The sequence below is a fragment of the Pongo pygmaeus genome, chromosome 17, assembly GCF_028885625.2.
Source record: "Pongo pygmaeus isolate AG05252 chromosome 17, NHGRI_mPonPyg2-v2.0_pri, whole genome shotgun sequence".
Classification (NCBI taxonomy): Eukaryota; Metazoa; Chordata; class Mammalia; order Primates; family Hominidae; genus Pongo; species Pongo pygmaeus.
In genome coordinates this window covers 45,383,101-45,517,371 of record NC_072390.2, presented here as the reverse complement: position 1 = coordinate 45,517,371, position 134,271 = coordinate 45,383,101, and the positions used below count along the sequence as shown (strand labels likewise).

The window sequence follows — 134,271 nt, the reverse complement described above, 5'->3', positions numbered from 1 at the left end:
ATGGATTCATAGTCTCACAAGGCTGTAAACAATAAGGTCTAGGACATTGAAATAATTTGGATGCTTTCCTGGAGACCAGAGCAGGATTTAACTTGCAGATACAACTTCATTTTCTACAATTATAATTAGATATGCTATTTCTTCTAAGAATAACGTTAATAATTTTAACCCTGCAATACATTTTAGGTTTAAGCAGAAAAGAAAAAAAAAAAGGCAACACTTTCAGTTTTAATCTTTTTTTAATTAAAACATTAACATTTCTAAACATTTTCTTTAAGAGAAAGGGATTGAGGATTAGGCATTTGTGCCCTCTGCATGAAAATATGTGTCATCTTGGAACAGCACATTTAAATAATGTTCTAAAGCTTTTGAAAAAGCAGACTGGAAAACTAGATTCATTATGTTGCACCTAATTGTCCTCTTAGCATTCTAATACAATGCTAAGATAAAGCTTAACACTATAGATGGACTTTCATATTTTCTTTTATTGAGCAATGAAAACGATGTTGCTCTAAAACTATGTACTTTTGTTGAATAGCCAAGAAATAATAAGTAAAATTCAAGACTCAATGTTGGCAATTAATGTATCTCAGTTGCCTTACTGATACCTTATTATTTTTATCTACTTTACATTTTTAAATTTCCTAAACCTTCTTTTTCAAAAGGAGGCAGCGGATAAACATTGATTAAAAACACAAAATGCTTGTCTACTCTCTTTTACTATGTTAATGTCAACAAGCAAAGACCAGGATCAGGGAGCACATACCTCCCATCACCACTTCACAGCTGCCTAAGGGACCAACCCCAAGAAAAGGGCTGACATTAGAACACATTACTCTCAAACTTTCTAAGAGCTCTTCAGGATTACTCCTGTCATGACTTGTACCACCAAAAATCTAAACTTCTCAGGTTATCCATTGTCTCTGAAATTCTTATTCTCTTGGGTATGGTGATTATACAATTTAACTTCCAAGGTAGAACACTTTTTAGAATGAAACAAGGTGCTATTAAGAAACAGATACCTTGGAATGACATTAATAAGCCATGACTGTACAGGACAAACTGAGATTTATGATCTAATCTTTCATCCATTTCTGTGCCCTCATATGCTTCCTTCTGCCTTCTGAAATTCATAGTCTGAATCCAAAAAAGTCACCCTAGACCCTTAATCTCTTTTCTGACCATTTTCTTCACCCTGTTACTCTTATTCTTGAGTGAAAAAAACCCTCAGGCCACCCTCTGAGTATTACTTTCCCCAGAGACCTATCAAGTGGTGGCCAATTTTTCCTTCCCACATTCCTGGGACAGGTAGATGTCTTCCTCCCTCATCACTGTCACTGGCAATGAGGACCATTCCTCCTCCCTCCTCTCCAAAAAAGAAGTCTCACATTTTTTGGTGTGAGTCCACTAGACCACAACACCCATCATACCTTCTTGCAGACACCTATTGGTGTCTAGAAATTAATAGACATTTAGATACTCCTCCTCATTCATTAAATATTTCAGCACCTAGTGCACTATTTTTTATGTAATTCACCAATCTGCTCTGTTTTCTTCAAAATGTAACCATCCAAATCCTCTGATAGCTCAACTCCAAAGACCTTTTTGCACCATCTCCCTTCATTTATCTATTCTCATGCCTGTATTTTTGATTTTCCAATAACCTCTAACTGTACCACATCTAAAATTGAAATTTCAAGCATCATAATCTCTAAAAACTTCCTGTTAGCTTTCTAGTTCTCTTACTCTAGCACTCCTATTCCAAATATTTAGCAAAACTGGAAAGCTCTATCACTTCATAGGCTCATTGATCTCATTTTCTTCCTTTCTCAGCTTAAATTTACTTATTCATTGTTTTCATCCATTGTCCCATAACTCTCAATTCCCTCCGCTTTCTCCCCTCCTTTGTAATCACTTGGCAAGACCCCATTACTTGATAAACACCATTTTCTAATTACTTTGTGATTTTTACTTGAGCCCTGGAACATGGGGCCCTGGGACTCTCATTCTTGACCCACAGTTGTGCCCTGTTACCCAAGTTCAGGGATTTTGCAAACAGTGAGACACAACCCAGTGGAGGGACATAAGATTAATTTCAGAGGTGACAACATGCATTATCAATGAATTAGAAGACGAGAACAGAAATTGTCAGAGTATATTAGACATAGGAATGGTAAGTATTGTTCACAAAACATTTGCTCCAGATTGTATATATGAATTGCAGAAGAGTTCACAATATTAGAAATATTTCTTATAGTGGATTAGAGTCAACAATTCAAAACACTGACCTAGTCAATTTTCTATTTTACACTTACCCTTTTCTCAAATCTCTAACCTGCCTTTCTCACTTTACTCCTGATTTCACATACAAAATAGAAGAAAACTCCCTTAACTTTCCACCACCAACAATACTAGACTATCAACATCTGTACCATATACACTGACTTATATCCTTATTGGATAAACTTTCTTCCTATTTAAGGCAGCCACTCTATTACTACATTGGTTCCTATGAACTTTTGCTTCCTCGAGACCTTTGTTCATGAAATGAAACCTCTGTCTCCCACATCTTTAATTATTCACTTTTGCTTAGATCATTCTTATTAATAAACAGAAATGTCTAATAAAAATAATAGGTATATGTACACAGTAGTTATTATGTGCCATATCCTGTTGTAAAATTTTACATATGTTACTTATTTTTATTCTTACTCAAATTAGGAATTCTTTTTCTTACTATTTTATGGACTGAGGCACAGAGGGTTAGATAACTAGCTCAGAATGACAATACTCTGATGTGACAGAATCAATATTTGAACTAGGCAGTCTGGCTTCTGAGTCTGAATTCTTAATCACTATGCAATTTGCTTCTTTCATGTGAATAAAACTTCTTTACTAAGTTTCACTTCAGCTATTTTTTTATTTTCTCCAGTTCCCTTTATGACACTGTAGCAAATCTCTTTTGTGCGGCACACCACAACCCCTCTTCACTGGGTTGTGGCATAGCTGAGGCTGATGGCTCCTTTTATGCTGCCAGTGCCCACCTGCAGCACCTGTGAAGTGTCTCTTGGTCTGTGTGTGGGTATGGCTCCAGAGGTCAGAAGAGTTATTGTTCCTCAGGGCCCACTCTCAAAGGGGAACAGGAGTCAATGAATATGTGTCCTAGTTTCCAGTTTGTTCAGCAGACCCCCCCAGTGGTTTCCTGCTTTCTAGTATGCATGCTTTTGTAATTTTCTTTCTCTGGAACATGGGTAGGACTTATGAGTTGCTTTTCATCAGTGGAACATGGCAAAGGTAACAGAATATCATTCCTGTGACTACGTTATATAAGACTCTATTTTAGAAGACTGGAGAAGAAGTTTTCCTTGCTAGCTTGGAAGTAACAGCCATGTTAAGGAAGTCCATGTGGTAAAATCCTCTAGAAACTCCAGGTAGTCTGTAGGGCTAAACAGTGGCCTCCAGCCAATAGCCAGCAGAAAGCAGGCCTTTGGTTATACAGCAAGACGAAATATGCCAAGAACATGACTGGGCTTGAAAATGAGTCCTTCCCCAGTTGAGCCTCCTGATGAAAACACAGCCCAGCCAATGCCTGGTGAGATTCTCAAGCAGAAGACCCAGCTCTGTCATGCCTAGACTTCTGATATACAAAAACTGTGGACAATAAATATGTGCTGTTTTAAACATATAAGATTTGGGCAGCTTAGGGTTACTTAGTAATAAATTTTCGTTTCAGAATACAACTCTGAGATGCATTCTACATCATATCTTAGGGGGTATTACGCACAGGATTATACCCATGGCATAAATCAGCTCAATAACACACCTCTTATTGATTTTTATATTTTCCCATTCTCTGCCTCTGCCTCTGGGTTTATATCCCAATAGACTAGCATCACTCACATCTGTGTTTTAGATTCTGCTTTCAGGAGAACCAAGATGTGACAGGCGTGGGGGAACAAGGATCTGAGAAACATCTTCCTCTGTCTTGTTTTCTTCATTCTTCTACCTAGTCTATCTTTGGCTCTCCACAATCATATTTTTCTCATTGCCACTCCAGTAAAACTTAATTTCTTGTTATCACCAATGACTTTATACATATCAAATTGAATGGTCAGTGTTTAGCTCTAATCTCACTTGACTCCTCAAAAGACTGTGCCAGAGTTAATTACTTCCTCTTGTTGACCAACTGTCCTCTGGCTTATGGGACACCATGTTCATAGGATGCTCCTCCTCAATCACTGGCTGCTCTTCTTAGTCTGGGGAAGCTGGTTCCTCTTGCCCTCCTGACTCTAGGAAGTGGAGTACCCAGGACCTCTGTCTGTATTCACTCCCTAGCTTTTCTCTTCCACTCCCAAAGTTTTAAATAATACATCCCAACTGGGATCTATAATAGGCATCTCAAATTTCACATGTTCAAATAAAACCCCTTGATTCTTAGCCCAAATTATTTTCACTCACAATATTCCCCATTTTTTCATTCTATTCACACAATTAGTCCAAGACCCTTGAAAGGCACCCTTTAGTTTTAGTCTTCTTTTTCTCACAACCCATCTCCAATCTATAACCCTGTCCTGTGAGGCCTAACTTCACGTTATATTACAAATCCAAGTTTTACTTCATCTGCCATTTGTTGCCTTCTACAACCTGTGTTCTTGCAACAACCATAAATGATTTTAAAAATGTATAAATCAGGTCATGCCACCCTCTAAATCCTTCAGTGGCTTTTAAGAACAGATGAGATTAAAACAAAACCTAACCTCTTTAGGCCATTGAGTTGTTTTTTATCTTTTTTTTTTCTACTTCTTGTTCTAGTACCCCTCATTACCTCAATTCTGCTCCAGCACCTGTGGGCTTCTCTATGTTCTCTGAACATACCCAGCTATTTGCACAGGGCTTTTATACTTGCAGTTCTTTCAGGCTAGAATGCTTTTACTCCAGGTCATCAATCTCTTCTATCATTCAAGTCTCCAACCAAAGTTGGTATCTCAGTAAATCTTTCCCAGGAATCCTCTCTAAAATACCCATTTCTCAGGTTACTTAAACTAGCTCAATTGTCAGGGCTGTTTGATCTTCCTAAAAGAGGTGTGTCAGAAAATTGTTGTTTCAGGCATTATGCGGTCATCATTGTTAATTACATGTGGCCCGATAACGTTATTAATGTTCCAGTTGAGAGTGTGAGCTAGAAAGACAAAAAAATCAAAGTGTGAGCTAAAGAAAGAGATTAGGACAAATCAAAACAAAAACAAAACCCATAACCTCTAAGTAGAGATGAATAGAGCGATTTCAAAGAGAAGTAGGGTTTGATTTCAAGACTGGCATAAACCCTTGACTAATAAGGTATTGTATTGCCGCATTTAGTATGAAGACAGTCGAAACACCTTCTTTGTTCCATGTTTACTAAAGCGTTAGATAATTATTTTGGCTATCCAAGTAAGAAAAGAATACCAAAATAATGTGAGGACTTTTTTTTCTGCTAATGACTGTGGACATCAAAGTAAATTGTGAGAGTTTTGTCTATTGCAAACAGAGGAAAATCTTAATGGCAAGTATAGTCTACGTGGAAGCCATATAAAACATCAAGATCCAGGGCTTAGAATAAGTACTCTTTTCCTTCACATGGGAAAAAGGACCATTGGATGCTTTCTAGCCATAAATATTTCACTAAAGATGGGAAAGATCTGGACATGAATGCATATGTGGGATAAATACTTTCTTGATGTAGGTTTCTACTGAAACTTGTTTGAATCAAAGGAGAGACATTGCAAGTAAGAATAATGGAGTACAGATAACAACAGTCCAGGCAATACAAGGGGTAGAACTACAGTACCTTTTGTTATGCCTACCATGAAAGGACCTCATTAAGTATGCAAAAGTAGATCTAAGCCTTTCTTGTTAAAACACAGATTAGACAGACTATATAAGTGCTGCAAAGAAGGCTAAGAAATGGTGAATGGAGATGTGCTTCTAAATCAAAATAAAACAATTTTTTAAAAAGGGTTAAGAAACTTCTTCTTACAAAAACCCAGAGACAAGAATTCTTCCAAAATTGGTCTCATCATTTCATGGGTTTTATATCTCTGTCATCACATTTCAGAGTCAGTAAAGAACATTCAGGTTCCCAGTGGTGCACATGCTAATGGTTATGGAAACACATTTTGAGAATAATTTATCTAGAACGAGAATTGCCTCTCTGACCTGCACATTAGAGTATCCAGGGAAGCTTTTAAATAACATAAAACATGCAATATAGAGCTCCCATCCCCAAAGATTCTGATGTAATTGGTTTGAGGTGGATTCTGAGGTGGGGCCTGGTGGCTGGTGTTTGTTAAAAGCTCCCCAAGAGACGCCAACATGCAGCCAGAGTTCAGAACTATTCCTCTTGATGATAATGCTCCTAAATGTGTAACTTCACTTGTGGACGTAACAGGCCTTAGTCAGTTCTGGCCCAGGTGCAGCTGAAACTTCCCACACCTTTGAGTCATTTGCAGAGCTGGGCCTTTGTCTTTCACGACAATAAATTTTATCTTGGCAACCACAACAAAACTTTAAAGGGTCCTTTGGTTTAAAAATTTAGATAGTAATGCTCTAGAGAAGATAATTTTGCCTTCTTCTTTCTACTTATAAATTTAGCCTGTGAAACAAGGACTTTCACAGTTCTTATGAAAAGGAGGAATAGAAAGAAAAATTCAAGTTGTGTTTTTAACAAATAAAAGATAATTCCATTCAAAGTGCACAAAATTTAATTTTTTTTGTTTGTTTGTTTGAGACGGAGTTTCACTGTTGTTGCCCAGGCTGGAGTGCAATGGCGCATTCTCAGCTCACTGCAACCTCTGCCCCCCCAGGTTCAAGTGATTCTCCTGCCTCAGCCTCCCGAGTAGCTGGGATTACAGGTGCCTGCCACCATGCCCGGCTAATTTTTTGTACTTTTAGTAGAGACGGGGTTTCACCATGTTGGCCAGGCTGAAATTTCTTTTAATAAACATTTAAATAATGTACATATTATACATAATAAATAACTTTTCATTAACATTTAGTAAATATTATTGTTACAAAACAATAAAGAACAAACAACCCAATTGTACTTACAAATGGAAAATAAGCATAGGAAAAATTACTCAACATCAATAGCCATCAGAGAAAATTCCAAACACAATGAAACATAATGTCACCAGGGAAATGCAAATGTAAACCACAATGAGATACCCACAATGGCTAAAACTATAAGACTGACAAAAATGTGTTGGCAAGTATGTAGAACAACTGAAATTCACATATATTACTAAGGAAGAAGTAAGAAATTGGTCTGGTAGTTTTTATTAAAGTTGAGTATAGCATCTATCCTATGACCAGGTAGTTCTACAAGTAGATATAAATACAAAAGAAATGAAAACTGATATCTTACTAATATATTCAAACACATTGTATTAATTTAAAATATGTTGAATGAAAGAAACCAGACACGAAAGCATTGATACCATGTGGCATTCAGCCTTGAAGATGGTGTCCAGTGATCTCTGCCTCCTGGATGTCACTTCCCTGTGTAATGCTCTTTCCTTAACTGTAGACTGTTCCTGGTGATTTACTTCTACCAGTAGAATTCAGCAGAGGTGAAAGGGTGTCACTTCTGATACTGAGTTACAAAAAGACTGTGACTTCCATTTTTGGAACTCTATTTTTCTCGCATGTTCTGAGGGAAGCCAGGTATCCGTGTTGTTTGATCCCCTAGAGAGGCCCTTGTGACAAGCAACTGATGTCTCTGGTCAACAATCATCAAGAACTGGACGTCTGCCAGCTGCTAGATGAGTGAGCTTAGAAACAGATCCTCCCTCATCCAGCCTTGAGATGAGTGCAGCCCCAGCTAACCACCTTGATTGCAGCCTGTATGACAGCCTTTGAGCCAGATATGGTTTGCCAAGCCATGCCTGGATTCCACAGAAACTGTGAGATAAGTCCTTCCTCTAAGCCACTACATTTTGGAGTAATGCACAAGTGATGTCTAGTAGATAAAAACTGAGTCAGCAATAGATAACTAATGCAACGTGTGATTCCATTTATGTGAAATTCTAGAGAAGTCAAAACTATTCTTTTGTGACAGAAAGCAGAACACTGGTTGCCCCAGGGTAGGGATGAGTATGAACTGGAGTGAAGGAAATATTTTAACCTGAATGATGGTAACATAGGCATATATGTTTGTCAAAACTCATTGAACTGTACATTTATGGCCTATGAATTTTACTATATATAAATTATTAAGAAAGAAAGAAAGGTCAAGAATATTATTCTTTGGCCAACTGGCTGGGAATAGGTGTATGGATCACAATAATTGGATCAAATGGGAAAGGAAAAATAATTTTCGAAATTATCCAGTTTTACAAGATTAAGAGGCCAGAGATTTGAAAAACACATGGACCTATCCCAAGGCGACTACATCAAACAAGTCGACAAATAATTCAAAACTTCAGTTAGTCTCTAAGCAGAAGGGGTTAGAGTCCCTAGGTTGGGCCGCCTTGGAACCTTGTGATTCTTGGAACAAATCTTGCCATTTTTATAGTATTATGTTGCTGCTGAAACAATTTCATTTTTTTTGCCTTGATAATAGCCCAATACAAATATTTATTGTGAATTAAAGATCATTTCCCTCATTTGTTCAAAATTTAAACAAAGAGTACAAGGGAGGAATAGGATACAGGCCCTTAGAGAATCTTGGGAGAAAAAATCTGGCCTACTTCTGGCCAATGGCCGTAATACAATACTTAATTCTGTGAATTGATGAGTTTGGAAAACTGCCACTGGGAGAGCCTGGCAGAGCAAGGCTCAGACCACCTTATTGTAAGAATAATTTATATGTTGTAATAAAGAATGTGGTAGAAAATAAGATATTCTTTATCTTATGTTTTAAGAACATGTGTGTGCTAATCACTTTCCAATCCCTCTGAAGAGTAAAAGCCCAACTCTCAGTGTAGCAAGTGAGAAAGGAGACGTTAAGACTGGCCAAAATTGATGTCAATTATCTTGGGACTATCACAGAAAGGCAGTTCATCATAACAGCGAAAAGATGCCATGATCATATTCATGGTGCTTGTCTGTTTGCAACTTCTTTTTTTCCACCCATCCTAGGATATGAGGAGTGGGGGGCAGGTCAAGGTCTCTAATTTCTTCTTAGATCTTTGGGACAGTACAGCAATTTAGCACATAATTCATTATTAGAGGGTCCAGATAATAATCTGATCACTACTTAATATTGTCTTGAGCAGGAAATAAAGAAGTTCTTCTGGCAGATGTCTTTTCTCCAATATATGTATTCTGAAACTTAAAAAAATGATTACTTCAGGGGCCTAGCAGGACAATTTTTGTCAGGGAGTCTCATTTGAAAAGTGAAGGATTATAGTAAGTTCATGGCTTTCCTTGGCCATTGTCTAAACAGAACTTGAAAACAGGGAGAAATAACCAATTTTATTGAACTTATCAAGAATGCTGCAATCTTACTAGGAGGGGGAACAAAACAGTCTTTTTGATACATGCCTACGAACCTACTAGGACTATTACTAGCTCCTCAGTTTTTAAATGTTCAGGCAGGACCTCTGTATTAGAGTTGTTTAGAGAAACAGAGATCTGGTATAACCCGTCATAGATGTGTCTAAGTCAAGACTAGTGCTTAACAGTTAGGGAGGGGTGTAGCTTATAACATTTGAAAGACAGATGCAGATATGAGCCTTGAAGCAATGCAAGAAAAGAACGGGTTATTGTTGTGGGATTGCGCCTACTCAATGAACACTAAATAGCTAATTGGTAGAAAGCTACCCCTCATCTAGAGACAAAAGGCTTGGGAAACTGGGCAGGCTGAAAAGAAAAGACAAATCAAGATGAACAAATCTTGAGGTAAATAGCATTAATTAATATGTAATTTTGAACTAATAATAAATGACTGTTGAGTTAAATAATTTGCTAGCCTATGGGGAGCTGGTGGCAAAAGTTGCCTCTCTGCTCCAGAGCTAGTTAATAGGCATCTAAGCTGGGGGATACACAACTTCTCCAGGCTGATGTTAAGGAATGGTCATCCTGAACTTCTGAGAAAAAAGAAGACTGATGGGGCAGTGAATCAGGGAATGATGCTGGGATCAACGACACATGAGGCCTGGCAGTCAGCCCACTCACACCTGTAACCCTCACTCTTGAGCAATGCCTTTTGAACAGACAGATGCATACAGTGAGTTCCTGGAGACATGTGAACATGCAGGAGAAACTGCAGTCTCATCCAGTGGAAAGATATTTTTCACTCTAGAGGAAATCAAAGTGAAGAATTATGTGATGATCCTGAGATGAGGTGGATAAAAAATTCACCCTGTATCAGGGCTTTGTTATATGGCTTTAGTTTAGTTGCTATAAGAAGTTATCACTCACACAATAGGGTTTTGTCTTTTGTGTGGAAAGTACCATTCCTTCCAGCCAGTGGGAAGTTACTAGAAGATTGCTCCTCCCTCCTTAAAAGGACTGGTTGGAGAAGAGGATATTTGTAAAGGAGTCTGAAGATTTTAGTGGAGGAAGAGTAACCCCATTGTAAGAGATCTTGACTCATTAATTAACAAGGAGAGACTGGAAGGGAACCTTTCTGAGCTTGGCACGCCCTATTTGGATTAAACTATTGTAATAGTATTACTTAGACTGGATAATGCTGAATTTGAGAAACGTACAAATGTCCGACTCTTGAATGATTGTTGCCAAGGTTATAGTGAAAGTCACATTTCTGTGGATGGGTGTGAGCTTTCTCCTGAGAGGAAGGGATAGTCCTACTGTCAGTCATTCTGGGGAGATATGAATCCTAGGATGAGAAGTGAGGACATCAGGAGACCCACAGCAGAATAGGGGGAAGGGGAAATGTCCTTGGAGGCCAAGGGTCATTTGGATCTAGAGTTGAGGTCCTCATTGCTGGGTGGAGTAGCATTCCCATTGGATTGAAATTAGCACTAAGTGCTAATTAGGTGCTTGCCATGGGTAAATAGGTGAGAAGGAGGCACACAGCGATTCTAGGATGGCTCTGGTAGTCGGCAGCAATGCGATATTTATAATTGACTTTTGACTTAAACCTTCTGTTATCCTCAAGGCCCCAGCAGTCTTTTGAAATGACCAAAATGTGATGGCTGTTCTCAATAGTGCTCTGGGAAATCTGCAGAGCCTCTAGTCACACTGCAGCTATTTATCCTAAATAATATTCCAAACATGCTTCTGAGTTCATGTCCCACGGTGGAACTCATTTTTGTGCCACAGGTGTAAACAAATCTTTTACTTGTTTTTAATTCAAGCTTTTTTTGGCATAAATTCCTCTGCTCTTTCTCTTAAGTTTGTCTCAAACATCGTACAGTTGTCTTGGCAGTATTTTGTAGGAGTGTTTGAGGAAACCTACAGTTGCCATGTCTCCTTCCAGGTAAGCCACCGAGATGAGTAGGTGTGTTAGACTAGCACCTGTTGGTGCTGAGTTGTGCAAGGCAGCCTGGTTCATGGGCCAGAGGTCAGGTCCCACCTCCTAAGATTAGTTAGCTCTTCCATAGCCAGAGATTTCTCATAGGTCCAGAGTAAGAGTACTCTTCTTCATTATCTTGTTTGCTTTCTGCTGAAAATGTTGCAATTCATCTGAATTCCTGAAGTTTTGTTCTTTAGTCTAAAGTCAATTCCCATTTTTGATCCTTTGTTATTGCTGCTCCTACCCTTCAAACTAAGAACATAACAAGGGAAAATAATAAATTATTTTCCCATTTTGGCTCATTACCCTTTCAGCAGTGACTTCCAACTGACTTTGCAGTTTGAGGGATAGGGTATTAAGATAAAGACAGTTCAGAAAACTCTTTATGCTTTATGATACCTCATGATGATTTAAAGTTAATTTTATAATAGAAAGCATCCAGTTCTAACTATATCTAAACTGAAGCTCATATTTAAAAAAAATCAACAAACTATTTTAAATCATAATTTATATGGGAAAAATATAAGCAAAAAATATAAGCAATTTAATTTATCCTCAAGTCATATTTATGTTGTAGTCTGTAAAGATCCTTCTTTATATGATAAAAATGCATTGCTTTTTATTAGGACTTAGATTAATATACTCATGGTGGGCAAACAGGAAATTCCAAAATCATTACTAATACTACATTCAGTTATTAACGTTCATATTGCACCTAGAATTTTGCAATACAAGTTAAAAATATCCATAATATGTTTTCTTCCAGTTTTTCTAAAGCAGATTCCTACAACTTTTATTTTGCGGAAGCTAAAAATGGAAGCTCACAGCAATTGTCATACTAGTCAGTAGGCTTAACAATAAATATCCTCTATTACACAGCACAGTCAAAACCACCAGAGGATAGCAATTTTAGAGTTTTAGTCTTTCAAAGGACAGTCCTAACCAGGCCAGACTCTCATAAATCTGAAGATAAAGTTGAAATCATAGAAAAACTAAGAATAGTTAGAATAAAGAAAAACACTTCAAAGTCTTTCGTTCCCTAGGTATTAAAGAAAGCCATATTACAGCACAAATGGGTTCATATGTGCAAACTCACCAAAAGTGACAATTTTGTAACAGTAGTTACTAACTCTTTTCACACATTGAATGGATGGTTCTCCATTTCTGTCAGGATGAAATTAAATTCCTCAGCATGGTTTGTCATGAACCATCTTTCTAACCGAATTCCCAGACATTCCATGTAACCATTCTGAACCAACCCCTTTCTGCTTTCTTAGCCTGGGGCACTCTCACAAGGCTCTCCAGAGCTTCTCATGTCCTGTTGATGTTGTGTTATCTTGGAGCATTCTCCTACCCTTTCCCTTTTCTTTGCTGGGCTTATCGCAACATTTTGCTTCTTCAAAGCTTTCTTCAGCTAAGTTAGATCCTCTCCTCTAAAATGCCTTAACACCTCAACCCTTCACTCTAACAGTGAATTCAAAGTGGTGAGCGAGGGAGATTGGTGCTAGCCATCTCCTTTACTCATCTAAGTTCAAGAAAACCATTCTACTTGAGTTTCTGAGGGCTGGGGGGCTGGAAGAGACTTTGAGAAGCTTTCTCTGAGGTCATGCTGGAGGCACGTGGAAGATGGGAGGTGAAAACGCTGGAGTGGAGAGAAGTTTGGAGAACTTTCTCTGAGACTGGAAGAGCTCTTCCATACAGAGACCTCCACTGACGGGTGCCTGGGAGATTCACACTGGGAAGCTCAACTTAGCGTGTCTGAGCCCTTAAAGCTGAGCCTCATGAATTTCAGGGAAGCCCCAGACTTCAGGGAATACATGGCTTAGACGACGAGGAGTCTATTAGACTTGAGCCAGAGTGAGATGAATGAAGGTCTTTAACACCCTTTCATGATTAATTGGCTGTCTGAAATTCCTGACCTTGGAACTTTTGAATGGACTTCGAGGAGTAGTATCTCATGTCTGAGAGGGATTTCCTCCTGAATCCAGTAGATGGGAGCTCGGGGAACATAAAATTCAGTTTAGGGAGAAATAAGAGAATGTCGTCCTGGTGTTACAAACGACATCTCTACTAAAAAGTGTAGCCTACTGGGCTAGGAATGATTGTCTTTCGTCCCTTTCTGACTTTGAATTGCTTCCCACAGGAACTGGATTTTATGCATTTCCTTTCTTCCATGCCCTCACACAAAGCTTGGCCGACTTTGGGCCCTGATAAATAGTCGTTGCATGATGTAGAGTCTGTAAGCCTCGTTTTAGAAGATTTTGGGTGGTAGATATTCCTTTGACCACCTGAAAAATTTCATTTTGGTACCAGTAAGTAGTAAACCAGTAATTTACATCTAAGAACAAAGTCGTTTTTAGAAGGTTCATATGAGTCCCCCAAACTGACGGTTAATAGAGCGCTGAGTGTAGTCACTCATATTTTGGGTGCGTAAAAATTGTTAGATTAGAATTTCTTAAATTTGGTTTTAATTTCTGACATGCCAAAACCTGTTTATCATGACATTTGGGATAAATTCCTTCTGTCGTGTATTTTGTCATGTTAGTCAAATCTGGAGAGAATACAGTACATGTATCTTGCTTTAATCTGAAAACATTGGCAGAGTTTGTTCAGACGTCGAAGGGGAGATCCGCTGATCCAACGACAAGGGTGTTCCTGGCATCCAGCAGAGCCCGTGTCGAGGCAGGGATCCCTGCGGGCGGATTGGGGTTCTGCATTGAGATGCACCGCGCAGCGCCGGCGATGGGGCCGCCCTGGGACGATCTGGGCTGCCAGGGCCTCTCTGCGGGCCGGGCGGGGCGGCAGCGCCGCGGGGCAGACGAGGGGCGTGGGAGAGCTGGCAGAGGGTGTGCCAGAGACCGCTTTCCCGAGCGCGAACGCCCGGGTGGGTGCTGGGGAGCAGAGGGGCAGGCTCGGGCAACTCCTCAGCGGCGCCGGCGATGATAAAACTTGAGAAATAACAAGGAGTGGCCTCTCCGCGTCCTCTGGGTCCAATCCGGTTTCAGAAGTGAAGTTGCTCCCGGCCAGGCAAGCCTGAGAGAGGCCAAAGACACTTAAAAACAAGCAGCGGCGAGAAAAGCACCTCCCGCGCCCTGAACCTCGGCAGGTCTCGCTCTCGGCACCCTCCCGGCGCCCGCGTTCTCCTGGCCCTGGCGCCCGGCATCCCGATGGCCGCCGCTGGGCTCCGGCGCTCCGTGCGCGGAGCCGTCCGTCTGCATCTGCTGCTGACCCTCGTGGTAAGCCAGATCTCGCCGGATAGGGCTGGGGTGGGGACGGGGGTGGATCCGCCCTGGACGCTGCACGGAACTGGGGACAAAGCGGGCCGAAACGTGACAACCGCGGCTCAGATCAATGCTGCAGGTCTGGTAGCAGCCCCAAGTTCGGGCCTGCAGGAGTGAGGAGAGAAGACGCGTGCTTGCGGGTCGACTCTGGACTGAGCTTTTTGTTTTGAGATACCGTGTTGGATTGCTGGAATTCTGAGTCGCGCTCAGGCTTCGCTGCGCTCTGGCGGGCGCCGTCGCGGGTTGGGCAGGGGGTTGGGATTCACGCTTCTCCCCAGGTGGTGGAGCTGGTGGTTGGAGGGCGCCTTTGGGTGGAGAGGATCCCTGAGATCTCAAAGCACAGACTTGAAATGGGATTTAGGGGCTGCCCCCTCCCCCGCTCCGGGTCCCAGTTGACCTGGATGGGTTCGTTAGTGAGTGGAGCCGGGGCTGTGTCCCTGGGTCCCTTGGTGGGGCTGCCCCTGAGAAGTGGGTTTCTCCGTATCTCCCCTAAAGGGTATTCAGAAGCTCACCCAAGCGGTCCACCCTCGCCAGCCACCCAGCCGGGGGCGGGATGTGCCGGGGGCGCGAAGGTGTGGGAAGACCGGGCCAGAATGCGGGTTGGGGTCGTGTTGTGTTTTGGGGATGCTACCGAGGTGTGGAGGCTGGTAGAGGGTGACAGTGGTGGGGGATGACGGATGCGGTGGGGTTGCGTCGTACTTACTGCGGCTCCGGGGAGGACTGCGCGGCCGAAGCACAGCCTGGGGTCTCGAGTCTACGGAAACCTGCCGCCCAGGACGAAATCCTCTAGGAGAGGAAGTTAGAGACGATGCTCTGAGAACACGGGCGACTTGAAGTGTTCGGAACTGTGGCGGCGCAGTTACACGCGAAGCTTCAGGCTGCAACAGAGTTTCATTCCGCACGCCCAGAAAGGAGCCGCGGACCCGCGGACCCGCGACTTACCCGCATCCATGGATGCGCATGGGGTCCGATGGGAGCGAGGTCTATACCCGCGTCGGTAGTGAGCCGAATCTGGTCTCGCGGATTCTTACTGCTTCCTGGCCGTCCACCCTGGCAAGTGGGAGTGGGTCCAAGGGTTGTCCTCCCTTTAGGTCAGCGAGATATGAATATGGGATTGGTAGTTATGATCTACGATATGTTTATGGAGAAGGAATTGGACAAATAAGCGCATCCATTTGCCCAGGAACTGTTCCAACAAAGTATCTGAGCTTATTAAATGACTACAAATGGAAACGGCTTACAGAATGTGTTCTTTTGTAATATATTTAAAAGCGTTTTCAGCTTTTCACTTTACAAGCATGCATTTGGGGTTTTGTGTTTCCTTTACGAAGGGATTGAGGATGGGGGAACGAAACTACGGGTGCTGCTCTCAGAATTTCTCGCATTCGCTCGAGGCTCCCAGAGGCCATGGAAGACAAGGAGCTTTCCCGGCAAGGCGTGGGTGGGGGTGTCGGGCTGTGGCAAGGAAGAAGGTGCGCGTAAATCTAAATGGAGGAAGCTTCAGCTTTGATCTATGACATACTCGTTTAAGATTTTTTTTTTTTAAATAATTCCACTGAGTCTAGGTTGAATTCTGTATCTGGAGACTTAAATACCGGAAAGTGCACAGAAAATGACAATTTATTTCATCTGCAATTGTCAGTTTACAAAGACTTGCAATTTCGGACCAGATGGGTAAATTAACACTTCTCTTGACCATCTCATGTATGTATTTCCTTCCTTTTGACTCATACGACTCTCAACTTTTCAATATAATATTAATGACATGGCATTTTAGAAACACTTTTCATTTTATAGAGACTTTAATGGATATCTTTAAACCATTACTTATCTTTAAAACATTGCTTGTTCTAAGGAGACAGCTTTTCAAAGCAAGTCTTTAACAAGAATCTGAGACTTGTTAAATTTTAGTCTTCCCAGTAAGCAGCCCAACAGGTTGAGGAATTTTCCCATTCTGCATTTTTCCTGTATCTCCTTCCCACCCTGTACCCCACCACACTCTGAGGTGTAAATACAGTTTCTAATAATCACACGCACAAAGAAAAAAAAATGACAGGGAGATACTAAAAAAAAGAAGTATATCAGAGCATCTCACTCACTATTGTAAGTTTTTGATTGCCTCAGAAAGTGTTTTTTCCTCTTAATGTAACCAGAATTGTTAGGGATGGTGGAAACTAATTTACATGAGATCAGTTGTCTTCTGCCTGTTACAAATAATAAGATTCTTTTAAAAATATGTGTTAATACTGTTATCAAATCCACTTTAAGAATTATGTTATCTAGTATACATTATAAATGGCACATACTTGGACACAGCTAATCCATCATTTTGTTAAAAGGGCTCCTCTTCTAAAGGAACTAAAATAGTTGAAACGTTTGCAATAACTCCCCTCAAATCTGTACTTTTCCTCTTTGGAGTATATGAACTCTGCCTGCAATCTATGTTGATAAATAGGCATCCAAATTTTTATATTTGATAGGGTTAATGTGAATAATATGAGTCCTTACCAGAAAAACTTGTGATGTTTTTGCTCTTGGTAATATTTGATATATTCATCATTTTAAAATAAAAGGGAGGATAGTAATTTCTAAAGACTTTTACATTTGTGACAAGAAGATTAAGGCAAATAAAGGAAGTAGATGAAAACTAGTTTTAAAACTGCAAGCTTAAAAAAGTCAAAATTATAGTATACGTATATTTAGATTGATGCATTGTCAGCTACCTTATTAAAAGGAGATTGTTGATGTTCCTATTGAGATACAGCTAGATACGGAAGCACGTTCTGAATAAATAAATGTAAGCTCATGCACATTTTTTGATCCTGTTGTAATTCCCATGGCAGTCCTGTTCCATATATGGTATCTGTGGTGACCTGTAGTTAATCATACTTTCCTTTGAAAGTATGATAGCTGCAATTCCCATCTTGTAATGAGTTTGGGTAGAAATAAATTTATTAGACTCATCTAAGTACTGAGAATGTAGAGCAGTAAATCTTGCAATTTACCTTTGAAGTGGTAAGAATTTGAAAGGTAAAATTTCCATTCTGCAGAAGACTTATGGCCACAGGAGAAATGAAGAGTTTAAAATTCTGTAATTATTGTGTTTAACCCAGAAGATCCACTTCACATTTAAGACATTCCATAAATTTCCATTCTTTTTCTTCTCTACTGAAGTAGGGTGTCATTTTAGAAAGCCTACTTTGTGTATTTACTATAAAATTAAACAATGGGGTAAAAGTGAAACAACTGCAGATAACACCTTTAATTTTTGTTCTCTCTTTGGCATTAAATTTTTCAGTCAGGATTTAATGATTCATCTGATAAGATTTCTATCATGCAATTAATACAATTTGCTTAGTACTATAAAATGCAACAAAACTATTTTGCTTAGGCTGCAGTAGGTAATACTTTATATTATCATTTTTAAACTTTGTTATATTTTAATTTAAAATATGGGCATTCTTGTATACAGAAGTTATTTTTATTATAAAATATCTTTAAAGGTCATTAGTTCATCATCATTAATATACTAGTGTCTTTACATTTTTTAGTTTATTTTATTTTCAATAAGGCATCCAAACCTCACAAAAACATAGTATCAAATGACTTCATAGTTTCAAGAAACATCCTATAACTGAAGTCTATTGAATATTATCCCTTTCAAAAGTTGTGTTAATGCATTAACTGTACATTCTTTCTAATAATATCTTATGCAGCAATGAAAATGAATGAACTACTGCTATATAGTTAGGAATTTTAAAAATATTAGTAGTGTTCCATTTCTTACCTTGAATGTGAGTAACCTAATGTTCATTTTATTACTTATTAAAACACACACATGCTATATGTAATCTTTGGTATTTATAATATATTTTACGAAGAACATTTTTTAAAAAGGAAAGAAATGAGCAATAGAGGGTATCAACTAAACTAAACCTCTTGAGTATAGACAAACCCTACTCTAATTGAGCAAGTAAAAAATAGAAAAGGCATGGATAAAACAATATTAGGAATGAAAAGGAAGTATAGTTTTGGAAAGAACAGATGTTAAAAAGTAAAGTAATATGAATAGATAATTCCAATTAATTTGAAAATACAGACAAAACAGACAACTTCTTACAAAATACACATTACCAACATTGACTTGAGGAGGTATACAAAATTTAAATAGACCTATAACCATTAAATAAATTGAATTAGAAGTCAGAAAGCTCCACACACACTTCTTTAGATCCACCAGGCCCAGGTTTATGATAAGTTAATTCTTTCAAAATTATATGGAACAGTGTACTTTATGTAAATTGTTTCAAAGAACAGAAAAATACAGAACTCTTCTTAACTCATTTTATGAGGATCGTATGAAGTTGAAAAATAGTAGCCTGATCTCACTTACAGACAAATATGTGAAATGGGATAAATTGAAAACAAACCAATATATTCGTAAGACATAAATATATTATGTTCTTGTAAGGCTTATCTCAGGAAAGGAAACATGGGTTCACATTAGAACGTCTATTATTGTATTTTAACATAGTATCAACAGAGAAAATGTATCAACAGAGAAAAACTGATTATTTCAAGAAAGTGGAAACATTTCATTTCAAAAGAATTCATAGAACTCATAGCACACTAAGAATGTAGAGAATGAACTTTTTTTTTTTCGAGATGGAGTTTTGCTCTGTTGCCCAGGCTGGAGTGCAGGCTGGAGGTTGGCTCACTGCAACCTCCGCCTCCCAGATTCAAGTGATTCTCCTGCCTCAGCTTCCTGAGTAGCTCGGATAACAGGCTCGTGCCACCACGCCCGGCTAATTTTTGTATTTTTAGTAGAGACGAGGTTTCACCATGTTGGTCCAGCTGGTCTCGAACTCCTGACCTCATGATCCGCCTGCCTTGGCCTCCCAGAATGCTGGGCTTACAGGCATGAGCCACCGCGCCTGGCCAAGAATGAACTTTCTTAATGTAATGAAACATATCTAACAACAATGAATGAATGAATGAATGAATGAATGAATGTTACAAGGAAAAAAGAAAAAGACTCATAATTAATGGCAAAATTGTAAAAATATTCTCTTTAAGTTAGAAACAAATCCATAATGGTCAGTACAGGTGTTTCTATTCAGCATTCCAGAAGAGGTCCTAACAAGCATATCAGATAAAAATGAGCAATAATGAAAGACTTGTAGGATTAAAAGAAAAGAAACCTCGTTGTCATTTTGCCAGCGACAGGATTAACTACATAGAAAATGCAACACTATCTATTAACAGATACTAGAACTAATAAAAGTAAGCAAGTTTCATGGATATAAGCTTAATATTTTAAAATGATTTCTATATATTATCAAGGGACAACTCAAAAATATGTTAAGAAGAATCCCATTCATGACAGCAACAAATAAATGTATGTAAGATAAATGTAACAAAAAATGTGAAAGACCTTTAGAGCAAAAATTGCAAAGCTTTATTGAAAAGCAAACATAATTCGACTGAGTGCGGTGGCTCATGCCTGTAATCCCAGCACTTTGGGAGGCTGAGGCAGACAGATCACGAGGTCAGGAGTTCAAGACCAGCCTGGCCAACATGGTGAAACCCCATCTCTACTAAAAATACAAAAATTAGCTGGGCGTGGTGGCAGGCGCCTGTAATCCCAGCTACTAAGGAGGCTGAGGCAGGAGAATTGCTTGAACCTAGGAGGCAGATGTTTCAGTGAGCCGAGATCACACCACTGCACTCCAGCCTGAGCCACAGAGCAAGATTCCATCTCAAAAAAAAAAAAAAAAAAAAAAAGAAAGAAAGCAAAAAGTAAATATAATTCATAAGTAAGTGAGAATGAAACATGTTCATGGATGAAAGGCTCAAGAGCCCTAAATGTCAAAATGTCAAATCCTCTTTAAATTAATATTTAAAGGAAATGGAATCTCATCCACATCCTAAAATAAATTTTTACAGAACTTGGGGAACTGATCATAAAATTGTTTTGAGAGTCAAAGTCTAAAAAGAGCAAAAATACTACTTTAAAAAAAAAGATTGAGCAATGGGGAACTTTGAAGTTTTTGAGTATTTGGTATACATAAAATTTTTATAAAGATGTGTCAAATGAAAAAAACAAAATTGAAGCACTCTGTTTATCAGAAGATTTCATAATTAAAGTTAAAAAGCAAACTAAGTAAACCTACAAGAAAAAAAATAAATTTAACAAGTGCAAACAATAGATAAGTGATTAAAGGAGAAGAATAGGCAATTTACAGAAGATAAATGGCAAATAAACACAAGAAAATACAGTCGATCTCACTAAAAATTAATAAAATGCAAATTAAAACAGCCATTAGGTTGACAACATGGGAAAAGTCATAAAATTATTTGTAAGGGAGGATATGGGAAATAGAGAGATTTAATATGCTGAGGGCATTATTAGAAATTGATATTAGTACTTTGGAGAGCAACTTGGCAATAGCTAATAAAATTGAAGATGTTCATGTATGGCACAGTAATTTCCGCTTTAGGCAGAGCTGTTCACATAGTGTCATTTGTAATAGAAGAAATGAAAAGCAATCTAAATAACCATCAATAGGAGAATGACTAAAAATAAACTGTGGTACATTTATGGAAAAATCTCAAACATACTATTGGGTGAAAAAAGCAAATTGCAAAAGGATGCATATAAACACATACTACCCAAAACTAGCTTGTATTTTATGGGCACAAGCATATACTATATAATAAAAGTATAAAATCCTACTGAGGAAGTATAAATTCTAACTTCTGAAAACACTATTCCCTGGAGAAGAGTTGGAAATATAATAGGGCATAAGACTTTAGCTACATCTGTAAATTTTAATTAAAAAATAGAACAAAAATTGCAAAATGTTCATTTTTTTTAAAGATCTAGATGGGCACTGAGCATTTATTATGTTTTAATTGATTTAAATATTTCACAGTTAACTGAGATATTTTGAAAAGAGATGTGAGTAAATATATATTGGGCATAGCTTTCTTTTTGGGATTCAAAAATACTAACTACAGAGTTATGATATATTTCAACCAATGGGTGGTTTGTTGAAGGAAACCATTTTTCATCCCAAGGTGACAACTATATATTTAAGGAAAATATTTAATTAAGCATATGTATGATACGGTTTTTTTAAAAGGGTAAATGACTTATTACTTCATTGTCCCAGTTTGCAATCTGGTTATTATTTTCTGAAAATGATTTCTTGGCTTATTATATCTAAATTAAACAGCATTGTTACATGTTGGCCCTATTTGTCCATATTTTTGTGATATTTTTGTTTATTCTGACTAATTCAAGTGAGGGTAAGGTGAATCTTTGAGAAGTACAATATTTTTAGATCACATATGAGAATAATTGTGATAATGTATATATTTGTATATACATATATTTACAGTTATGTTACCATGAGTTAAAATATTTTAATTTTGTGCAGAAATCTGTTTCATATTTGATTATATCAGAAATAAAATACTTCTTTGAGGTTATTATACCACTTTATTGTGCTGAAATTACTTCTGTGAATTTATAAATTTGAAAGGCCTTTCACTGCCAATTTGTAGAAGTGATTGTGGGAAGTCATTTTTTTGATCAATGACAGTGTCCTTTTTTGTTTTAAACTGCATTATTGAGATATAATTTACATTCCATAAAATTCACCTTTGTTAAGTGCACAATTCAGTGAATTGTAGTAAATTTGAAGAATGTGCAATAATTACTACAATCTAATTTTAGAAGTTTTTCATCACCTTAAAAATAAGCCTCATACCCATTTGCAACCACTTCCCATGGAAATTTACTTTGTTCCTGTATATTTACCTATTGTGGACATGTTATGTAAACGAAATCGTACAGTATGTGTTGTTTTCTATCTAGTTTCTTTCACTGAGTATGTTTTGTAGGTTTATCCTTGTTGTAGCATGCATAGAACTTAATAAAGTACTTTTTAGAGCTGAATAACATTTTGTTGTATGGATTGTTTTCACTTTTTGCCTATTGTGAATAATGATATGTACTGTGAATATTCATGACAAGTTTTTGTGTGGACTTAGATTTTTATTTCTTTAAGGAAGAGTGGACTTGCTGGATCATATAGGTTTACGTTTAACTTTTTGAGAAACTGCCAAACTATTTTCCAAAGTGTCTGCACCACTTTACATTTCCTCCAGCAAAGTGTAGGGGTTTCAGTTTCTCGACATCCTCACCAATACTTGTTATTTTCTGTCTTATTTATTTTAGTTATTCTAGCAAATAGGTATTGCATTGTGGTTTAGATTACCATTTCCCTAAAACCTAATGAAGTTGGGCATCTACTTTTCATCTACTTTTTGGCCATTTTAATATCTTTTTTTTGGATAATACCTATTCTGATCCTCTGCCCGTTTTTCTGTGTTATTTATCTTTTTATTATTGAGTTGCAGGAATTCTTTAAATATTTTCGATACAAGTCCTTTATTCGTTTGAATTTTCTTCAGGCCGGGCGCGGTGGTTCACGCCTGTAATCCCAGCACTTTGAGAGGCCGAGGTGGGTGGATCACGAGGTCAGGAGATCGAGACAATCCTGGCAAACACGATGAAACCCCGTCTCCACTACAAAATACAAAAAAATTAGCCGGTTGTGGTAGCGGGCACCTGTAGTCCCAGCTACTCCAGAGGCTGAGGCGGGAGAATGGTGTGAACCTGGGAGGCGGAGCTTGCAGTGAGCCTAGATCGTGCCACTGCACTCCAGCCTGGGGACAGAGCGAGACTCCGTCTCAAAAAAAAAAAAATAAATAAAAACTATTGTATGAGTTTTTGTATTTTTCACTTTTGTAAAGAAAGTGGCATTTTTCTGGAGAGCAGAAGTTTTTACTTTGAATAAGTATTATTTAAGAACTTTTCTTTATCACTGTGTTTTTGGTGTTGTATATAATAAATCATTTCCTAACCCAACATCATAAAGATTTGCTCTCAAGTTTACCTCTAAATCATTTATTTCTTACATTTATGTCTGTGGTTCATTTTGAGTTAATTTTTGTGTATGGTTTGAGGTAGGGGTTCAAATTCACTTTTTTTTCAGGAAGATATCAAATTACCCCAACACCATTTGTTGAAAAGACTATTTATTTCTCTTGAAATGTCTGGAAGCTAACCACAGATGTAAGGCCTTATTTCTGGGATTTAAGTTCTATTCCATTCATCTATATATTTATTCTATTTCCAGCACCACTCTGTTTTGATTATTGTAGCTTTGTAGTAAGTTTTGAAATTGGTAAATATGTCTTTCAATTTTTTTTCTTTTTCAATTTTATTTGGGTAACTTGTATTTCTAGAAAGATTAATTTTCAATTTCTTCAAAAAAAGTTATCTGGGATTTTTATAGAGATTGTATTGAATCTGTAAATTAATTTGGGGAATAGCCATGAAGACGGGCTATCTCTCTATTTATCTAGGTCTTTAAAAATTTCCTTCAGCAATGTTTTATGGTTTTCAGTGTATAATATTATACTTATTTGATGACATTTATTCCTAAGTATTTTATTCTTCTTTATATGCTACAAATCAATTTTTTTGCTTAGTTTTCAAATTTTTCAATGCTAGTGTACAGAAATGCAGTCACATGTTCATCTTGTATCCTGTAGCCTTACTGAACTCATTTATTTAGACAGTTTTTTAGTGGATTCCTAGGATTTTCTGTCTACAAATTTATGTCATCTGTGAATAGAAACAATTTTACCTTTTCCTTTCCAATTTGGATGCTTTTGATTTTATTTTCTCGTGTAATTTTCCTGGCTAGAAGCTCCAGTATAATGTTAAATAGAAGCATGGTGAAACCCTATGCCTACTAAAAATATAAAAATTAGCTGATCATGGTGGCGGGAGCCTGTAATCCCAGCTACTTGGGAGGCTGAGGCAGGAGAATTGCTTGAAGCCGGGAGGTGGAGGGTGCAGTGAGCCAAGATCATGCCATTGCACTCCAGCCTGGGCCATAGAGTGAGACTCAGTCACACACACACACACACACACACACACACACACACACAGAAGCAGTTAGAGCAGAGCAGACACAGAAGCAGTTAGAGCAGAGCAGACATCATTGTCTTGTTCCTGATGTTAGAAGAAATAATTCTGTTTTTCTCCTTTAAATATGAAGTTAGTTGTTGTTTTTCATAAATGAACTTTATCATATTGAGCAAGTTCCTTTCTATTCCTAGTTTGCTGGGGGTTTATTATAAATGGGTGTTGGACTTTGTCAGTTGCTTGTTTTACATCTATTGATATGATTTTTTTTTAATCTTTATTTTCTACTGTATTAATGTGACCTTTTAAATTCTAGATCTTCAGTCTTCCTGGTGAAGCCTGCAAAAAGGTGATACTTAATGTACCTTCTAAACTAGAGGCAGACAAAATAATTGGCAGAGGTGAGAAATTTTAAAAATCTTTTGAAAGCAGAAATTTAGTTTACATAGGCTGGAAAGAGCATGATATAATACCTTTGCCTTTTGGAGTTAGCCTGAATCTACTAATAAGAGATGTTCCTCCAGGGAGTAAACCAGAAGTTATCATTCTGTTGAAAATGTGAAGAGAGAAATATGTCATCAGCCCTGAAGATGTTTATTTATTTATTTATTTTTGCTAAATATTCCACCTGGGACAGATTTGAATTAAAGTGAAAACACGACTCATGGACAGCAAATGAATCCTTTGAGAGGTTGTTTCTTAACTGAGTAGTAATTTATCCATTTGCTTTATGTTAAGACAAGTAGTTGAAGACTGGGATGGATGACAGGTACATTTTGATATTTATATGCATTTTATTAGCTGTTACTAGAGGCCAGAAATCCCAGGGAAGAAAGACTCCCTGTAGAGTTTCAGTGTGGGGCCTTGGAAAGCTTGGAACACACAGAGTATTGTGGGCCTCCAGGGGAAATTGTGTACAGAAAAGTGCCAGTGGGAAGAAAATTTCGGAGATCGGATATTTCTAACATGACTATTTACAAAACTCATACACTCCATTGCTCTTTGGCTCATGACTTCTCACTGAATATAGGTATATCTTAAACACTCAGATTGTATTGTTAGGGAAACTCTTCTATATGTTTATTCAGGTGTGTTGGGGGCATGTTGCTCAGTTTTGTCATGGTTATAACATGCCCACATCTTTAATTGGAAGGTCATTTTCATAAGTCTATTAGAAGCATATAAAGGTTTAAAACACCTTATTTAATAGAAATATACCCTCAATAATTATTTTTTAACTGAAAGAAAATGATCATTTTTTAAGTAATGTAAAAAACAGGTTAAGATATCTGGTAAATGCAAAGTGATTGACTTATTTCATCCCACTTCATGGTTTTTAAGAAGATTATATAAATTATTTTAACACACTTTTTCGTCTCATGTGTTTTTACCTTACAACTTGGAAATTTTTACTTGCAGTTAATTTGAAAGAGTGCTTCAGATCTGCAGACCTCATCCAGTCAAGTGATCCTGATTTCAGAGTTCTAAATAATGGGTCAGTGTACACAGCCAGGGCTGTTGTGCTGTCTGATAAGAAAAGATCATTTACCATATGGCTTTCTGACAAAACGAAACAGACACAGAAAGAGGTTACTGTGCTGCTAGAACATCAGAAGAAGGTATTTAAAGTATATTAAATAATTTTAGTCATTTTTTTCATTAAAATACTCTCATTAAAAGTTGCAAAGAGAAACAAGGATAAATAGGGTATTTTCCCCTTTTGTTTTCATTTTGTTTCCTTTCCTTTCACTTCATTTCCATTTTCTTACCGTTTTCCTTCCCCTCCATTTTCTTACCCTGTCCTTTTCATTCCTTCCCTTTTCCTTCTCCTTTCCTTCCCCTTCCTTTTCCCCTTCCTTTTCTTCCCTCCCTGTCACCTTCCCTCTCTCCCTTTTTCTATCCTTCTCTCTACCTCTCACTCTATTTTTGTCTCTCCCTCTCTCTCTTTCTTAACACTTGTTGAACTCTGGTTTTGGTTTTACTTTATTAAATCTGAATTATTTCTCCTCTGTGAGGGCTTCTTCCACCTCTAAATTCTAACTATTGTCTTTTGTGCACTGGTGTCAGTTTGGTTATCCCTCTATTATGGAACTCAGAATTTTTTTACTGCAAAACGTTTACAGTGAGGAATGTCATTATGAAAGTAGTCACAAAATGATGAAAGGTTTAGACTGGATTACACCTAATCTGTGTTAACTGTATCAATAATAAAGCTAATTTAAGTTACAGCTTAGCGCTTTGGTAAATGTTTAATGCAATTATTAATTAATTCTTATGAAATAAAATGTCTCCCTTGCTGCATCATGAAATGAGATGGACATCACTAAAAAGTCTAATAGAACTTTCTCCCGTGATAGAGACGGCACTGTCTGCACTGTTTGATATGATAGCTCAATATTAATGGCTACTCTGCACTTGGCATGTGGCTAGTGCAACCAAAGGATAGAGCTTCTTATGTTATTTAGTGTCAGTTAATTTAAATTTAAATAATCACATGACTTAGGTGGCCAAGGGCTACCGTATCAGACTGTGTAAATAGAGCACTATGGCAGTGAACGACATACATTTTCTTTCTCTGACCTAAGGGCATGAGCTTTTAACTAAAAGAACAAGTAAGTGCTATCTGGAGATTGTTGTAGACAGAATATGTTCTATGTCTCTATTTGGGACAAAGCAAGAAGAACTAAGAATATAGTGGTGATTTTCCTAACATGAAAGTATAGTCAGTGTTAGAATGGTATACAAAAAGGAATTCTCTGTTTCTTGAAACCTTTAAAATCTGGATATATTCTTTCTTACCCTTCTAATGCAGAAAGACTTTATTAACTGGTTTAGCTCCAGCATGGAAATGCCTGACACTGACACTCCAAAGAAGGATTAGGTTTATGAGCTGTCCACTATTTTACACATAGTAGACTTGTGATGCTTTTGTTTATTTATGTATTTGTTTTTCTCTAAATTCAGGTACTGAAGAAAAGACACACTAGAGAAACTGTTCTCAGGCGTGCCAAGAGGAGATGGGCACCTATTCCTTGCTCTATGCAAGAGAATTCCTTGGGCCCTTTCCCATTGTTTCTTCAACAAGTAGGTTTACACCTTTTCTGGTCAGGGTTGCTTTAATTCTAAGAGTCTGTTTCATTGAGATTTAATACCTCTTTAAACATATAAAAATAAACAGATCTGATTAAAGATGTTCATGAGGTGTAACAAAAGTAAAATGAGAAAGAAAATTACTGAAAACCTAATAATATGAGAAAGGCTCTAAAGCCATTGAATGATCTTTATTTGTTTATTTATTCATTTAGCATGGAGTTACTGAGCAGTTAACTATATCCTGTGGGAGGTACCACTCTAGGTCCTAAAGATACAAGTAAATTTAGTCATGGCCCTTGCTCTCATGTGGGTTATTGGCCTCATGAAGGAGACAGAAGTAGGATAATAATTACAATTTTTAGTGATGAGTGCTATGATTCTAGTATAGAGATGTTGGGTGATTTGGTAACAAATGAGATGAACATTAAACCCTGAGGTAAGGTGGTAAAAAGCAAGAGAAGGCTTAGAGAAGGAGACAACTGAGTTGAGTCCTGAAGAATGGAAAATTTTTCTGCAGGTAAATAATTGTGGAAGAAGAGGGAAGTACAGAAGTGAGAGCTCCTTAGAGGAGCTCTGGATGGCTTAGTCTTCCAAGGTGTGATGGAATGGAGCAGGGAGATGAGGCTGAAGAGGGAGGTAGGGGTCAAACCACTGTGGACTATGTGCATTCTGCTAGTAAGTTTAACTTTATCTTAATAATAAGGAGAAATTCTTAAGCAGATTACTGACATGATCAGGTTTACTTTTCTCATTAAGATAATGGAACACGCACAATTGAAACCATTACTGAAGTAGGGCTATGGCCTTCTGCTTGCCTTTTTCTCCTTAAATTTCTAATAGTGTGCTTGATATTTAATACTAATGGTGTAACCTGTGTACTAATTGTTTCAGTTTTTAACTATCCTTCCACAGTCATTCACACTTATTTTTTATTCCACCCTAGTGCCAGACATTTGTTTATTCTCCGTGAATATTATAACTTTATTTGTTTATTCTCCATGAATATTATAACTTGAACACTGATGAAGCATATTAAGAAATGATTTCTAATTGCCAAAGCCGTACCAATCATAGCTAGTTTTAGCCTCTGCTTTGCAAAACCAGTCACCATCTTAGTCCTCATTTCCTTGACATATTTACATTTGACATAGCTCACCTTTCCCTCCTTTTTGAAGTATTTCTTCATTTGGCTCCTAGGACACCATTCATCTAGTTTTCCACTTACTTCGTTGATCACTCCTTAGTATGTTTGGCTAGATCTTCCTCATCCATCCTCCTAGCCTGCTGTCCCAGTCTCTAAACTTCGGAGAGCTCCAGGGCTCAGTCAAAGAATCTTACCTCTTGTTTCTTGATATTTACTCTCTCAGTGATCTCATAACTTTAAATACTATTTATACACTGAATACTTAAAACTTCGTATTTCCACCCCAAACTATATAATTGATATTAACACTTGGAAGTTTAATAGGGTTTCAAACTAAACTTATGGAAATAAAATGGTTGTTATTTCTCCTAAAAACAGCCTCCCATCTCAATTAGCAGGGATTAGAGTTCAATCCTTCTAACTCTCTGGGCATTGGAGTGTGTTTCATAAGGTTTAAGCTGCAGAAAACACAGTTCTCTCTAAGTTCTTAACAGATAAGGATTTATTACCATTTATTAAAGAGTTTTCAGAATTGTCCATAGGGCTGAAGAAACAAACTTTAGGTTGAACTTTCAGAAACAAATCCTCAAGCTAGCTACACCACAGAATCTACAACCAAGGGACATATTGCTTTCTCCATGATAGAGAAGACATTATTCTGAAAACCAAAGTGCCACTGGTACAGTCAGGAAAACACCATAGCCATGTTCCTCCTCATGAAACTTCAGATTGATCTGTATCTTATTTTGTAACAAAAAGTTGGCGAATATCTAGTAGTACATATGCTATTGCAGAAAAGGAAGGAAAGAAGGAAGGAAGGAAGGAAGGAAGGAAACCAATCCATCTGAACTTAGCTGTCAGAAAAAATAGCAGAAGTAGTAAAAATGAGACACCTGCCTACCTCAAAGAAAGAAAGAAAGAAAGAAACATAAACTGTGTTGCCAGCAAAAATAACAGAAGCAGCAAAAATGAGACACCTGCCTACCTCACTTTTGGCATTCCAATCTTGTTCAAGCACGTCTGACCATCCATGTTTAAATCCAGAGCTCTGGTTTCCAGAGATTCTGCAAAATTTGGGGGTTTTGGTTTATTTTTGTTTGAATATTTCTAGCATCTACATTATGAGAGGACACTGTAGAAGGAAAATGAAACAGATATTGAGCTTCAATTTAGCCTATATGTCTATTCTTCTCATAGTTAAACTTTTGATTTCTGTATTATTATACATTATTGGCATAAGTGCATTTTATTGAGATCCCAATTAATAGTGGCTTAAGCAAGACAGAGGTTTATTCCTTTCTTGTAAAAGTGTGATCTGGTAAAAAGGTTCTAATTTGAGAAAACACCAAGGACCCAGGTTTCTTTATTTTTTAGCGTGGCTGTCCCTGCAGGTTCCAGATGGCTCACCTCTGTGTCCAACAGGGATAAGACACTCTCTCACTTTCTAGAGCACAACTGGATTTTGCACATATCATTTTTGTTCACATTCCCTTGACCTGACCTTTGCGTGTGGCTCTAACTAATTGCGAGGGTGACTGAGAAATCCTTTCTTCTGGACAACCTTGTGATCACTACAAATTCTAATACTAAGGAAGTTGGGCAGAATAGATATTAAGAGATACTAGCACCCTCTGACATAGTGTCCTTGACTTCCATCTTTACACCACACATCCAACCCATCAGCAAATTCTGATGGCTGTACCTTTAAATTATATCCAGAATCTAACCACTTCTCACCACCCCTATGGCTATCATGTTAGCCTAACTAACTACAGTCTCTTCTCTGGGTTTTTGCAGTAACTTCCTCAGTGGTCTACCTGCTTTTTCCCTTACCCATCCAACCACATCTAGTCATGCTTGACAAAACAGCAAGTATTACCTTTAAGGATACAAATCAGATGATGTTACTCTTGTCTAAATTCTCCAGTGGTTTTCCATTTGACTCCAAGGAAAAGCCAGCATCCTCGAATTCTCCAATGTGATGTGGCCCCTGTTACCTCATTACCTCTTTATCTCCTACTTCTTTTTTCCATGCTCTTTCTACTCCAATCACAGTGGCTTTCTTGCTACTCCTTGAACATGCTAGGTAAAACCCCAGCCTGTTCCCTTGCACTTCCTATTTTCTCTGCCAGAAAGATCCTTCCCTGTCTATCTTCATAGCTTATTCTTTTAATTTTTGTCAGTTTTCTTCCTAAGGTACATTCCAATTGGGATTCCCTTCTTCCTATGAGAATCCCTGTTTGCCTTACCCTTGCCAACAATGGTTATTATTGTTCTTTTCTACCTTTTCTATTGAAATTATCTCTTTAAAATAAAAAGATACATCAGCTGCATTTTAAAAATATTGTAACTGAATTTAGTTTTAATTTTTTTGCATACTTTTTTTCTACTTTTAGGTTGAATCTGATGCAGCACAGAACTATACTATCTTCTACTCAATAAGTGGACGTGGAGTTGATCAAGAACCTTTAAATTTGTTTTATATAGAAAGAGACACTGGAAATCTATTTTGCACTCAGCCTGTGGATCGTGAAGAATATGATGTTTTTGATGTAGGACTTTTATTGATATGCCTGACTTTAAATTATTAAACTATGTTTCTTCTGATGCTTACTCCAGCTACTCTTTCCTGTCTGCTTGCACTCTCTTCTTAGAGGGTATCTTAGAGTCAATGGGAGATAGAATGTGCAACATTTTGGAATACTTGGTCAGCTCTTTGTCTCAACTGCTGTTAGGTAAGCCTGAAATGAAGCAAAGAGGTTCAATATTTGAACATAAATTTCAATGTATTTCGATGTAAATGTCAGTAAATTTCCAAACAGTTGGTGTTGCTTATGAGATAATCTCTCTCTCTTTCTCACTGGTTGCTGGCACCTTTTCCTCACTTCAAGACATGTCTACAGCTGATTGGAAGAATCCTCTTTCTATACTGCTCTTACTTCCATTTTTGTCTTTCTTCCACACAGATGATTATTTGATCACATCTGAGAACTACATGAGAAAGTGAAAGTGGGAGACCAAACTCAAATAAGGGCTAATAAACCAGTATTCTGATATAGATGAGCTTATAGTCAACGGCAAATAACTCAGATAATTTTCAGTATAATATGGTAAATGCTGTGAGGTCATGTGTCATTCCCATGATTCCGATGGAATGATTATCAGAAAGAGAGATTCTGTTCCTACGAAAAAGAAGGAAGAGAAGCTGTGTAAACAAACATGACTGATGTCCCCCATGTGACACGCTTTGCATTTGCTTAGAAAATTTTCAATTCAGTATTGTAATCACATGTTGAACAGAAATATACTCTATTTGACATTACATTGCCTTTAATCAGCAATGGGGAAATTAGTATATGTATTTTGTCAGAAAAATTCTTACAAATAATTAGGTCTATTAGGTAAAATAATAACAGGGCTTGGTAGTGACAAATTGGGAATTGCTGCTTTATTTAGATAATGTAGTAGGAATTTTTCCTGTTGCAGTGAGTTTAATTGTTCTCTCCAGCATAATTTTCTGATTATAGAGAGAATTTATATTCACGTTTAATTCCTCAGTCTAGTGGACAGAGTCAACCCTGACTTCACTGTACTCTGACCTAGGTTTTATTTGCGATAGCCATTTCCACCACATACTGAATGCTCTTTGCAGTAAAGTGTTTCTCCATTTGGTGCTTTGATAATTAAAAACACAGTGAATTAAAAAACTTCAAAGTAGTTTATTATTGAAAAGATTTGCAAGGCAGGTAGTAGATAAAGCATCTGATTCTGTCTTGCCGGAATCTGATATTAATGGAACTTTCTTTTTGCTGTTTTGCAGTTGATTGCTTATGCGTCAACTGCAGATGGATATTCAGCAGATCTGCCCCTCCCACTACCCATCAGAGTAGAGGATGAAAATGACAACCACCCTGTTTTCACAGAAGCAATTTATAATTTTGAAGTTTTGGAAAGTAGTAGACCTGGTAAGTCTGCTTTTAAGAATAAAAAGAATCATTTTAAATATGTCTGTGTACATTTTAAAAGACATAGAGCTTTTTATACTCAAGGCCAGATCAGCCTGACATAACGTTGAACTAGTATCTACTTACCAGAAAACACTTAATCCCATCACTTTAAATCAATATGTGCCTTACCCAGATAGTACAGAAGTTTCTGTCGTTGTCAATATGATACTAATTAACTGTAAAGGCAGCTAACAGTTATTCAAGCTTTGTGTAATATTCAGTTTATATATTTTATTTCATTTCCTCATGTGGGTTTTTCATTATTCTCAACTCCAAGAGAGGGCATGCAGGGTGGAAAGAACAATAAAACTAAAATCGGTATAGTTTCTTTTTGAGCTTTTATTTAGGAAGGTGTTAAATGGCTTCCACTGAGGGTACAATTTTTTTTATGCTCCTATTTATATCATCTTCTTTTAAAACTACTACCTCACTACTTCCAATTTAGAATGAATACCGGAATAACTTCAGAGAAACTTACATCAGATGTTCTCTATTCTAAACACTTGCTCTTACGTGTGGAAAACTGAAGTATTTTAGTTTACCTGGCCCTTAAAATGTGGCACTTATGATGGCTTCTGAGACTTGTAATATGGAAAATAACCACTCACAATAAAGTTAAAAGAAGGAGGATTCAGTCATAAAGGATGACTTTGCTAATTTGCTTTTTAAAGTTTCCAGTAGTTGCTTAGATCTTCACTGCAATATTATATCTGCTTTTTCCCTTTACGTTTTCCTTTGTACACTTGATGTCATAGATGTTAACCTCTTTATTACTCACATGGTACAATTTAAAAATTTTTTAAAAATTATTGGTATGGAGTTTAGGAAACCTAGTTTTGTTTCTTTTTAAATAAATTTTATTGTGTATAGTGAAGGTTTACAACATGATGTTATGGAATACACGCAGAAAATAAAATGGCCACTATAGCATAGAAAACATAGTTTTTGATGTAGGATGTGTTACTAACTCACTGTGGAAACTCATGGAAGTCCCTCTGAGTTTTCTTACTTGTAAAAGGAGTTCATTACATTAGATGACCTACAATGTTTTTAGCCTCACAATTCTATGACATTACATTGACATTATATTGCCTTTAATTAATTAGTAATGGGGTATGCTTTCCCTTTTTCAAAAAGGGGTAGTTTCAGGCTTTCCTGAGGAGTCTGTTCTCTTTTATAGTAACAGAGAAAAATAAAGGACAAACACTTCGATGCCCAGCTTAACCCAAGGTACTTTAAGCACATTTTATCAGTAGGTTAGACCAGTTAAGGCTGTGATACTAAACCGGTTTATTAAAACAAATCAAATCAGGAAGTAGCAAAAAGATTATAGAAAGGAGAGGCTGGACTACTAAAGGTCAACTTGATCATCTATATTATTACTGCATACCCCTAATCGGTCTTGATTTAGCTATTAATCAAAAATCCAATTTAAAAAAAATCTGATTATTAAGGAGACATGGTTTATTCCTCCAGCTAGGTTTGTTATTGAAATATGTGCACATATATATTCCAATTATTTTTTATTGCCATTTAACTAATTTATTTAGTAATTTATGATCAAATGTTTTAAACTGTGAGCAAAAGTATACCTTAATTTTCAGCATCAAAGTGTTTTGTGTGATAAATTTGAAGTTATCCTCATCAGTCCTATCTAAAGACGAAATAATACTCTGGTAATAAATACATTTTAAATTAGGTTTCCACCATCATTGTTAACATTTTAAGAATGTAGATACTTTTGAAAGTATATTTAACAATTCTGGAAATTAAAGGCTCTTTTATTTTTTAATGTGTAGGTACTACAGTGGGGGTGGTTTGTGCCACAGACAGAGATGAACCGGACACAATGCATACGCGCCTGAAATACAGCATTTTGCAACAGACACCAAGATCGCCTGGGCTCTTTTCTGTGCATCCCAGCACAGGCGTAATCACCACAGTCTCTCATTATTTGGACAGAGAGGTAGCTCACACACTCCATAGAATTTCATTTCGCTGAGGATTAAGCTTCCCTCCCCCATTTATTATAACTTGCTGTCCTGTGGATTAATAGTTTAATTTTATTTCAGGCATAAGACAATAAGAATTCCTAACAATTTTTTCTGTTTTTTATATTATTCCTATTTTCTTATGTTAGAGTAGTCATAAGGACTAGAAATGCAGATCAATTGGCATTTAGAAGGGATGAGAAAAGAAAAAATTTCATTATAAATTTTTTTTTCTTATGTGTGGCTAGTTGGTTCCAGTTCAGCAAAGGTTTCAATTTTCATGTAGGACAATTAGTTTTGCTTGTTCTTTGAGTGTAGATCATACCCTGATTTCTATTTTAATTATTATAGATATATATACTTTTAGTGGGGAAAGGATTAGTTGAAATAAAATTGATGGATTATTAAAAATATGAAACACTTTTTTGGATGATAGTAATAGCATATTGTCATGTATCTGGCACTTTATATTGAACTTCTTAATGTATAATTTTATTTGCCCTTTAGAATATTTTTGTTTGACTAGATAGGTGTTATATCCGATCTATAAAGGAGAAATGTGACAGAAACATTGATTGACTTGCTCAAGTCAAATTACTGCACTGAATCTTATCTTTAGTTTTTATTGTTCTATTTTGTCAGCAACCATGCATTATTGACTATCAATTTTATATGCATAAAATAGCTTTATTGGAATAGTTCAATGTTTCCCACTACAACTAGAATACCTTATATAGAAGAGTCAATATGACCGGAAAATATAAGGAAGAAATCAATGGGATTTGATGCCAAAGAAACAGGGAGGGATGGTGAGAATCTATAAAAAGGACTGAGAAGTAGTATAAATGTTTTAATTGTCGTTATTTTTATTTTTTATGGGGCCGGAGCATTTTATGTTATAGATAAAATATATAAGGATAATAGTAACTGGGAAAGTTTTAAGGGGAAAATCTGAATGTGCTTTTGTATCTGTGGAGTATATGGGGATGATGTAGTAATCAAGTGAGTAATTGAAACTTTGCAAGTTAACAGGTTTTAGTCATCAATTTTTTTAAAATGAGGTTTAGAAAAATTAAATTTAGGGGTCCACAACTTGTAAGATACAGTTTTAGGATCAAACCCAAGTCTGCTACTTTCCTGATGAAGAAAAAAATCTACCAGGATTTTGTGGGCAACAACCAGGGAGCGTTGAGGGGAACAACGTGAGAAGTAAAAATCATGGGAGACAAAAAAAAAAAAAACAATGAATTTAGAGGAAGATGAAAAGAATATCAGAGATTCTTAAAGCATACGGGAAGAGCGTTTTAAGGTGGGAATATTTGTTTACTTTCTCTGTTTGTATTTTTTTTCTGTTTTTGAGAGACAGTCTCGCTCTGTTGCCCAGGCTGAAGTGCGATGGCAGAGACATGGTGCACTGCAACCTCTACCTCCTGGGCTCAAACAATCCTCCCACCTCAGCCTCCCGTGTAGCTGGGATTACAGGACACACCACCATGCTTGGCTGATTTTTTTATTGTTTGTGGAGACAGGGTTTTGCCATGCTGCCTAGGCTGGTCTCGACTCCTGTGCTCAAGCAATAAGCCTGCCTCAGCCTCCCAAAGTGTTGGAATTTACAGGCATGAGCCATGGCGCCTGACCAGAATATTGACTTTCAGTATGGAAGGAAGATCGAGTAAAATAAAGACTGAGGGAAGAGATAGAGGGAAACAAAAAATGAAGAAAAATAAAAGAATGAAAGCGTGACTAAAGAACAGTAAGATAAAAGAGGAAGGCCACAAAGATGATTGTACCACAAATTAATGACTTCAATTCACCATCACCACACCATCTGCAAAATTTCATTTTTTGCAAATCTAACAGCAACCTTAAGTCCCTGTCTATTGCTGACACTTGTTAAAACTCTCTCTTCCCTTAGATTTCTGGTCTTCCTCCTGCTTCTCTGATCTTTCCTTTTTAGTGGCCTTTGCATAGTCTTCTTATTCCCTCCATGCTAGAAATACTGTAGGTCCTTATATCTGAGGCTCTTCTCATCCTGCAGCCTCTCCTGAATTGAATAATCTGATTCCTGCCATAATTTCAACCACCATCTAGATACTGATGACTTCCAGATAGACATTTCTGGTCATGATCTCTTCTGTACATATGAGGCCATATATCCAGGTGCCTTTTGGACTTTACTCCTTAGATTTCCTTTAGGCACATAAGATTCAACATATGCAAAACAAAACTCAGTATTTCTACCGCTTTGCCAACCTCAGTAGTGTTTACTTCCTCCGAGAATTGTTCTCCTGCATTTCCTGTATTGTTTGATGGTGCCCCTGTCTTCCTATCTCTCCAAGTGGGACACCTGAAAATCATTCTCTCTTAACTTGTATATAGAATTTACTGTTAAGTCCTACTCCATTCTAACTCCCAAGTAACTTTCCTGCCATCCTTTCTCTTTGTCCTCATTGCTACTGCCTCAGATTTGGGACGCTTGCCCTATTTATTTATTTGTTTGTTGTTTACAGAACAGATCTTGCTCTGTCACTCAGGCTGCAGTGCTGTGGCGTGATCATAACTCACTGTTACTTCAAACTCCCACTCAAGGGTCCATCCGCCTCAGCCTCTCAAGTAGCTTGGGAGTACAGACACACATCACCGTGCCCAGCTGAATTTTTATTTTTTTGTAGAGATGAGGTCTTGCTATATTGCCCAGGCCTGTCTCAAACTCCTGGCCTTGAGTGATCCTTCTATGTTGGCCTCCCAAAGTGCTGGGATTACAGGTGTGAGCCACTGCGCTGGCCTAAGCCACCTGTTTTAGATGATTGCTGCAGGAGAGTTTCAACTAACTGCTTTGGTTTTTTGGCTTACTCCCAATTATGCCAAAACTTCCTTAAGAATATATCTTTTTAAAACTCAAATGTTCTGGCTGGGTGTGGTGTCTCACGCCTGTAATCCTAGCACTTTGGGAGGCCGAGGCGGGTGAATCACGAGGTCGGGAGTTTGAGACCAGCCTGGCCAACCTGGTGAAACCCCGTCCCTACAAAAATACAAAAAATTAGCCGGGTGTGGTGGTGGGCACCTGTAATCCCAGCTACTAGGGAGGCTAAGGCAGGAGAATCATTTGAACTCAGGAGGCGGAGGTTGCAGTGAGCCAAGATCGTGCCACTGCACACCGGCCTGGGTGACGGTGTGAGACTCCGTCTCAAAACAAAACAAAACAAAACTCAAATGTTCTTATTTTGTGCTGCCCCTATGACTTCCAAAAACCTTTTCGCTATTACCTGTTACTTAAAGCATAATTTCTGAGTACGGGTCTTTGTAATTTAATCTCTGCCTGCCTCTTCAGCTTTATCCTTGTCTACCAAATTCCTAGAGTCTGTGCAAATATGGAAATCAGGTAAAAGCGCGGACACACACAGATGTGTGTGTATGTGAGTGAGTGACTGTGCAATTGAGGTTTCATTTATAAATCTAACAAAAATTTTTCAAGACTAGTTAAATATCTGCTTTGTTTTCAGGTTGTAGACAAGTACTCATTGATAATGAAAGTACAAGACATGGATGGCCAGTTTTTTGGATTGATAGGCACATCAACTTGTATCATAACAGTAACAGATGCAAATGATAATGCACCCACTTTCAGACAAAATGCTGTAAGTATATAATATCAAAATCTGCCTCTGTCTTATCTGCTGTCATTTTTTATTTAAACTGAATTAATAAAATTAATACTTCATGAAGTATACTTTGACGTATATGTATTTTATGAATAAAATTAAAGTTTAAACAAATGATATGTAAATTTATTTTATTTATTCATATTAGTGTTTCTGTTATCTCCCTTCTGTCAAAGGTCAGTAACATCAGTCTTCATTTGTAATGAAACTTTTATTTAAAAGATAACCCTTAATGAACCAATAGTGTTTACGATTCATAGTTTTAAAATAATCTATATAAAATTATAATGGTAAGTATTTTTGGAATGGAAGAAACTTTTTTTTAAAGTTGTCTATAAAATAAAATTTCAATTTTCAATGACTTCTTTCTGTTTCAGTATGAGGCATTTGTAGAGGAAAATGCATTCAATGTGGAAATCTTACGAATACCTATAGAAGATAAGGATTTAATTAACACTGCCAATTGGAGAGTCAATTTTACCATTTTAAAGGGAAATGAAAATGGACATTTCAAAATCAGCACAGACAAAGAAACTAATGAAGGTGTTCTTTGTGTTGTAAAGGTACAGTAATGTATAATTGACAACTTAGCAAATTAACAGGTTTTAGTTAACTAATAATTTAATCAACTAAATAGTTTCAGACCATAGACTCTACAAGTTGGAAGAGAATTTAAAATCTATTTAAACCACTATTCCAATCTCATGCCTGTGTGTCTTCTGTAATTTTATTGCTGATTGCTAGTCATCTAGCTTCTGCTTGGACATTCTCATTTATAAGGATCTCCATAGCTCCATTGGCCACTTATTCCACATTTGAAATGCTTTGGTTCTCAGAAGTTCTTACTTCTACTGTGCCCAGGTTATTTTTCTTATAACTCATATGTTTGGTTCCGATTCATCCTCTAATGCTATTCAGAACAGCTATAATTCTTTTGAAAACGCTGCTGTGTTCATTTGAGACTTACTTTCTGTAAGATAAATATTCTCAATTTCTTAATTCTTACATGATGTGACATACAAACCCATATTCTTCTCACTTTCTCTATAATATATGCTTGGTTGTATCTGATCCTTTTAAAGGTGATATTGACAATGAAATTTAGTATTATCTCAGACAGCGATGAATGAACTTATTTTTTGTGCAATATGTTGTATATTTGGTTGTGCTGGTGCATTCTAGGATCCAGGTTATGAGGGTAGGAAGGGATCTGTTTGAAAAGGATCATTGGTTTTATACTTCTAGCCCAGAACAAAACAAAAATTAATATTGTCCTGTGGACAAGAATAGAGGTCATTCATTGAGTGAAAGAGGCTTATCTGCCAAAAATAGTAAAGAGGCATCTTTGGTACACAAACACCTCTATTTGCAGTTATTTCCTCCATAAAAATTTCCAAGGCTCATATACTAAGACTTGGCAAGTTCTGTCCAGATGTGAAGAGTCAAATATAGACTCTTCACATCAAGCCTCCCTATTTTATTTTTCTATAATATGATCTGCTCAAATTGAATACTAAAAAACAAGTACTTAAAAAAAAACCACTATGCTTTATAGTTGAGAGTAATAGGAAAGGAAATAAGAAAATACCACTGATTGCTTTTGTTTTTTATTAGTCCAAATCAATCTAGTCTTTATTTGGACTCTCCAGAAAGCAGAATGCAAGACAAAGACCTGAACTTGGGAACATATTTAGGAAGTGGGTCCCAGGAAGCCAATGTTAAAATGGGGAAATAAGACAGGGAAGGAGGAAAAGCCAATCCAGTCTGCATTATTGAGCTAGTCATCTTTGGTGTTCATCCATACAAGAAACCATGTAGAACTTGCCTCATAATTATCCCCTCAAAAATGGATACTTGGGGTGTTTACCCCTCACATCCCTTCTCAGCACCCAGGCCCTACTGGTTGAAGGTTTCACCCAGGGATCCTTAAATTCACTGCACTTCTGGATTGGGCTGTGCCTGCTGTCTGCTGAGGGAGCCCTCTGGTTTTAGAGGGAACCCTGAATCTGAAGAGCCAAATCTTTGAGTCTTGAGATGTGAATCTATCAGCACACATGGGAACTGTGTGCTGTGGGGCTGTGGTGTATAATTGTTCTGAAAAGGGCTACTGTATATCTCATACAGTTTCCAAGGCTGAACACTTAGGCAGTATAGGCATGTTTCGAATTGATGTGATTGCAACAGATGTTTTGTTAAATGTTCTCCTGGACACCCTTCTCCCCTCTTCCTCCTGATGCAGGCGAATCCCAAAATTGGGGCTCAGCCCAGAGGGTTCCTGGCTTCACCTGGAAAAGAATTCAAGAGCAAGACAATAGAGTAAAGTGAAAGCAAAGCAAGCTTATTAGAGCAACAGACAAAGGAAAATGGTGGCTCCACAGACAGAGCAGGGCTACTCCCTAGGCAGAGTAGCAATTGTGGATTTCTGGCTAGCTGTATTTATAACTACTCCTTAATTATATGCTAAATAAGAGGTGGGTTATCCATGAATTTTCTGGAAAACTGGCAGGAGTTCCTGGAACTGAGGGTTTCTCCCCTTTTAGATCATATCAGATAACTTCTGGGCATTACCGTGGCATTTGTAAACCATCACGGCACTGGTGGGAATGTCTTTTAGCATGCTAATGCATCATAATTAGCATATAATGAGCATTGAGGTCAACTAGAGGTCTCTGTCCTCATCTTCTTGGTTTAACTGATTGTGGCTGGTTTCTTGACTGCATATTGTTTCGATGAGATTCTGTTTTGATCAGCAGGGTCATGACTGGTGCTCAGAAAACAAGTCCTGCTGATCTCCTACCTCACCCCACCAAGCCTTGGTTTCTCCTGTAAATAAGTCAAAGGAATAGTTTAAGATTTGGGAAGGGTGGACGATATAACTACAGTAGCTTCTGTCAGAGACCCAAGCTCAGAACTTTTGGTGTGCTGTCTATCTGCTCCTTGGTCAGAAGGCATCTCCTCCAGTCTCTCTCAAGGCCGTTATTCAAGATCCATATGGAAAAACTCTATCATTATTGTTATTATTTAATATCAGTGGTTTTGTCTTGCTTAGAGGAGATAAAATTTAAATACCACTAGGAATTACATTTCTAAGTTTTTTTGGCCAATACAAAATGATCTCTAGCAAACTTTTTCAAAAGAATATACTCTAATTTTTAGAAAGGCCTAATCAATGAGTATATGTACTCAATGTTCTTTTGTATGTTTTTTTGTCCAAGGAGTTCTGACCATAGAGGTATTAAGAAAAACATTTCCAAAGGTGATTGGAAGTTATAACCTATATCATAGAGTATTTCTCATTCCATGTGACTGATACGCATTTGTTTCATTTCTGAGTAGCACTCCAGGATTCTCCAGAATGGGGAGCAGTTAGATAATAATACTTTACTACTTTGTTTTTGGTTCAGATTAACCTAATTTCACATCTGGAGAGTATCAAAAATTTCCCCAATACATTTATATACATTTATTTCCATTATTTTAAAACATAAGATAGTTGCCCTTATATTTGATATTACATCCTAGTTTCTACATGAAGGAAATACTTTTAATATTTTTAGAATTTTAAAAGTAGTTACCATGAGTCAAGTTCCTTTTATGTCACAGAAAATGCTAGGCACTTTACATAAGTTGTACATAGTTTTCATATCCTCTATATGACAAGGTGTTATTATCCCTATTTTACATTGATTTTTTTAAAAAGTCAAACCCCGAAAACACAACAACCACCTAAGGCTGATGAAGGTAAATAACTTCCTCAAAGTCAAGCATATATTAACGATCCACCCCGGAATACAAACCTGGTCTATTTTGTTCCCAAATTAATTATCTTTCCATTACTGCATGCCATGCCTCATTAAGCCCACAAGGCAGTTTGTATTCAGTATGTCATAGAATATATTATATCTGCAGCCCCTTGTCATGCAGTCTAATTATATTCTCAAATTCATACTTCATATTAAATGCAAATTAACAATAATGGCTAACATTTATTACTTACTAAATGCCAGACACTATGCCAAGTGCTTAGCCTGTAGTATCTCATTTAATTGTTTTAAATCTCAATAGATTCTTTATTACATTTATTTAATAATAAAGCCAGTAATTTTAAAATTTTTAGTAAGCAGTTCATTAGTTCAAAGTTCAAAAGAAACAAAAATTCAAAGTTCAAAAGAAACAAAAAGCATGATGTAAAACGTCTCACTTTTACTTGGTCTGTCAGCCACTCTGCTCTACTTGGAAGAATTAATACATGCCACCTGTTTCCTGTGTATTATTCAAAAGGTATTTTATATATACACAAACATGTTTAAGTAATCTTATCATGTTGCTTTTTTTTTTTTCTTTTTTTTTTTTTTTTTTTTTCTTTTATTATTATTATTATTATTATCATCATTATCATACTTTAGGTTTTATGGTACATGTGCGCAATGTGCAGGTAAGTTACATATGTATACATGTGCCATGCTGGTGCGCTGCACCCACCAACTTGTCATCTAGCATTAGGTATATCTCCCAATGCTATCCCTCCCCCCTCCCCCCACCCCACAACAGTCCCCGAAGTGTGATGTTCCCCTGCCTGTGTCCATGTGTTCTCATTGTTCAATTCCCACCTATGAGTGAGAATATGCGGTGTTTGGTTTTTTGTTCTTGCGATAGTTTACTGAGAATGATGATTTCCAATTTCATCCATGTCCCTACAAAGGACGTGAACTCATCATTTTTTATGGCTGCATAGTATTCCATGGTGTATATGTGCCACATTTTCTTAATCCAGTCTATCATTGTTGGACATTTGGGTTGGTTCCAAGTCTTTGCTATTGTGAATAATGCGGCAATAAACATACGTGTGCATGTGTCTTTATAGCAGCATGATTTATAGTCCTTTGGGTATATACCCAGTAATGGGATGGCTGGGTCGAATGGAATTTCTAGTTCTAGATCCCTGAGGAATCGCCACACTGACTTCCACAAGGGTTGAACTAGTTTACAGTCCCACCAACAGTGTCAAAGTGTTCCTATTTCTCCACATCCTCTCCAGCACCTGTTGTTTCCTGACTTTTTAATGATTGCCATTCTAACTGGTGTGAGATGGTATCTCATTGTGGTTTTGATTTGCATTTCTCTGATGGCCAGTGATGGTGAGCATTTTTTCATGTGTTTTTTGGCTGCATAAATGTCTTCTTTTGAGAAGTGTCTGTTCATGTCCTTCGCCCACTTTTTGATGGGGTTGTTTGTTTTTTTCTTGTAAATTTGTTGGAGTTCATTGTAGATTCTGGATATTAGCCCTTTGTCAGATGAGTAGGTTGCGAAAATGTTCTCCCATTTTGTAGGTTGCCTGTTCACTCTGATGGTAGTTTCCTTTGCTGTGCAGAAGCTCTTTAGTTTAATTAGATCCCATTTGTCAATTTTGGCTTTTGTTGCCATTGCTTTTGGTGTTTTAGACATGAAGTCCTTGCCCATGCCTATGTCCTGAATGGTAATGCCTAGGTTTTCTTCTAGGGTTTTTATGGTTTTAGGTCTAACATTTAAGTCTTTAATCCATCTTGAATTGATTTTTGTATAAGGTGTAAGGAAGGGATCCAGTTTCAGCTTTCTACATATGGCTAGCCAGTTTTCCCAGCACCATTTATTAAATAGGGAATCCTTTCCCCATTTCTTGTTTTTGTCAGGTTTGTCAAAGATCAGATAGTTGTAGATATGTGGCATTATTTCTGACGGCTCTGTTCTGTTCCATTGATCTATATCTCTGTTTTGGTACCAGTACCATGCTGTTTTGGTTACTGTAGCCTTGTAGTATAGTTTGAAGTCAGGTAGTGTGATGCCTCCAGCTTTGTTCTTTTGGCTTAGGATTGACTTGGCGATGCGGGCTCTTTTTTGGTTCCATATGAACTTTAAAGTAGTTTTTTCCAATTCTGTGAAGAAAGTCATTGGTAGCTTGATGGGGATGGCATTGAATCTGTAAATTACCTTGGGAAGGATGGCCATTTTCATGATATTGATTCTTCCTACCCATGAGCATGGAATGTTCTTCCATTTGTTTGTATCCTCTTTTATTTCCTTGAGCAGTGGTTTGTAGTTCTCCTTGAAGAGGTCTTTCACATCCCTTGTAAGTTGGATTCCTAGGTATTTTATTCTCTTTGAAGCAATTGTGAATGGGAGTTCACTCATGATTTGGCTCTCTGTTTGTCTGTTATTGATGTATAAGAATGCTTGTGATTTTTGCACATTGATTTTGTATCCTGAGACTTTGCTGAAGTTGCTTATCAGCTTAAGGAGATTTTGGGCTGAGACAATGGGGTTTTCTAGATATACTATCATGTCATCTGCAAACAAGGACAATTTGACTTCCTCTTTTCCTAATTGAATACCCTTGATTTCCTTCTCCTGCCTAATTGCCCTGGCCAGAACTTCCAACACTATGTTGAATAGAAGTGGCGAGAGAGGGCATCCCTGTCTTGTGCCAGTTTTCAAAGGGAATGCTTCCAGTTTTTGCCCATTCAGTACGATATTGGCTGTGGGTTTGTCATAGATAGCTCTTATTATTTTGAGATACGTCCCATCAATTCCTAATTTATTGAGAGTTTTTAGCATGAAGGGTTGTTGAATTTTGTCAAAGGCCTTTTCTGCATCTATTGAGATAATCATGTGGTTTTTGTCTTTGGTTCTGTTTATATGCTGGATTACATTTATTGATTTGCGTATATTGAACCAGCCTTGCATCCCAGGGATGAAGCCCACTTGATCATGGTGGATAAGCTTTTTGATGTGCTGCTGGATTCTGTTTGCCAGTATCTTATTGAGGATTTTTGCATCAATGTTCATCAAGGATATTGGTCTAAAATTCTCTTTTTTTGTTGTGTCTCTGCCAGGCTTTGGTATCAGGATGATGCTGGCCTCATAAAATGAGTTAGGGAGGGTTCCCTCTTTTTCTATTGATTGGAATAGTTTCAGAAGGAATGGTACCAGCTCCTCCTTGTACCTCTGGTAGAATTCGGCTGTGAACCCATCTGGTCCTGGACTTTTTTTGGTTGGTAAGCTATTGATTATTGCCACAATTTCAGCTCCTGTTATTGGTCTATTCAGAGATTCAACTTCTTCCTGGTTTAGTCTTGGGAGGGTGTATGTGTTGAGGAATTTATCCATTTCCTCTAGATTTTCTAGTTTATTTGCATAGAGGTGTTTGTAATATTCTCTGATGGTAGTTTGTATTTCTGTGGGATCGGTGGTGATATCCCCTTTATCATTTTTTATTGCATCTATTTGATTCTTCTCTCTTTTTTTCTTTATTAATCTTGCTAGCGGTCTATCAATTTTGTTGATCCTTTCAAAAAACCAGCTCCTGGATTCATTGATTTTTTGAAGGGTTTTTTGTGTCTCTATTTCCTTCAGTTCTGCTCTGATTTTAGTTATTTCTTGCCTTCTACTAGCTTTTGAATGTGTTTGCTCTTCCTTTTCTAGTTCTTTTAATTGTGATGTTAGGGTGTCAATTTTGGATCTTTCCTGCTTTCTCTTGTGGGCATTTAGTGCTATAAATTTCCCTCTACACACTGCTTTGAATGCGTCCCAGAGATTCTGGTATGTTGTGTCTTGGTTCTCGTTGGTTTCAAAGAACATCTTTATTTCTGCCTTCATTTCGTGATGTACCCAGTAGTCATTCAGGAGCAGGTTGTTCAGTTTCCACGTAGTAGAGTGGTTTTGAGTGAGATTCTTAATCCTCAGTTCTAGCTTGATTGCACTGTGATCTGAGAGACAGTTTGTTACAATTTCTGTTCTTTTACATTTATTGAGGAGAGCTTTACTTCCAAGTATATGGTCAATTTTGGAATAGGTGTGGTGTGGTGCTGAAAAAAATGTATATTCTGTTGATTTGGGGTGGAGAGTTCTGTAGATGTCTATTAGGTCCGCTTGGTGCAGAGCTGAGTTCAATTCCTGGGTATCCTTGTTGACTTTCTGTCTCGTTGATCTGTCTAATGTTGACAGTGGTGTGTTAAAGTCTCCCATTATTAATGTGTGGGAGTCTAAGTCTCTTTGTAGGTCACTCAGGACTTGCTTTATGAATCTGGGTGCTCCTGTATTGGGTGCATATATATTTAGGATAGTTAGCTCTTCTTGTTGAATTAATCCCTTTACCATTATGTAATGGCCTTCTTTGTCTCTTTTGATCTTTGTTGGTTTAAAGTCTGTTTTATCAGAGACTAGGATTGCAACCCCTGCCTTTTTTTGTTTTCCATTTGCTTGGTAGATCTTCCTCCATCCTTTTATTTTGAGCCTATGTGTGTCTCTGCACGTGAGATGGGTTTCCTGAATACAGCACACTGATGGGTCTTGAGTCTTTATCCAATTTGCCAGTCTGTGTCTTTTAATTGGAGCATTTAGTCCATTTACATTTAAAGTTAATATTGTTATGTGTGAATCTGATCCTGCCATTATGATGTTAGCTGGATATTTTTCTCGTTAGTTGATGCAGTCTCTTCCTAGTCTCGATGGTCTTTACATTTCGGTATGATTTTGCAGTGGCTGGTACCGGTTGTGCCTTTCCATGTTTAGCGCTTCCTTCAGGAGCTCTTTTAGGGCAGGCCTGGTGGTGACAAAATCTCTCAGCATTTGCTTGTCTGTAAAGTATTTTATTTCTCCTTCACTTATGAAGCTTAGTTTGGCAGGATATGAAATTCTGGGTTGAAAATTCTTTTCTTTAAGAATGTTGAATATTGGCCCCCACTCTCTTCTGGCTTGTAGGGTTTCTGCCGAGAGATCTGCTGTTAGTCTGATGGGCTTCCCTTTGATGGTAACCCGACCTTTCTCTCTGGCTGCCCTTAACATTTTTTCCTTCATTTCAACTTTGGTGAATCTGACAATGATGTGTCTTGGAGTTGCTCTTCTCGAGGAGTATCTTTGTGGCGTTCTCTGTATTTCCTGAATCTGAATGTTGGCCTGCCTTGCTAGATTGGGGAAGTTCTCCTGGATAATATCCTGCAGAGTGTTTTCCAACTTGTTTCCATTCTCCCCGTCACTTTCAGGTACACCAATCAGACGTAGATTTGGTCTTTTCACATAGTCCCACATTTCTTGGAGGCTTTGCTCGTTTCTTTTTATTCTTTTTTCTCTAAACTTCCCTTCTCGCTTCATTTCATTCATTTCATCTTCCAGGGCTGATACCCTTTCTTCCATTTGATCGCATCGGCTCCTGAGGCTTCTGCATTCTTCACGTAGTTCTCGAGCCTTGGTTTTCAGCTCCATCAGCTCCTTTAAGCACTTCTCTGTATTGGTTATTCTAGTTATACATTCTTCTAAATTTTTTTCAAAGTTTTCAACTTCTTTGCCTTTGGTTTGAATATCCTCCCGTAGCTCGGAGTAATTTGATCGTCTGAAGCCTTCTTCTCTCAGCTCGTCAAAGTCATTCTCCGTCCAGCTTTGTTCCGTTGCTGGTGAGGAACTGCGTTCCTTTGGAGGAGGAGAGGTACTCTGGTTTTTAGAGTTTCCAGTTTTTCTGCTCTGTTTTTTCCCCATCTTTGTGGTTTTATCTACTTTTGGTCTTTGATGATGGTGATGTACAGATGGGTTTTTGGTGTGGATGTCCTTTCTGTTAGTTTTCCTTCTAACAGACAGAACCCTCAGCTGCAGGTCTGTTGGAGTACCTGGCCGGCCCTGTGAGGTGTCAGTCTGCCCCTGCTGGGGGGTGCCTCCCAGTTAGGCTGCTCGGGGGTCAGGGGTCAGGGACCCACTTGAGGAGGCAGTCAGCCGGTTCTCAGATCTCCAGCTGCGTGCTGGGAGAACCACTGCTCTCCTCACAGCTGTCAGACAGGGACATTTAAGTCTGTAGAGGTTACTGCTGTCTTTTTGTTTGTCTGTGCCCTGCCCCCAGAGGTGGAGCCTACAGAGGCAGGCAGGCCTCCTTGAGCTGTGGTGGGCTCCACCCAGTTCAAGCTTCCAGGCTGCTTTGTTTACCTAAGCGAGCCTGGGCAATGGCGGGCGCCCCTCCCCCAGCCTCGCTGCCGACTTGCTGTTTGATCTCAGACTGCTGTGCTAGCAATCAGCGAGACTCCGTGGGCGTAGGACCCTCTGAGCCAGGTGCGGGCTATACTCTCCTGGGGCACCGTTTCCTAAGCCCGTCGGAAAAGCACCGTATTCGGGTGGGAGTGGCCCGATTTTCCAGGTGCCGTCTGTCACCCCTGGAAGGGGAACTCCCTGACCCCTTGCGCTTCCCGAGTGAGGCAATGCCTCGCCCCTGCTTCGGCTGGCGCACGGTGCGCTCACCCACTGACCTGCGCCCACTGTCTGGCACTCCCTAGTGAGATGAACACGGTACCTTAGATGGAAATGCAGAAATCACCCGTCTTCTGCGTCGCTCGCGCTGGGAGCTGTAGACCAGAGCTGTTCCTATTCGGCCATCTTGGCTCTCTTTCGTCCATGTTGCTTTTTTAAAAACAAATACATTTTACTTCAATTAACATGTCTCTTGAGTTCATTACATATACATTGGTAATATTTCATGGTATGGTATGGACATACTGTATTTTTATAACCAGTTCCATATCTATGGAAGTTTAGACCACACCTATGGATATTCTGTATTGCTTATTCTGTGCTTTTCTTCATTCAACAACTTTTCCCTGAAGTCATTACATATCAGTATGTAAATAGTTTTGCCATTTTTTACAGCTATCTATTTTAGACATTGCAGTAAAATATCCATCATATGAATGTAAATTATTTTTTAACTAGTTGATTACAAATGGAAATTTAGGCCATATCAATGGAAATTCTAATTCTTTTTATTATTTCAAAACATACTACAATGAATATACTACAATTTAAATGTAGGATAAATTTCTAGAAATGGAATTGCTTAGTCAAGGACATGGCTATTTTTTTCTGTGGTTGTTTTACTGCCTGATTGTCCTCTGGATAGGTGGTGCATGTTGACATGCTCATCAGAAATGTACACACATGCCTGTTGTAAAATAATTGCCAATTATATTATCAAGTTTCGATATTTATCAGTTGAATAGCAAAAAAATGGTGTTTCAGTGTATCTGAGCATTCCTTTTATATGAAGACACCATTGAATGTATTTTACATCTTCAAGCTCACTAGTCCTGTCTTTTAGCCACTTTCTATGTTTTGCTCTTCTTATCTATTAACTATTTATTTATAAGAGTTTTATGGAAGGAAATATTTTTGTAAATATTTTTACCGATTTTTATTGTTTTATAAGTTTGCGTGTGTTGGTTTTTGACCTCCGGGATTTGTTTTGTTGGCAGGGCTTGCTTGTTCAAGGCCACAGTTTATCAGAGGCTTCTATGGTTGTGAGATTTGTGTTATTATCATGGTATTGACATTATGAAAGTATTTTATCTGAAATTCTTCTACTTTATTATTGTTTAATTATCTATCCAGTTAAATTTTTGATCTGTATGAAATTTATCCTAGAACAATTGTGATATGAATCGAATTTTAGTTTTTCTATCTGTTCCAATACAATTCATGTTTTGACATATTTTCTTTGTCATAAAATAAGATACATGTATATTTGAGTTTGTTCTTGATATTCTCTTTTGTACCGTTAATTTATTGTTTATTAATTAGCATCTTTATGCTGCTGTATTATTGCTAGCTATTTAAGAATATCAAATGTATAATATGCATTTTAGTATTTGCAGTGTTTCAAGCCACTCTTATCTAGTGATCTTCCATTGTGGATTTTTTTCTTATGAATATCTTGCTCGTTTGTTCTTCCATGTGAACTTTCAAATCAGCTCCCAACTTTAAAAATATCTCTTTTGATGTTTTTACAATTACATTAATTTCATAGAAAGAGTAGGAGAGAATTAGCATTTTTCTCATAAGTCATAGCCAAGATCGTAATTTCATTTTTTTCAGCTGTTTTGTCTAATTTCTGTGTAGGATTTACATCCATAACCACAAAAAGGATTTACCATAGTTTTTCCTTTTGTATAATTGCTATTAAGTTTTTACTATCAATTTTATGCTTGCTTCATAAAAATAGTTTATTTTCTTCTTTTTTTTCCATGCTGTGAAACAGTGTCCCACAAAACTCCCCAAAAACATTGAATTAAAAGATTTATTTATCTTTCCAAAACAAGCCCATGTTGTTGCTATTCTAATTCTTCTCGTTTCCAGATTAGTAGACTGAATCAAAGAGAAATAACATGTTGCAGTCCATACAGCTAGGATAGCTGATTTGTACCCCACAGTCGGGTGTTAAATGTCCAAACTATCTAGGAGAGATAACTCTGTTCATACAGCCAAGAAAAAAACCCAGATCTCTTGTGTGGGGAGCTCTTATTCATAATCCCTGAGCTGTTCTCCTTCTGGCTTGGTATCCTTGCTTCCCTTATGTCGCCTCTTTTCCATACTTGAGTTACTTAGCTTGATAAAGCCATTACTTCATTTGCACAAGAGGATCTTCTCTTTTTGGAACCTTAATTCATTTCTACTTTTGGGAGTTTACTTTTTAAATTATATTCTTCTTCTGACATTACTAGCTCCTTTGCTAATTGTACCTTCTCTTTTCCTTTGAGTCATTCATACTGTTTGCTAACATTTTGATTAATAAAATTTGCTTTTGCCATGTTGTGTTATCCTTTTCATATTTTATCCAAACCCTTAGAAAAGCTGAATTATCACAGGGCTCCTTTGATAGCCATGCTAGTCTTTGAAAGTATCTTATTCTTTTCCTTGGGAAAGAGTTGTGATTGTGTAGTTAAATCATGCCTTTAAGTACTTTTTTTTTTTTTCGGAGATGGAGTCTTACTGTGTCGCAATTCTCCTGCCTCAGCCTCCCAAGCAGCTGGGACTACAGGTGCATGCCTCCATGCCCGGCTAATTTTTTGTATTTTAGTAGAGATGGGGTTTCACCGTGTTGCCCAGGCTGGTCTCGAACTCCTGAGATCAGGCAATCTGCCCGCCTTGGCCTCCCAAAGTGCTAGGATTACAGGCGTGAGCCACCGTGCCTGGCATCTTTAAGTACTTTTTAATCTCAGTGAGTCATCTTTTATTTGAAAATCAAACACTGCATAATCAGGGTGCTCAAAATCCATGTTTCTGTCATGTAGGCTATGTACCTAATGATGACTAACCTTTTGCGTACTGATTAAAGAATGACATCACTATGTTGTTGACTCTAAAGGAATCCTCCTCTTCCAATGCCCTGGTTCTTCCTTGCTAGTCAGAATTATATCCAGGGAAAGAGTGCACATTATTCATTCCTTTATACCTCAAAGAGTTAAGTAATCAGTAGGCCAAACTAAGAATTGCTCTGGTATACTTCTTTTAGCTGAATAAAGCTTGCAAACATTGTCTTATTAGTTAGCGTCTCCTTTTATTGCATTATATTGGCTGTTAACAAAAGCATACATCATTTATTCCCTTCATTTGCCTCTGTGACAGCTTCAGAGATTACTCAGAATTTAGTGTAAAGCACTTATTTTATGCTGTAGTGTTAAATGTCATTCTTACAATTTCACAGAAGAGAAAAGTTAAAGAGACTAAATAACTTTCCCAATGCCACACAGCTAGGATGTAGTGTAGACAGAATTTGAACCTAGCTCTTTGACTCTAACTATACACTGTCAAGCACTATGTTAAATTGTTTTCCACAGCTGTGTGATCTTGGAAAGTTGGCCTCTGTGTTACCTGTAAAATGGGAACAATACTTCTCTCTGCCTCCCTAATAGCTCTTCAAATATAATATTGAACGTAACAGCACTTGGTAAACTGTGGGATATTATTATTTTATTTTAAAAAGTTATACTATGTCCTTGAGACTAGTGTTATAATGTTCCAAAATAGATAACTTTTCTGTAACCACAAAGCATGAGTGATACAGCCTTTTGCTGAGTTCTGGGTAAACTCATTCCATCTCAGTGGCTTCTGTCCATTTGAGCAGCAGCAGTGATGCATATGGGCTTGAGTGAGGATGGTATTATTCTTGGTCATTCTCATCATGGAGAGTCCTCAGCTCCATTTCCACAACTATACATTTTCTAGGGAGTTGTTAACATCTCAGTGCAGATGTGGGATATTTTTAAGCACTTTTTTTAAGTGGCGAAACAAAAACATACCCAGAGGTGGAAGAGAATTTACATGCTTTCCTATTAATTAATGAGATTATCTAATCCCCTTAATCTTTAGGATTTCATTTCACCAGATTTTTAATTTTGGAGAGTTTTAAGCTACTAAGACAATATCCATCTTAAGCCTCGAAAAATGGGACAAAGAAACTCCAAGGTTTCAGCGAGTGTTTCTGGATTGAATAGTTGCACCTCCTCCAGTGCAGCAGCTGTTCTCTAAATTTCCATCCATTTCTCATTGCCAGCAGTTGCTCTTACTCTCTGTGTGATCACACCAGCACATGAAATGTGTGAAGCAGTGTTCATCAGCATCAAGTGAACACATATTAATATTTTTTTCCTTGACTCTCCAGTTTCTGGGATATTCATACAAAATAAAAAAGGTTTTACATACATTTTATAGATTCTAAGATTCAGAAACCTTCTTGACTTTTTAGTAGACTCGTGATATTAGTGTCTTACTCTGTTAATACCTAGGTGTGGAGAAAGATTTAAAATAATTTTATTCACCAGTTTTGATTTTGTTCAATGTTTAGCCAGTGATTGTTTTGATAAGCAGAAAGAGAAATTGAAGAAAAAGTGCTTCAACTTTATAGTACAGTGTAACATAATGTTTTATGGGTTTTACTTGATTTGTTATCTAAAACTGAATTTTAGTCAAAGATTGATTTGGAAATTTTTTAGGGATCAGTGAGCCAATTAACAGCACACGATAGCAGACGGATTATAGCGTAGGCTAAGGAAATGGACTCAGGTCAGACTACCTGGCTTCAAATTCAAGCTCAAATGATTATCTTTCGGCCTTAAAAAAAATCAGTGTATCTCCTTTTCCCATTTTCTGCTCTGTAAAATGAGGATGAGGCCAATAATACTTACTTCATAATGTCATGAAGATTTAGTGAGTTTATTTTTGCTGTTAGAGTAGTACCTTAGATTCAATGATAATTAAAATCAATCACATAGTATTTCCTTTACTCCTCTGTGTATCCACTGTGAAAGTTTCATTGGATAAATTATAGATAATGCCAAAGTATAATTCTCAAGTTTCCAAAAATGTAATTTTCATAAAAATAGGTAGTGGGCATGGATGGATAAATGTTTTAACTCGTTCATGAAGGAACCAGCAAAAAGACAAGTTGATTCCTAAGAAGAAATGAGACTCTGGATGGATTTTGATAAAAGAAAAGCAGAAATTAGATGGCTCAGTTAGATGCCTTAGAGGGCAATTAAAACACACATTTGGGGCCGGGCATGGTGGTTCACGCCTGTAATCTCAGCATTTTGGGATGCCAAGGGAGGTGGATCACCTGAGTTCAGGAGTTTGAGACCAGCCTGACTAAGATGGCAGAACCCCATCTTTACTAAAGAAAAAAATACAAAAATTAGCTGAGTATGGTGGCACGTGCCTGTAGTCCCAGCTACATGGGAGGCTGAGGCAGGAGAATCGCTTGAACCAAAGAGGCAGAAGTTGCAGTGAGCCAAGATTGCGCCACTGCTCTCCAGCCTGGGTGACAGAACGAGGCAAGACTCTGTCTCAAACAAAATAAAATAAAATAAAATATAAAATAAAATAAAAAAATAAATAAAATAAAATAAATAAAATAAAATATTGGGGATATCTTTTCTATGAGACAGAAAATGAAATCATTGCACATTTTGCTTTTGTGAAAGTCGACATCAAACTTTACAAGAGTTATAAAATGCCTGGGCCATAGTCAGTGGTAACTGATAAGCCAAATAAAGGCACCTTCCCATACTCAGATGACCCTTAGCCCAACCTGTTAGACAGTGCTCCAAGCAGGGCCATAAGAATACTGTCATCTGTTTGCATTACTTTTTGAATCAGAGCAATTTTCCTTAGTAAGGGTGAAATATAAAAATATTTCAGGAATTTCTTTTGTCCAACTCTGTAAAACTACCTGCAGAAGTTTTTGGACCATTCTTGATAAAGCCTTAGCACAGGATCCACTCTCTTTTTAGCAAGGGATGAAAGTCAGTATTAACAAACTGTGAACATAGAATTTACGCAGCACTGGTCAGAATGACAAATGTTCACTTGCCATTTGAAATGCCAAATGTATTTTACACTGACACTGATATACATGGACTTTATTTTAAAGCCACTGAATTACGAAGAAAACCGTCAAGTGAACCTGGAAATTGGAGTAAACAATGAAGTGCCATTTGCTAGAGATATTCCCAGAGTGACAGCCTTGAACAGAGCCTTGGTTACAGTTCATGTGAGGGATCTGGATGAGGGGCCTGAATGCACCCCTGCAGCCCAATATGTGCGGATTAAAGAAAACTTAGCAGTGGGGTCAAAGATCAACGGCTATAAGGCATATGACCCCGAAAATAGAAATGGCAATGGTTTAAGGTAAAAATAAATCTATAACCACATATAATAATGTATTTGTAATCATTGAGATAGCAACTTATTTTAAAACATTTTCTAATGCTAAAGACTATTTTTTTTATTAACAGGTATAAAAAATTGCATGATCCTAAAGGTTGGATCACCATTGATGAAATTTCAGGGTCAATCATAACTTCCAAAATCCTGGATAGGGAGGTCGAAACTCCCAAAAATGAGTTGTATAATATTACAGTCCTGGCGATAGACAAAGGTAAAAAAAAAAGTTTTAATCTGGTATTTTATAAAGGAATTAGAGAATAAAATGTAATTATTCTTATGCAGATTTTTTTTGGTGGTAAGTATATGGAATTCTTTGAAATTACTTTAAAGACTCTTTCTGTCTCTCTTAATTATCTAACAAGGAGAAACTGTTTGGTGACAAGAAGCCATGTTTTATTTATCTTTATATCCCCAATAGGACAGGACCTTAAATTCTTATATATTTCTATGCTAGAGGACAAAAATAAAACTGAAATCTGAAACTAGATAAAATGGTCTCATCAGACTCTTCCACATCCGTTTGTGTCACTTTAAATTGAGCTTTTATATAGTTCAGCTGAATATTAGGTCAAAATGATCCTTTTCTTGAATTCTGTTCCTTAAAGTAACCCAGTTTTTCGACCTTGTCTTCATATTAAAATAAAAATATTAATCTGTAGATACTTTGTTAGACTAACTGAATCAGAATCTCTGGCTGTGGAGCCTAGGAATCTTATATTTAAAAAAAGTCTTCCTAGTGGTTTGAATATATACTGGGATTAGAAATCTTATCTGTAACCACTTTACTGCTTATTAACACGTGGCACCTGGAACCCCCAAAAATAGAGATTGAAATTCAGACTTTTATTTTTATTTGGTAGTAATTCTGGTAAAAGATTTATTGGCAGTTGTATCTGATATTATCAGTAGCAATAGTCATTTCAGATTAGCTGCAGATCCTATTTATCCATCTATGTTCTTATTTATTTATGATTTCCTTTAATAATCAGTTTATTTAAAAACAGATCATATATAGAATAGAATTGACTTTTTATTCTTTAAGAAACTATAAAAGAATTTTAAAATAACACTAAACCTTATTCCTCTCTCCTTAGATGATAGATCATGTACTGGAACACTTGCTGTGAACATTGAAGATGTAAATGATAATCCACCAGAAATACTTCAAGAATATGTAGTCATTTGCAAACCAAAAATGGCGTATACTGACATTTTAGCTGTTGATCCCGATGAACCTGTCCATGGAGCTCCATTTTATTTCAGTTTGCCCAATACTTCTCCAGAAATCAGTAGACTGTGGAGCCTCACCAAAGTTAATGGTATTTAATAAAAAATAATGATTTATAAACTCTGAAATAACTGAGAATAACTGGAGGATAGATTGACTTGCTTATTTACACAAAACATGAAGTAAAACTGAGTCTCATTAATATATTTTAGAAGGATAAACTAACCTTTTACAAATATTGTATGGGGGCTCTGTTATATATAAAATGAAGGAAGATGTAATTTTTATGAAGGCAACATTTACATTTACAACAAAGAAAAGCTTGTTAAAATGTTGGGCAGCTTATCATTAAGACAAACTTTGTGTGTGTGTGTGTGTATGCTTTTAAAAATAATGCCAGTGGCTGGGCACGGTGACTCATGCCTGTAATCCCAGCACTTTGGGAGGCCTAGGTGGGTGGATCACTTGAGGTCAGGAGTTCAAGACCAGCCTGGCCAACATGGTGAATCCCCATCTCTGTTAAAAATACATAAATTAGCTGGGCGTGGTGGCAGCCACCTGTAATCCAAGCTACTGGGGAGGCTGAGGCAGGAGAATTGCTTAAACCAGTAGGCAGAAGTTGCAGTGAGCTGAGAGATGGTGCCGCTGCACTCCAGCCTGGGGGACAAAGGGAGACTCCATCTCAAAATAATAATAATAATAATAATAATACCAGTGAGGTGAGGAGAGAGCAGAAGATGTGTAGTTTAAATTGTATCGTAAGCTGACTCTGGAAGTGAGGAACTCAGGTGTATAGACCAAGTACTCTAGGGTATCCTGGAGGTGAACTTGGCGGGATATAGGAAGGGATATGGGAAGGAGTGTTGAGGGGCTGCTGCCTATTGTAGCAGTTTCTGGGGGCTGTCATGTTCTGTACTTCATCCATACTTCATTCTGTTGTTACTGCCATGTTCTTTCATGCAACTGGGCTTTTGTGTGTATAGCCCTATCTACATAGAATACCTCCTTTTCCGTTTCTGAGCTTGATATATTTATGAGTATGATATTTTTTCATGATATTTATGAACACCTACTATCTATTAAGCACTAGTCCAGATCCTGAGGATTTATATAGAGATGAACAAGACAGACACAATCCCAGCTGAGATGCTCCACCTCTGAAGTGTGTCTTGAATTGGAAGGAGTGGCACCATGACCCTTCACTACCTGCATTGCAGTGCCTTTCCTGTTGTATTAACATCTGATTACTTCTCCCTTCCAATACATGAGTTTCCTAGAATGTTTGCAATTCATGTTTGTACTTCCAGCACCTAGCCTAATGCTTAGTAGATACTAATTGCTTCATAAATGTTTGCTTGTTCAATAATTGATTAATAATGTGCATAAAAGAAGAAACATACCAGGAGAATAAGTACATCCATGTCATTGGAGTTTAGAAGGTTTTAGTAAGAATGCCAAGAGGTTGGGTGGAAGGAAGGGTAGAGTCTGGTGGTGAAGGGCCTCATGTGCCAGGCTGAGGGGACTAACCTTGGTACAGTAGGCGACAGCAATTATGCATTGGGAATGTGCAAGTAAGGCAATACCATTCCCAGATTTACATCTTTTAAAGGTGACACTGATGACAGGAGGACAATATGAAGGGGGCAGAGTTGAGTGAAGGAAAATCAGAGGACAATGCACTACTGTGAATAACTGAGACATGACTACGGCTCCACTTGTTGTCTTGAAGGGGCCGGAGCGGAGGGATTTCAAGGATCTTACCTTAGACACAGTGTGGTCTTGAAGGGTCCTAAGTAAACCCAAGTGGTAATTCATATTCCTCTAGGGAGCCTTCAGGTATGAGGTGCAGCCAAAATCTTTGAAATTCTTACAGCTACAGCAGAGCATTTAATCAAGGCTTAGGAAATCCAGATGACTTCCAGGGTGTGTATTATGCTACTTTTTCATTTTACTTAGTCTATTATAAAAGCTCAGGGAGGTTGTAACTGCCATTGAAATTCTGTGGAGCTTTTGGTTAGTTGATAATACGGTCATTAAAATAATAGACCAAGACTATTTGGGAAAATTGGCTATCAGAGTTGATAAAAGTGAATTGTTATATAGATATTTCTGTTTTGTGTAAGCCTTATAAGTAGCCTGAGTGACATTAATTAGCTTCTGGTACTAAGATTACTTCTAGATGCAAAGGCATTAATCGTAAACAATCTATTGTGCTTTGAAAAATTACCTTATCCATACGAATAATGTGCAAATACTAGAAGGTCAATGGATAAGAAAATGTAAACTTCAGAAACTATTTGTGTGTACCTGTAGATATATTGGTACTAAAGAAAAATGCTTGAAGTGTATGTTAACAGCCAACCTAACATTATTGGTTTGTATAGATAAACATTACTGGAATACTACTGGGCCACTCCAATGCCAAATTATTTCTTTAGGGCTCCCTTCTAAGGAATTACAAGGGACAACACATATAAGATAATATTAGAGTTTGAAAGGGTTGAAGATAGTCCTCCATTTTTATTTATTTTCATGTGGCAGGCAGTTCCTCGAGAATGATGCCTTCAAAAACAAGCGTGATGAAACAAATGCTAAGGGAAGAATAAATGATCATTAAAAAATAAACTTCTTTTATTTTCTTTCAGACACAGCTGCCCGTCTTTCATACCAGAAAAATGCTGGATTTCAAAAATATACCATTCCTATTACTGTAAAAGACAGGGCCGGCCAAGCTGCAACAAAATTATTGACAGTTAATCTATGTGAATGTACTCATCCAACTCAGTGTCGTGCGACTTCAAGGAGTGCAGGAGTAATACTTGGAAAATGGGCAATCCTTGCAATATTACTGGGTATAGCACTGCTCTTTTGTAAGTATTTTCACTTTCTTGAAATTAAATATATAATAAAAAATCTAGGTGCGGGAAAAGATGTTTAAAAAATAATCTTGTCCAAGCATCCGTTAGATGTGAGTCTCTTTCCAAGTTCCTTTTGTGTTATTACCTGAGTTGTGTTTAAATATTTTCTGTGAAGGGAACATGATCCTTCTTGAGATAAAAGACTTTATGCTTAGACATAATTGTTGACAATTCCTTAGATTTCACAGAATCTGACAAACAAATAGTCTTTATTTCTTGGTTGCAGTGCTATTCCTTTTAGGGCTAAATAGAACAATCTAAAATTTCTGCCTTAGGAAACTCCACTAAAAGCCACTTTCATTCCATATCTTCTTACCATCCAGCCACAGAGTTACGGGAGATGTTCTTTTCTCAGCAATGTCTCTTCTTGGGTATATCTTGCCAATTTTAAATTCTGTTAACCTCCTCCAGCCTAGATTAGCTTTGTTTTGTGATAAGAGTACAAGTTAAGAGCAAAGAACTCAGGAATCAGACTGCCTGGGTTTGTACCCCAACTTCATCGCTCGTAAGCCATGTGACCTGGGGCAAATTACTTAACTGTGCTTCAGTTTCCTCATCTGTAAAAGGAATAATTGTAGTAGCCTACCATATGGTGTAGCACTGAGGATTAAATGAGGTAATGCGTGTGAAGTGCTTAGAGCAGTACACAGTAAATTTCTAATGTGTTCATTATTTTTCATCAAGTCAAAAAATAAACATGTATCAAATACCTACTGTGGGCAGGAAACTGTTCTAGGTGCTTAGGAAAAATAGGGAAAGACAAACAAGCAAACAAGCAAAAACAATCATTCTGCCTTGTGACAGTTAATGAATAAATTAAATGCTATGGGGGAAAAAAAAGAGAGGCAAATAATTATGATCTGTAGTGCCATGGAGTGTGTTGGTGAGGAGGGTATTGGTGCCAGTGATTGCAATTTTCAATAGAGAGTTAGGTCTGAGAAGATTATTTTTAATGATTTTTGGAAGAGGTGAAAGAGCCAGATGGAATGCCTGGGAGAAGAACTTTCAATCAGACAGGGAAGTCAATGGAAAGGCCCTAATTTGTGATTATGTCTGGAGAAACCAAGGAGTGGCAGGAAAACCAGTGTAGTGAGAGTGGACAAGGGGAAGAGGATTAGGAAATGGAGCCAGAAAGGTAGTGTGGGGCCATGTAGTGTAGACAAGAGTTGGCACACTTTTTCTGTAAAGGATTAGATAGTATATATGTCAAGCTTTGCAGGCCATGTGTTTTCCATTGTATCCAATCAAATCTGTCCTTCAAACAGTAACACTGCTATAAAAATATGCAAATTATGGGCATTACTGTGTTCCAATAGAACATTATATATGGACTGTAAAATTTGAATTTCATGTAATTTTCTTTTTTTCTTTCTTTCTTTCTTTTTTTTTTTGAGGCGGAGTTTTGCTCTTGTTGCCCAGGCTGGAGGGCGATGGCAAGATCTTGGCTCACTGCAACCTCTGCCTCCCAGGTTCAAGTGATTCTCCTGCCTCAGCCTCCCGAGTAGCTGGGATTACAGGCATGTGCCACTGTGCCCGGCTAATTTTGTATTTTTAGTAGAGACAGGGTTTCTCCATGTTGGTCAGTCTGGTCTCGAACTCCTGACCTCAGGTGATCCACCCTCCTCAGCCTCCCAAAGTGCTGGGATTACAGGCGTGAGCCACTGCACCCGGCCGTAATTTTCACATTATAAACTCTTATTCTTCTGAATTTTTTCAACCATTTTAAAATACAAAGTCTTAGCTCACAGGCCATACAAAAATATGTAGTGCTCTGGGCTTGTGGATTTTGCCAATGCACTATAGGGTCTTTTAGACTGGAAGAATTGTTGTTATTATTCTTAGTTTAATTATCATGTATTTTCAATCTCCCACAATTATGATTTAGAATAAGAATTCTTAATAGGCAAGATACAAAGTAGTTTCAATTAAGATAAATCTTTTCTAGGAAAGCAGTCTGTTTTTCTCATGTTTTTATGTACACAATTCTTTTTTTACATTTTCATGTAGGAAAATTATTTTTAGGGGAGTCAGTAAATTTTTTCAAAGTCTTTGTCTTAAATATCAGTGATTTTTTTTCTTTATGTATTGCTTAACTCATAATTCTAAGTACTTTATTTTGATGGGCAGAATTCAATTAGCGAGATATAATGAAAAAATACAGATGATTGCTTCTGATTCTAAAATCTAAGCTATCTGGTGACATGTTAACTTAGAACAGCCAAGATAATTCATGGGAAACCATGCTTAGTGGATTTATTTTCCACTTTGATCCTTAGGTGGTAAGAAATAAATGATGATTATTTTATTCTATGTATGCTAAAGTAAGTTATTTTATTTTTATTTTTAAATTCAGCTGTATTGCTAACTTTAGTATGTGGAGTTTTTGGTGCAACTAAAGGGAAACGTTTTCCTGAAGATTTAGCACAGCAAAACTTAATTATATCAAACACAGAAGCACCTGGAGACGATAGAGTGGTAAGTAATTTTTAAATAAATATGTATTTGTGTCTCCGATAATTTATTTAATTCATCCTCATAAACTCATTTCAAAATTTAGGAGTTAATTTATATTTTTAATTGAATCAGAATTAGTAGGCATAAATATTTTCTGTCAATATTCATATGTTTATGTAGTGGTAATTTATTAAACTTCTTAATCCAGATGTATTGTTTTAGTCATCTTTTTTCCACTCTAGTGTCATAGTTTAAACTTATTCTTTGATGTTGAGTATTTATTATAACAATACTTTGTTTTGCCTGCACTCTACAATGTATATTTCCAGATATAATTTGTTTATGTAACTTGTTGACCATTTATAATGGGGAAAAAAGCTTGCTAAAAGTTCTCAAGATAACTAGGAAAATATCAATGAGATATATCTAAAAGAAAGGGAGAGGGGTTTGGAAGATTACTGCCACTCTCTTTCCTTATATATTTCTTAGGACTTCTGAGGTGCTTTTATGCTTCTTGTTTTGTGTAAGGTATATATACATATATATATATACACACACACACATATACACAAAGTATATGTGTATATATACACATATACACAAAGTATATATATATACACACACACAAAGTATATATGTATACACAAAGTATAGTATACACAAAGTATATATATATATATATATATATACACACACACAAAAGTACTTACAAGGCATGTTCTCACCTCAAAAAGATGCCAACTTATTTATGAGAAATAAGTCCTACTTTTATGGAAAAGCAAAATAGGAACATGACAATAAACCAATATGATAAAGCACTGTCGGAGTTCAAAAATACCTATGATACCTAAATGTACTCATGTAGTGTGGATCAACCAGAAAGGCTGGCGACAAGAGATACAGCTTACTTGGTAACTTAAAGAATAAGAACTGTTTGAAAGTGAAGAGATGGTGAGAATAGCTAAAGAAGAGGAAAACAGCATAGCCTACAAGACAGGAGATGACAAAGTTTAGGGGCTATTTAGCAAATAATAAATAAATTGATTTAGAATAGAAGAAATCATGTGTTGGAATAGAGGCTTGAAACAAGTTCGGTGTTAGAGAAGAGAATATTAAGAGACAAGTGGGAGATAGGACTTTTAAATCCTGCACTAAGAATTTCGGATTTATTCTCACGGTAAGGGAGAGCCAGCCAAGGCTTTTCTACAGCAGAGAGGTATAATCAAGCAGCGTGAAGCTGAGTCAGTAGGGGGATCAGTGAGAATAGGAAGACATCAGGGTTGGGGAAGATGAAAGCTTAGTTTAAGCATGAGTTAATTCTACCAGGATGATGGTAATTGTTATAGTAATATAGGGATGAATAAGAAATATTTCAAAGGTATAAATGATAAGGTTGTTGACTAGCTGAACTTAAGGAACAAAGTAAAAAGCAGAGTCAAAGTGGCAGAGGCTATAGCCAGGGACAATGACTGCATATCCAGCCTTTTGTATGTCTCGGGCTGAAGATGCCTTTCTTATTCACTATTTCTCTCTTCAACTCCTCCACACCACCATGCAAAATCATAGCCCATCTATGCTTCACATGCCTACATGTAGAAACCTGTGATTATCTCTCCAGCGAGAAAGCAGGTTTAATCCCTTGACAGTCCTTGACTCATAGTAAGTTCTTATTTTATTTTTAAGACCGGCATGGATGACTTTTACTTACTATTTGTTCTTTGCCATTTAATGCTAGAGCTGATGATATTGAGTGGTCATTTCACAATATGTACCTGTTCTGTGTTAGGAACACTTCTAAAAGGGGCTTGGAATTATTAATTTATACAAAAACATAAAATCTCATCTTGAATCTATAAACTTGCTTTAATACAATGAGTAAAAGTGATCATTTTAGCTTTGGATCTGAATTTCACTTGAAGGCATGCACGTGGGATTAGGAGTTGGGTGAATAATCAGGACTGGAAAAGTAAACCTAGAAATTATTGACATGGATAAGGAGTTGTTGATACCCTGTGAGAATGAACTTTGGGAAATGCGGATGGAGGAGGACAGAAAGGAGCAGAGAATAGAAAGTATGAAAGCTAGCCCTGTAGGCTCAGCATTGCTTTCAGTTTATTTTAAATTCCTCTTTTATTCACTTAGAAATATGATCTTTGAACTTGTGTTTATTACAATGAAATTATACCATCAAGAAGATTTAATAATTAGGAGAGTTTTTCTTTTTTCCTTTTTTTGTAATTGAACTTTATTGTAACAGCAACTTAAAAAAAAAATGTAGGGTAGCACTGCCACCAAATGGCTACTTTTCAATTCTTTTTTTCTGGTATTTTTTTCTAAGGCAATGAGATAGTTAAGTATGACTCTTGTAGATATATTTCAGGTTCAATAAGTCATCTGTATTTGAAAAATTTTTCAGTTTAGTTAAAGACTGCATTTTAAGTAGAAAAAAATTTAAATTGATAGGAAGGTGGCACAAAGGAACCTGAATGTAATGGAGGTTCTTGTCCTGAAAGTAATGTAACTGTTTGTAATGAAAACTGACATGTCGAGGTTACCACTGTAACTAAACGTCTGTCCTATGGCTCAGAGGGTTGGAGTGAAGTTCCAGTATTAAGTTAATGTTTAATGAAGACTTTTTTCATTTTAAAGCATTTCCTTGACTCTTTGTCATCCTCTAGTTCCCTCCACATCTCTCTTTTTCTTTCAAACTGAACTTTAGGAAAGAAAAAATTGTATTTGATTTCTCTATAGTACTCCTTCCTGCTTACCCAGCACTCCCTGGAAATTCTTTTGGCAAAGCTCATCAATGGCTATTCTTTCACTTAAATCCAATGGGCACTTATACTTTAATTGAACCCATTCTTGCCTTGCTGTGACTTTTTTGTTGTTGTTAACATCATTGGCTGCTCCCACTCCTTACCATATTCTCTCTTCATGTCTTCAGAGTCCTGCCTCTTTGGTTTTCTCTGTTATCTCAGGGGCTACTCAGATCTGGCCTGTCACAGCTGTGTTTCTCTTACCCTCCCCTTAAAATGTGATTTTTCTTGTGATTCTCTCCTTAGCCCTTTTTTATTTTGGTTGACAATTTTCTCTGGATAGGTCCTCTATTCCCATGGCCTCAACTATCACCTATTTGGGAGTGTCTCCCAGAATTATATCTCCAGCTCAAATCGCTCATCTGAGTTCCAAATCTGCATATTCATATATTCATCTTGGACATCCCACATGTTTCCAAGGTTTACCATATTCAAACTTTAGTTGCTCACTCTCCTCTTGCCCGTAAGCACATCTTTCTTCCCTGTTACAGTAAGTTGTACCATCTACCTATTTGCCTTCGTGGAACACAAAAGAATAATTTCTGACTCTGTCCTTGATTGCCTCATCCATCTAGATACTTGTAGACTCTCTGTGGAGTCCATCTACTTCTTTCAATCATCACTGCTTCTTCCTTGGCTTAGGTCCTTATCATTTTCACCTGGAATATCAGATCAGATCAGATACAATGACCCACATCTGATCTCCGTGACCCCAAATTTGTCTTCTTATTTGTCTTCCACATTATTGCTTAGAATGATATTTTTGAAATGTGTTTCTCTCTGTACTGAGTTAAAATTCTTCACAGTCCCTGTAATCTTCATAATAAAGTCTATTTTTTTAGCATAGCATATAGATCTTTATATCTTATGGCCTTTTATAACCTTTCTAGCCTCCCCCCAACCCTAATCTTATGTGGTAGCTGTTCTCAACTGACTGAAGTTGGGGACCCCTGAAGGACATTGTTTGCCTTTTGCCTCCAGACCCTTCTACAGTGGTTGCCTTGTTTGTCCCACTCCTACTAGTCCCTAGTCTCTTAGCTCAGAGTTTTTCCAGTTACCTGATCTATTCCACTTACCCTGTTTGGATTTGAATTTTAATGCTCTACTTCTGTGCTCTTGTAACATTTTGTGCTCACCTACATAGTAGAGTAATCACATTCTTAAAGTATTTGTTTTTCTCTCTCCCTGGAATAAGAGCTTCTTGGAACCATCGAGAGACTATGTCTATCTTTATATCCCTAGGCTTTTGCATTTGCTATGGTGAAATTTGTCCCTAAAAGCTGATATATTGGAAACTTAATCCCCAATGCAACAGTGTTGAGAGGTGAGACCTTTAGTAGGTGATTAGGTCATGAGGGCTCCGCTCTCATGAATGGATTACTGTCTTTATCATGGGAATGGGTTTATTATCATGAAAGCTTATTGTAAAAGCAAGTTCAGTCCCCTGTTGCTCCTCTCTCCCTCTCTCCCTCTCCCTCTCACTCTTGCTCTTTTGCCCTTCCACCTTCTGCCATGGGATGGGCCCTCGCCAAATGTGAACTCCTTGATCTTGGACTTCCCAGACTTCATAACTGTAAGAAATAAATCTCTGTTCTTTAAAAATTACCCAGTCTCAGGTATTCTGTTATAGCAGTACAACATGAATGAAGATGGCATCTGGGCGCATAATTAGAAACTGATAAATGTCTGTTGAATGAATGAATGAATGAATGAATGAATAAAAGGTTCAACAAATATTCTCTCTCCTTTGCCTTTTCATGACAATTTAGAATCCTTTTCCTCTCAACATGAATTATTTAATTTTATTATTTCAGTGCTCTGCCAATGGATTTATGACCCAAACTGCCAACAACTCTAGCCAAGGTTTTTGTGGTACTATGGGATCAGGAATGAAAAATGGAGGGCAGGAAACCATTGAAATGATGAAAGGAGGAAACCAGACCTTGGAATCCTGCCGGGGGGCTGGGCATCATCATACCCTGGACTCCTGCAGGGGAGGACACACGGAGGTGGACAACTGCAGATACACTTACTCGGAGTGGCACAGTTTTACTCAGCCCCGTCTCGGTGAAGTGAGTTTCCTTAGGTGTTTTGACTCTAAAATTTAAACCTCCGAATGGAGAAAAATAGACAATTCAAATTAACATGTATTTTCTATATTTTTCTGTGGGCTCTCTCTTGCTTCTTCTGTTCATTTTCCCATGCTCTTTGATTTTGTTACATTATTTAATTTAAAAGATTTTATTTCATTTATCATATTTCATTTAATTTATAAAATCCCATAAATATAGGAGGTTTTTAATATTCTTCACTAATGTCTCATTTTTAGTTGTGTATTTACCTCATGAACCCTTTTGATATAGAAGATTGTGAAAGCAATTCTAGTTCCTCACAATTACAGACTTTTCAAATGAAATCTGTATTTCTCTGTGAAAACACCAACATTTGTAGGCAGTTTTAGGATAAAGATTAATTAGCATGATTTATATATATTTTTTATCTTATTGCAAATTGACAAAATTTAATTTATATGCTTATGGGGCACAAAGTGATATTATGATTTATGTCTGCAATGTAGAATGATTAAATCACACTTAACATATGCATCACCTCAAATACTTATTTTTTGTGGTGAGAACATTTGAAATGTACTTTCTTTGCAATTTTGAAATATAACATATACTATTATTAACTATAGTCACCATTGCAGGACATATTTTAAATATACAAAGCACCATGCAAATGTAAAGTGCTTTTATTTTAAGGAAAGCAAGAATATGAAAGAAAGAAGGAATTAAAATAAGGAATTCTCTGTTCATACCAAAATCCCCTATGAAGCAGAAGCTTTTTTCTTTCTTTTCTTTTCTTTTTTTTTTTTTTTTTAAAGACAGGGTCTTGCTCTGTCGCTGAGGCTGGAGTTCAGTGGTGCAATCTCCACTCACTGCAGCCTTGACCTCCTGGGCTCAGGTGATCCTTCTATGTCAGCCCCTTGAGTAGCTTGGACTACAGGTATACATCACCACACCTGGATAAATTTTGTATTTTTTGTGGAGAAGGTGTTTTGCCATGTTGCCCAGGTTGGTCTCCAATTCCCAGGCTCAAGTGATCCACCCACTTTGGCCTCCCAAAGTGCCAGGATTATACGCATGAGGCACTGGGCTTGGCAAAATCCTCTATGAAGCTTTTAAAACATAACTAATGTCTGTGTTCTACTCTAAAAGATTCTAATTTAATGAATTTGGGGTTTTTTGTTTGTTTTGTTTTTGTTTTACATTTCTGAGATGATTCAAATATGCGGCTAGGTAGAAAGCCACTGGATTAGACACTCTTCTGGACTAAATTTTTACCTCTTTTGTCAGAGGATACCAGCGCCATTGCAGGACATACAGTGGACCTTTAATCCTTGAATGGAATGCAAATGGGTGATACTCTGGTATAGGACTGTAGGTTATGTATTCATAGCATTTTGGAGGGTCAAATTCAAGTGTTAATTCTTTTTCTACTTCTAGACAGTCAGTATTATGTAATATCAGGTTGAGATGGAGTGAAGCTTAAGACATAATCTTAGGAGGGTTCCTCAGTTGCACACCAGGTAATAGGAGGTAAGGCTAACAATGTCATCAAGAAAGAACGTAAGCCACGCCAGTGAACTCCACATAGGCAAGGAGAGGGCACACAGGTGAGGAAAGGGAGGAGACACGGCAGTTGACGAGTTGGCAGACAGGCTAGTGGCAGAGAGGGTAGGTGTGGCTGAATGCATGGCGTCTTCATTACAAAAGCCCAGTTTTTGCAATATGGGTTATGTTCATTCTTTTTAATTTCATTGAACTTTTCGGTGCATGTATCTATTTTGCCATGTTTGGGTATCTTGGAAACTTGATTCTGAAGTTAATGTGGTAAATCCTACCTACTTTATAACTGCATGTAATAGTGATTCAAGTTAACATGTATTGTACATTTAATATGTGCTGGGCATAATATGTGTATTGTGCATTATTATTTTGTCATTAATTTCTAAAATAATCTTGTTAGGTGGTCACTGAGACTAAAAGATATTTGGTCAGTTGCCCAAAGTCATATAGCTAGTTGGTAAAGCCAGAGCTTTGACTCACAACCAAGGCTGTTTGACATCCTATCTCAAACTCCTAACCAGTATGACTATTGTCTCTATTTTTTAGACTAGGCTGACCTCTGTGTATAAAATTTAGGGATAAGCATTTAATGATAACTTGAATGTACTTAAATATAAAACTTGTATACATAATTTTTTATTTATGTGGATTACTAGAAATGTAAACTATACTGACTTTATGGTATGGTTGTGATATAGACCAATCATGTGCATTTTTTGTGTGTAGGAATCCATTAGAGGACACACTGGTTAAAAATTAAACATAAAAGGTAAATAAAAATAAATTTTAAGTTCATATATTTAAGTTGTTTAAAACTATAATGCAATTCATTTTTTAAAAAATTTTACAGAAATTGCATCAATGCAATCAGAATGAAGACCGCATGCCATCCCAAGATTATGTCCTCACTTATAACTATGAGGGAAGAGGATCTCCAGCTGGTTCTGTGGGCTGCTGCAGTGAAAAACAGGAAGAAGATGGCCTTGACTTTTTAAATAATTTGGAACCCAAATTTATTACATTAGCAGAAGCATGCACAAAGAAATAATGTCACTGTGCTACAATTAGGTCTTTGTCAGACATTCTGGAGGTTTCCAAAAATAATATTGTAAAATTCAATTTCAACATGTATGTATATGATGATTTTTTTCTCAATTTTGAATTATGCTACTCACCAATTTATATTTTTAAAGTAAGTTGTTGCTTATCTTTTCCAAAAAGTGAAAAATGTTAAAACAGACAACTGGTAAATCTTAAACTCCAGCACTGGAATTAAGGTCTCTAAAGCATCTGCTCTTTTTTTTTTTTTTACGGATATTTTAGTAATAAATATGTTGGATAAATATTAGTCCAACAATAGCTAAGTTATGCTAATACCACATTATTATATATTCACTTTGAGTAACAGTTTAAAAAATAAACAAGAAATATTGAGTATCACTATGTGAAGAAAGTTTTGGAAAAGAAACAATGAAGACTGAATTAAATTAAAAATGTTGCAGCTCATAAAGAATTGGGACTCATCCCTACTGCACTATCAAATTCATTTGACTTTGGAGGCAAAATTTGTTGAAGTACCCTATGAAGTAGCAATTTTCTATAGGAATATAGTTGGAAATAAATGCGTGTGTGTATATTATTATTAATCAATGCAATATTTAAAATGAAATGAGAACAAAGAGGAAAATGGTAAAAACTTGAAATGAGACTGGGGTACAGTTTGTCCTACAATAGAAAAAAGAGAGAGCTTTCTAGGCCTGGCTCTTAAATGCTGCATTGTAACTGAGTCTATGAGGAAATAGTTCCTGTCCAATTTGTGTAAATTGTTTAAAATTGTAAATAAATTAAACTTTTCTGGTTTCTGTGGAAAGGAAATAGGGAACTCAGTGGAACAGTAGGTTTGCTTTGCAGTCTGTTTCAAGATTTCTGTATCCACAAGTTAGTAGCAAACTGGGGAATACTCGCTGCAGCTAGGGTTCCCTGCTTTTTGGTAGCAAGGGTCCAGAGATGAGGTGTTTTTTTTGGGGAGCTAATAACAAAAACATTTTAAAACTTACCTTTACTGAAGTTAAATCCTCTATTGCTGTTTCTGTTCTCTCTTATATTGACCAACATCTTTTTAATTTAGATCCAAATAACCATGTCCTCCTAGAGTTTAGAGGCTAGAGGGAGCTGAGGGAAGGATCTTACTGAAAGCACCCTGGGGAGATTGATTGTCCTTAGACCTAAGCCCCACAAACTTGACACCTGATCAGGGCCTGGGAGCTACAAAATTTCATTTTTCTCCTCACTGCCATTCTTCTGAGTGGCATTGGCGTGAATCAAGGAAAGCCAGGCCTCGTGGGCCCCCTTCTTTCGGCTTTCTGCTAAAGCAACACCTCCAGCAGAGATTCCCTTAAGTGACTCCAAGTTTTCCACCATCCTTCAGCATGAATTAATTTTTAATCAGTTTGCTTTCTCCAGAGAAATTTTAAAATAATAGAAGAAATAGAAATTTTGAATGTATGAAAGAAAAAGATCAAGTTGTCATTTTAGAACAGAGGGAACTTTGGGAGAAAGCAGCCCAAGTAGGTTATTTGGACAGTCAGAGGGCAACAGGAAGACCTTCAAGGTCAAGGAGAGACCACAAGGAATATGGGTGGGAGTAAAGACAACATCGTCTGCTTCACACTTTTTCCTAGGCTTGGCACTGCCTTTTCCTTTCTCAGGCCAATGGCAACTGCCATTTGAGTCCGGTGAGGGATCAGCCAACCTCTTCTCTATGGCTCACCTTATTTGGAGTGAGAAATCAAGGAGACAGAGCTGACTGCATGATGAGTCTGAAGGCATTTGCAGGATGAGCCTGAACTTGTTGTGCAGAACAAACAAGGCATTCATGGGAATTGCTGTATTCCTCCTGTAGCCCTCCCTCTGGGCACTAAGAAGGTCTATGAATTAAATGTGTATCTAAAATTCTGATTTATTCCTACATTTTCTGTTTTCTAATTTGACCCTAAAATCTATGTGTTTTAGACTTAGACTTTTTATTTCCACCCCCCCCCCCCCCCCTTTTTTTTGAGACGGAGTCTCGCTCTGACGCACAGGCTGGAGTGCAGTGGCTCCGATCTCCCCCTCCCGGGTTCACGCCATTCTCCTGCCTCAGCCTTCCGAGCTGCTGGGACTACAGGCGCCCGCCACCACGCCCGGCTAATTTTTCGTATTTTTAGTAGAGACGGGGTTTCACTGTGTTAGCCAGGGTGGTCTCGATCTCCTGATCTCGCGATCTGCCCACCTTGGCCTCCCAAAGTGCTGGGATTACAGGAGTGAGCCACCGCTCCAGGCCTTGTTTTCCGTTTAAAGTCTTCTTCTTTTAATGTAATCATTTTGAACATGTGTGAAAGTTGATCATACGAATTGGATCAATCTTGAAATACTCAACCAAAAGACAGTCGAGAAGCCAGGGGGAGAAAGAACTCAGGGCACAAAATCTTGCTCTGAGAATGGAATTCTCTGCAAGCTTAGTTGCTGAAATTTCCTGCTGTAACCGGAAGCCAGTTTTATCTAATGGCTACTGAAACACCCACTGTGTTTTGCGCACTCCCTCACTCACCAATCAAAACCGGCCACGTCCCCGAGACCTTACTAGTGCCGATAAACTTTCTCGAAGAGTAGCCAGTATCACTTCCCTGTTTATAAAACCTCTAACCATCTCTTTGTTCTTTGAACATGCTGAAAACCACCTGGTCTGCATGTATGCCCTAATTTGTAATTCTTTTCTCTCAAATGAAAATTTAATTTTAGGGATTCATTTCTATATTTTCACATATGTAGTATTATTATTTCCTTATATGTGTAAGGTGAAATTTATGGTATTTGAGTGTGCAAGAAAATATATTTTTAAAGCTTTCATTTTCTCCCCCAGTGAATGATTTAGAAATTTTTATATAAATGTACAGAATGTTTTTTCTTACTTTTATAAGGAAGCAGCTGTCTAAAATGCAGTGGGATTTGTTTTGCAATGTTTTAAACAGAGCTTTAATATTGCTATTAAAATAAGTTACTTTGCTTTTAAAGAAACTTGGCTGCTTAAAATAAGCAAAAATTGGATGCGTAAAGTAATATTTACAGATATGGGGGGATGTAATAAAACAATATTAACTTGGTTTCTTGTTTTTGCTGTATTTAGAGATTAAATAATTCTAAGATGATCACATTGCAAAATTATGCTTACGGCTGGCATGGAAATGGAAATACTCAATTATGTCTTTGTTGTATTAATGGGGAATATTTTGGACAGTGTTTCATTATCAAATTGTCAACATCATTAATATATATTGTAATGTTGGGAAGAGATCACTATTTTGAAGCACAACTTTACAGATGAGTATCTATGTATACATATGTATAATAAATTTTGATTGGGTATTAAAAGTATTAGAAGGTGGTTATAATTGCAGAGTATTCCATGAATAGTACACTGACACAGGGGTTTTACTTTGAGGAGCAGTGTAGTCAAGGGAAAACATGAGTTAAAAAGAAAAGCAGGCAATATTGCAGTCTTGATTCTGCCACGTACAGGATAGATAATGCCTGAACTTTAATCACAAGATGATCCAAACATAATGGTGCTCTGTGCTTCACAGTGAATCTTTTCCCCATGCAGAAGTGTGCTCCGCCACAAACGTAAGACTGATCATTTCAAAAATCTATGAGTTATCTCAAAAGACTTACATTTTAATATAGGTTGAACCAAAATTTCAATTCCAGCAACTTCTATTGTAACCATTATTTTTATGTATGGCTTCAAGAATGTTCATTGGGTTTTTGTTTGTAATAGCAAAATACTGGATACATTTCATGTGTCCCTCAGTATTGACTTGGTTGAATATTGGGTCATAATGGTTGAGAAGCATGGACGCTAGAGCCAGAATGCTTGGATATGAATCCTGGATCTGTCACTTACTTCTGTGTGACCTTTGAAAGGCTACTTATTTCCTCTCTTAGCTTTCTCATTAAAATCAATGGACAAAGCCAACCTCATGGGGTTGTTGAATGATTAAATTAGTTAATATACTTAAAGTACATAGAACACTGCCGGCACATAGTAAAAGAGTTATAAGTGTGAGGTAGTTGGTAAAATTATGTAGTTGGATATACTACCGAACAATATCTAATCTCTTTTTAGGGAAATAAAGTTTGTGCATATATATATAATCCCGAAACATGATTTCCAGACAATGGAATTGATAATTTATTCTTTCTGTATTGATTTTTTCACAGTGAACATTGATAACACTTATTTGATTTTATTTTAAGTCCCAGGGTACATTTGCAGGATGTGCAGGTTTGTTACATAGGTAAATGTATCCCATGGTGGTTTGCTGCACCTATCAACCTGATAACATTTTTAATTTAAGAAAAAGGTTAACACCAGCTTAGACAGTTCATTTTGGCTCTTATATTATTTAGAATTAGGCTTAGTTTCATGGGCAGAAAAATTAAATAGTGTTCAGAATATGTTTACGGGCTTCTCTATTCGACAGTTTATTTTGATTGCAAAGGTTTGAATCTCAGAACCTTCTTTTCCCTTTACTTAAAAAATGGTAAAATTCATAAAACATGGTTATGAGTGGTTAAAATTCATCATGTTCACCATTTTAAAGTGTATAATTCAGTGACTTTAGTACATTTAAAATGTTGTGCAACTGTTACCACTATCTAGTTCTGGAACATTTTCATCACCCCAAGAGGAAACCTTTTAAGCAGTCATTCTCCTCTTCCCCTCCCTGCATTATCCCCTGGCAACCACTAATATCTTTTCTGTCTCTATGGATTTGCCTACTCTGGACATTCATATAAATGAAATCATACATATGTGGCCTTGTGTGTCTGGCTTCTTTCACTGAAATGAGGACTTTTCATGCATCCCTTTACTTGGGAATGAAATCCTAGAATATCTGAAAGGACTTGTTCAGGCTTTTCTCAGAAACAAATATGATTATCAGTATTCTATCAAATTCAAAATGAGTATTTTTAAAAGGAACATCAAATGAGATAAAGCAAAAATAGATCTGATAATAGGTATAACAGTATGTACAAATACTTGTTATTTGTGGAAGCATCCTACCTTCTTGGCAAAAATTTACAGTTATAAAAATTGGCTAGCATAAATGGTCACAAAGAAAACTGACAATGCAAATACTATAAATGGTTTAATTTTATATAAGGGGCCAAGTAATCAAATGATTCAATTTTTATTGTAAAATATAAGCAGAAAGTAATTCCTATTAAAATAATTTTAATGAAATAATTTTAAAAATTAGTTTAACTTTGCTTTGGAAAAATTAAAATCGTTTAATTTTATTTAAGCTGGAAAATACCTTCTGGATAAAAATTTATAAATCCAGGCATAATTCTACTATACTCAAAAGGGTAAAACCTTCTAAAAAGTTGAAACTTGAGTTGAAAATCTGCTGTTGTTCAGATCTGAACTATCTAAACGGATCCATGTTTCTGTCAACCTGCTCTATGCATTAGTCAGCACGCTGTCTAAAATAGAATCCATTCTGGAGGGTACTGTCTGCTGAAAATAACATGCTACATTCCTGTGCCAGAATGCGTTCTGTGTAACACCACTGAACATCTTTAGGGAGTCCTTGCCTAGACTTTTTACATTCATGATTGAGAGTGGCTTGCATTAAAATACTAGCCTCTGCTCTAAAATAAATTCACCAAAAAAGTAGCAGCATCAAATGTACTTAAAAATGATCACATTTGCCTCTATATAAGATGCTCTTTCTCCCAGACTGTGCTTTGTTGAGTTTCAAGAGACCCTCCCCAGGAGCTTCTGTCCCTGTTTGTTGGCTGCCCAACATTTTACCTTCCAGAGAACAGACAGACCACAGGATTTAGTATGGGCACCTGCAAAGATGGGGAAGAAATTAGTTTTTCTCCCCAAAAGCATGAGATTGTAATACACACAAAAATTCTGTAACACTTTTTTTTCTTTTCTGGTGTTTGATTTGTTCTTATTGCCCAGCTCCCATCCCATTTAAGCAACTTTGCCTCTCAGTGCTTCTTAGCTACTACGTAAGTAAACCATAAAATTAACATGGAAATTCCTGGTCTGAAGCTCCCAGGTGACCACGACCGGAGTAAGAGCTGCCTCAGTGACCACCTGTGTAAGTTTATGACCAAACACCAGATGCCGTCCTTACCCAGAACTCGTATTACCCCACAGGAGTAGGCAAAATTTACACTCAGCCTCAGAAACATCGAGGTGAAAAAATCCCAAAAGACAGATTTATTTCTACAACTTTGGTTCAGTTAGGACTCTAAATAGAAATTGACCAACAGAAAAATGAAAGAAGCTAAATTTCTGGAACATAGGAGAAGTGAACTGAGATTCTTACCCACTAGTCAAACAAAAGAAAAACTGGAAATTAATGAAAGAGAGGCAAGAAACGTTTCCTTTGGAGATAAACTGGTTTGCACTTCTCGTTTTTTTTTGGAGGGGGGGTGGGTTACGTAAGTTCCACGTGAGTCCTCCAGGTGTTCTGCCTTTGCCTCTGGGCACCAGTGTGCATGGCTCCTTTTCAAGTATCTACAAGAAAGTGGGGGACACACTCTTCAGTGACTCAGACCTCTCCTACGCCCATGAACAAACAGGAATAGACACGTGGGGCTGGACAGACACATTGACAGTGCCAGGATTGTTGTTACTAAAGACAACTTCAAAGAGAAAAGGATCTTCAGAAACCAATTTGAAGAAAGCTACAGCTGCAACTTACCCGTTCAAGAATATTTCTCTGCCTCCCGTGTACAATGCAACCGTAGTGGGAGCAATATATGCACTATGAACACTATAAACCAGTGTTTTATATTGGCTCAAACTAATAGATGCAATATGATTCCACAAGAGGTCTGAGTATTTTCCTACTGAATTCTCACATAATTTATATTGATTTTATTGTTTTATTTTCCAAATACCTTAAGGTAAATGTGCATTGTGCAATACAAATGTATAATTTATTTTATTAAAAGATAGATTTTAGTTTTAACCTTAATAGATTCACTCCCTGTACATATGTAATCTAATTCTGCATACATTGCACTACCAGTTATAGAATTGTGCTGTGACGTTAAAATTATGGCTCATAGACTTTTCAAGTTTCTATGACATAATGTGATGGGTTCCAAGCTAAAGAAGAATTTCACAGAAATTTCTAATACATTGAGATCTCTGTTTTTTTTTCTTAATGTGAATCATCACAGACACGTTAAAGCAGATATATATTATATAAGTTTATTTGGGGAAATATAGAAAAAGGTCTTAAGCATATAAGAAACAGAAAGAGAAAACAAAAGTAGGAAAGAAAGAAGTGACATGAGTTTTCTCAGAATCATATTGGTTTAGTCACATTTTTGTTCTGTGGTTCTACCTTAGTGAAGCGGGATATCTCTGATCCACAAAGCAATGTCTCAGAGTAGTGTAACATGAATACCTTTTTCAGTCTAAACCTTGAAATGCTGTACTCTTCAAAAGAAAGCCACTCACCTCAGCCTCTCGATCCAGAAAGATCACATATCATTTAGAAGGAATTCAATTTTATTTACGTGTTAACTTAGACTACAAATCATATCATCAATCACAAATTCAGATGTAGAAAATATGCCTTTATTTTTTCATAACTTTTGTCTTTATCTTGACATCCTCCCCATTTAGGCAGGTGGCAAGAGTGAAACAAAAACACAATTTAATTAGGTTAAAATTAGGGTTCTCCTCATTCTTCTATCCATAGATTGTGTCTGAATTTCAAGGATTATATGCCCCTTCAATTAATTGGAAATCAAAGTGAAGGATTTCTGCTCTTAAGATCGTCAGAAGAGGACTTCTCAAAAATTTTTTAAAAATACTATTTTATACTAGTACTTCAAAAAGTTGTAATTTTTTAATCTAACCAATCTTTCTCACCAGATTTTCTTGGTAATCCAATTAAACAAATTATGTCAGCTATCATAATTTCCTATCTCCAATCTATACATCAACATGCATACCAAACTAACAACAGAATCAGATTATTGTCTTGAGAGACGAGGACAAGGTAACAAAAGAACAATGATCCAAAGAGAAGGACAACACATAAACACACATGCACACACATGCACACACACGCACACATACACACACACACAGACATGCATGCATGCACACACACGCACACACAGACATACACACACACACAGACATACACACACACAGACACACACACAGATGCACACACACACGCACACATGCACACACATACACATGCACACACAGACACACACGCACACACACATGCGCACGCACACAGACATGCACATGCACACATGCACAGACACAGGCACACACACAGGCAGACACATACACACATGCACATACACACGCAGGCACACACACACATGCAGACACATGCACACACACATGCACACGCACAGACAAAATATAAGCTTCAAGTTTGAATGCAAGTTATGTTCTAAACAGGTATAATAATTGGCTTACCATGAGAAAAATGTTTAACTTTCCAAGTGACCTGGGCAAGCTACTTAGTTTCTCTGTGTTTCAGTTCATTCTCTAAAACAGGGCTCTTCATTCAATTGTTCAGTTATTCAGTCATCCAAACTTTGACAAATATTTCTTGGTGAACTACCACATGTCAGGCACACACAGTTCTAGAGGCTAAAGATGTAGCAGTGAATAAAATAGTCAAAATCTGTGTTCTTGTCAATTGCATCCCAGAAACAGAGGGGAGACAGGTAATAAACAAATGTACAAATACATGTATAATACATCATGCAGCAATAAATAATATGAAGAAAAATAAAGCAGAGTGAGGGGCATGGAGAACGATGGCAGGTTTTTATTTTATTAAGAGTGGTCGAAGGACGCCCTTACGAAAATGCAGTATTTGAGTAGAGACCTGAAGGAAGTGAAAGGAAGTGAGGGGGCAAGCCAGTGGGCATGGGGCAAAAACGGGCAGAGAACTTCCGGGGAAAGGAAACAGCTAACTCAAGGGCCCTGAGGTGCTATTTTGCTTGATATGTTCAATAAAGTGGATGCAGCTGAACTTGACTGAGAGCAAGGAAGAGTAACAGGAGATGAAGAGAAGGCAACAGTGGGAAGCCAGGGTCTGTAGGGTCATTGACTGTGATAGCAGACGGGAGGCCAGGCATGGTGGCTCACGTCTATAATCCTAGTGCTTTGGAAGGCTGAGACGAGAGGATTGCTTGAGATCTGGAGCTTAAGACCAGTCTGGGCAATATAGTGAGACCTCATCTCTACAAAAAATTAAATAAATTAGCTAGTGTGGTGGCACATGCCTGTAGGCCCAGTTACTTGGGAGGCTGAGGCAGAAGGATCACTTGAGCCCAGTAGTTGGAGGCTGAGTGAGCTATGATTGTGTCACTGCACACCAGCTGGGGTGACAGAGTGAGACCTTGTCTCAAAACAAGCAAACAAACAAGCAAAATTTAAAAAGTAATAATGATATGGGATCTCACTTTGAATAAGATCTATTGGATGGTTTTGAGCAGAGCAGAGACATGAGCTATAATAGTGTCTGCACCATAGGTTAAATGTTTGTACACATGTTTTCTTCTTTTTTTCCTTCTCTTCCTTTTCATCTTCTTTCTTTGCCTTCTCTTCTTTTTAAAACATTCTTTTTTTTTTTTTTTTTTGAGATGGAGTCTCATTCTGTCGCCCAAACTGGAGTGAAGCGGTATGATCTCGGCTCACTGCAACCTCCCTCTCCCAGATTCACACAATTCTCCTGCCTCAGCATCCCAAGCAGGTGGGATTACAGGCGCACACCACCACCCCTGGCTAATTTTTGTGTTTGTATTTTTAGTAGAGACGGGATTTCATCGTGTTGGCCAGGCTGGTCTCAAACTCCTAACCTCAAGTGATCCACCTGCCTCAGCCTCCCAAAGTGCTGGGATCACAGGCGTGAGCCACCATGCCTGTCCCATTCTTCAATTTATATGAAATGTTTCACAAAGTTTGCGAAACAAACCCCTATGCAGGGGTCATGCTAATCTCTGTGTCATTGATGTACAATTTTAGTATATGTGTTGCAGAAGCCAACACTCTTTTTATTTTCTTCCCCGTGTCATCCGCCTCCCCCACCTCCTCCTTCCTCCTTCTTTTGTGTTATTTTTTCTGCTTCTTTGTTCTAACCCACAGTTAGAACTGAGTTTTCGTCCTGGCTTTGCCACTTGCCAGATGCCTTATTTGCATGTCATAGTGGAGGCCCTATGTGAGTGACTGACTCTGGAATATCACAGGGAATATATAAAAAGACATGAACCAGCAAGTGTTTCTGAGAACCTAAGCTGCCAGGATGAACACTTGGCATCTTGTTCTTCTTCTAACAATGGGACTCTAACTTGCCTCTAACATATCTTCACAGCAATGAGCCTGATCTGATTTCAGATCTGATGTTTTCCCTCCAGCCAGCTTACATCACCTTTTAATGTTTTGTCTCCACCTCAAGTCAATGCACTCTTGTTAACAATGCTTGGAAAACATTCCCTTCACACAGAGCCCACATATCCTTCCAAACCTTATGCCATATTTTGGTCCCTCAGTCTAGGTTTTCTTTTGGTATTTGCACCAACAGTTCTACAATTTACATGGTGATAAGAAAGGCAAAAGATATAAATATTTAGATTCCGAGGAGCCTGTCAAACAAATATATGGAACAATCTTCCTTATGATTAAGCAGATTAAAACAAAGTTTTCTAGGTGATTAAATCTGGAAATTTCTGTAACTTTTATAATAAAAATCGTATCAATTGTGTTTACTGACATTCTCTATAAATAGAGGTAAGGTCACTTGCCAAATTGTTTCACTACAGGGTTAATTCATACCCCTGAGTTTATGTATGTGTCCAAGTAACATATTTTAGATAATTTTTGGAAGGTGTCAAACAACACTAATGTATGATATGGTAATTATTGATCCATTTAATCTATTGTTAATTACTTCAGCTGTACCTTAATTCATAGTTAAAACATTGTTTTATTTTCTTTGCTTTTCCCTTCTTTATTTAAAACCAGATGCTTTATTTTAACACACCATAAAAGCTCAGTGCAATTCAGGTGTGGTGGGTAGATATTTGTAAGTGTTTCTTCCTGCTGCTTTTACACGAATCAAATAAATGGACTTGGCTGGGTGTGGTGGCTCACGTCTGTTACCCCAGCACTTTGGGAGGCAGAGGTGGGTGGATCACTTGAGGTCAGGAGTTTGAGACCAGCCTGTCCGGCATGGCGAAACCCCATCTCTACTAAAAATACAAAAAAATTAGCCTGGTATGGTGGCGCATGCCTGTAGTCCCAGCTACCTGGGAGGCTGAGGCAGGAAAATGGCTTGAACCTGGGAGGTGTAGGTTGCAGTGAGCCAAGATCGCGCCATTATACTCCAGCCTGGGCCACAGCAAGAATCCGTCTCAAAAAAAGAAAGAGAAAGAAAGAAAGAAAGAAAGAAGAAAGAAAGAAAGAAGAAAGAAAGAAAGAAAGAAAAGAAAGAAAGAGAAAGAAAGAAAGAAAGAGAAAGAAAGAAAGAAAAGAAATGTACTTGAGATTCAACATTACGTGAAAAATCCCAGTTTGGGATTATGGCCTATTTTTTTAAAATTCTGTTAAAAATTCTGTAAAATTGATTAGGTTAAGATTTCAGGATAGAGACTGATCTAAGTAGCTTTTTGAAAAATACATAATATTGTTAAAATGGCAATAAATCCTCGATTGATTTCAGATTCAACACAATTCCTGTCAGAATCCTAACTGGTTTCTTTGCGGAATTTGACAAACTGATACTAAAATTGATAAGGAAACTCAAGGAACCTACAATAGCCAAACCAAATGAAAAAGAAAACAAAGTTGGAAGATCGCACTTTCTGATCGCAAAACTTACTATAATGCTTTTTTCACTTGTGGATATTAAAGTAACGTTAGGTGATGGTAAAATTAGACTATTACCTCTTCTCTTTCTCTCTCTTTTTTTTTTTTACATCTCCTCACTACACAATTTTAGTCAATAGTATTGTCTTTCATAGTGTTTACCTCTGTACTTTCAAATACGCTGAGACTTCTGTTACTTGAATTGCCCTCTTTATATGATATATTAAATATTTTGAGTCTCAGCTACTATAGATAAGGGAATTGGAATGTATGTTTTATTTTCCTCCTATTTCCCTTTTTCACTTCAATTTTTTAAAACAGATTTGTAGTTTTCCTTTAGCTCTTTAGGCACATTTAAGACAGTTGTTTTAAATTTTTTTGTCTGGTAAGTGTGATGTCTAGGCTTCCTCCCAGCCAGTTTATGTCAATTTATTTTGTTCCTTTGAATGAGTCATGTTTTCCTGTTCCTTATATACCTTGTGATTATTTTGTTGTTGTTGCAAATTGGGCATTTCGTTATTATAATGCAGTAACTCTGAAAATCAGATTTTCCCCATTCTTCAAGACTTTCTATTTTTTAATTGTTAAAAGCTTCAGTAATCCATCTGTTTTGAGACATTTTTAAACTACGCAGCAATTATTCTTGTTATATGTACACATTGAAGCCTCTGTTCCTTTAGCTCAGGTTCAGCAAATGCTTTGAAAGAGATTTCCTTGAATGCCGGGAGCTGAAACAGATAAATAAACAAAAACATCCCTTTGCCACACACACACACACACACACACACACACACACGACTGAAAAGAAAGAACAACTACCTCTCCCAGTCTACACAAACGTACTTCATGCAGGGGTAGCCATTCACTGGTTAGCTAGGCTTGCTTTGATCCTAGGTCTCACCTTGAGGTGAAAGCTTAAGGTCTTCTCAGGACATTTCTGAGCATGAGTCTTGGCTGGACATGCACTTGTGACTCTCTAAAGTCCCGTGTATATGTAAGCAGTTACTATTCAATGTACTAATTTCCCAGAGTCTTACCCCAGCTTCTCCTCTGGGCCTTAGATGGTCTATTGTGTGTGATCTCTTATCCCAAGCACGTGTGGGTTTGTAGTTCCTTATAGCTTTTATGAGGACCTCTTTCTTTGCCTGTATTCCAAATTATGCCAGACAGAGACTAGCGCATCAGTTCTTCAAATAACCTCCAACCAGGGTTAGAACAGATATGCCCAATAATTTGCAAATAAGGTATGTTCTGCTACCTTCAATTTGAGGATGAGGGGAACTAGAAACTGAGTTGCTTTTTCCAATACCAAGATTGCCACTGGGCCAGGGACAGAGTGGAGAAAGTAAAAACACCACAAAATGTCTCCTACCGTTTTGGAGATGTCTTCTTCTTGATTTGGTGTTTGCTTGGTTGCTAGAAACCTTTGTTTTCAGAGCTCATTCAAAGTTGGTTTAGATCATTTCAGGGTGTTTTGTTGTTGTTGTTTTTTAACATTTCTTTGGAGGAAAAGCATTTGGAGCTTTTTAGTCTGCCCTTCTGCTGACGTTGAATTCTACAGAATTCTTAACTTTCCAAATAATTCCATTTGTTTTCATGTTTATATGCATCTTCTGGTATTTTATGTGTAAAAAGACGTGATGGGAATAAAATAATTAAAGAATGCATTGTTTATTGTCTAGCAGTTTAGCTTTATTCCCCACTGAGCCATGAGTAGAATGCTAAATCCTAATGACTCAGGCTCAATGATAACATTTGTCTGTAGAAATTATTTATAAAATATTTCCTGATTTGGGTAATATTTATGTACCACATCTTGCATTGCTGTGCTTGATTTCCCTGTAGAGTTGGTAAATATACTTCAAATACTTTATATATAATATCACATATTCATTTCAAGTCATAAAATTATTTGCTTTCATCTACAAATATATATATCTGTTGACTTTTTAAAAAATATATTTTAAAATACCTAGTAGCGTTGACTTCATGTTTAAAAATCCTTTTTTATGTTTTTAAGGAATTCTTGTATTTTTTTCTTTTAGAAGAAATGGCACTCTTTTTCTGAGAAACTATAATGTGTGGACATAGGAACTGTCTTTGTGAAGGTAATTTTCAAAATCATGTTGACTTAATCAACCCAATTAATGTTGTAATTATGAAATATCCTCACAAGTAGGGTTTAAAGTTGGTTTTGCTTCCAATTACATTTTCAATTAACTAAGAAGTGCTTTATGGATAGAAATTTGTCCAAATAAGACATTTGAGAATATAGGGGTCATTTTGGAGAACGTCAACCAAGCACTTTCAAAGGATTATTTTAATAATGACACAAGGGTAAATAGAGAGAGGTGAGCTGCTCTATGGTGTTGACTGCCCATAGGAGTGTGCTAGAATGTCAATGCCCAACCGAGTCAATAACCACTTAATATCATGATAAATCTTTCTGCATGTATCTTTTACAAAAAACAGGAACATAAAAAGGTGTAACGAGATAATCATAATGTTCCTGTTTTTTAAAAGGTATAATGAGATAATCATTATGTTTCTGTTTTATAAAAAAGTTATTATCATAATAAAAATGATATATACTTATTATTAAAAATATAAACATTGAAAACAAGTATAAATAACAAAACACATATCATCCCCAAGTTCCACCAAACTGGACTATCCCCGTTGGGGATCCTTTCAATTCTTATGGTAGCAAAGTTTCATCCTCCACTCAGCCTAGTGCACTGAAAGATGAAAAGCTGTGTGTGATCTTCCCACCTAAGCTGAGGTCTCAAGGTGAACCTTGAAAACTTCTGCTCCCAGCAGTTTCCTAGTCTCAGTGGTTTTATCTTTGTAATTTTCCTCACAGCAGCTGTCAGCTTATCTCAGAATTGAAGGCTATTGGTAGGAATATTCAGGATTTAAAAAATAATTTCTATTCTTTTCTCAGTACTCTCTCTTTGAGGTGGGATGGACGTCAGAAGCTATACTACATATAAAATCACAAGACTTTTGTTTATTTATTTTGGTGTTTGTTTCTTTTCGAAGTTGGGGGGGTGCATATGACTAAACTTCATTTCTTGTTTGATTGCAACTGGTAAATTTATCTTAACTGGTTTTATTCTACATTATGATGAATTCAGCTTGAGATAAAACCATTTTAGATTTATCTAGATGCATACATATTAGGCTGTTACACTCTAGCTTTGTGTATCAACATCAAAAATCTTGGTGGTAAAAGCAAAAGCTAATCTCTTACCTCTTACCTTAACCACATACATTTTATTGATATCATGTCAAGAATCCATATGTTTTCAATACTAGACATTAAGAATTATCTGTCTTCAGTTCATGAAAACAATGGTAGTGTTACAAAAATATTACCCCAGTCAATTTTTAAAATATATCAAGGATGAGTTATACACTTATTTAGCACCTACTTAGTCTTTTTATTTCTTTTTCTTCTTACTGTCTCTTTATTTTATATACAGATGTTCTGGCTGGAGAAAATAATGACAAAAATCTTTTTTTATTGTCTTTTTGTTATTATTATACTGTAAGTTCTAGGGTATATGTGCATAAATGTGCAGGTTTGTTACGTATGTATACATGCACCATGGTGATGTGCTGCACCCATTAACTGGTCATTTACATTAGGTATATCTCCTAATGCTATCCCTCCCCCCTCCCCCTACCCCACGACAGGCCCTGGTGTGTGATGTTCCCCTTCTTGTGTCCAAGTGTTCTCATTGTTCAATTCCCACCTATGAGTGAGAACATGCGGTGTTTGGTTTTTTGTCCTTGCGATAGTTTGCTGAGAATGATGGTTTCTAACTTCATCCATGTCCCTACAAAGGACATGAACTCATCCTTTTTTATGGCTGCATAGTATTCCATGGTGTATATGTGCCACATTTTCTTAATTCAGTCTATCATTGATGGACATTTGGGTTGGTTCCAAGAATAATGACAAAAATGTTAATGTTACAACAACATTTCTATATAATAAATATTTTCTTCCAAAATTAATTGCAAATTTAGACAGGATTTGTTTCCATTAGAGAATACCAAAGAAAATGTTTTAAAAACATTAATATAAATAATTGTAAATATTTTAAAACTGTACTTAAGATTTTTTGTGTAATGCAGGAGTTTTCTTTTCCATGAAAGGATGGATTTTTAATTTCTGTGTGAGAATAGTGAAGAGGAAAAGGATGTCTAGACATTCTTTCCATATTAATGAGTAGTGAATCATAATATGATTTGGACATTTTTTTGATGCGAGGATTTGGCCAAGATCTTCAGAAAAAAAAAAAGCACCATACCTGAAGGCAAGGGAAATGGTAGACAAAGATCCTAAAAAATGACTCTGTAAACCAAAACTGTAGTCAAAAATTTATTAAATAACCTAATACAGCTAGAAATCAAAATAAACTAGGCAAAATTCCTACCTAGAAAGAAAAATGTCTATGTCTGAATTTGGAGAAAGTAAAGAAAAACCAGAGCTCTAGAAGCAAAAGCATCAAGGGAACAGCATTCAAACTAAGGATTTAGATTATTTTATATCATGGTGGAATTTACGGGAGAAAAGGAAGGTTTTACTGAGACACCATGGAAAAAATTTTTATCAAGAGAAGGAAAAAGACAAAAATACGAGAAAATGAAAGGTAAACACCAACTATAATTTAAAATAGGATGATTACCTGGAAACTTGAAACAATAACTGTTGTGCTCATGTGTTGATGTGGTTGTCTACCTGAACCAGCAAACAAGGTGAGGAGGAACAGGTGCAGCTATCATAAAATCAAAGTATGGGAAAAGTATGGAATCCAGTTGCAAGACCTTATTCAGTGTGAATAAGAAAAGGAAGCAAATTAATCTAGTCGACAAATCAGATGAGGACGCTGCGTCGTATCTGTGATACTGATTGCAAATACTTCTTCAATTTGTGTCTCAGCTGCTGAAGGACAAGATATGTATTTCTATATTGGACCAGTTACCTCTTCTCCAGGTCATATTGATTTTCTCTTCTTGTAAGTTTGCTGAAGGCAAAAGTAATAACTGCAACCACCTGTAATTTAAACAAAATGTGGCATTTAAAAAAACTCTTAACCTAAAGTTAGCAGGAATGGATCTCTGTGTGTCGTCACAGTCCCATTTTATACTCCTCCGTCTTGCTATTTGCTATATGGAAATTAATGATCCAGCATCTTCTCTAGGAAAGCAACTAGAAAAAGGAGGTGAGAAACTGGTACAGTGACGGTGAAGGGAGACGTGGCCACGCAGTTCTTCTTCCGGTCATGCCAAGAGTTACTTTGAGTCAAATTCAAAGGCCTGAAAAACTATCACTCAAATTGACCCAGTACTGAAAACATCAATTCCCTGTTCCTTCTCATGTACCTTCCTGCAGTTTATAAGCCAAAAACGTAATAGCTAAATTTCTCAGCCTCATTCGCATTTAGGATTTTGGCCACAATTTTGGTTCCATCCATCAGGTGCCTTTGTACATACCCCAGAAGGCAGAAGTGAGGCAGAGGCCTGGTTTGTGTTTCTCATATGCTTTTATTCTGGAAAGAACTATTTTGGAGGTGCCTTATTTTTCTGCAATTGCTTCCTGCTAATTGATGCTTCTTGGTTGTGGCTTTGTCCTGATGGGGGTAGTTTTGTAAGTGCAGTAGTGGTGGTTTACTCCTGGAGCCAGTTGATGTAGAACTAGCTCCCATGGTGACATTGTTCTGCGGTGTGGCTCAATGTTACTTCCTACATATTCGACTTAGAATGTGTTTCCTCAGGCTTCTCAACAAGTCTGTGAACAATTAATACTCTTAATTAATATTTTTGCTAAAACTACTTGAGGTATAGTCTGTTCTCCTTGAACCCTGACCCATACTGTCCCCTATTCATTGGTGAGTCCAAATATCTAACACTGGTCCAAACAGTGCAGTTAAATATTGATGGTATTAAATATTGGCTAAAATATTCATGGCACTGAAAAGCTGGCTGCTGAAATGTGTGCATTAGCAGGTATTACTAGTATGCGTGGCTGGCAGCGAGATAATAAGCGTCCACTGCTAAACCATTTCCCAGCTATTGCTTTGGACTGAGACATAGGACAATTTCTCAGGTTTCAAAGACATGGTTGAATTGTCATTCCAGTTCAAATGGTAGGTTGCAAGCTCTCTTGTGTGTATGAATGTATGCAGCAGGCAGTTAAAATAGGCATTTAGGATGATTACAAGTCTCATCAAGAAACCTATTCCTTTTGCGACAGGAAGACCTCTAAGATGGTCCTCAGTGATCCCAATATCCTAGTATTCATACTCCTACGTAATCTCTCTTTGAATGCAGGCTGGAGATTGGGACTCTATTCTAACAACAGAGCATGACAAAGTTAAGGAGGTGTGACTTCTGTAATTTGGTTACAAAATATTGCAATTTCCATGTTGTTTGTTGACTCTACTGCTTTTTCAGCTTCTACTATTTGATGAAGCAAGTTTTCATGTTGAGGATGCCCATACAGCAAAAATCTGAGGGCCTCCTCCAGCCAACAAGTTAGAGAGGAACTGAGGCCCTACCCCAAGAACCCATGAAGAACTGAGTCCTACCCACAACCATGCTAGCTTGGGAGCAGATCCTTACCTGGTTGAGCCTTGCAATGATTACAGGCCACTGGCACCATTATTATAGCCTGTGAGAGACCCTGAAATAGAACAGATTTCTAATTGAAAGGAACTGAGAGATAATAAATATGTCTTCTTTTAAGCCACTAAGTTTTGCCATAATTTGTTACTCAGTAATAGATACTTGTTGCTTAGTTTTATTTAGCTGTACTAAATTGGTAGTTTGTTCATTGAAAAAGCACCTGATGTCTCTGCTGGCAACCAGGGAGTGTAATAGCTTCCAACTCTCTTAGTTTAGAATTGCAAAGATTAAAAATATTTGAAACAAGATGGAGAGACTTCTGTCATTTTAGCGAAGCATTTGAAAATTGGAAGCTCTATTGGTTAAGGATTGGTTAAGAATATGCACTTTGAAAAAGACCGTTCTCTTTCTCTCTCATTTCCACTGGTCTCTCAGGCCAACTATCTCAAAATTGTGATTGGTATGTTAGCATTATTTTTATCATTTTCTGAAACATCTTTTCTGCTTTCACATGATAACTATGCTTACATTTCCCCAGCTGCTTTTTGAACTTCCTTCCAAGTGAACAAGCTATGAAAACTCTACTTTTCTATCCTGTCCTCCACTTTCTGTCTCCCCCTCTCTCTGGCTCTTGCACTCTGTCCCTATTTCTCCCATTTCTGGCTGCAAGGAAAGATGATATCTTAGTCTTTGAAGGGAGAGTCACTCTAAGCCAGGATAAAAGCATCCATAGTAGGCCAGCATCATTTTGAGTGGGACCATTGTCAGACTCAAGAGCTGACCTCATGCGTTTGGGGTTTATGAGGAGAGACTTCCAGGTACCAGCTGTGCATAGTGTCAGCATAGGGAGGTCATGTAATTATACCCAGAGTCCCCAACTGTCTGCTGTCTAGTTCCCATTTAAGAGGAAATGTCACACTGCTTGTCCCAAAAGTACCTGCACTCCAGTTACAACATGTGAGTGGGAGCTACAAATGTCTTAAGTTTTCATGACAGTTTTTGGTTATCTTATGAAGATTTCTGCTCCATAATGGTCGCAACATCTGAATCTCTTAGAAGATTCCTGGACTCCTGGTGAAGTGGGTATGTGATTGAAAATGGACTCTCATCTGTACTTTTGTGGTTGAACTGGGTAGTTTAACATCCTTAACCTAGGGAAAAGGGAAAGTAGATACCACTGGAAGTTAACCAAGCCTGAATTCCATGATGAGATATAACATAGTTAACACAATTCACTGGAAAGAAATACATATCCCAAGTGTTCTCGTTGAAATAGTCCCAATGGACTGCTAAGGAATGATGATATCATCGTTCCACTAACCTAGCCTTATGAGGTCAAACTCCTTTCTGCACCGAGGCCTTTGCGTACGGTTTTTCTCCTACTTGGAATTCTTCCCATTCTCTTTAACAGTCTTTTATTCAAGCTAATTTTTATTAATTATTGAAGAATCATCTTAACTTTATTGTCTTCCAAACCTTTAATACTGGGTTTTATTTTCCTGTGAGCAGTTACTCAAACTGTGTAACTGGAGAAAATTCATCACCGTTTCCTTCAATACCATCACCATCACTACCCATCACTCATTTCCAGGTGTGTTGCTTGGTTAGAAGAATAAGTGGAAGAATAAAAGACTTACTCTGACTCCCTTTTATGTAAGAAAAAAAATAAAAAATTCCTTGCTCATAAACCTGACCTCATATCCAAAGGGAAGAACTCCCAGTAATTTTAATTTCAGAATGTCTGCTGTGTCTTTATGTAGCTAAGAGAGTCATCAAGGGGTATATGGCTCTATAATGTACCCAATTTATTATTTGCTTTTTATATATCAGGAAGCCTTGGAACACAGGCTTATAAGTAAGAAAAGTGGCTGGGCATGGTGGCTCAACCTGTAATCCCAACACTTTGGGAGGCTGAGGCGGGAGGATCCCTTGAGGCCAGGGGTTTGAGAGTGGCCTGGCAACATAGCAGGACCCTGTTTCTACAAAACAACAACAATAATAATAATAAATAAAAATTTATTTGGGCGTGGTGATGAGCACCTCACCACCAGTTGGGCGTGGTGGTGAGCACCTCAGCTACTCGGGAGGCTGAGGTGGGAGGATCGCTTGACCCCAGAAGGTAGAAGCTGCAGTGAGCTATGGTCATGCTACTGCATGCCAGCCTGGGCAACAGAGCAAGACCCTGTCTAAAAAAATAAAAAGAGGCCAGGCGCGGTGGCTCATGCCTGCAATCCCAGCACTTTGGGAGGCTGAGGTGGGCAGATCACGAGGTCAGGAATTCGAGACCACCCTGACCAACATGGTGAAACCCCGTCTCTACTAAAAATACAAAAAATTAGCTGGGTGTGGTGGTGGGCACCTGTAATCCCAGCTACTCAGGAGGCTGAGGCAGGAGATCGTTTGAACCTGGGAGGTGGAGGTTGCAGTGAGCCGAGATCGCGCCATTGCACTCCAGCCTGGGCGACAGGGCAAGACTTCGTCTCAAAAAGAAAAAAAGAAAAAGGAAAAGTAACAAACGGAAACCACCGTTATTCTTTGGAAGACAAAGGATGCTGCCTCTATGAGCAATGGAAGGGATTGTTTTAGGAAAATAAGTCTTTTTCTTATTGTCAATTTAAGCTTTATGCCCCTGAAAATAATAAGTGTGTGTGTGTGTGTGTGTGTGTGTGTGTGTGTGGTTTATGTATGTGTGATGCACCTGCTTGTTGGGTTCAATGGTTACCAGCTGGATGAATAATTAGGAAGAAGGAAGCATCTTTGAGTACCTCCCAGGTGGACAGTCTCGACTGCTATGGGAAGATTTGAAAAGTCAGGAGTTTTCTTAGAGAAACATGGATCCAAGGACAGGGAGGAACTGCTAAGAATTGAGGTGCATCCAGAGGTGTCTGCTCTGAAGAATGTAACTCTTGGCAACACTTTTTTATTACTGTGGTAATGATCATGGTTAACACGCAGTTTTCTCCTCTAGGTTGTAACTCCTTTTTCTTTATCCCCCAAACACTTAGTACTATCTTACGTGCCCTTGTGGTCTTTTGGTTTGGAATCTTGAGACACAAAGGAGGAAGGCAGTAAAGTGTGTTCTCCCACATTTACTGAGTTCTTCGTGGGGCAGCAACACCGTATTGGGTGGTGGTGGGTGATTTTATGCAGTGACCAGCAGGGAATAGACTTGGAGAAGCAGCTGCTGGTGCAGAAGTGGGTAGACATGTGAAAGCTTCTCTTCCCTAGTATGTTAAAGGAGGGTGGTATCTGAATGAATAGAGATGATTCTCATACTCCAATGAAGTATTTTTGCATATAATTATGTGTTTACCATTTATTTTTTTCCTATAGATGCCCCGTGAAGCAGAAGTTAGACGAAACTTGTTTATCATTTATTTCTACTTACTAGCATACAGAACACCAAATAGTTTTCAAAAAAAGTATTTGTTAAATTAATGAAACAGTAACTATATTTAAGGCTTAAAGTAGGAATATTTTATCATTTTTGGAACTGACCACAAGCTTAATTCTAGTTAGTCTCAATTAGCTGATATTACAATTATTGTTTCTTGTAAAAGGCAGTATGACTATCATCAAATTGAAATGATTAGAACATTTATAAATTAAATTGCATGTAAACAGCCAAGTGGGAATGTGTATGGGTAGGCAGTTCAAAGGCAGTCTAACATTAGACCTCTTAGAAGTAGTGGTTAATTATTATTTACCCTTAAGATGTATGCAGTAAATTTTGAAAAGATGGATAAAGGAAATGAAAATCAAATAGATTTCCTAAAGAAAGTGGTCCTAACAAATTGAACTGTTATCTTAATGAAATTATAATAAGTTAGTTTGAGTTCACCCAGATTACTCGAAAATTATCTTTCTGGATGTAATCACTGCAGTGTGGCACTTTTGAGGCAAATGTCCACTCCGTTTTCAGATCCAAAATGTGATTTAAGAAATGGCCACTAGATGGCAATATATATTGATAAATTCAATCATTTTCATGGTTAGGTCAAAGTTATATGATGCACAGTCTTCACAAAAATTGTTTAAAAATAAATGGAATGACTCACATCAGTTAAAATATATGAGAAACTTTATAAATAGAGTTAAAAATTCTTTCAGGAATTTTGGATTTTTTTTGGAGTTTTTTGGTTAACAAATATTCTGAGTGGACAACAAAGTAGATTGAAAGTTCAGTATTTGTGATGTCAACATGTCTGTTGTGAGATATTATGGATCCTGAAAAATAATAGTAACATTTTGGTTTATATCCTCTAAATTAGCATATATTGATAGCAGGGTTTAAAAGGCTGATATTAATGTCTATATCCCTTTTCTTCAAAAGGAAGAGTGTGTAGAAAGTCCCAAATGGAACTCTTTATAAAACATTTCCATACGGAACATTTTTTAGGTCAAGTGCTGTTCTAAGTGAGGATTTTTAAGCATGACAGATAATAGCATTTGAAGTATTTGTAGCCACATGAAGAAACAGGAAATACATATAAAGTTAAAAAAGTATATGGAATATGGATATTTCAAATCCAAAGTAATTTTTGAGAAGATTGTAATTTTTAAACTTTGAAAAGTACCTAAAATTAATTGGATAGTTCATCCAGCTTTGAAATAAATTATAACCTGTTCTTCAGTGAATAATGGGGAAATAAAAAAATCCTATATTAATGAGCCGAAATAACTTGATATAATCAGAATGGATTTTTGCACATTTTAATTTTATCATTATAAATGAGGGAAATGGGAGCAGAGATGAGAAACTGGGTATTCCTAAAAAAAGAAGCTCTAAGGCTGTCATGGATAGATCTTTTACATCTTCTCTAAAGCTATAATATTTCTCACTACAAATCATGTTCCAATTGATAAAACTGTGAGGCTACAGGATACTACAGCATGAAAGACAGATTCTGTCATGCCCGTTTTACTGGACTAAATTGAGAAATTTCTTGGTGAGGTGTCATTGCAACCACACACACGGGGAGAACTAAATATCACACACACTTTCCCCATGAATGAATTTGCCACCATTTCCATGTTTTAGGCAGGAAAGGATTGAAGTCTGATTAATAACCGCTGGTGGATGTTTTAGAATTAAGCAATCAATTTTGATTTATCGTCCTATGCTGCCATCCTGTGGTTACCTGAGAAATGAATAAAGTGGAGAAATCCAATGTTTAAAAAAATGGTGCCCTGCACCCACTAACTATGGCACATGTATACATATGTAACTTACCTGCACATTGCGCACATGTACCATAAAACCTAAAGTATAATAATAATAATAATAAAAAAATTAAATTAAATTAAAAAAAATGGTTTGAGCCATCTGCTTCTGCGGCATAATAGAAGAAAGAGACTCAAGCAGATATGTGCCTTCTGTCTCTAGAAAGAATGACATTCACTGGCATTCCTTCATTTATTTTTCTCTATCTTCCACCCCTCAGAGATAGGCTGAGTTTGAAATAGTTGCTGCATAATGTATGAAGGAGAAAAATCCTGAGAGGACTTAACAGTTCTGAGAAATAATTGTCTCTTATTCTTACATATTTCCATGGTGGGAGGGGAGGAAGGACATTTATTTTCACCTTAATTTTCATTTGATCAGGAGAACTCATTCCTTTCTGAACAGTTTGTCTAAACTAAGCTTTGAAAAATATCCATCATAGCCACATAGTAATGAAAAAGCGAATGCTGATCAGCACAGAGCTGGGCTGATTTATTTTGGAATGCCACTACTGCAGGTTTTATCTTTTTTTATCTTAATGAAACACGCTGCTATTATGCAAGTGTTCTTGCTATTACCTGCAGAATAATCTACCCTATAATGGAATGAAAGTCTCTTTTAGGCAATGCAATGTAGAAATACTTTCACTTATTCACAGCAGATAATGAATTATCTTCTAAAAGAAGGATAGCTTCTCATCACCTATTCATAATTTAAAACAAATGACTCACTCTTTCACAGTTGCATTTAATGAAAAAGTAATTTTAAAACACTATGTTAACAATTAACTTAAATAATACTAATATTGGTCATTGTATTAATTGTGAAACCAATTAAAGTCATTAGTATACACCAGGAAGTTTTCTGTTGATAGTTCTATTTTACATAGCTATGATGAGGTTTAGCATGTAGCTCAAACTCATAAAGGAAATAAGTTGAAAGAAAGGTAGGATTCTGAACTATTGATTCAGTTTTACGTTTAATTGCTCGTTCATACAGCCCTGGATATTACAGTTCAGAAAACATTAATTATTATAATTTTCATATTAAATACTTATTCCTGGCACTTTTATGTTAAAGTATTAACAAACCATGGCTTTGCCTGATTGAAAGGAAAGCTGTGATACAGACCTGCTAAAGTTTATTTTCCCTCATTTGTGCCTTCTAGTTACCTACTAAATGAGGACATTATTTGTTAAATACTACTGTGTTGAAAATCTAGCTGGGAAGAATATTGCCACTAAATAAGCCTTCTATCTTTGGAATACAGGTTGAATTTAGTAAACAACATATTAAAATGCAGTCACCTTATCAATTATAAGTACATAGTTACAATCATGACTTCAAGTTATATTTAATTTCCGTCTAGGAGGAAAAAGTTATATACATAACAAATGAAATAGGTAAACAACCACTTGCTAAGTAAATAATATAAAGCAATTCTCCATCAAAGCCTCAGTAATTACTTTGTGGAACAGGCTGCCCTTAATAAAATAATTAATTAATTTTTCCAAATGAATTATGCAAGACAATATTTTTCTTCATTAATGTTTTGTTGAAGTAATTAAGTTTTATTAATGAATAACAAAGAAGGAATTGGGTCTTTATTCTAACTGATAGATATTAATGTGCTTAACTTGAACTAAATGTGTTTTCAGTATGTAATCAAATTTGAATCAATCAAGTCAATTTACCAGTCAAATGTCCTTTTGGAGCTCCAGCTGCTTCCTGTGAAGGCTCTTCACAGAGAACATGCAGAAAGTGACCCAGAAGACTCTGTGGTTCTGCCAAGTATCACATCAATTCTTAATTACAATCCGCTTGATTTTCTAAAGGACGCTACTGGTGCCTCACACAGAACTCTATTATCTGATTCTAATTATGATGAATTTATATAAAAGCTTAAAATTCATCAGTGTAAAATAAATGACTATTAGCTGAGATGTCGGTTTCCTCTCCAAAGAAGTAAGAGGACAGAAAAAGTCATGCTGGTCTTAGTTCTACAAGAGTATGAATGCAGACAGGTATTACCATTCAATTTCCATGAGATGTATGGCCTACAATTCTTAAAAGGGTATCTGAGGCCGGGTGCAGTGGCTGATGCTTGTAATTCCAGCATTTTGGGAGGCCAAGACAGGCAGATCACCGATGTCAGGAGTTTGAGACTAGCCTGGCCAACATGGTGAAACCTTGTCTCTACCAAAAATAAAAAAAATAGCCAGGCATGGTGGTGCGCACTTGTAGTTCTAGCTACTCTGCTCGGGAGGCTAAGGCAGGAGAATTGCTTGAACCTGGGAGGCAGAGGTTGCAGTGAGCCGACATCGTGCCACTGCACTCCAGCCTGGGCAACAAAGTGAGACTCTGTATCCAAAAAAAGGGTATCTGAAAAAGAGTGACAAAACTCATTTTGTTTACATATCATTGCTGTCTACCCGGAAACAAAACATATTGGTTACTGAATTACTTTACACATGACATCATGATACAGTCTTACTCCTGAGACAAAGCCTGAGCTCGCCCTCATGTAATCTGTGGAGTATCTGAACATGAACACATTCTCCAGATACCTGTATTTGTTAGTGGGTATGTGTTGCTTAAGTACCAGTACTTACTGATAACTGAAGTTGTTTTACTTGGTAGTTTTCAAATAAAATCAATAGATTTAATGCAATTCCTATCAAAATTCCAGCTCTCACATACGCATGCATCTCTCTCTCTCTCTCTCTGTGCGTGTGTGTGTGTGTGTGTGTGTAGACATAGACAAACATATTAATAGTAAGATTTTTATGGAAAGGCACAGGCACTAAAACAGCTAAAAATATCTTGTAGCTTTTCTGTCTTGTGATTTACCTAGTGGACAGACTTCATTGCTACTACTCCTATGAAGTTTACGTTTTGCCATTACTAGGGTCTGGGTCTCTTTCCATCTTACTCTCCTTAGAGCAGGCCAGCATTCTTTGAATCAACAGAAGCTCCACTCTACAGAGGTGACTGTAACATCGTGATATTTCTCACTTGTCTCCATTTTTTAGAAAGAAACTTCCACATTTCTCATCAATACAACTTTCTATTTTCCAGCTTGGTAGTCCTGAAATGAAGCATCAAAAGTTTTTAATTATGGGGCACCACACAAAAGATGATGATAGCATATCAAAATCAACATTTTACTTCTGAAAGAGCAATGAGTGCTTTGAGGTTCATTTAGGAAAGCTTGAGCAGTTCAAGTTTGGTTGTGTTTATATTATGACATTTATAATGACAAGCCATCTGGATGAAAAGTAGAAGTTCTGTGAATTAACCAGATGTGTCCAGATATCTGAATTTGCAGCATCAAAAGACTGACAGTTTTTATCTGAAGCTAATTAGCTCTTGCCTGACTGTTAGATTGGAGGATTATTACACCATCAATGGTGTGCATCTCTCAGGTGACATTTAGCTATCATCCCTTGATTGTAAAGAGTTGGTAGAGAGCCACTAAGAGTGGGGCCTTGGGAGTTAGACAACACCTGGCTTGAATCCTACTTCTCTTACCTGTTAGCTGGGCACCTTTGAGCAGACTATGAAACTTCACTCTTCAAATTACGACAAATCTACAGTACAAAGATTTTAATCATGAATACCTTCAAGAGTGGATATGAGAGTTAATGCAATATAGGCATCATCTGGCATAAAGTATTAAATATGAGGTATAATTATTGCATGCATTGGCTTTTTATGTGTATAGATTTAGGGGTATAAGTGTAGCTGTGTTACATGGATATATTTCATAGTGGTGATATTGGGGTTTTTAGTGTATCCATCACCTAAATAGTGTACATTGCACCCAAGAGTGAATGCATGCCTTTTTATCCACCTATATTAATGTTTTAATGGCAAGGACTAATTTAATATCTTCCGCAGTGCCTAATATGCAGAAAGTACTCAGTAAATATTTGTTATAGTTGATAAATAAGTGTAACAAAATGCTATGTTACATCAGTTACTCCTTTCAGTATAGATTAGGTTTTTAAGTCCTCCAAGTTCCACCTCTGAGAGCTTCCGTAAACTGATTAGTGGTGTCTTCTTTAGATAAGAAAGTCACAGCAGACACACCTCTTAGAAGACTAGTTGAGAAAACTCAAAATTTTTTACTCTCAAAATTAAAACGATGTCAAAATAGTTCATTTTACTTTCTATTACTGTGGATAAAAGTCTTTCCACTATTGATGAGAACAGTGGGGTTTAGAAATTTGCTGAAAGTTGCCCTGATGACAAATAGAAGTGGGATGTGAACTAGGTGTTGTCAAACTCCCGAAGGCTCCACTTTAACTCCTGGCCTCTGTTAATACCTCACAATCAAGAAGTGATGGCTAAATGTCATCCGAGCGACACATGATTAATGGCATAATAATTCTTCAATCTTACAGTCAGGCAGGAAACTAATTCTCTTCAGATAAAAATTTAGTCAGTCTTTTGAGGAAAATTTGGATATTTATATATTATCACATTATATGGCAAAGGCACATCTTCAAATTATAGAACATATCATTTTAGTCAAGTTTCAGAAAAATATGTATGAATTTTACTTTATTCCTTCATGTATGCATTCCATATGTACTTATGGTCTCTGAAGCTCTGGAGATGCAGAAGGGAATTACATGCTTTGTGCTTCCAATTTGTAGACTGACAGAGGCAGGAAGAACAACAAATAATTAGAATATAACTGTAATGTGGTATTGTAGATATGCACTGAATATAAAAGTGGCAAAGAGATGGAGTGATGAGATCTACCACAGGGAGGTAAGGGTAAGGTCTGGAGAGGCATAACAGAGAAGGTGATGCTTAAATTGAGTATGCAATGAGTAGATCTTCAGCATCAGGACCAAGAAGGCCACTGTGGAGAAAGGGAGCATTAAAAGCAATGACAATGACACAAAACCCCATGGTCCATTTGATGAACTGCAAATAACTCAGTTGGTTGTGACACAGAAGAGTGCAAGGGGAGCACAGGCTATGGTGAGAAATGGCCTTGGATAAATAAGCAGGCGGCAGATGTTGAACTGTGCAGACTCAGTGCTGGAGCCAACAGTAGCCAGTGAAAGTTCTTATATACAGATTTTAAGAAAGATCACTCTATTGGAAATAAGGAGGGTTGGAAAGACCGAAGACAGAGGAATTAGTTTAAGGACTATTACAATCATGTATTTAAAGGGCGATTTTGGCTTAGATGAATGGTTCTTGGTTCTGGCTACGTAATGAAACATCTTGGGGATCTTTTTAAACTTACTGATTCCTGGGCTCCACTCTGGATGAATTAAATCAGAATCTGGAGGGCTAGAACCTGGCATTGGTATTTACAAAAAACACCCCCAAGGGATTGTAATATGCAGCAGGTTTTGAGAACCAACGGCTTGGCTTATGATAGTTACATCAAAGATAAAGAGTGGGAGTTGAATTTGAGGCATTTTTAAGGCGTGAATTTCAGAGCATATACATTACTGTATGTAAGAATACCCAGAAGACCTTGAAAACTACAGATTCTGAGTCAATAGGTCTGAAGTGAGGCCTGAGATTCTGCATTTCTAACAAGCTCCCAGGTGATGTCAAAGCTTCTTGTCCTTAGACAATACCTTGTGGATGAGGATTATGCATTTTGCATAGGGGAGAGAGGGAGGAAAAACATTAAGAATGATTTATTAATTCTGACGTTGGTGACTAAGGGAATCCGATCATAAGAATTTGGAGAAAGATCATGAACTCAGTTTTGAACATATTGAGTGTAAATGTGCCCATGAAAAATCTGAGAGAACATGCAAGTTCTATAGCTTGGAGGAGGTGTCTGTACAGGAGACAAAGATGTGTGCATCATCAGCCTTCTGAGAATAGTCAAACCACAGGAGTTGATAAAAATGCCTGGGTATAGTGTGGAGTGTGAGGTGGGCTAAAGACAGATCCTGAGAAAAGTAAGAAGAGAACACTAAGGTGAAAAAATAAGATTTTTCCAGGATATAGGAGGATAACCAGTAGGATAATATGTCATAGAAGCCAAGGGAAGAGAGAGGAATTCAGTAAGAGAGCAATAAACTCTGAAAAAGTCTGCTTGAGAGTCCCCGTAAGATTACTGAAAGAGGCCCATGCAATATCGCAATAAAGAGGTCACAGATGAACCTGGTGAGAGTGGCTCTGGAGTCCTTGGTCTGGAAAGCTGACCACTGTGAGTGGACAAGTGGATGAGTACCTGGAGGCAAAGAAGTATTAAAAATAGGACCATATTTCTTAGCCATGCTGCCTGTGCTGTGGAGGGAAGAGGAAGAGATAGATGGTACAGGTAGTCAAAGGGGGCTAGGGAAGGTTTCTTTTTGTTTTCTTGTTTTTTTTTTTTTTTCCTTTTACTAACTAGATTTGGCATTAATTTTGATCACCTCTCTTTCTAAGAGTAAGTTTATTATCTCTTTTTCACATATAAAAAAATACATTTTTATTTGATTTTGGCCTGACTCATTATCTTAGTTTACACTCTTCTCCTAGTTTAAGTCATTAAATACATCCTTAACATCTTCCTGTTACTAATTCTGTCCTTAGTTCCGAGTATAAATTGTTCACAAATGGTCTTTAAATTCTTTCAACATTGACAGTCTACCCCGTTCCCTGGTTCCCAGCTTCCCTGACTATTTTTGTTTCCTCTTTTCATGCAAGTCCACCTCACAACATCTGTTCTCAGTACTTTCTTCATCTCTACTAAACCTGAGCTGGTAGTAATTTCCTTACTCAGGGCTGCTCTTTTTACCCAGAGTTCTATAATCTAACACATTAGAACAGATTTTTGTCCTTGATTGTACGTCAGAATCAATTTAAAAATACAGATGACTGGGCTTCACCCCAAGTCATTTAAATCAGAGCCTCTGAGGTGGGGCTTGGGCCCCAGCATGTATTTCTTGTGTGTGGTTGATGTGATGCAGAAAGTGCTACCCCAAAATAGGGCCCTTTGTCAGTTGAGGAACCAGTAGAAGCAGGAAGACCACTCTCACTCTTCCTCCTCCGTTATCCCCTGAAGCAGGTCATAAGACCTAGGAAACCTCTCCCATCTATTCCGTTGCTTCTCCTCTGAACACCCTCATTTGAAAGGTGTCCTGCTCTAAAACCGGAGGAAAGGCATGTCACTCAGAAACACCAAGAAGGATCTGGACAAACAAACCTTGTCAACTTCCCTTCAATTTCTTACCATTCATACTTCTGCGTGACTGTCCATAACTACATGATTTTCCCTGGGTCTTTCTGTCTTCATTTTTGAGGTCTCCCATGACATGAACAACTGCCTTTTGTCATGGGGAGTCAGCAATGCATCTTATGATGGGTGAGAAATAAATCTGTTCTCCTCTACACAATCAGGTTTGAGAAGCACTGCTTTATAGGCAGTGGAACGTTGTTTCTTCTGCACAATTTGAAGAAAACCAAAATACTTATTTTAACAAGTTAACAGATTTCTTCATCTATATCTAGATGAACATATTGATCTTAGGAATGTTATTTTTATAATATCGCAAAAACGTATTGAAGGAAGACAGAATTATTATAAGCAGAAAGTGCATGGCTAGGATAATTCCTGGAAGGAAGTGTGAATTAAGACAGGAAGGGGAAATGAGGGAAACGCCTGGAAACAATGTCAGAAGATTGAAGAGACTAAACAGAAGCTTGGAAAGATACTAGTATCAAACCAGAAGGAGCTGGAAGAGTGACAATGAAACTGTAGCTAGGATAGGGGTCCAGGGGAGACAGATGATTTTGTAGAATTCCATATTTATAATAGGGAGAAGAAAGTTAGCTTAGAGTTTCAGGTGGCTGTTAGGAAACAACTCTCTCCTCCAAACATGAAGTTATATCTGAATCACAGACTGATATAATTTTGCTTTCATCAAGAACTCAAGAAATATTCAGGCTGGAGCTAAACCGTGTTAGGAAGGAGAAAGCAAGGTTTTTCAAATCCTTATCACCTGGTTCTTTTCTAATAATTTGCCAACATATATCTCATTTGTACCCTGAATGCCTACTTCATTGACAAAGATAAATCTTCCACTCCTTATGGTTAGTTGCTCCTAATGAAAGAGTAACGGGAAATGTTGAAATATTAAGCTTAATTCCAGCGTGAAACTAAATAGAACTTCCTGTATTTCTTTGGGTAACCATGGCATCTATAGACTAGGAAGAATGATTGTTTTGAAGATTTGGAATATCCAATTTTTTTATTTTGTAGACAACATTTAGGATGCTTGGATATGAATGACAACTTCTCACGTCAAGGTGTAATGATTCATATTAATTTTGTGATTGAGATATAGACAGTTTAAGCGAATTATGTTTAAACTTCTATTTCTGGCTGTGCTTGTGACCACTGATTAATTTGAAGAGTTTGTTTCTACTATGGGCGTAGATGACCCACCAGTCAGCTGCTAAATGATCACTGCAATTTATACACAGACACTCAGAATTGTATTTAGTGAGTACAAATGACCAATTGAAACCACCAAATTTAAATGGTCTTTCATGACTGAACAATTGTTTAGTTCTCAGTGATATAAAAGCTGAAAAAGTATAAACAACTGGAAAAAAGTTAATTCAGGGCAGAACTAATGGAGTGTAGTTTTGCTCACATTACAATCAATTTTAGTAGTTTTCAGTCTTTATTGAAACTAAAAATTAGAAAGTGTTTAAAATATCTTTTTTTCCTTAATAGCAATATTACAGTGTATCAAGGATAGATGCTAGTAGCTCTTACAATTACACCACATTTATCACGGTAATTATGAACATGCTATTGTGTTTAGTGTTGCATTAATTTGATTATAAATGCCAAAAATGGTTTTATGAAATACTTCTTTGTTGGTAAGGAAACATTTCATATAAGTATATTGAAACATCATAATTTGTCACAACATTAATATATAATCATTATAAAAATGAAACGTTAATACTAAGAAAATGAACAACAATTAAATCTAAGGTATTATAATTTATTAGATGGATAATTATAATTTACATTGACATAAAATAATTTAGCTTAGAAATTACTAGAAAAGATTTTACTTCTCAGGCATTCTTTTTTTTTGTGAAGGAAATAATATATCAGTGGTCCCCAACGTTTTTGGCAACAGGGACCAGATTTGTGGAAGACAATTTTTCCACAGACCAGTGAAAGAGGATGGTTTCAGGGTGATTCAAGAAAATTGCATTTATTATGCACTTTTTTTCCATTATTATTACATGGCAACATATAATGAAATAATTATACAACTCATCATAGTGTAGAATCAGTGGGAGCCCTGAGCTTGTTTCCTGCAACTAGACAGTCCCATCTATGAGTGATGGGAGACAGTGACAGATCAGTGACAGATCATCAGGCATTAGGTTCTTATAAGGAACATGCAAACATGTGAGAGAAAAATCTCTCACATATGTGGTTCACAATAGGGCTTGCGCTCCTATGAGAATCTAATGCTGCCACTGATCTGACAGGAGGCAGAGCTCAGGTGGTAATGCAAGCAATGAAGAGTGGCTGCAAATACAGATGAAGCTTTGCTTGCTCACCTGCGGCTTATCTCCTGCTGTGCCACCAGGTTCCTAACAGGCCATGGACCACTTGATGTCTGCGGCCTGGGGTTTGGGGACCCCTGTATTAAATGACCTATGTTTCTCCTGATATGATATTCTCATTGACAGTAACTAATCGATTCTCTAGAACTGCCCTGACCAACACTAGTGCCACATGTGGCTTTGAGTACTCAACATCCGGCCAGTCCACATCAAGAAATGCTGGTCCAGGTTGTTTTGAAGACAGTATGGCAAAAGGGATGTAAAATATCTTATTCCTATTGTTATGTTGATTTCATGTTGAAATAATAATATGTTGATATATTGACGTAAATAAAGATGAGAACAAGCCTGCCGAGGTGGGCAGCAGTCAGAATAGGACCCTGAGAGTCATGGGGAGGATTTTCAAGTTTTTTATATTTTGAGACAGGGTCTTATTCTTTTGTCTAGGTTGGAGTGGTGTGGCAAGATCACAGCTCACTGCAGCCTAGACTTCATGGACTCAAGTGATCCTCTTTCCTCAGCCTCCAAGTAGCTGGGACTACAGGTACACACAACCACACCCAGCTATTTTCTTTGATTTTTGGTAGAGATGAGGTCTCACTATGTTGCCCAGGCTGGTCTCGAACTCCTGAGCCCAAGTGATTCTCCCACCCTGGCCTCCCAAAATGCTGGATTATAGGCATGAGGCACCATGGTGAGTTAATTTTTTCTTAACTAAGAAGACATTGACAGGTTTTGAGAAGATAGTAACAGGATCAGTTTCTAAAGAAGGCATCTGATTTCTGTGAGAAGAATAGAAAGGGACAGGGGTGAGATCAATGTAGAAAAACTGAGACTGTTGTGTTAGTCCAGGGCTGAGTGCCAGGGGTGGAGAAGAATAGAACTTACAGCTTTATTTTGAAGGTGGAATAAAAGGAACTAACGACAGAAGCAATGTGATGGTGAATTTTGTGTGTCAGCCTGACTGGTCCATGGAGTGCCCAGATATTTGGTCACACATGATTCTGGGTGTGTCTGTGAGGGTGTTTTTGGATAAGATTTGTATTTGAATTGGAAGACTGAGTAACACAGATTGCCCTTCTTAATGTTGGGTAGGCTTCATCCAATCAGCTGAAGGCTTGAATAGAACCAAAAGGCTGACCTTTCCCAGGTAGGAGAGAATTCTTCCTGCTGGACAGCCTTCAAACTGGGGTATCAGCTTTTTCCTGCCTTTAGACTTCACATCAATTCTTCCTGGGCCTTGGGCCTTCTAACCTGTGGACTGAAACTAACCCATTGACTTTCTGTATCTCCAGCTTGCCAACTCGCCCTGCAGAACTTGGGACTTTCTGGCCCCCATAATCACTTGAGCCAATTCCTTAGATATAATACATTTTATACACACACAAACACACATAAACATCCTGTTGCTTCTGTTTCTCTGGAGAATCCTTATATAAACACTAATCTGAAATGTACTTATAAAAAGGTAGACCAAGGAAAACCGTTTGTTCAGCATGCAGTGTCCAAGTTTGCTCTCTCTATTGACCTAGCTTATTATGAATCTCTTAAAGCTCAGTGTCTCTAAGTATACAGCATTGCAAAATATCAGAAATTCATTAGTTGGGTTTTAGAATATCAAAAACATCCATCAGAAAAGCCTCTACCCTAAATGTCTTCTAAAAGCATAAGGTCATCACAAGAACTCACTGACCCTACTTAATTACTATCATAGAGAGAACTGTATTTTACGGAGGCGAAGGTGATTTTCCATGTTATGCTATTAATCTTTATGAGCCCAGTGAGCATCAAAATTCAACAAGAGAGTATAACTAATTACCCAAAGATGTGGGGGAAAAGAATATGTGCTTTCAGTGACTTTTATATATTCTGCCCATTAGGAGTCTTTGAATCCAGCCTGCATCTCACCCAATGGCATGTTTAGAAAAATGAACACAACTCAGACATTTTTACTTTGAGAGCCTCAGTCACTATTTAACATTCCATCTTCATATGCTGTCTACATTGTTAAATTGCCTGAAACTGCAGAGCAGTCAAGCAGTACTCAAATTAAGCCACAAAGTAATCGGATTTCAATCACTAAATATTCACAGCTCAATTAAGTTATTTACTGAGATGTTTGTCTTAGCTGTTGAAATCTTTACATATTTATAGCCACTTCAAACTAACCTTTTAAAAATATCCTGATGTGAAAGTAAAAAGCCACATTTGTTTTATAAGGTAGGTTAAAGTTATGGCTCCAGGTATTTAAAAATAAATAAAAAGTCAATTACTTTCAAGTTTTCCAAGAGTATGATTTGGTATCTATAATAGAAAGCTGACTACAAATTGCCTGATTATGCTTTTGTTTCCAAAAGAGAATATTTAAAAAAATTGTGATCCAAGTTACAATCTAATCTTCTGTTCTTCCTTCCATTTTGTGAAGTTATAGATGGATCATATTTCCCAGATTCAGCACTTCTATATTCTGCTTCATATTCAAACATAAAATTCTGAGTGTGGCTCCGGATAACTTTGTTCAATTCAACTGTCGAAGTTTCATTTTCCTGGCAGCAATGAGGGGATGATAATATCTACCTAAGACAGGGTTGTTCCAATGTTCCTTTGATAATATTATAGTAAAAACACTTTTGAATTTTTGGTAAAGATATGTGCTAATATGTGATAACAGTGGCTAATATTTGTCACAAGAATTAGACACCTTCTAAAGTGCATTGCAAATATCGCCTTTGATCATTATAAAAAGTTTGTTTTTCATATCCATTCTACAAATAAGAAACATTTAGTCTTCAGGATGTTAATTATCTAGCCTAGTATTACACAAGAGTCAGAGCAGCATACTCTAACAGGTCTGGCTGCACTCAGAGCCTAAGCTCTTCAATATTGCACTTTATTGATTATCTTATACCAAGTAATATGACCCATTTCATTAGTTTCTTATAGCTGCTATAAAAAATTCCCACAGATTTAGTGGATTAAAACAACACAAATTGATTATCTTAGAGTCTGCAGGTCAGAAATCTAAAATAGGTCCTATGAGGTTGAAATCAGAGGCTGAGTTCCTTCTGGAGGATACAGGGGAGCATCCATTCCTTGCTCTTTCTATCTTCTAGAGGCTGCCAAATTCCTCTGCTTCTGCGTTCTCCTTCTCTGATCTGACCCTCTTGCCTCTGTCTTAGAAGGACCCTTGAGATTACATTATATCCACCTACATAATCCAGTAAAATCTCCTTATCTCAAGACCCTTAATTTAATCGCACCTGCAAAGTCCATTTTGCCATATAAAGTAACATATCCACAGGTTCTGTGGGTTGGAATCTGTGGGGGGCCACTATTTTGCCTACCACACTCACATTGAAATAAAAAAATGCATTTTAGTTTTGGAAGAATGGCTGCTAACTCCATGCATGTCAGTATAGTATCCTATTTGGAGTGATACAATTCAACCGGTATATTTAATGAATGAAAACCTAAGTAAGTATGATCACTACACCCTATGGTTCTGTGGTTTTGTCCAGCAGGAATTTAGAGCTTTATCATGCAAGTCTCCTGCTAGGAGACAAATATCTTCTTCCAAGCACCATCTGTGTGGGACAACTTTCTATCAGCTTACATTCACCAGACTGGGAGAACTTGTTTTATAATCGTATGTTAGAGTTATATCACACATCTAAAATTTACTGTACAAAACACCCCAAATGTAAGGACCATGCACTTTATTATGAAATTATAGTCATTCTGGAAAAAAAATGTCATTTAAGGTAAGAGGACAAGAGAGAATTTGATTTTTATCTATTTCTTATGCCTCTTAGAATTAGAAGATATTTAGAATGTTGGGAAGACATTTAGAGTATTAGAAGATACAGAATTGAAAACATATTAACTTAAGGATTTTTTTTTGTTTATGTTACCTAAAAATAAATATAACATACCCAATCTAGTATTATCTTTTAAAAACAATACATATTAATTTTTCCATGAATGGTTCAAAGGGAAAAGATTATCACTATCATCATTATTCTTTCAAGGTTAAGCCTTAACTTCATAGCGTAAATTTCTGTCCTTCATCCCATCTTCAAAATATCAATACAAGTAACAACCTTTTTGTTACATTTGGAGGGGATAATTTTAATTTTCTGTACCTTTCTTCCTTCTTTTCTCCTCTTCCTCCCATCCTCCCTTCCCCCTTCCTCTTTTTCTCTCTTTCTCTCTTTTTCTTGCTCCCTTTCTGTCTTTCTCCTTCCTTCCTTCCTTCCTTCCTTCTTTTTCTTTCTCTTTCACACTACCTCTTCTTGTGACATGCTTAAGAGTATGTTACAGTGTAAATGCATATGGTCGGAATCTCTTTATGTCCTCCTGCCTAAGATTAACGACATTAAAATTTTCCCCAAATTTAAATATGGAAGGATATTTTTTTCTCCCACCCCGTCCTGTAGCTGGGGCGTGGTATGTGCCAATTCTAATTCTGGCACCAGGCACTTTCCAGGTGAGAAACATTAAGGGATGAGAAGGCTTTTTGCCCCTGAATGTCATTCGGAACAGAGAGACAGACATTTTAGCACAATGCACAGAAGAAATTCCTCCAGTACAAGCATCTAAAGACTTCTTCAGCATCAGAGAAGGTAAAAAGAGGCTGGGAGAAGGGGAGGAACCTTGAAGGGTGGGCAGGAAGCAGAGAGAGAAAGAGTGTGAACTTCAGAGACCGGTGGGGAGGGTGTTACAGAGAAAGCAGGACACTTGAGGGATGACAACCAGGCCTGCTCACCAGTTGAAGGCCAGGTGGGTGAGCTGCAAAATTTCTGTGTCTAAGGAGGATGTTGTACATGTGTAATCCATGGCATGAGCCTGGGTTTAAGAGCTTTTCTGAATCCTTTTCTGGACCTACTTCTGTGATAACTAAGAAGCAAAATTGAGGTTTGTTGTTGTTATTGTTGTTTCTTTGTAGGAAATAGATACGCTGTTCTGATTTTCCGATGTGAAGTGTATAATAAAGTTACATAAGCATTAAACTTATTATATTTCAAAGCAAAAATGCTTTGCCAGTAAAGGGATTGAAACATGATTTCACCTGTTGGTGAAAACAAAAACACTATTGTCATATTTTCTTCTTTGAGGCTGACAATACTGGTTACTTCCGATAACACAAGAAATGTGGAAGCTGATAAATGGATGCTGGTTTTCTGCATCCTAAACTGCTTTCTCAGTTGCTGAATCATCTTGTTATGCTATTAGCTTTATTTTCTATGAGATCAGATATTTAAAAATTTTACTTTTTTTTCAGAAGAAATGAAGGTTCCTAATGGGAGCTTAGAACATTTTAGAACTTAGAGCAAATGTGTGTGTTTGTTTTTTTAAACTTTCAATAGAGTGGTAACCTAATCTGTTATAATTATTTTCCTCTCTCAAATTCTATGCTTCCCCATAATGAGGCCTAACCCACCATTGGAACAGTGGCTTCACAGCATCTACTTGCTTTTGCCCCAGCATTAGATTGAGAACAAGGACTGAAATTTTAGCATTTCATACACAAGAGAAACTAAACAAGTATCTCTTGAATGAATAATTAAACAACAGCTAACTTTTCGTCTCAGATGCTCAAGTTAATAAATAGACCCTATTCTGGGTTGAATTGTATCTCCCTCCCCAAAATATGTTGAATTCCTATGCCTCAGTATCTTACAATGTGACTTTATTTTTAATTACACTTTGGGTATAATTAGTTAAGATGAGGCCCCTAATCCATTGTGACTGGTGTCCTTCTAAGAAGATGGCCACATAAAGGCAGAGAAACACAGGGAAAATACCATGTGACAGTCTCTGAGGATGATGTTAAAGTGCCGCATCTACAAGACAAGAAATGCCAAAGATTGCCAGCAACTACCAGGGTCTAGGAAGAGGCAAGAAGGACTCTTTCTCTACCAGTTTCAGAGGGAGTGCAGTGCTGCCAATACCTTGATTTCAAGCTTGTAGCTGCCAAAACTGTAAAACAATACATTTCTGTTGTTTTAAGCCATGTGGTTTGTGATACTTTGTTATGGTATTCTTAGGAAACCAGTAAGATCCTCTACATGAAATATTTCTTAATTATAAGTCTGAAGAAGTCTTAAAGAATCTTTCTTTTTACTGATAAACTAGGGATTGTTGTGAACCTATCTAAACTAGCTTAGTGGTTTACATTATTTATATTTCTTGCTGCAGATACCAGTAACCTTTGATGAATGGAGGCGAGTGATGGCTGTAGACTTCCTACACAATCTCACTGCCCGATTGTATATTCAAACGCATATGTTGAAGTTCTGTCTCCCAGTACCTTAGAATGTGACTTTATTTTTAATTACACTGTGGATATAATTAAGATGACGTCATACTGGAGTAATACGGCCCCTAATCTAATGTGACTGGTGTCCTTCTAAGAAGATGGCCAGATAAAGACAGACCCAATTCTGCACACACAATTCTGAACATGTAAAAACATATATTAGAGAACAGGCAAAAAAAAAAAAAACCATGTAAGTTGTTCTTGTAAGCTCTCTGAGGTCTCAGCTCTCACCACTTTTAACAACTCTTATAAGAGGCTGTTACAAACAAATTCTAGAGTATTATCTCCCAACGTTTAAAAAAATCGCATGAGACCCTTGGCAACTGACACAACTGTGGTGAAAGAATGAGGTTACCCCAAGACCAGAGAGGACTGGCTCATGCGCTTTGGCCATTTTGGGTTGTATTCAAGAGCCCTGCGGTTCAGGCTCCTCTGTATATTTCTGAGCAGAAGCCTGAATGCAGCCCTAAGCTATAAGCATCACTCCCAAGTAGATGGAGTACTTGGCTTATTAGATTCTTAGACCATGCTCATGCCAGGGCCAAGGGGCTACACAGTATTTCTAGTCAATCCACACAACTGGGACACTACTTATTTTATCAATGGAGTCCCTATGTCAATTTATACCCTATTATGTTCATGATAAATACATATAATGTAAGCTTTTGAGGAAGCTGCATCTGGAATGAGGATTCCTGGTAAGAGTATTTAAAATGATAACTAACCATCTTAGAGCGTAATCCTGATTAAAGTAGTACACACTTTAATTGCGCAAAGGGTGAATTATCATACCTGCTACCACACTATTTATGCTCAAATATTTTAAAATAAATTTTAAAAGTATATTAGAGTAAATAGATTCATTTATTCAATAAACATTTATTGAACATTTACTGTATGCTAGTTCCATGTTCGAGTACCATGTTCAAGTCTGGGAATATGAAGACATGTAAAATATGCTTCCTGTCCTCAGGTTGTTCAAAATCTATTGCTGTGATATCTGGATGTTCAACAGTCAATTACTTGTGTTCCTGTGTGCCCTTGGGAGTTGGGTGGGCACTACTGACCTGGATATGGGCATGAAATAATTCAGCTATGAATTCATTATAATATTCCTATGCAAATGCATTTCCAACATCATATATTGGCAATCTTTCTCAAATCTCCCAAATTTCTTTGTAATAAATAATCTAACTCTATTTTTTTTTGTTTGATCTAATAGTTTTTAAGGTTTTATGCCTCCATTGTCCTCTCTACACCAGGGGAAGAAAAGCCCAGCTTCTCCCTCTTTTGGTAGTAGTAGGAAGTCTAAACCACACATGTCGTTTTCTGCATGTGGGACCCCGCACCCTGGCCCTGCCTCCTAACTACAATAAAAACCCGAGCCAGTCTACTTCCTTTACTCTCTCAAGACATTTCAGACTAGTGAGGGAGGCCTACTCTGCTCTCTCCCTGAAAGCCTCATTATATGAATAACAAGTGTGTTTTTTGTTTGTTTGTTTGTTTGTTTGAGACAGAGCCTTGCTCTGTCACCCAGGCTGGAGTGCAGAGGCGCGAGCTCGGCTCCCTGCAAGCTCCGCCTCCCGGGTTCACGCCATTCTCCTGCCTCAGCCTCCCCAGTAGCTGGGACTACAGGCGCCCGCCACGTGCCTAGCTAATGTTTTGCATTTTTGGTAGAGATGGGGTTTCACTATGTTAGCCAGGATGGTCTCGATTTCCTGACCTCGTGATCGCCCGCCTCGGCCTCCCAATGTGCTGGGATTACAGACGTGAGCCACCGCGCCCGGCCGAATAATAAATGTTTTTGCACCCTCTTGGTGTATGTGACATCATTCTTAACATTCAGACTAAATTTGGGGTACAGGTTTATCCTGCTTCTTCAATGTGTCCAAATCACTCCTGCAGTTAAGACAGGCTTTAGCTCCTAAGATCAAGGTCCTCTAGATATGTTCCATCCAATTCACACAATGATATGCTCAATGACTGCCACAATATCAAATGGCTTCTGTCACTACCTAATTGTCTGATGATTTTTATTCTTTATCTTACACTACAATTTCCTACAGAAAATTTGCATTTTAATATTCATCATGACTGTCTTTCTCTGATACCTTGTGACAGGTCTAACACTATTATTTGTACAACTTTTGTCAGCAATTATGGATCAAAACCATTTCCCAAAGTATAAAATTGATGGCCACAACACACAGGGAAGAACGCAGTCACCTCAGGCAGAACCATAGAAGATTTCTTGATTGAAAACATTTGTAACATTGACAGAACGGAAGGGTACAGTTAGCTATACTCAGCTTTCTTGAGATATTAGCCAAAGAAATCCAATGGATTTATACACACACAGACACACACACACTCACACACACACACGGTATTATAATGTATTAAATCTATTTTTAGAGAAAAGATTTCTGAGTGTGATAATTTACTATGTTGGTTCAGTTTGAATGATGCTGTGCCACAGGTAAACACAGGATTGGAAGTAGTATCTCGAAGGTTGGAGGGAGTGTTGAATACATTCCAGGAGGACATTCTAGAAGGACAAGTAAAAAAGCATGGAGGTGAGAGAAGAAATACAAGGGCCAGAATTTTTAAGTAGCATATATGGTAGGCCAAATTCTAAGATGATCAAGGGACCCACACACTTGTAAGATCCTCCTGTTGAGTGTAGGTAGAACCTGTAACATGCTTATAACCAATGCAATGGGAGGTTAGTCCTGTAATTATGTTATATGGAAAAATGAAGGATTACAAATGTAATTAATCTCCTTTATAAATAGACTTTGTTTATCAAAAGTGAGATTATCCTGGGTCGATGCAAACTTATCAGTTGAGCCCTTCACGAGAAGGTCTTGAGGTCACAGAAAGGAGAAGCAGTAGCAGTTGCTTTCCTGTTGGCCCTGAAGAAATGATCTGCCACGTGTGGAAAGGGAACCTGGAGGAGAACTGCCAGTGTCTTCTAGGTGCTAAAGGCTTCTGTCCTACAGGGAAAAGGAACAGATTTCTGTCAACGACCAGTGAGTTTGGGAGAGGAACATGAGCTTTAAATGAGATCACCACTCCAGCTGACATCTTGAGCAGAAAACTTAACTAAGGTGTGCCTGATCCATGGAAACTGTGAGATAATAAATGTGTGTATTTTTTTTAGCAGCTAAGTTTGTGGCAATTTGTTATACAGCATAAAAATTAATAAACATATTTTCTGAACATATTGGCATTTTAGAAAGATCCTCTGTTAGTGAAGTTAAAAATTATTCATAGGGATATATTAGTTTTCTCTGTTTTCCTAACAAATTACCACAAACTCATCTGCTTAAAAGTATGGTATACATATTTTATCTATTTATGTTTATTATTTAATTCTATAGGTCAGAATATGGACACAGGACTCACTGGGCTGAAATCAAGGTATCAACAGGCTGTGTTTCTTTCTGGAAGTTCTATGGAAAAATCTGCTTCCTTGACTTTTCGAGCTCCTAGATACAGCTGTGGTCCTTGGCTTCTGGTCCCTTCCTCCATCTTCAATGACAGCAAAATTTCATTTCCCTGACCCTTCTTATGTTCTCACACCTCTTTGTGATTGCATCCAGGAAATGTTCCTGCTTAAACTCAGGGCTCATGGGATTTGATTGAGTCTATCCAGAAAATCCAGGATAAACTCCTCATCCTAAAGTCCTTAACTTTAATCACACTGGCAAAGTCTTTTTGTCATGTAAGGTAACATTCAAGAAGTAGGTCATGGGCATCTTTGGAGGGCCATTATTCTGCCTACCATGACACACAGTTGGAGGTAGGGACTCTAATTGGGAAGTTAATATAGGAATCTTGGCAAGAAATAATAAATTCCAAATAAGGAAAGTATAATGGCAAAAAATGAGAATAGCTTGAAGAAATGCTAGCAAGTAGAATGCTAGAATAGACTCTTATACAGAGAGTGCAGGGAGAGGAGAAACATAGAAAACCTCAATATTTAGTAACTAGGTAAGAGGCATCATGATTTATTGAAACAGGACACTCCTGATGAGGACATGCTATAGGTATGGTATGAAAACGAGATCGTGCTTGATATGCTGAATTTAAGTTCTTGTGGGTGTGGCGTTATAAATGTGCAGCAGATATCCCTTTAAAGGTAATAACCCTAGAAATCTGCTAAATGAGAAGAGGAAGATGGGGCACAGGAGATAATTAGCGTATCCTGGAAGATAGAAACGTGGAGGTGACCAGCAAAAATGAGTCAAAATTATGGAATGAGGTTATACAGTAAAGGTTGGAAAGAAATGTCAGATGAGGACAGAACTCTGGGAGCAACTCAACTCGTGATTGATAAAGAAAAAAGAAACCAGCTAAGAGGACTGATCTATAAGAGATGAAAGTATAAGTGGAGAAACTGCAGAAAGCACAGGCAATGTAGCTGAAAGAGCAAACATTTTTTAAGGAGTAGTCAGGGTGTCAGTGTTGCAAAGGCATCAGGTCAGATCAAAGCTGACAAATCACCATCACACTTGACATTAAGGAAGATTTACATGTTTCAGTGGAGGTATCAACAGTGGCTGCTGCGAGAGGTATATTCGGAGAAGGGGTTTTTCTTTGACTATACAAATTTATGTCTCCTCCTTTTAAAAAGTTTCAGATAACTTTGGTAATCATAATGAAAATTAGATTTATAGTCCCTGTTTTGCATACAGATATATACTTTTAATTAAACATAAATGATGGGAAAGTTAACCAAAGGATAAATACATAGTGCTACTCAAAAGGGAAAAATGTTGATCCAATATTCAGCATCCTTATTAGCATGGTCAAGATGGGAGTTTTAAGTGTAGAAACTTAAATTTTGCATAAGTAGAAATTTCAATTATTTTCTTACACAAAGGGGTCCCTACTTTGAAGAAATAAATTTTGATTATGTTTGGTTTAACTTGAATGTAAACATAGTCCTGGTATTAGAACCCTGCCGAATCTAACACCTACTATCTCCAAAGGCTAACAATTTGAAGCGGTTGTAGCTTGAAACAGCTTCTTTTTGTAGCTGCTCTTTCTGAGATGACCATTTTTGAAGCTGTCATGTTTAAAATTCCAGCTTCTCTGAAATTTTGTCTTAAGAATTAAAGAAAACCTACTATCACCACCAACAAGGAGAAAAATTAGTTTTAAATGTAGAAAAATTACTTGGTCTCCTGCTAAATGGTAATGGAGCATAGCCTCTGGCCTGAAGAAGATAATTTAGGTTAAAATACCTCTCCAAAGAGGCTGTTACATCTGAAAACACATTCTAGTCTCATATAAGAAAAGCATATCTTGGTTGTTAACATGAAGTCAACTCTACAGTTTCTGCATCAACCCCACTACTGTCAGGTTAAGAGCTCTTGATTCCCTCCTAATCCTGGGTTAAGTCACAAAATTCATTCAATTAACAGTGAATAATGAGGCATCAGGGGCCAGTTAGAATCTTTCTGATTCCAAATCTCTCATCTAATAGGAAGTGACTGGAATTAACTTATCCAGCTACAAAAATAATATTTAAAAAGTACTTGTTTTCAAGTTGTGAGAATTTTAACTTCATGCCTCTGATAAGTATTTTATTTAGTGTTTTTTTTTTTTTTTTTGAGAAATAGTCTCACTCTGTCACTTAGGCTGGAGTGCAGTTGTGCGATCTCGGCTCATGGCAACCTCCGCCTCCTGAGTTCAAGCAATTCTCCTGCCTTAGCCTCCCAAGTAGCTGGCATTACAGGCAAGTTTCCGGCTAATTTTTGTATTTTTTGTAGAGATGGGGTTTCACCACGTTGGTCAGGCAAGTCTCGAACTCCTCGGCTCAGGTGATCCGCTCACCTCAGCCTCCCAAAGTGCTGGAATTACAGGCATGAGCCACCGTGCCCAGCCCTATTTTTTTTTTATTTTGCCTTAATTGGTTATCATTTTCATATATGCTATTTATATGGAATTTGCTATGTGTCAGCCATTGTTGTAAATGCTTTGCATATATTCATTGATTTAGTAGTTATCTAAAATGATATTGTACTTACATAAAAATATATTTTCTTTTGCAGATAAGTAAATTTCCACATACAGGCTAAGTTGCAACAGTTTAATTATTATCCTTTAGGTTACTGTATATTTTAATCTCCACCTGCATTTGTTATCTATTGCTGCATAACAAATTACTACAAAATTAGTATTTGATAGCACAACAGGTGACTGTAGTCAATAATAATTTAATTGTGCATTTAAAAATGACTAGAAGAGTATAATTGGATTCTTTTTTTTTTTTTTTTTTTTTGAGACGGAGTCTGGCTCTGTAGCCCAGGCTGGAGTGCAGTGGCGCGATCTCGGCTCACTGCAAGCTCCGCCTCCCGGGTTCACGCCATTCTCCTGCCTCAGCCTCCCGAGTAGCTGGGACTACAGGCGCCCGCCACTACGCCGGGCTAATTTTTTGTATTTTTAGTAGAGACAGGGTTTCACCGTGTTAGCCAGGATGGTCTTGATCTCCTGACCTCATGATCCACCTGCCTCGGCCTCCCAAAGTGCTGGGATTACAGGCGTGAGCCACCGCACCCGGCCAATTGGATTCTTTGTAACACAAAGGATAAATGCTTGAGGGCTTGGATACTTCATTTTACACGATGTGATTATTACACATTGCATGCCTGTAACAAAACATCTCATGTACTCCATAAATATATAAGCCTACTATTTACCATAATAATTAAAATGAAAAATTAAATTAAATTAATCAAATTAAATTATTATAGATTAATTATAAATTCAAGAATTGAACTAACATTTACATTAATTTAAAAAATTAAATTAAAAATTAAAGAAGCCCTAAGGAAACAACATAAGGCAACAAACATTGTTATCTCATACAATTTTTGAGCATTAAGATTCTGGGAGTGAGTGGGTTACCTTGTGGTGTAGCTCAGGGTCTTTCATGAGGTTGCAGTCAAATGTCAGCTGGGACTACAGTTGGCTGGGGATGGCAGTCTGCCTCCAACACTGCTCAGTCATGGCCTCAGTTTCTTGCCAAATGGACCTCTCCATAGTAGTGCTCAGGACATGGCAGCTGGCTTTCCCCACATCCAGTGATGAGAGGGAATCACAGTGACTTTTATACTTAATCTTGGGTGTGACACATCATTATTTCTTCTTCTGCCTTATTCACTTCTGCCTTATTCTATTGGTCACACAGACCCACCCTGGTAAAATGCGTAAAAGCATACAACTGGAAGTAAATTCCAGAATATGTGACTCTTGGAGGGCCATGTTGGCAGTTGGCTAACACACCTGAGCATAATTGATAGAAACTTTGCCTAAAAGCTACATGGTAACACTGAATACTGTATTTTATAGACTGTAACTATTTCAGTCTCATTCATAACTTTATTCATTATTCATGTTTTATCAATGATTAAATGTTAAAATATATATTTATCATACTTGAAAATTGTCTATATATTTTACCGTCATATATTTATAATATTAATAAATTTATTTTATTTTTTCTGAGCTTTATTGAGGTACAACTGACAAACTGAAATTGTAAATAATTTAAGATATTCAACATGATGTTTTGATATATATCTACATTGTGAAATAATTACCAAAATCAAGCTAATTCACATAATCATCTCCTCCTACAGTTGTGTGTGTGTGCGCGTGCATGTGTGTGTATGTGCACGTGTATGTGAGAGAGAGAGAGAGATGAGAACACAAGATCAAGGGCATGTAGAAACAATAGGAATATGGTTCCTTGGAACACACACAAACATACATCCATACACATACACATACACTCATTTTCTTCTGTTTGTTTCTGGCCGTAGTATTTCAGTCAGCAAAAGAGAAGAGTAAAAGATGCTATAGTGAGTCAAGACTGCCCTAATTCTAGAGCACTACTTATACAATTGGGAAATCTGGATGATTAAGTATAATCTTGAATTTTAATTAGACAGCTTTGGATACTTGAAATTCAGATCTATGTTTCTCTCCTCACTGGTTTGTCTTTGCATTAATAATAAAATGGACTATATTTAAATTGCTGATTTCCTACATTATGCTGTTGAAGTCTGTGGAGGAATGACAAAACCTCTACAGCTAAAGGTAGTGAATGAAGGTAAGGCTGTTGGGAGTCAATATTGTACAGTTTTATTTAATTATGTTCACTAATATAACATTGTAGCTCTAGGGTTTTTTTTTTATATTCTCAAGAAAGAGAAATAATTTTGACACCCATGTGACTAACAGCCATTTCTCTTTGTATTGCTACTCCTAGTTGGATTTGAATGATCCTAAATGATTCTTACCTTTGGCCAGGGATTATATGGTCTTTTGCACAAAGGCCACCATTCTGCAGATTAGTCTGCTTCTAAAAGTGATTAGTAAAAACTTTATTATTTTAAAATGCACCAGTATTTTATCAATCAGAATGGACTATACTGCTATGGTATTGAATTACCAAATTCTTTAGTCTCTTCAATGTAAACTGCTGATTTCCTCTCTCTTCATTAGGTGTATAATGTCATGTAGACCTCTAAATGCAAGCTGGAATGAAAGACATCATTAGAAGTCAGATGTGGAGTCAGTCATCAGCTCCTTTCCAATATTTCCTTGCTGGCTTGGAAATAAACGAAGACTAGCTGAATGAAAACAAGCGAAGCTATTCACTCGGTACTTGCTATAGCAAGGGAATCAGCCACAATCACTGGCTATTGGCAGAGACTCAAAGGCAGTTAGGGAAATAAGCTGTATAGTGGAAAAATGGAAGGCTTGAGGCACGTTCTGATTGGAGGGAAAGGAGGACTAGAGTAGCTGGCAGGCCATGACTAGTCCTGTCTGCTCTGGGCTGTCTGTTGCAGGAATTGTAGCTCAGAGTTCTGTTGTCACATATATTCTGTCCACTATCCGTTTGTGGATTCAGTCTCTCACTGGAATCTTAGAGTCGGGGCTCCAAGGTCTTGTTTATTCATCAGATACTTAGGCACAAGTCTAGGGCTTAGGAGATGTTAGAGGACTATGTAATAGCTTGGACTAGGAAAGAAATGTTTGACGTAAAACTTAAGGACAAAACTCTAAAGAAACCAAATAACGTTTAGTTAAGTGTTCACAAAAGGTAACTTGTCATCTTCATAATTTGGAAACAATCTGTGGGATAATTTTTTCTCAATTCTTCAAAATTGCAGAAAAATAATCGTCTATTATAATGAAATGAAGGGCTCATAGGCAGATAATTTTAAAAGCAAATTTATAATACTCCTTGTAAAAACTTTTGAAGCAATTTTAATGTGGTTGATGGGGGCATTTGGTAGGTTTGATATAGTGTGGGGTAGGACCTCTCACAGCCAGAGTGCAGAATGTGTGTTGTGGAATCTGTCAGCACCAGCTCTTGGCCTCAGTAAGATCCTGCAGTGGAAGTTCAGTTTATAATATGGACAATGGTTAAGGTTCACTTTTGCATTGTCCAGAATGATTCAGTACACTCTAGTTAAACTAAAAATTCTGCAACCGTCAGGCATCATTATAATTTAGATTGTGGAGGAGGAGCCTTCTGGGATGCTTTGGATGCATCAGAGTGGCGAAGACATATTGTGCAGTTAATTAACCTCACAGAAAGATGAAAGAAAACTACCCAGCAGCACAAACTTGACTTATGTTTATTTTTGTATTTGTGCTTTTGTCCTCATTTGGTTTTCTTCTCCCCAGCCCACTGCCATATGCTGCTGGGACTCAGCTGTAATTAGCGTGCCCACAGATGAAACACAAAGTGAAACAAAGCAAACAGAACCTTCACCAGCACAATTCAGGGCTCTGTTTTAAGGAAAGTGCCCCGCATTTATTTTAGCATAAAACAAAACTTCTTTCACATGGAAAAATGATATTGAGACTTTTTCATGCAAATCTATAGGTGCAGCTACAATGAATCCATTACTCATTTGTCTGAGGCTGTATTAAAATTCTTGGTGATAAATTGAAAAAAAAATTATATCCACCAAAGCGCACATTAAAAATACTTGGGATGCTTTACAATATTTCCAGTTCCCAGCTCCACCAGAACCAAATAAATCAGAAATTCTGAGGGTAGGACTCCTCATGCCCTGGTAATTTTTCACCCGTGATCTTCATACCCACAACCTCTGCACACATATGTAGGTTACTCTGATGTGCAGTCAATATTGAAAACACTCAATTATATTGTCTTAATATTTTAGGTAATAGTACAGCTATGTGTTTTCTCTATGGATGTTCTCATTTGGGGTAGTTTTGTTGATGATGAATTAATTAGTATTCATTCTCTTGTGGACTAGTTAGTAATGATAAACTATCTCATTAATCTTCAGATCCTAACTCAGGGCTGCAGAATTCAAGCACTTTAAAGTGAAATTTTATGGACTTAATATTTTAAAAAATTATAATGGTTCAAGAGACTCCTAGAAGTTGGATTTAATTGTTTAGCCAAAGAGGTCAGTTTGCCCAAACAGTAACTCCATTCGTTTTTTTTTCAATGAAGTGTTTGATTTGGAATTTTTACAGGTCTACATACTGTTTTAAAACAAGCCAATAGAAGTTACTTAGCAGAGGTCTAATTTGAAAACCAATAGTAAAGAATTCCATGTTTTTCTAAGTCTTGATGACAAAGAATACATATTCAGTGTGCCATTTTTTACTCATTTATTTCAAATTCAAAGAAACTTCACCAAAGTTTATTGTCTGATAAACTTGAAATAATTGAATTAAACGTTGGTTAAATACAGTCAATGAATGTTATGAAGAAAGAAAAACCATACCTTAAAGAAAATTTTAAAGCAAACTTTAAGCTAATTATGAAATAGACAAGATGGCTACTATTTCCTCACAATTCTTCAAGTATTCGGTTGGATTTGTTTTGTTTTTAGACCAGAAAATGTGAATCTGATTTTAATGTGTCTAAAATCTCCCCTAATGTGAACAGTTTCACTAGTTTTAAAAATTGGCTTATTTCACTGTCTACTATGGCATTGTTGGTGGCAGATAAATTAAATAGAAGATGAAACCTTGAGATATGGGTCTAAACCTTTTTAAAAACTTGTAGAATTATGCCTTCTTTTAAATAATTAAGTTTACATTATTTCTTGTGGAATTCTACCTCCTGTCTCTGAGTTGACACTTTAAAGCAATGAAAGAATGTGCTAATTTGTAAACTTTCAATTATCCTACACTTACTCTGAAGCAGGCACCTTCTCTGAAAGTGAGGCATGTCTGTACATTGTGGCCAAAATGGTGTGCTTGCTAAAGCTAAAAGGTACTAGATGCTTTTTAGGATAAAAAAGAAATTTATAAGCTAGAAATCTTTTCCACTTGGAAATTACATACTTTTTTTTGCCTGAGGGACTTTTGCAATATCAAGGTATATTTGATCAAAACTTCTACTATGAGAGCCTTTGTTCTAAGCTGGAGTACTTTTAAAAAATGTCCAAAGAGTCTGGATCTCAAAGTCAAAAATAAAGTTGCCAAACTATTTCAGGTTATATATCAGCTTGGTCTGTGAACTAAAAATAAAATAATGATAGGTATCACGACTTCTCCAAAAGAATAAAGATAAAAACTGACAGCAGAGTGAAAACTTGGTGAACATTAACGTCATAGGAGGAACATAAAGAATCGACTAATATGAAACATAGAAGGCAAGTGTTTTGCAATGTTAATAAAAGGAGTTGTGATGCAAATAGTGTATGCTGAATGGTGGGGCTATATACTGGAACTCCAGGACTTTCGCAGACAGGACTGGCTATATAATTTGCATGTTTCATCATAAAATAAAAACATTGAGCCTTTTGTTAAAACACTATTGAGAAATTGAAGAGATTTTGGAGTGACAGCAAGATGGCAGAATAAAACTCTCCAGTGCTCATTCCCTAACAGAACCATCAATTTGAATAACCATCTATGTATGAAAAAACTTTCACAAAAGCTAAGGAAGCCAGGTGAGAGACCATAGCACTTAGGTGGAGAATAAAAATAAGACAAAATACATTGAGTGAGCAGGAAGGATAGTTTCATATTAACTATGTCACTGCTTCCCCAAGCCTGGGCAGAATAGCACAGAGAGAGATACTCAAAGCAGGGGAAAAGGCATGTGAAGTTAACATTTGACTTCACTGTGTATTCCAGCAACAGGCTCACCCCAAATGAACCTTGGTGTCAAGCCAGCTCCTATAGCCCCAGGGTCCAGGCCAACCACCACAGACTCAGACTCCAGGCCCACCACAACAGTAGGTTAGCCCCTGCAGCCCTACACTCCAGAAGGCCCAAGCTCCAGGCCCACTCTAGTGAATCCAGGGTCCAGGCCTGTTCCAGTAGACTCTGGGGCTTGTCTGCCTACTGTGGATCCAGGCTCCAGACCAGCCCCTGTAAACCCAGAAGCTGGGCTTGCATCTGTAGAGTAAAGCTCCTGGACCACTCCAGGATCTGGCTGGCCCCTGCAGACCTAGGCTTCAGGCCTATTCCTATGGACCCAGAAGCCAGGCTCTTTCTAGTCTCATATCAGCTCCTGTAAATCAAGGCTTCATGCTGGCTTCTGCAGATACAGGCTCTAGGACCCCCTTTGTGGACCCAGATTCAATGCCTATCTCTGGGGACCCAGTCACTAGGCCCACCCAAGTGGAACCTGGTACCAGGCCAGCATACAGACCCAGATACCAGACCAGACTACCTACGGATGGTAGTAGGAAGCCCACCAGTAGACACCACCAAATGGCTTGCTAGAATCTGTGAACAGGTTGAATGGTAAAGGGCTTTCCCTGCCAAAGCCAGTCTGTAAAGACTGGAAAAGATATCTACTTTTTAAAATGTGAAGACACCAGTAAAAGTCAATTAAGATAAAGAATAACCAGGGAAACATGACACCATCAATTGACTCTGAAGAAATGGAGATCTATGAACTATCAGACAAATAACTCAAAATAAAGAAACATAAAAAATCTCAGTGAGCTACAAAAAACATAGACAGGCAACTAAAGGAAGTCTGAAAAACAACATACAAACAAAATAAAAGTTAAACAAAGAGATAGAAACTATAAAAAACAGTCATTTGGGAGGTAAAGAACACAATGACTGAATCGAAAAATTCTATGGAGAGCTTAAATGGCAGACTTGATCAAGGAGAAGAATCAGCAAGCTGGATGACAGGTCATTTGAAATTATCAAGTCAAAGAATCAGAAAAAGAATTAAAGAAGTGAAGAAGTCTACGGGACTTATGAGACAAAGTAAAATGATATGTGCATTATGGAATTCCCAGAAGGAGTAGAGAAAGAGAAAGAAGATGAAAAGTAATTTAAAGAAATAATGACAGAAAACTTCCCAAATCTGGAGAGGAAAATGAGTACTCAGATTCATGAAGCACAAATAATCCAAAATAGATTAAATATAAGGAGATCTTTACAAAGACATATTATAATGAAATTATCAAAAATCAAAGACAAAGAGAAAACTTTGAAAACAGCAAGAGAAAAGCAACTTGTCACATACAAGGGGAACTCCATAAGATTATCAAAGGATTTCTCAGCAGAAATCTTGCAGGCCCAGAAAGCGTGGGATGATATATCTGAGTGCTGAATGAAAAAACAAAACAAAACAAAACTGCCAACCAAGAATACTATACCCATCAGGGGTATTCTTCAGAAATGAAGAAGAGAAAAAGACTTTTCTAGACAAACAATAGCTATGGGAGTTCATCTCCTCTAGACCTGCCTTGCAAGAAATCCTAGGTAGTTCTTCAAGTTGAAATGAAAAGACTAAAAACATGAAATACATGTAAGTATCAAACTCACTGAAAAGCTAAGAATATAGATAAACTCAGAATACTCTAATATTGTAATAGTCACGTGTAAGTCACCTTTAACTCTAGTATAAAAGTTAAAAGGCAAAAAGTATTAAAATAACTATAGCCAGGCATGGTGGCATGCACCTGTAGTCCCAGCCACTAGGGAGGCTGAGACAGGAGGATTGTTTGACCCTAGGAGTTCAAGGCTGCAGTGAGCTATGGTTGTGCCACTGGACTTCATCCTGGGTGACAGAGTGAGATCCCATCTCCAAAAACAAACAAACAAATAAAAAACAAACACACACACAAACAAAAACTATATCAAAATTAATGGATACAAAATATATAATATATGTTAATAGCAAATGGTGACATAAAATAACATATACTGTCAGAGAAGGAGAAGTTAAAGAAGAGAGTTTTTGTACGCAATTGAAGGTAAGTTGTTATCAGCTTAGCATAGACTGTCACAACTAAAAAGTGTTTTATGGAAACCTCATGGGAAACACACAAAAAATCCTATAGTAGATACACAAAATATAAAGATACAGAAATCAAAACATACCAGTATACAAAAAAAAAAACATAAAATCACAAAAGAAGACAGTAAGAGAAGAAGAAATAAACAAAGGGACTACAAAACAGTCAGAAAATAATGAACACAATGGCAGTAGTAAAGTTCTTACCTATCAATAATTACTTTAAACATAAATGTAAATGGATTAAATTACCTAATGAAAAGATATAGAGTGACTGAATTGATTAAAAAAAGATACAACTATATGTTGCCAGAAGAGACTCACTTTAGTTTTAAGGACATATATAGGCTGAAAGTAAAGGAATGGAAAAAGGTATTTCCTGCAAATGGTAACCAAAAGAAAGTGGGGATATCCTCATTTACATCAGACTAAATATACTTTAAGTCAAAAACTGATACAGGAAACAAGTAAAGTCATTATATAAAGAGAAAGGGGCCAATTTATCAAGAAGATATAAAAATCATAAACATGCTCCCAACATTGGAGCACCTAGATATATAAAACAAATATTAATGCAACTGAAAGGAGAAACAGACAGCAATATCATAGTAGGGATCATTAATACCCTGCTTTCAATAATGAACAGATCATTTAGGTGGAAAATAAGTACGGAAATGGAAGACTTGAACAACTCTATAGACCAAATAGACCCAGTAGATATAGATGAAGCATTTTATCCAACAAGTGCAGAATATACATTCTTTTTAAGTGCACACAGAATGTTCTCCAGGATATATCACCTGTTAGGCCACAGAGCAAGTTTTAACAATTTAAGGAAATTGAAATCATATCAAGTATTGCTTATAATTACAATGCTATGAAACTAGAAATAAATAACAGGAGAAAAATACAAAATTCACAAATATGTGAAAATTAAAGAATGCACTCCTAAAGAACAAATGAATCAAAGTAGAAATAAAAAAGAAATTAAAAAAATCTGGAGACAAATGAAAACAGAAACACAACATATCAAAACTTAGGGAATGCAGTAAAATCAGTTCTAAGAAGGAATTTTGTGGCAATAAATGACTACATTAAGAAAAAAGAAAGAACTGAAATAACCTATTATTTGACCCCAAGGAACTAGAAAAGGAACACTCGAATTCCAATATTAACAGAAGGAAAACAATAATAAACAGCAGAGAAAAACCAAAGGAAAGAGACTGGAAAAACAGTAGAAAAGATTAACAAAACTAAGACTTGTCCTTTTTTTTGAGACGGAGTCTTGCTGTGTCTCCCAGGCTGGAGTGCAGTGGTGCGATCTCGGCTCACTTCAAGTTCTGCCTCCCGAGTTCACGCCATTCTCCTGCCTCAGCCTCCTGAGTAGCTGGGACTACAGGGGCCCGCCACAAAGCCCTGCTAATTTTTTGTATTTTTAGTAGAGATGGGGTTTCACCATGTTAGTCCGGATGGTCTTGATCTCTTGACCTCGTGATCCGCCTGCCTTGGCCTCCCAAATTGCTGGGATTACAGGAGTGAGCCACCGCGCCCAGCCAAGAGTTGTTTTTTCAAAAGATAAACAAATTGACAAATCATTAGTAAGTCTAACTATGAAAAACAGAAAAGATTCAAATAGATAAAGTTATAAAAAAAGGAGATTTTTACAACTGATACTTCCCAAATACAAAGGATCTTAGATTTCTGAAACAATTATATAACACATTGCTTAACCAGAAAAAAATAAATTTCTAGAAACATATTATCTACCAAAATTGAATTATGAAAAATAGAAAATATGAACAGGCCAATAAGAAGTAAGAAGGTTGAGTCAGTAATTAAAAACCCAACAACAACAACAAAAAAGCTCAAGACCAGATGGCTTTGCCAGTTAATTTCATGAAACATTTAAAAAAGAATTAATGCCGTTTTTTTCTGAAACTCTCATACAAAATTGAAGAGTGGGGAACACTTCTAAACTCATTTTACAACGCCAGAATTATCTTGATGTCAAAGCTAGACAGGGACACTAAAAAGAAAAGAAAATTACAGGTCAATATCTCTGATGAATATAGAGACAAAAATCCTCCATGAAATACTAGCAAATTGAATTTGACAGCAAATTAAAAGGATCGTATGCCATTTTCAAATGAGATATATTGCTGGGGTGTAAGGTTGGTTTGATATATACAAATCAATAAATGTAATACTCCATGTTACCAGAATGAAGGATTGATACTGTGTGACCATCTTAACAGATGCAAAAAAAGTGATAAAATTTAATATCATTTCGTGATGAAAACTCTCAACAAATTAAGTGCAAAAATAATATACCTCAACATAGTAATGGCCACATATGACAAGACTACAGCTAACATCATAACAGTAAAATGTTGAAACTTTTTCTCTAACATCAGGACCAAGACCAAAATGACCACTTTACCCACTTCTACTCAAGATAGTACTGGAAATTCTGGCCAGAAGGATTCAGTAAGAAAAAGAAATAAAGCCATCTAACTTGTTAAAGAAAGAAGAAACATTTTCTGTTCTCAGGCAATATAATATTACACATAGGAAACCCTGAAGCCTCAACGGCAACAAAACAAGCACAACACCAACTGCTAGAACGAATAAACAAACTCGGGAAAGTTGCAGGATAAAATATTAACATACAATAATCAAGTTGAGTTTTTTTAAATATCAGAAAAAGAAGTGAGAAAAAATTACATTTACAATAGCATCAAAAAGAATAAACTATGTAGACACAAACAATCAAGAAGGTAAAAGATATGTATGCTCAAAACTACAAAACATTGAAAAAAGAAGTCAGAAAAGTCAAAATAAATGGAAGAATTAATAATACTAAAATGTATATATTATCTGAAGCAATCTACAAGTTCAGCATAATACTAATCAAAATTCTAAAGACTTATTTTTATAGAAATAGAAAAAACAATCTCAAATTTTATATGAAACCACAAAAGACCTTGCAAGGCCAGAGCTATCTTGAGCAAAATGAATGAAGCTGGAGGTATCATACTACCTGACCTCAAATTATAATGCAAACCTACACCTACAGCAATCAAAACAGCATGGTACTGGCATAAAAATAGATGTATACACCAATGGAACAGAATAGAGAGCCCAGAAATAAGTCCACACACTTATGGTCAGTTGGTCTTTAACAAAGAACACACAATGGGCAAAAGACAATCTCTTTAATAAGTTATGTTGGAAAAACTGGATATCTGTATGCAGAAGAGGGAAATTGGACCCTTATCTCACACCACATACATAAATTAACTCAAAATGGGTTACATACTTAAATGTAACACCTGAAACCACGAAACTACTAGAAGGAAACGTAGAGGAAAAGCTTTTTGACACGTTGGTCTGGGCAATGATTTCTTGGATATGACCCCAAAAGTACAGGCAACAAAAGCAAAAACAGGTAAACAGAATTGTATCAAACTAAAAACTTCTGCATAGCAAAGGAAATAACAGATAGATAACTGAAGGAATGAGAAAAAATATTTGCAAACCATACATTTGATAAGGGGTAACATCCAACATATATGAGGAACTCAAACAACTCATAAACAAGAAAACAAAAAAACTCTATTAAAAAATTGTCTAAGTATCAGAAAAGTCATTTCTCAAAAGAAGAAATACAAATGGCCAGCAGGTATATGAAAAAAATTCAACATCATTAATCATTTTGGTACTCCAAATCAAAATCACAATAATATATCACCTTGCACCTGTTAAAATGGCAATTGTCAAAACAATAGGAGATAATTAGTTTTGGAGAGGATGTAGAGAGAAGAACCACTGTATAGTTTTGGTGGGGATATAAATTGGTACAGCTTATGAAAAACAGTATGGAGTTTCCTCATAGAATTGAAAATAAAACTACCATTTGATCCAGCAATTCTACTTCTGGGTATATATCTAAAGGAAATGAAATCAGTATGTCGCTGAGATATTTGCACTCCCATATTTGTTGCAACTTTATCCACAATAGTCAAGATACGGAATCAACCAACATGTCTATAACCAGATCAACAGACAAAGAAAATATGACATATATCGCACAGTGGACTATTATTCAGTGCTAAACAAAAGGAAATCCTGTCATTTGCCATAATATGAATGAACATGGAGGATTTTATGCTAAATAAAATAAGTTAGACAACGAAAAATAATGCATGATCTCACTTACATATGGAATCTAGAAAAATCAAACCCATAGAAGTGGGGAGTAGAATGGTGTTTAGGGCTGGGGGTAGGGAAATAGAGATGTATTAGTCAAAAGTTTCCAAGTTTTTTTTAAGAGGAATAATTTCTATATATCTAATGTACATCATGGTGACTATAATTAATGTTACTGTATTATGCACTTGAAATTTACTAGAAGGGTAAGTCTTAAGTGTTCTCACCACACACACAGACACACACACACACACAAATAGTAGCTATGGGAGGTGATTGATTATGATAATCATTTCACAATATATAGCTATATCAAATAATCACATTGTACACATAAATATATACAATCAAATTTTATTGTCAGTTACACTTCAATAAATCTGAGAAAAAAAGTGGAAAAAAGGAACTCAGGATCAGAGGTCTGGGTAGCAGTAAGAACCTTCTGTCCTGAGGAGATGAGAGTCAGTTACAGAGCAGGGGCTATGCCTTGCTACCCTATGCCAATCCTGAATGAAGGGTGGAGGGTGAAGAAATGACAGAAATGTGCCCTAATTTTAGGTCAGTGCCACAGAAAAGAGCCATAGTCCTCCTTGGGCCATAAGACATAAGTTATGTTGTGGTAATACATCTCACTGGTTTATTTCGTAGGAAGTCCAAAGTTGCTGATACACACAATACGTTCACTTTAGTAAAATAAGTATTTTGTACACTTGAAAAAAAGAATTTTAAGATGACAGCTAAGCATGTAAGTGGGTTCAAGGCTCATCTAAGTGTGGGGTGCTCCACGATGGCATGAGTCACAGGCAGATAAAGCTAGTCTTGCTCACTCAAGATGTAACTCTAAGACTATGCACAAGTAGTTTTGTTTGAACTGGAGAGTATAAGTTGTGAAATAATATAAGCTGTTGGGAAACAGGTATCAAATTTTACTGGCCTCTGAATCTTTTTTTTTCTTTTTTTAAGAATAAGCTATTTACAGTTTTCCTCCTAGGTTGTAGATAATTTTTGAGTTTGGTGAGATAGGGTAGTGACAGAAAGTATTGCTTAGGAAAAAAAAGAAACTGTTATTAGTGGTATTATGTGATAAATCGCAATAAATGAAAGACTGAAGGCAAATAATGAAAGCAGAAGGATATAGCAATTGTCTAGGGAAAAGGTAATAAAGATCTGAACAAGCGTCCTATATGTGAACACAAAAGTTATATTATGTGGTGAAATGGGGACCCTCATATATTGTTGTGGTGAATGCATAGTGGCATAATTGCACACTTACAAACGTTAAGCACGGAGTTACCACATGACCAAACAATTCCACTCCAAGGTATGTGTCCAACAGAAATGAAAATATACATTCATACAAAATCTTGTACATGAATGTGTATAAACACACTATTTATAATAGCGAGAAAGTTGACACAGCCCAAATGTCTGTCAACTGTTGAATGACAACAAAATGTGGTATATCCATAGAATGGAATATTATTCGGCATAAAATGAATGAAGTACAGGGTGAGCATCTCTAGTCCAAAAATTCAAAACCTAAGATGCTCCAAGATCCAAAACTTTTTGAGAGCTGACATGGCATCACAAGTGGAAAGTTTCACACCTGACCTAACATGATGGGTCTTCGTCAAAATGCAGATGCACAACACACAGTTTATTTAGTGTTCGCAATGGGAAGAAGATCCTTTCAGCCCCTTTTGGCTGTGAGAATATCTTTTCTGCACACGCCCAAATTGTCCCACAGAAGCACACTCATAAAATGTAATAAAATATCATGTGTGCAGTTCAGACACGCCAACAGCATATTTCTCACAATGACCCATGTGGGGCCAAGACCTATGTGCCTTTTTTACAGTCAGTGTTTTGTTTTGCTATTCTTTGTTCTGTGGCATAAGGGTATTGTTGAAAATATCAGCAAGGCCCGGAGATACCTCTGTGGGTAACAGTAATAAGAAAAAGAGAATGCCTTTATTTATTGATAGCACAGGAAGTCAAGTTGTTGTGAAAGTCAAGATGTTGTGAAAACATCTTGTTGTGAAAGTCAAGATGTTGTGAAACATCTTACAGAAGAGTATAGTGTTAGAATGACCACCATATATAACCTGAAGAAACAGAAGGATAAATTGTTGAAATTCTATGCTGAAAGTTAATAGAAGTTGATTCTTTAAAAAATTGCATAAAGTTAAAAATGAAGATTTCAATTGTGTATTGCAAGAGTGAATTTGTCAGTATTACAGTGAACACATTCCACTTAATGATACAAGCAAAGGTCTATTACAGTAAATGAAATAAGCAAAGGTCTATCACAATAAATGAAACAAGCAAAGGTCTATTACAATAAACTGGAAACTGAATGTTCAATAGACTCGTGATAGAAACTTATAAAAATGGCATTAAATTTTTAAAGGTTTGTGGTAATAAAGCATCTGTTGATCATGAAGCAGTGGAGAAATTTATTGATGAGATAGCCAAGGTTATCGCTAATAAAAATCTGATGCCAGAATAAATCTGTAATGCTGATGAAGCATTGTTGTTTTGGCATTATTGCCACAGAAAGACATTGAATACAGTTGATGAGACAGTTTCTACAGGAATTAAGGATGCCAAGGACAATATAACTGTGCTGGGATGTGCTAATGCAGCAGGCACACATAAGTTTAAATTTACTGTTGTAAGCAAAAGCTTAGGTCCTCTGTTTTCTTATTCGTTCATTATTATGTTAACAAAACTCATAAATCACCAGAAACATCTTTTCTGATTGGTTCTACAAACATTTTGTGTCAGCAGCTTGTGGTCACTGCAGGGAAGCTGGACTAGATGATGACTGCTAGATTTTATTATTCCTTAATAACTGCTCTGCTCACCCTCCAGCTGAAATTCTCATCAAAAAGAATGTTTATGCTGTGTACTTTCTCCCAAATGTGGCTTTACTAAATCAGTCACGTGGACCAGGGTATTCTTAGATCAACGAAGAGTAAATATGAGAACACTATCTTGAACAGCACGCCAGCAGCATTGAACTGAGGTGTGGATGTGGGAGGTTTCCAAAAGAAATTTGGCATAAAGAATGCTGCATAAGCTGTTGCCAGGGCTTAGAATGCAGTGACTAAAGACAGTTGTGCATGCCTGGCAAAACCTTTGGCCTGTGTGTTCAGTGATGACAAATAAGGTGGTGACTTTGAAGAATTCTGGAGGTCAAGTGGAAAAAAATGATGTCTGATTTCCTTATATATGCAAAAATATATACTTTCAGAGTCCATCAGTAAGCTGAAGTGGTTAATTGAAAAACTTTTCTTTTTTTCTTTTTTTTTTTTTTTTTTTTTTTTTTAAAGACAGACTCTCACTTTGTCACCCAGGGGCTGGAGTGCAGTGGCATGATCTTGGCTCCTGGCAACCTCCACCTCCTGAGTTCAAGTGATTTTCCCTCCTCAGCCTCTCAAGTAGCTGGGACTACAGGCGTGCACTACCACACCCAGCTAATTTTTCTAGTTTTTCTATTTTTTGTGGTGATGGGTTTCTCCATGATACTCAGGCTGGTCTCAAACACCTGGGCTCAAGTCCACCTTGGCTTCCCTAAATACTGGGGCTGCAGTCATGAGCCACCGCACCTGGAAGAAAAACTTTTAACATTGTTAATGAAGCTCTAGTTGTCACTCATAGGTGGTGAAATAGCCAAAACAGTTTTGGATTACAGTGACAGTGATAATTGTGACAATGAAGATGATGTTGCTAACATTGCAGAAAAAGGGTCTACAGACGACATGGTGAAAATATGTGATGGCCTTATGGAAAGACTAGAGCAGTGTGTATTCATAACAGGACCAGAAATCATGTAAGTTTATGCAATCAAAGAGAAACTTCTAAGACAACAACGATTGTTAATGAGGCAAACGACTTTGGATGAAGCATTTTAAAAAGCCATTAATCAGAATGCCTCCTCATCCCTAGAGGGTCCACTTCCTGGTCCCACAACTGTTTCTGACGTTTCTTCTCATCTAAAAACAAAATGCAGTGTACGGTAACCTTGCAATGAAAACATGGCATTGTAGGTGGAGACTGAAAGTCCGCCATTGTTTATTGTTGCTATTGTTTAACAGCTGATGCAGGTATTCTGATGATACTACTGTGCTGCTTATTTACCCTGAACATGTTTTTTTTTTTTCCTGTGTGGATGACATGTCATTTTTTTTTTTTTTTTTGAGGATTCTCTCTCTTGTTGCCCCAGACTGGAGCGCAATGGCATGATCTCGGCTCACTGCAACCTCCACCTCCCAGGTTCAAGTGATTCTACTGCCTCAGCCTCCCGAGTAGCTGGGATTACAGGCTCCCGCCACCACGCTTGGCTAATTTTGTATTTTTAGAAGAGATGAGCTTTCTCCATGTTGGTCGGGTTGGTCTCGAACTGCTGACCTCAGGAGATCCACCCGCGTCGGCCTTCCAGAGTGCTGGGATTACAGGCATGAGCCACAGTGCCTGGCCCATATTTTTTATTGTTAAGTACTTATGTTTAGATAAGGGTGAGAAAATAATTTGCTTCTAGGTACCATATAAAATCAGAGTCAGGAATGATGGTGATGCCAAAAATACCACACCGATTGTCCACATGGGTGGCTGAGATAGTGACAGTTTTGCTTTCTGATGGTTCAACATACACACACTGTTTCATGCACAAAATTATTTAAAATGTTGTGTAAAGTTACCTTTACGCCATGATATGAGGTGTATATGAAACATAAATAAATTTTGCATTTAGACTTGGATCATATCCCCAAAATATCTCACTAAGTATACGCAAATATTCCCAAACCTGAAAAAAAAAAATCTGAAATCTAAAACACTTCTAGTCCCAAGCATTTCAAATAAGGAATACTAAACCAGTACAGATACCTGCTGCGATGTAGATGATCCTTGAAAACATTGTCCTAAGCGACAGAAGCCAGAAAAAACAAGGCAACATATTGTGTGATTTATATGACATATTCAGAAGAGGAAAATCTATAGAGACAAAAAGTAAATTAGTGTTTGCAAGGGATGAGGGCATCAGGGAACAGAGAGTAATAGCTAATAGGTTTTGGGCTTGTTTGGGGGGTTATCTAATTGTGAAATTTGATGGTAGTGCTGGTTGTACAACTCTGAGAATATAGTACTAAAAACAACTGAGGTGTATGTTTTAAAAGGGTGACGTGGATGATATGTGAACTATATCTCAAAATTGTTGTTTAAATTGATACATGAATTAAAAAAGATCAATATGTATACTTTAAACATGTGTAATTCATTGTATGTTCATTGTATTTCCATTATATTTAAATAAAGCTGCTTTAAAAATATTAAGGAAGATAATGCCAATATAAAAATTGCAAAGTGGAAAAAATAAAAATGAAATTTTGAAATACAAAATATTTTCAACAATTTATAAATAAAAACATTTGAATATGGATATTGAGAGTATGCAAAGTGTTACAAAGCAGAGGTTAATATTTAGAAGATTTTTTTTACTTACTCGATGATTGAGTGGGTTATAGTAAGTAATAAGTAATAAACTTGACATAGGTTGCTGTGTGACCAGTTTGGCATACAAATGGGAGATTCTTTTCAAAATTAAGATTATTGAGCTTTCTTTCTAAATAAGCTTTCTTATTTATTGCTGAATCTCCAGTATCTACCACAGTAGTCAGCAAACTGTGTCCATGTGTCAATTCCAGTCTGCAATAGGTTTTAGTATCCTATGAGATAACAATGGTTGACAAAAATCAAAAGATGATCAATCCATTCATGATACAGGAAAATGATATGAAATTGAAATTTCTGCATTCATAGGTGGGTTTATTTAACATGGCCATGTCCACATTGTTGTTTTTATACTTAAATGGCAGGATTGAATAGTTGCAACAGAGACATACGGCCTACAATGTCTAAAACATTTGCTATCTGGATTTTATAAGAAACATTTGATGTTCTCTGGTCTTGACGAAAGCCAGTACATGGTAGGTATTCAAAGATTGTTTTGTGGAATGAAGTAATGAAGGGAAAAGCTATGGACTAGAACTGGAATTTGTTTATGATCTAGTTAGTTTGAGGTTCCAGAGGACCATCTCGGGCATTGGGAGAGGGAACGTGGAAGCATGAGGGAGGGAGGTGGGATAGAGGCACTTACTTTCATTACCACAAAATGAAAAGTATGACATCACTAAGAGAAATAAAGAGTAGAAGAATGGTCTTAGAATGTGGAGAATACTGTTTCATAAGGTGACAAGAGAAAGAGAAGTAGAATAAGAGGTAAAAAGGGATATGTTAAGTAAGAGGAGAATGCTTGAAAAAAACACTCCTGTGAAAGGCCAGACAAGGAAGGATTTGGTTTCAAGGGGATCAGTTTTGCTTAGTGTCAGTGCTGCAATTGTGAAGATATTAGTGAACTGGGAGAATAAAACTGTTTCACAGAAGAGGAGGAACCTATAATAATGCTAAAATGAAAAATTAGTCAAATAATTTAATTAAACATTACATTGGCTAAAGCACTGAGAGTTAAAAACCTTTTTCAGATAGTTATTATATAGGGAAATCTGAAAAGGAAATCATGCTGTGTTCAATTTGTAGAAATGTGTTGGTTCATCCAAGCACAAAGGCATTCAGGTGAGTGATGCATCATTAAAAATAAATTATCAAATTAATTTCCTAATAGCTCAGGCCAAGACATTCAACCAAAAACACTTGACCAAATGCTTTTTTGGAGCTCAAAATGTCAGGATAAATGTATACTTCATATTTTTTCCTGAAAGAAGAAAGATCAATGCTTTAATTCAAAGAACAGACATTTTTCCTATTAAATCTTTGCTATTATTTTATCATTTACAATAAATGGTTTAATAAAAATGAAATATTATTTTTTCAATCATGCTGTGGTT

At 37.0% G+C, this 134,271-nt stretch overlaps 1 protein-coding gene across 2 annotated transcripts; it reads left to right on the top strand.

Annotated features, from left to right (window-relative positions):
* Positions 1 to 14,344: 14,344 nt before the first annotated feature.
* DSC3 (desmocollin 3) lies at positions 14,345 to 73,213 on the top strand. Of its 2 annotated transcripts, XM_054461189.2 has the most exons (17): positions 14,375 to 14,694; positions 25,062 to 25,146; positions 26,165 to 26,364; positions 27,710 to 27,829; positions 31,379 to 31,534; positions 32,803 to 32,947; positions 34,789 to 34,955; positions 38,484 to 38,618; positions 39,020 to 39,205; positions 54,856 to 55,112; positions 55,220 to 55,362; positions 56,246 to 56,470; positions 59,025 to 59,249; positions 61,651 to 61,772; positions 66,382 to 66,639; positions 68,926 to 68,968; positions 69,050 to 69,154. In XM_054461189.2, exons 1-16 carry the CDS (start codon positions 14,626 to 14,628, stop codon positions 68,950 to 68,952), a joined length of 2,520 nt encoding a protein of 839 aa, XP_054317164.1. In that variant the 5' UTR covers positions 14,375 to 14,625; the 3' UTR covers positions 68,953 to 68,968; positions 69,050 to 69,154. The 2 variants fall into 2 exon arrangements, with proteins under 2 accessions (XP_054317163.1, XP_054317164.1); XM_054461188.2 differs by lacking the exon at positions 68,926 to 68,968 and having other exon boundaries at positions 14,345 to 14,694; positions 69,050 to 73,213.
* Positions 73,214 to 134,271: the final 61,058 nt, after the last annotated feature.

Excerpts from the sequence above, each read along its gene's own strand:
- DSC3 (XM_054461188.2), top strand. The coding sequence starts at position 14,626 with ATGGCCGCCGCTGGGCTCCGGCGCTCCGTGCGCGGAGCCGTCCGTCTG. Across the intron at positions 32,948-34,788 it reads TTTGGAAAGTAGTAGACCTG|GTACTACAGTGGGGGTGGTT; the intron begins GTAAGTCTGCTT and ends TTTAATGTGTAG. Across the intron at positions 55,363-56,245 it reads AGTCCTGGCGATAGACAAAG|ATGATAGATCATGTACTGGA; the intron begins GTAAAAAAAAAA and ends CTCTCTCCTTAG.